At 33.2% G+C, this 118,618-nt stretch overlaps 17 protein-coding genes, 1 long non-coding RNA gene, 1 other non-coding gene and 2 pseudogenes across 25 annotated transcripts; 7 read left to right on the forward strand and 14 right to left on the reverse strand.

Annotated features, from left to right (window-relative positions):
* LOC121203342 (subtilisin-like protease SBT4.4) overlaps positions 1-834 on the reverse strand; it is a 4,082-nt pseudogene extending 3,248 nt beyond the window's left edge.
* Positions 835-14,662: 13,828 nt separating this feature from the next.
* Positions 14,663-19,127, forward strand: LOC107938428 (uncharacterized). The gene is given in 3 exon segments (XM_041074653.1): positions 14,663-15,047; positions 17,782-17,924; positions 18,651-19,127. Coding segments are annotated over 3 exon segments (789 nt in total). The 5' UTR covers positions 14,663-14,736; the 3' UTR covers positions 18,986-19,127.
* LOC107938426 (E3 ubiquitin-protein ligase SDIR1) lies at positions 16,257-17,251 on the reverse strand. Its single transcript, XM_016871576.2, has one exon. It carries the CDS (start codon positions 17,226-17,228, stop codon positions 16,518-16,520), a length of 711 nt encoding a protein of 236 aa, XP_016727065.2. The 5' UTR covers positions 17,229-17,251; the 3' UTR covers positions 16,257-16,517.
* Positions 19,128-19,612: 485 nt separating the features above from the next.
* Positions 19,613-20,406, forward strand: LOC107938427 (uncharacterized). The gene has a single exon (XM_016871577.2). It carries the CDS (start codon positions 19,672-19,674, stop codon positions 20,077-20,079), a length of 408 nt encoding a protein of 135 aa, XP_016727066.1. The 5' UTR covers positions 19,613-19,671; the 3' UTR covers positions 20,080-20,406.
* Positions 20,407-21,957: 1,551 nt separating this feature from the next.
* LOC107938425 (receptor-like protein kinase HERK 1) lies at positions 21,958-25,116 on the reverse strand. Its single transcript, XM_016871575.2, has one exon. The coding sequence runs from the start codon at positions 24,744-24,746 to the stop codon at positions 22,245-22,247; it is 2,502 nt and encodes an 833-aa protein (XP_016727064.1). The 5' UTR covers positions 24,747-25,116; the 3' UTR covers positions 21,958-22,244.
* Positions 25,117-34,525: 9,409 nt separating this feature from the next.
* LOC107938436 (probable NOT transcription complex subunit VIP2) lies at positions 34,526-39,598 on the forward strand. 4 transcript variants are annotated; one of them, XM_016871605.2, is made up of 15 exons: positions 34,541-34,691; positions 34,889-35,020; positions 35,406-35,514; positions 35,591-35,769; positions 35,962-36,010; positions 36,125-36,343; positions 36,709-36,921; positions 37,029-37,124; positions 37,392-37,480; positions 37,668-37,853; positions 38,242-38,664; positions 38,746-38,798; positions 38,891-38,932; positions 39,018-39,162; positions 39,269-39,598. In XM_016871605.2, exons 2-15 carry the CDS (start codon positions 35,003-35,005, stop codon positions 39,326-39,328), a joined length of 1,881 nt encoding a protein of 626 aa, XP_016727094.1. In that variant the 5' UTR covers positions 34,541-34,691; positions 34,889-35,002; the 3' UTR covers positions 39,329-39,598. The 4 variants fall into 4 exon arrangements, with proteins under 4 accessions (XP_016727092.1, XP_016727094.1, XP_040931412.1 ...); XM_041075478.1 differs by having other exon boundaries at positions 35,406-35,475; XM_016871603.2 differs by having other exon boundaries at positions 34,526-34,691; positions 35,962-36,343.
* Positions 35,434-35,514, reverse strand: LOC121205482 (small nucleolar RNA snoR35). The gene has a single exon (XR_005900559.1). It is a non-coding gene; the product is annotated as a small nucleolar RNA snoR35 (small nucleolar RNA).
* Positions 39,599-40,960: 1,362 nt separating the features above from the next.
* On the reverse strand, positions 40,961-45,884 carry LOC107938412 (probable LRR receptor-like serine/threonine-protein kinase At1g05700). The gene is made up of 8 exons (XM_016871559.2): positions 45,695-45,884; positions 45,536-45,597; positions 45,134-45,191; positions 42,612-43,149; positions 42,079-42,542; positions 41,869-42,001; positions 41,422-41,490; positions 40,961-41,036 (listed from the first exon to the last, which is right to left on the reverse strand). Exons 1-8 carry the CDS (start codon positions 45,882-45,884, stop codon positions 40,961-40,963), a joined length of 1,590 nt encoding a protein of 529 aa, XP_016727048.2.
* Positions 45,054-49,408, reverse strand: LOC107938399 (uncharacterized). 2 transcript variants are annotated; one of them, XR_005900006.1, is made up of 9 exons: positions 48,492-49,306; positions 48,188-48,331; positions 47,904-47,976; positions 47,521-47,626; positions 47,333-47,429; positions 47,109-47,204; positions 46,824-47,028; positions 45,695-45,934; positions 45,054-45,597 (listed from the first exon to the last, which is right to left on the reverse strand). XR_005900006.1 is itself a non-coding variant. In XM_016871541.2 (7 exons), exons 1-7 carry the CDS (start codon positions 49,023-49,025, stop codon positions 46,873-46,875), a joined length of 1,206 nt encoding a protein of 401 aa, XP_016727030.1. In that variant the 5' UTR covers positions 49,026-49,408; the 3' UTR covers positions 46,723-46,872. The 2 variants fall into 2 exon arrangements, 1 of the variants encoding a protein (XP_016727030.1); XM_016871541.2 differs by lacking the exons at positions 45,054-45,597; positions 45,695-45,934 and having other exon boundaries at positions 46,723-47,028; positions 48,492-49,408.
* A 1,705-nt stretch (positions 49,409-51,113) lies between these two features.
* On the reverse strand, positions 51,114-53,943 carry LOC107938396 (ankyrin repeat-containing protein At5g02620). Of its 2 annotated transcripts, none has more exons than XM_016871539.2 (4): positions 53,682-53,943; positions 52,658-53,196; positions 52,162-52,574; positions 51,114-52,094 (listed from the first exon to the last, which is right to left on the reverse strand). In XM_016871539.2, exons 2-4 carry the CDS (start codon positions 52,998-53,000, stop codon positions 51,228-51,230), a joined length of 1,623 nt encoding a protein of 540 aa, XP_016727028.1. In that variant the 5' UTR covers positions 53,001-53,196; positions 53,682-53,943; the 3' UTR covers positions 51,114-51,227. The 2 variants fall into 2 exon arrangements, with proteins under 2 accessions (XP_016727028.1, XP_016727027.1); XM_016871538.2 differs by having other exon boundaries at positions 53,397-53,943.
* A 6,044-nt stretch (positions 53,944-59,987) lies between these two features.
* LOC107938400 (60S ribosomal protein L35) lies at positions 59,988-61,785 on the reverse strand. The gene is made up of 4 exons (XM_016871542.2): positions 61,572-61,785; positions 61,357-61,492; positions 61,113-61,269; positions 59,988-60,245 (listed from the first exon to the last, which is right to left on the reverse strand). The coding sequence occupies exons 1-4, from the start codon at positions 61,573-61,575 to the stop codon at positions 60,171-60,173; spliced, it is 372 nt and encodes a 123-aa protein (XP_016727031.1). The 5' UTR covers positions 61,576-61,785; the 3' UTR covers positions 59,988-60,170.
* An 894-nt stretch (positions 61,786-62,679) lies between these two features.
* Positions 62,680-65,258, reverse strand: LOC121204577 (UDP-galactose/UDP-glucose transporter 5B-like; annotated as a pseudogene).
* Positions 65,244-67,186, forward strand: LOC107938437 (60S ribosomal protein L23A). Its single transcript, XM_016871606.2, has 4 exons — positions 65,244-65,358; positions 65,446-65,489; positions 66,331-66,688; positions 66,887-67,186. The coding sequence occupies exons 2-4, from the start codon at positions 65,477-65,479 to the stop codon at positions 66,969-66,971; spliced, it is 456 nt and encodes a 151-aa protein (XP_016727095.1). The 5' UTR covers positions 65,244-65,358; positions 65,446-65,476; the 3' UTR covers positions 66,972-67,186.
* An 834-nt stretch (positions 67,187-68,020) lies between these two features.
* LOC107938438 (histone H2B-like) lies at positions 68,021-69,118 on the forward strand. The gene has a single exon (XM_016871607.2). It carries the CDS (start codon positions 68,489-68,491, stop codon positions 68,930-68,932), a length of 444 nt encoding a protein of 147 aa, XP_016727096.1. The 5' UTR covers positions 68,021-68,488; the 3' UTR covers positions 68,933-69,118.
* A 2,569-nt stretch (positions 69,119-71,687) lies between these two features.
* LOC107938398 (histone H2A) lies at positions 71,688-72,605 on the reverse strand. The gene is made up of 2 exons (XM_016871540.2): positions 72,191-72,605; positions 71,688-72,108 (listed from the first exon to the last, which is right to left on the reverse strand). Exons 1-2 carry the CDS (start codon positions 72,398-72,400, stop codon positions 71,866-71,868), a joined length of 453 nt encoding a protein of 150 aa, XP_016727029.1. The 5' UTR covers positions 72,401-72,605; the 3' UTR covers positions 71,688-71,865.
* Positions 72,606-74,978: 2,373 nt separating this feature from the next.
* LOC121204825 (uncharacterized) lies at positions 74,979-76,827 on the forward strand. 2 transcript variants are annotated; one of them, XR_005900007.1, is made up of 3 exons: positions 74,979-75,316; positions 75,420-75,547; positions 75,644-76,827. It is a non-coding gene; the product is annotated as an uncharacterized lncRNA (long non-coding RNA). The 2 variants fall into 2 exon arrangements; XR_005900008.1 differs by having other exon boundaries at positions 75,417-75,547; positions 75,644-75,908.
* On the reverse strand, positions 76,724-77,664 carry LOC107938394 (histone H2A). Its single transcript, XM_016871535.2, has 2 exons — positions 77,225-77,664; positions 76,724-77,142 (listed from the first exon to the last, which is right to left on the reverse strand). Exons 1-2 carry the CDS (start codon positions 77,432-77,434, stop codon positions 76,900-76,902), a joined length of 453 nt encoding a protein of 150 aa, XP_016727024.1. The 5' UTR covers positions 77,435-77,664; the 3' UTR covers positions 76,724-76,899.
* Positions 77,665-89,028: 11,364 nt separating this feature from the next.
* On the reverse strand, positions 89,029-89,447 carry LOC107938411 (histone H2A-like; the record flags this gene model as incomplete). The annotated part of the gene is made up of 2 exons (XM_016871558.1): positions 89,029-89,311; positions 89,394-89,447. Coding segments are annotated over 2 exons (297 nt in total), but the record flags the coding sequence as incomplete, so codon positions are not given.
* A 5,889-nt stretch (positions 89,448-95,336) lies between these two features.
* On the forward strand, positions 95,337-97,439 carry LOC107938439 (THO complex subunit 4A). The gene is made up of 5 exons (XM_016871608.2): positions 95,337-95,711; positions 95,803-95,949; positions 96,238-96,306; positions 96,397-96,578; positions 97,104-97,439. The coding sequence occupies exons 1-5, from the start codon at positions 95,544-95,546 to the stop codon at positions 97,267-97,269; spliced, it is 732 nt and encodes a 243-aa protein (XP_016727097.1). The 5' UTR covers positions 95,337-95,543; the 3' UTR covers positions 97,270-97,439.
* Positions 97,440-99,130: 1,691 nt separating this feature from the next.
* LOC107938405 (uncharacterized) lies at positions 99,131-103,569 on the reverse strand. The gene is made up of 11 exons (XM_016871553.2): positions 103,071-103,569; positions 102,653-102,716; positions 102,229-102,422; positions 101,686-101,768; positions 101,364-101,409; positions 100,926-100,982; positions 100,754-100,808; positions 100,559-100,659; positions 100,140-100,203; positions 99,910-100,043; positions 99,131-99,422 (listed from the first exon to the last, which is right to left on the reverse strand). The coding sequence occupies exons 1-11, from the start codon at positions 103,161-103,163 to the stop codon at positions 99,249-99,251; spliced, it is 1,065 nt and encodes a 354-aa protein (XP_016727042.1). The 5' UTR covers positions 103,164-103,569; the 3' UTR covers positions 99,131-99,248.
* A 6,803-nt stretch (positions 103,570-110,372) lies between these two features.
* Positions 110,373-111,158, reverse strand: LOC107938402 (histone H4). The gene has a single exon (XM_016871546.2). It carries the CDS (start codon positions 110,827-110,829, stop codon positions 110,518-110,520), a length of 312 nt encoding a protein of 103 aa, XP_016727035.1. The 5' UTR covers positions 110,830-111,158; the 3' UTR covers positions 110,373-110,517.
* Positions 111,159-118,618: the final 7,460 nt, after the last annotated feature.

A 118,618-nucleotide genomic window follows, 5' to 3' on the forward strand; every position in this document is an offset into this window, starting at 1 on the left:
CTAGCCCGATCCTAAAACTACCTGAGCCCAAATTTTAAAACCCTAACAGCCCATTTGTTTAAAAGATTTTCAGCAAACCCTAGTTTGCCTCCCCAAGCTAGCCGTCGCAAGCTTCCATGCGTGGCCCCCTCGTCCACCACGCCCCACGCGTCTGACACTCCCACTTGCTCCACCGTGCCCACCACCTGCAACAGAGACAGAAACAACGGCAAAAGGAAGCATGCGAGGAATGGGGCAAAGAATAAACAAAACAGAAGCAAAAAAAATGAGAGAAAGGAATGTTTATAGATCGGCTTTAAAAAGCCAAAATCAAGGATGAATGAAAAAAAACGCTCCCTGGGCACAATATACGTTTCTGCATACATACATAAACAAAAAAATCCAGTATAAAGGTGATCTCTAGTTTTTTTTTTTTCCCTCTTTCTTTTCGGATCTATTTTTGGTTTGCTAGATTTCTTTTAATTTATGGATCGACACCAAGGAAAACCCAATAATCTCTGAAATGAAGAGGTTTGGGTGAGGGTCGAATGTTCTTCTCAACTTTTTTCTTCTTTGTTTTTTTGTTTTATTTTCAAAGAAGCAAAGCACAATTTAAAGTTTTTTTTAAAAAAAAAAGGGAAATGAGATGGATTGGTTTACCAGATCTCCATGATTGCAATCTTCACAGGCAAAGGTTGGGTTGTTGACCGCACATCGTCGGCCATTAGTCCAATATTGGCTCGTCGTCTGCTAGCCAAATGAAACCCTATCATTTGGGGGTTAATGGCTGCTACTACTTCTAAAAAATGGTTGAAATTAGGTTATGTTTGAAGAAAAGGGGGTTTAAAATCCTTCACAAAGCTAAGCGGCACTGTTTATAGCAGTAAAGGTCTGCGCATTGGCCCAAAAAAGTGAAATGGATTTGCACCATTTTGTTAAATGGCAGATTTGCACGTTAGATCCCCCTCTTGCGCGAGTCTTCAATTTGTGCCCAATTGGCTTACCTTGTATTTTAAAATTTGGCCTGCTAATTTGTGCATCATTTCATTTTGATCCGCGGTTCATTAATGCATTGTGGATGCGAGATATTTACAAATTCAGTCCTCCTACATTTATGTGCATTGAGCATTAATTCATTTTGTAATTGCTTTATTTGCAAATTATCTTCCTTATTTTTACTGTAAGTTGAATTTGGCCTTGTAATTCTACGATTGGTTAATTTTTAAATGCATTTAATATGTGTAATACCTTACCGGGAATTATTATTTCTTGGCATTTAGTATATTATTTAAATTATTATTAAACATATATTTTGTATTTATATTTAATTTGCATCCATTAGTAAAGTTTTAATATTCTTATACATATAGATTTTAATAAGTTTGTAATTAATTGTGTTTTTTTAAAAAAAAATTATTATGTATATAATTTATGATAAAATTAGGTTAATCCTATAATTCATATTTTAATTAGATGATATTTTGACATATAATTACTTCTTACATTTTTCACATGTATAGGGCACATATTAAATTATTTTTGCTATGGTACATGTTATTATTTTCATATAACTTTATGTAAATATTTTTCTATGTATATATATTCTCTTTCAAAATTATTTATGTGAATAATATTTTCAAATCATTTATTGTATCTTATATTATCCTTATGTTTTTTATATGTATATATTTTGTTATTTATATAACGTATATGTTTACTTCTTTTTTATACAATATTAATTTCATTCTTTTTATCAATAATTATACCCAATGTTTATCTGTATATAAGGATTTCATAAATTTACTTTATATATTATCTTATATCATATTTCAAGTCAAACTAATATGTTTTAAGCTATTTTTATAATCAATCATTTAAAAATTCTTTAAAACGAAGGCGATGTGCGATATTTGGCAATTCGCGGAATCGTGCCCTAACGTGTTGGGTTACAATTTCTCGTTTGCTTAAAATAATCAAATATCCCTTCAAAATTTCACGCATACCTTCTAAAAATCATTTAAAACGAAGGCAATATTCGGCGTTTGACAATTCGGGAATCATGCCCTAACGTGCTGGGTTTCGATTTCTCGTTTGACTAAATAGCCAAATATCCTCTTAAAGCTTCAAGGTATGGTTTCATTAAACTATAAGGTGATCTTGGTTTCGATGGTTTAGAGTATCGTGTCCTAACGTGCTGGATGTGATATTCCTTCGGAACAAGAGAATCTTATGTTTCAATTCACGATATCAGATTTTCTTTTAAGGATCGTATTTTTTAAAACTCTTCAAATTTTCAATTTTCGACACTAAGACACTAATTAATCAACTAGGTACCAATTTTGGGCGTATCGAGGGTGCTAATCCTTCCTCGTGCGTAACCGGCTCCCGAACTCATTTTTCTGAATTTCGTAGACCAAAATCGTTGTTTTAATAAAATTAAATCATTTATTAAAAACAACCACTTTTTGAGGTGACCCGATCACACCTCGTCAAAAAAGGATTGGTGGCGACTCCCGTTTTCATTCTTTTTTAAATCCAAGTCGACCCCGTTTTCATCAAAAAAATGGTGTCAACAGCTTGGCGACTCCACTGGGGACAATAAGAGAGTCAAGCCATGTGTTGATTATTTCTTGTCTTTTTGTTGAAAGTGGAAAATTCGATTTAAATTTACGATCCTCTCATTGCATCTCTTCTGTTTTGAGTTATTTTTTTTATCGTGTTCTGTATTTTATTTTATACCTCTGCACATTGCATTGCATGACCGCTGGTCATACCCTTTTAAGTGGGAGTGAGAAACTACGCCTTCGTGAGGTTTTCACCTCCGCATGGGATAGTGAATCACTTCCGGGATACATCCGTACCTATGTCTTCGTGAGATTTTCATCTCCGCATGGCCATAGAGAAATGTATCCCCCTGAACCGAACTCGGTCTGCATGAGCCTACAATGGGTGTGGATCGAGGAATCTGCTGGTTCAGGTACCCTTACTTTAGAACCAAACCTCATGTAGTGAACCTTAGGAGCTCTAGAACCACTTCGAACCCCTAGTATTCACCCAAATAGGAGTTCTATTTATTCTTGCTTGCTTTTGCTTTGTACTAACATGTTTTCTTTTTGTCATGATTGCATTGCATTTTCATCATAAAAAGAGGTGTTGATTCACGTTCAATTGCTAAATAGAGAGCTTGTCATAAGAAAATGGGTTTCTTGATAAAGTGGATGACGATACGGTTGTCCTAATACGGTCCGAGAAGATATAACAAAAGAAGGATGATAGTTCAGTAGAGGACTATACGACTTTGCCTCGTTGCCTGAAGACTCAAGATGACAAAGATTATTCGAGAACCGCTAAACTTTTTAAAGAGAAGCCAACGAGCATCACAAGGATGAGTGAGTAACGAGTTGCGGCCCAGATGAAGAAAAAAGAGATAGAATGGATGTCCCTTTTGAAGAGTTCGGGAGATTTATCTTAACGCTCGAATGAAGAAGAGGATCGAATGTCCCCGCCTATGACGGCAAAGCCGTATATATATCTGATTTATGTAAATAGATTTGTTTTCTATTCCAGTTGTTCTAATAGAATTGAACCAAGAATCAACGTTTCTTTTGGCATTCATTTCATGCATTTGCATTACATTGCATCATATGCATTAGACTTTCACGAAGTGACCCTAACTAGGTAAAATTATTTCAGTTACCCTGGAAACCACCAAAAATCTAATCGAATATCACTACGGTACTCGTCGCCAAACGAAAGCAATGGATCAAAGGTTGGAAAGATTGGAACAGTTGCAACGAGAGATGCAAGATCAGATGCACGAACGACTGGAAAAAATCCAGCAAGACATGTTAGAATCCCAGAACACTGTGATGAACCAAGTAAAGCAGTTATTGACTGGAAGGAATGACAAAGGAAAAGGCCCTTTAGTTGATGCTGGGGATGATCACGATGACCTTGCCTATCCTCCAGGTTTCACCCCAACTAACATCCAAGCGCAACCAGAGGTGTACCCGCAGAGGGCACCTGTTACCATTAGATCCCAATACCAGGTCGGTGCCCCAGCATCGATGAACTTTCCAATAGGCTCGGGTTCTAATCCCGGTGATAATCCTACCAACCCCGTGTTTCCTGATCTCGATAACATGGCAGAGATGGAGAAAGGGAAAACGGACTTATCAAAACAACTTGAGGACCGATGTAGATGGCTAGAGGAGAAATTTAGAGCCATGGAGAACACCGACTACCATTGTGGAGTCGACGCCAAGGACTTGAGTTTGGTACCTGACCTAGTACTCCCTCCCAAATTCAAAATGCCGGAGTTTGAAAAGTACAACGGGACTAGTTGTCCTGAAGCTCATATAACTATGTTCTGTCGAAGAATGACAGGATACATCAACAATGATCAACTGTTGATCCACTGCTTCCAGGACAGTCTGATCGGGTCTGCAGCTAAGTGGTACAACCAGTTAAGCCGCGTCAACATCCATTCATGGAAAGACTTGGCGCAAGCTTTTATGAAGCAATACAGTCATGTGACAGATATGACACCCGATAGAATCACATTGCAGAACATGGAAAAGAAGCAAAGTGAGAGCTTTAGGCAATATGCCCAAAGATGGAGAGAGGTCGCGACACAGGTCCAGCCGCCTCTTTTAAAGAAAGAAACCACGATGCTTTTCATCAACACTCTGAAAGCACCGTTCATTAACCACATGTTAGGAAGTGCTACCGTGAGCTTCTCAGATGTAGTGATGTCTGGTGAAATGATTGAAAATGCAATAAGAAGTGGGAAGATAGGTGCGGAAGAAGGCATCAAGAGATCAACCCCAAAGCACAAAGACAATGAGGTGAACAACACGAGTACATATAGCAAGGGTTATTCAAAACCAATTACGGTGAATCAGCCAAGAAAAATGGTCGCTAACCAACAAGGCTCATTGAGACAAGAACCTGGAGTGAAACCAGGTACTGAGAACCTTCAGTTCACACCAATTCCAATGTCATATGAAGAGTTGTATCAAAATTTATTCGATGCGCATGTTGTTTCCCCTTCCTACTCAAAACCCCCACAACCTCCATATCCAAAGTGGTATAATGCGAACACACACTGTGACTACCACGCAGGAATTACGGGGCACTCAATAGAGAATTGCATCACCTTCAAGAAACTAGTTGAAAAACTCATCAACATGGGTATTGTCAAGTTGGGTGACTCATCTACTGCAGAAAATCTGCTACCCAATCATGATTGACAATAAGGTGAATACGATGTATGAAGAGATATTGGGAAGTGTTCACATCAATGACATGCATGAAGACACAACTGAAGAGGGAACTTTGTTAGATGTCTGCCCTCATAAACTTGGAAGTGTTCTAAATAAATCAGACTGTAAAAGAAGTCTCTGTAGTATTTAGAGCCTACTTAGAGTAATATTCAGAACAAACTTGTTGCTTTTAGCCTGAAGCAATATGAATTTTTTGTGAAATAGGCTCATGTCTGAACGTCGTTATTTTAATGAAATGCATCTTTGCGATCATTTTTGAGCTAATATTCTTTCATTCTTTATGAATAATTATTTTTAAAATCATTCATTCATTCATAATTATACTGTACAAATAATTATTCTTAAATTCATACATTCTTTGTATATTCTTTTGCACCAACAACAGGTCCCTGAATATCAACGACATGAATGACACTGCTACAGACTCAGAATCTCCTTTTGAGTGAGACATGTGTTTAGAGGAATCTCATGACTTCGAAGATGACATAGATTGTGGCCTATCTCCGTACTTATTGAGGAGGGTAGAACAAGGTGAAAACAGATTCCACCTTACGAAAAATCAATGGAGTCCATGTGGGGCATGAAGGTTGTTAGGTCGATCTCGCCAAAAAAAGGTCTGGCGGTCATCAGTTTATCTTCACGGGAAGAAGCTGTTTCATATGCCAATGTCACGAAGTCGACAACAATTTTTTTGAAAAATCACGTCAGCTTGAAAAGTCGAAAAGAATCATATTTGACAATGCACTAAATTTGAACAAGAGCAAAATATAAGAAGTTTGCAGTCTGTTCAAGATTAACACCATATCGCCAAAAAAAAAACTCTCTCAGGGCAACGCCCTCTTTTTGGGCTTATCGCGGTTTCACCTATTGAGGTCGAGATTTCATTCTCTTTGAGTTTTTGGATCCAATCCTGGTTGGAGAGGAATGTTCAAAATATTTATCATGGTCAAATGTACCAAAAGCAAATGGTATGAGTTCACCAAAACAAGGTGCTCAAGAGAATTCCACAAGGGGGACCCGATATCAAAGAAGATCCTTCCCATACAAAAGGGACTTCAGAAGAAAGTGGATGCCAAGCCAGAAGGACCTTATGTGGAAGGCTTTATCTGGGAGAGTGTCGGTATGACCAAGATAGATGGCAAGAACTTGCCTAATCTTGAGAATTTTGATTCAAGGAACAAATACTTCACTTAAAAAAAAGGAAAATTAATGAAAAGAAGAAAAGAAAATGAGTGAAAAAAGGAGAGGCCAAGGTGAAAACCCACAAAGGGCGCCTTGAGACCAGAGGGGCTTGAGTTGAAAACCCAAAAAAGGGCGACTCAAATTTTGGATCAAATTGGGGCATGAGGCGATCAGAGCATCTCAAATTTTGATCAAATCGGGGCATGTAATGATCTTGCTATACCTGATTCAACAGGAAAGGGTAGGTAGCATCTTGGGGCATCGACAAAGTCTTGTAAGTCTCCTAAACACATGTCAAACACAGAATGGTCTTTCAAAGAGTTGGTACAGAGAAGTTCAAGCTACGATATCTGGGGCATCTTGTCCTCATACTTTTTTTTCTCTTGGAATACTTCATTCTTTTTCAAGATACGTGTTCTCAATTAATTCCCCTTTTATTCTTGCTATCCTTGATAGTTTATCCATTTTGAGCTATGCTCTCAAATCAATTCTATTTTATCAATCGTTATGATCTTTTGCAAGCATGTTGCATTGGAATAATGATTAATGGACTAATAAAACTTTCACGAAGGAAGTTTTACATATTACTCTGAAAAGTTTCTAAATAATATAGGAGCCTGAAGCAGGACAATTGTTTAGAACACTCCAAATTTAAAGGTTGGAAATTTGGGAAGGAATAGTCTAAGTTTAGACTTTCTCTTTGGATTTTTGTTGTCAAACGCGTTGATTGACAAGACGCCATGTTGGTGACAAAGCTTGAATAAACAAGAAAGTGATGATTTTCAGGCAATAGGAAGAGGTTACCTCGGGAAGGAGAGCCCTCGTTTGCGCATGAATCGTTGGTACGACACATTGGGAATGATGTAAGGGACCAGAAGGATTTAAATCTTATACCCTTGAATTGCGATAGGAGAAGATTGACAAAAGCCATATCTTTCTACCCTGGGGTTACAGTGGGAGATTGATGGTACAAATTTTATGTCCCAGTGGGTTGAACTTCGATGTTCACAGTGGGGGCAATCAGATTACGTGTTTCTTTGGAAATGCCGGCTGGTCAAGAAGGCGTTGCGACACGTTAGTGATAAAGCCTTAATAAGCTTTTGAGCGATGATAACCTAAGCATTAAGGAATTATTTTCATGACATTCTACATTCATTCAAATACCATTCACGCAGGTCTAGTTAGGAGCATTTGATTCATTTTGATCATGCCATCCTAATCATTAGGCATAATTAGGTTCATTATACAGGTCATGTTCCCTAGAGGACAGATCAGTAAAAATTGAAGATAAACCTTGCCTCTCTCGGTCGTAGCAGAGCTGGTTGAAGTTAGCAGATCTTGCCTTCCTGCACTGACAGCGAAGCAGATCGAAGACAAACCTTGCCTCTCTCGTTTGTAGCAGAGCTAGTTGAAGATATCAGATCTTGTTTTTCTGTATTTGGCAGCGAAGCAGATCGAAGATGGCAGATTTTACCTCCCTGACAACAGTGGAGTACATTGAAGCCGATAATTCTATCTCCCTGTATTTGGCAGTGGAATAGATTGAAGATTGCAGATCTTGCCTTCCTGTATTTGGCAGCAAAGCAGATCGAAGATGGCAGATTTTACCTCCCTGACCACAGTGGAGTACATTGAAGCCGATAACTCTATCTCCCTGTATTTGGCAGTGGAATAGATTGAAGATTGCAGATCTTGCCTTCCTGTATTTGGCAGCGAAGCAGATCAAAGATGGCAGATTTTACCTCCCTGACCACAGTGGAGTACATTGAAGCCGATAACTCTATCTCCCTATATTTGGCAGTGGAATAGATTGAAGATCAAGGATGGCAGATTTTACCTCCATGTGACTACAGTGGAGTACATTGAAGCCGATAATTCTATCTCCCTGTATTTGGCAGTGGAATAGATTGAAGAAAGCAGATCTTGTCTTTATGTATTGGCGTGAAGTAGATCGAAGATAGTAGGTCCTATCTTCCTATATTGGTAGGAAGTGGATCAAAGATGCAGATCTTGTCTTCCCATATTGGTGGCGAAGTAGATCGCAGAAAGCAGATCTTGTCTTCATGTATTGGCGTGAAGTAGATCGAGGGTAGCAGATCCTATCTTCCTATATTGGTAGGAAGTGGATCGAAGATGCAGATCTTGTCTTCCCATATTGGTGGCGAAGTAGATCGCAGAAAGCAGATCTTGTCTTCCCATATTGGTGGCGAAGTAGATCGCAGAAAGCAGATCTTGTCTTCATGTATTGGCGTGAAGTAGATCGAAGATAGCAGGTCCTGTCTTCCTATATTGGTAGGAAGTGGATCGACGATGCAGATCTTGTCTACCCATATTAGTGGCGAAGTAGATCGCAGAAAGCAGATCTTGTCTTCATGTATTGGCGTGAAGTAGATCGAAGATAGCAGGTCCTATCTTCCTATATTGATAGGAAGTGGATCCAAGATACAGATCTTGTCTTCCCATACTGGTGGTGAAGTAGATCGAAGAAAGCAGATCTTGTCTTCCCATACTGGTGGTGCAGTAGATCGAAGAAAACAGATCGCATCAAGTCTTATCTCCCTAAGCAGTAGTGGAGCAGACTAAAAGCACAAATCTCATCCCCATAGAGTCGTAACAGAGCAGATTGAAGCTTAGATCTTATCTTTATGAAGTTACATTGGAGTAGATCGAAGCTACAAGGCATATGTCAGAAAATGTAGTAGATTGAATCTAAAGCTACAAGATGCGGCGGATTGGAAGAAGATTATCTGAACCAGAAGAACACCAATGAAGTCAAGACCCAGCAAGACCAGGCAAAATTGGCCTTTCATTATGTCTTTGCTCCATTCCCGTTACACGACAATGAGCAAAGAGGGGCAGCTGTACAGGCCAATTTTGGGCTAAACCCAAAACCCAACTAACCTAGCCCAATACCCTAAACCAACCTAGCCCAATACCCTAAACCAACCTAGCCCGATCCTAAAACTACCTGAGCCCAAATTTTAAAACCCTAACAGCCCATTTGTTTAAAAGATTTTCAGCAAACCCTAGTTTGCCTCCCCAAGCTAGCCGTCGCAAGCTTCCATGCGTGGCCCCCTCGTCCACCACGCCCCACGCGTCTGACACTCCCACTTGCTCCACCGTGCCCACCACCTGCAACAGAGACAGAAACAACGGCAAAAGGAAGCATGCGAGGAATGGGGCAAAGAATAAACAAAACAGAAGCAAAAAAAAGAGAGAAAGGAATGTTTATAGATCGGCTTTAAAAAGCCAAAATCAAGGATGAATGAAAAAAAACGCTCACTGGGCACAATATACGTTTCTGCATACATACATAAACAAAAAAATCCAGTATAAAGGTGATCTCTAATTTTTTTTTCCCTCTTTCTTTTCGGATCTATTTTTGGTTTGCTAGATTTCTTTTAATTTATGGATCGACACCAAGGAAAACCCAATAATCTCTGAAATGAAGAGGTTTGGGTGAGGGTCGAATGTTCTTCTCAACTTTTTTCTTCTTTGTTTTTTGTTTTATTTTCAAAGAAGCAAAGCACAATTTAAAGTTTTTTTAAAAAAAAAAAGGGAAATGAGATGGATTGGTTTACCAGATCTCCATGATTGCAATCTTCACAGGCAAAGGTTGGGTTGTTGACCGCACATCGTCGGCCATTAGTCCAATATTGGCTCGTCGTCTGCTAGCCAAATGAAACCCTATCATTTGGGGGTTAATGGCTGCTACTACTTCTAAAAAATGGTTGAAATTAGGTTATGTTTGAAGAAAAGGGGGTTTAAAATCCTTCACAAAGCTAAGCGGCACTGTTTATAGCAGTAAAGGTCTGCGCATTGGCCCAAAAAAGTGAAATGGATTTGCACCATTTTGTTAAATGGCAGATTTGCACGTTAGATCCCCCTCTTGCGCGAGTCTTCAATTTGTGCCCAATTGGCTTACCTTGTATTTTAAAATTTGGCCTGCTAATTTGTGCATCATTTCATTTTGATCCGCGGTTCATTAATGCATTGTGGATGCGAGATATTTACAAATTCAGTCCTCCTACATTTATGTGCATTGAGCATTAATTCATTTTGTAATTGCTTTATTTGCAAATTATCTTCCTTATTTTTACTGTAAGTTGAATTTGGCCTTGTAATTCTACGATTGGTTAATTTTTAAATGCATTTAATATGTGTAATACCTTACCGGGAATTATTATTTCTTGGCATTTAGTATATTATTTAAATTATTATTAAACATATATTTTGTATTTATATTTAATTTGCATCCATTAGTAAAGTTTTAATATTCTTATACATATAGATTTTAATAAGTTTGTAATTAATTGTGTTTTTTTTAAAAAAAAATTATTATGTATATAATTTATGATAAAATTAGGTTAATCCTATAATTCATATTTTAATTAGATGATATTTTGACATATAATTACTTCTTACATTTTTCACATGTATAGGGCACATATTAAATTATTTTTGCTATGGTACATGTTATTATTTTCATATAACTTTATGTAAATATTTTTCTATGTATATATATTCTCTTTCAAAATTATTTATGTGAATAATATTTTCAAATCATTTATTGTATCTTATATTATCCTTATGTTTTTTATATGTATATATTTTGTTATTTATATAACGTATATGTTTACTTCTTTTTTATACAATATTAATTTCATTCTTTTTATCAATAATTATACCCAATGTTTATCTGTATATAAGGATTTCATAAATTTACTTTATATATTATCTTATATCATATTTCAAGTCAAACTAATATGTTTTAAGCTATTTTTATAATCAATCATTTAAAAATTCTTTAAAACGAAGGCGATGTGCGATATTTGGCAATTCGCGGAATCGTGCCCTAACGTGTTGGGTTACAATTTCTCGTTTGCTTAAAATAATCAAATATCCCTTCAAAATTTCACGCATACCTTCTAAAAATCATTTAAAACGAAGGCAATATTCGGCGTTTGACAATTCGGGAATCATGCCCTAACGTGCTGGGTTTCGATTTCTCGTTTGACTAAATAGCCAAATATCCTCTTAAAGCTTCAAGGTATGGTTTCATTAAACTATAAGGTGATCTTGGTTTCGATGGTTTAGAGTATCGTGTCCTAACGTGCTGGATGTGATATTCCTTCGGAACAAGAGAATCTTATGTTTCAATTCACGATATCAGATTTTCTTTTAAGGATCGTATTTTTTAAAACTCTTCAAATTTTCAATTTTCGACACTAAGACACTAATTAATCAACTAGGTACCAATTTTGGGCGTATCGAGGGTGCTAATCCTTCCTCGTGCGTAACCGGCTCCCGAACTCATTTTTCTGAATTTCGTAGACCAAAATCGTTGTTTTAATAAAATTAAATCATTTATTAAAAACAACCACTTTTTGAGGTGACCCGATCACACCTCGTCAAAAAAGGATTGGTGGCGACTCCCGTTTTCATTCTTTTTTAAATCCAAGTCGACCCCGTTTTCATCAAAAAAATGGTGTCAACATAGTGGATTCAAAAGATTGAATCTCATGTCGCATTAGCTGGAGTTTTAATTTTTTTTCTTTCCATAGTCACTGCAACTTTGGAAATGTATCTGTCACTTTTTTCCTTACCATAAATGATTGTGATTTATGATATTTTTACTATTATTAGATTGTTGTATAAAAAATTAGTATAGAAATTCTTTATAAAAATTGATTTTTTTTTGTTATACTTTGTTAAGTGATTTCCGGTGCTTAATGCATTCATAAAGAGTTGTACAAAGAAAGTTGGTGTAATGGCTTGTTATAGGATCATGGCAGAAGACATAAAATCGATGGTTAACTTAGATTTGAATGTGACTATGAAATAAATGACGAGTCTGTTATATGATCTTTTGTTAGTTAATATGGTAAAAAAATAATATTAGATTGAAATATAAATTAAGTCAACTCCATGATTAAATCTTGACCAGAAATAAAGTTTTAATTTACTAATCACAATTAAAATTGGAAGTTTCCAAATCTTGTGGCAATGTATATTACTCTAAAGGAAAATTGTGCTTCTTGATTTCTAATTATATAAGCTTGGGAATTTAGTTTTTTTTTATTGTTTAACAAGTAAAATCTTAGCTTGATTTAGATATAATAAGGAGGTAAAGGTCGAGTCTGTCGTATGATCTAATGTTGGTAAATATAATGGGAAATAACATTAAACTAGATTTTATTTTATTTGAATATAGCAATAAAGTAAAGGTCGAGTCTATTGTATGATCTTATGATAGATATGGTGGGAAATAGTAATAGAATGAAAAAAAAATGAAGCAAACCACGTAATTAAATCTTGACTAGAAATAAAGTTTTCATTTACTAATTACAATTAAAATTGAAAGTTTTCAAATCTTGTGGCAATATTTATTACTCTAAACGAAAATTGTCCTTCTTGATCCTTAATTATATAAGTTTGGCAATTAGATTTCAACTTGTTTAACAAGTAAAATCTTAGCTTGAATTGGATGTAGCAATGACGTAAAAATCGAGTTTGTTATATGATATTATGTTAGTAAATGTGGTGGGAAATAATATTAGATTGGAATGTAAATGAAGCTATCGTCATTATTGAATCTAATCACAATTAAAATTGAAAGTTTTCAAATCTTGTGGCAATGCTTATTATCCTAAAGGAAAATTATGCTTCTTTAGCCTTAATTATATAAATTTAGCGATTTTAACTTATTTAACAAGTAAAATCTTATATCGAGTTGAATATAATAAAGAGATAAAACTCGAGTCTATTAAATAATGTTATATTGATAAATATGGTGAGAAATAACATTAGGTTGATATGTAAATAAAGCGGTCAACATTATTAAATTTTGAGGAGAAATAAAGTTTTAATTTACTAATGTTTATTTATAATGTTGCATAAGAGATCCCATGGCTATTAGGAATTATAAATCCTAGTTCTGTAAGGAGTATAAAAATGGAATCTCACTTTCTCATATAGTTATTTTCTAATTAATCATTAATTAATTTAGTTTAATTATTTTAATCATGTTTTAATCATCATTAATTAATAATTAATCAAACTTAATAGGATCATCATCATTTATCATTCTTCTTTTAAGTCTCAAATCTTTTATTAATTAAAATTCAATAGCGGTTGAACTTTCACAATTTAGAAACAAAGCTTTAATTAACCATTTTTTTGTTTAAATTATTTAATTGAATTTCACTATATTTTCACAATAACTCTGTAGATATTTTTATTTAATATTTAAGGAATCGGTATATTAAAATGGGGTTTTAAAACTTCATTTTCCGACACTACTAGATTTCGATTCACAAATTCAAACAATATATTAGTACAAATATCCATTTGCTCCTTATCAATTTAAAAAATGAGAAAATTAGTCCATCTCAACAAAAAATAAAAAATAAATAAAATAATTTCAAAAAAAATTTAAAATTAAAATTCTAGAAAAAATTGTAAAAAATATTTAAAAAATTAAAATATTTAAAAAATTCAAAAATAATAATTTTTGGATTTAAAATAATTTAAAATTTAAAAAATTAATGATTAAATCGGGAATTAATAGTTAAATGAGGTTAAATTGTGCATATATGCCTTTTTTCTTTTTGTTAATTGGCCAAATTGGCCCCTTTTTTTTTCAATATTTAGAGAAATAAGTTTTTTTTGGAGAGAGAGTTTGAATGTGGGTTTAGCTAGACGAGCTTTTGCTGACATGTCAAGAATGAGCACCCAACTGATAAAAAAAACGCGTACAGTATCACTTCCGCACCTGAAGGCAAAGAGAAATCATTGCTTTTCCTAACACGTCAGCAAAAGGTCGTCCAGCTGAATGCATTTTACTACTAATTGTGCTAAAAATTCGTCCAGTTAAAAGTGCTTTTTATCAACCGTAAAAAAAGAGTTTTTGATACTCTCTCCAAAATTAATCTATTTCCCTAAATCTTAAAAAAAAAAAACTACTTATTTGACCAATTAAAGAAAAAAGAAGAAGACATATATAACTATTTTAGCCATTAAACGATGAAAATAGAACAAAATCAATAGTTTAATGACTACTTTGCCCTAAATCCAGGTCATCGATCCATGCCAATACTTCTCTTCATCTTAACCCTCCATTAAGTGTAATCGACGGCCGCTACAAGATACAAATAATCTAGCGGATCACTATCGAAACACAAAACTCCCCATTTCCCGCTATAAAATACATCGCAATTTAGTTTCGCTCCTCAAATTTCTGATTTATCATCCAAATCTTTCGTCTCTTAATTTTGGTTGGATATCGAAGATGTCAGGAAGAGGAAAGGGAGGCAAGGGTCTTGGCAAGGGAGGAGCTAAGCGCCACCGTAAGGTTCTCCGCGACAACATTCAGGGCATCACAAAGCCGGCAATTCGACGCCTTGCCCGTAGGGGAGGAGTGAAGCGTATCAGCGGCTTAATCTATGAGGAAACCCGTGGAGTTCTCAAGATCTTCTTGGAGAACGTCATTCGCGATGCGGTCACATACACCGAACACGCCAGGAGAAAGACGGTGACTGCCATGGATGTGGTTTATGCGCTGAAGAGGCAGGGTAGGACTTTGTATGGATTTGGCGGTTAGTTGATTTAGGGTCTAGGTTTTAAAATAGGGGAAGAATTGTAAGACTCAGTTAAAGTTACAAGCTGGGTTTTGTTGTTCTCTGTTATAATTTGTAATTCGCATCATCAATTGCGTATTTTTCTTGAAAATTGAAGGTCATTTTGTCAATCTTAACTCTCCTCTTTTAGGAAATGTAAGGTGGCATTGCCAATAAGGTTCCAATTTGAGAGAGGACGTTGAGTGAATTGAAAGTTTAAATGGCTACCAAAACAGAGACTGAGAGAATCAAGGCTTTAATATTTCTCTGGCCAATCATATGGGGTATACACCCCTCATTTCCCCAACATGACTATTATTGTTAGCAACGAAAGCAGACACTATATGAATCTTAAACATGACTTACTATGTTTGGTAAGAAAGAAATTGCAAGAAAAGAAGTTAAAGCTCGCCATTCAGCTCTCCACATTCTGTCTAAGAAGTTAAAATTTTGAGTGTTTTGTGCTTTGGCCACACTCGGTATCTGCAGCCTTTTCGTTTTCCCAAAACTACAACCTCATTTGTAACCAGGTTGTTTGCTATGGATAGGATATGTTGGTTTCAGTGCTGTGATGAGATGGCAAGGATAAAAAGATGGGTGTATTTTGGATAAATCAGGTAAAATGGCCATGCCATTCAAGATACTGCAACACTTCTCAGATGTGGCCTGGAGCTATAACAAAGCAGGCCAAGTTTCAGAACATTTTTCATCTCAATGGCTACTAAAACAGAGACTGAAAGAAAAACACAAAGTTGTTTAATCTCAGACTAATCAGTCGGCATCTCAAATCGACAAATGGGACAATAATGACTTTGTTTCGGCCATTTTTCCGTGCAATCACCGTGAAAGACATGAGAACATGGCATTCGAGAAGCTTCAAAACCGACCTTGAGTTCCTCCAAACATATCATGCAGTCTTCTTCTCCAGCTTCTACTTTGACTCTTTCTATCATCTCCTCGATTGATGATTCATTAGCTGCAACCTTGTCGTTGTTAATGCTCTCAAGCTCTCAAGTTATTTCTGTCAAAGCTCTAGTCATCCAAATCTCTACATCCATCCCGTTTTCCACCAGTATTGCCAGAATCTTACTTTATAATAATATCCCCCGTTAACCATCATTTGTGATATTTCCCCCTATTTATCTTCTTATTTATACTTATATTTTATTTATTATGTATTTAGAGAATAATGGGAGAAAAAAGTGGAGTTATATTGGAAGAGTGCATGAGCATGAGTACGAGTATGACCAATATGCTCAGAGTAACCAATTTATTTGAGATCCAATTCAGAGAACAACTTTGTGATACAGATAGATACAAATTTGATGATATTCTCGTTGCTGTAATAACTTAAACCTTTTAAACCCATTGACGAGTGATAAAATCCAATTCCTTCATGCATTAGATTACAAATGAAGGATAAACAATAACACTAACTTCTATAATCTTAGTCTTAATCAATTGGCATCTCAAATCGGCAAATGGGACAATAATGACTTTGATTCAGCCATTTTTTTATGCAATCATCGTGAAAGACATGAGAACATGGCATCTGAGAAGCTTCAAATCCGACCTCCACTTCTTCCAAACATATCATGCACTTTTCTTCATCTCCAGCTTCTACTTTAACTTTTTCTATCATCTCCTTGATCGATGATTCGGTAGCGGCAACCATGCCATTGTTAATCCTCTCAAACTCTGACGTCGATTCCGCCAAAGCTCTACTCATCAAAGTCTCTTGGTTGATCTCAGACTCCACCAACAATGCTTGTATGGTTGAATGTAAATACATGACTTTACAATACCATCCACTGTCAAATGTCCTGTTTGCAATTCCAAGTCCACATCCCATGATTTCTTGAACGAGGGTGTTGTAAGAAGCAGAGGGCATGTTGATTCTGAGTCTTGTAAATGCCGAAGCAAGAAGTTCATGAAGGTTGTTGCGGTTTTGCAAAATGTTGAGACCAAAACGAAGAGTTTGTTGTACAGAAAAACAGTTGGTGTAATTGTCTATTATCGGATCATGGCGGAGGAGATTGATGTCTACGATTAATTTGATTTGGATGTGACGAGGAGGTAAAGGACGTTTCTGTTGTATCAACCCGTGATGGTGAACATGGTGGGAAATAACATCTGAAGGGTACAAAATTGAAGCAGAAGCCATTGAAGAAACTTGAAGAGAAACAAAGCTTTAACTTAACTATCACAATCGATTTTGAGATTTCGATTCTTATATTAATATATATTTATAAAGAGCAAGGAATCCATATTTACTAGGAATTACAATTCTACAAGGAGCATAAAATTGGTTACCACTTATCCATTTGATTTATCCAATATTTTTTTTAATCCCTAAAATATATAAATTTATGTTTTAATATTAATATCTTAATGATATTCATTCCAACCCATATCTTACATTCTATTTTCATAGTTTATCTTTACTATTTAGTTCTACAATATTCTTGTATTTTTGGATATGAGAACATGGCATCCGAGAAGCTTCAAAACCGTCCTCCACCTCCTCCAAACGTATCATGCAGCCTTCTTCATCTCTACCTTGGCGACCATGCCATTGTTAATCCTCTCAATCTCTGAGCTTGATTCCGCCAAAGCTCTACTCATTAAAGTCTCTTGGTTGATCTCGGATTCCACCATCATTGAATGTAAATACATGATTTTACGATATCATCCACTACCATATGTCCTGTTTGCAGTTCCAAGTCCGCATCCCATGATTTCTTGAATGACGGTGTTGTAAGAAGCAGAGGGCATGTCGATTCTGAGTCTTTTAAATGTCGAAGAAAGAAGTACATGAAGGTTGTTGCGGTTCTGCAAAATGTTGAGACCAACACAAAGAGTTTGTTGTACGTAGGAGATTGATATCTATGGTTAACTTGATTTGGATGTGACGAAGAGGTAAAGGATGCTATTGTTGTATGAAGCCGTGATGATGAACATGATGAGAACAAGTATGAATTTGAAGCTGATGCCATTAAAGGAAACTTGGGGAAAAACGAAGCTTTAATTTGACTATCAGAATAGATTTTGATAAATTATGATAAATCAATTTTATTGTAAAAGTATAGCATCGTATCAATTTAGCCATTAAATGGAATGAAAATCATGTGATAACTACACATGTTTGTAATTTAATTTATGTGTTCTAAAAATACTCTATGATAAATTAAAACCGGCGTTTAACACTTAAAAGTGATGGCTATACTAACGAAAAAGACGTGATTGATGCAATATTCACGCTTTTAGGATTCAATTGAAAACAGATTTGAAATTTGAGAACTAATTCAGAATATAAATAATAGTTTAGGGATGCTCCTTGGATTTAACCCAAACAAGAAAAGCAAAAGCGCTTAAAGTATCTGGTAATAATCCAGGTCATCGATCCGCGCCAATACTTCTCTTCATTTGAACCCTTCATTGTAAGTAATCAACGGCTGCAGGTTATCTTCAAGCTCAACCCACGGATCACTATCTCAACAAAAAGCTGCCAAGTTCCCACTATAAAATAACTCGCAATTTCGTACTGTTCCTTAAGTTTCCAATTTCACTATCCAAATCATTCAAGTTAATTTTCAGTCGATATAGAAGATGTCAGGAAGAGGAAAGGGAGGCAAGGGACTTGGCAAGGGAGGAGCGAAGCGCCACCGTAAGGTCCTACGTGACAACATCCAGGGCATCACAAAGCCGGCAATTCGACGCTTGGCCCGTAGGGGAGGAGTGAAACGTATCAGTGGCTTAATCTACGAGGAAACCCGTGGAGTTCTCAAGATCTTCTTGGAGAACGTCATTCGCGATGCTGTCACCTACACCGAACATGCCAGGAGGAAGACGGTGACCGCCATGGATGTGGTTTATGCTCTGAAGAGGCAGGGTAGGACTTTGTATGGATTTGGCGGTTAGTCGATTTAGGGTTTAGGTTTGTAATTAGGGGTATCCTTTAGGGCTTAATCGAAACTACAAGTTGGGTCTTGTTGTTCGATGTTATGATTTGTAGCCCGTGCTATCAATTTCATATTTTATTGGAATATGAAGAATTTTTTTAGTGTCTGAGTTTTCTATATTGAAATTTGAAAGCTTTTCCCAATCTAAAGAGTATATAAAGTAATTGAATTCATGGAAAGCTTAGTGAGAAGACAAAGAACTGAAACTTGCAGGAAAAAAATTCGTCCTTGATCACTCTAAAATGTTTACAGTTGCTGTTTAAATCAGTAAGCTTTATGCATTGATGCAAAATTTGATAAATTCCAGTTAAATTAGCAGTTGAAACCCACTGAGATAATCAAATAACATTGGGATTTCATTTTCAAATCTTTTTTGTATTTAACACTTGGTTCATTAGCATGAACCGTGGCAGCAAAGCATATAGAAATGTGAGTATATATATACACATGGACCCAAAATGACGAGGAAATATTGTTTTATTTCAGGCATACATTCACTAAATGATGGCAAATCATTACATGTGTTTTTTTTCACATAAAAATCACTGTATAAACCTCCCTAATAGGAACCCTTTTTTCCATCTCTCTGCTGTTATCTTTCATTTAAAGCATTGAAATTTTAGCCTAGACTTCCCCCAAACCAAAATGGCTTCAACCTGTATCTCAAACTGCATCACTGACGCTAGGGTCCCAATCAGGCCAACATATGTGAACCTCTACAAATGGCCGGAATCCGATGCCGAGTTCGTCAGGTCACTGAGCTCCGACGGGCGCACCGGCGGGGGAGGTCGTGTGCGGTCCACCGTGGTTGATAGCATTTCATGTAGGCAAATGTACCTTAGAAGCTATACTTTCCATAGGAATGAAGCTGGGCCTGAGAAAACTAAATGTTTTGGCAGAGTTAAGAAGGAAAGAAGAAAAAGGAATAAGTCAAAGAAGAAGCGTATGGCGCTGAGAAGGGCCAAAGAGGTATCTTTTGCCGCCTTATTGGCTATGTTCCGCAGGCTGTTGTCTTGTACCACCAAGGTTGATGTGGCTGATCATGGTGGTTGAACCACCATTTTCAGCCATTAAAACTTCCATTTTTCTTTTTTTGTTGTTTCTATATAGCTTTCTAATAGCATTTAAGTTTTAAAAAAAATTATTTTGATGCCTTTTTTTCACTTCCCTCTTTGTTGGTGGAAATAGAGTAATGATATCTATAATATCATGATATGTTAATGGTTAAACCCATTTTCACCTTCTAAAATTATAAAGCGTTTAGCTATATTTCAAGTTCCTTTGCTTTTGGTGTCTGGTTTTGTGCTTTGTGGTTCTTCCCTCTGGGTTTCTGTCACTGTCATTCATGTATCTAAAAACAAAACAAGAATATATATATAAATTATATGCATTTATATTAAAGGTTACAGTTTACTCTTATTTACCCTTCGTTCATATTTATTTTCATTACCCATATTCAACACATATTCGTATCAAATATATAAAAAATCTTGAAAATATTCGTATCAAACACATAATATTAAAAACATAAAGTATATAAAACCACGTAAAATCTAATTTCTTAAACAGAAAAAAGAAAAAAAAAACCCAAATTTGTGGAAATTAAAGATAGGCATGATGGTGACAGCATGGTGGTGGAGGTGGTGAGGCCAAAGATTTTAGAGACATTTCTAACCTAGAGTTTAGCTTTTAAATTCCCAACTTTTTTTTTCTTTTGTGTTTTCAATTTCTTGAAAAGGATGGGAAGCAAATCAGCACCACTTTCTTGACCATCATGACATTAAAGGAAGCAAAAAAAAAAAAAGTTTCAGGCCCAATCGTACTGTAAAAACCAATCATGAAAACACAGTTTTTTAGTGTAGAAAAAAGGACAAAAATATGTAACTTACAAAACAAGTTCTTTTATTGGTTTAATTAATCCACTATGGAATTTTAGTATGTTTCTTAAATCACTTCTGTATTTAGCACCCAACAATTAGAGCACACAATCAATGATTTATGATGCTAAATCAATACTTGGATTGTTATCATAATTAGTTAACCATTTTGGGTTTTCTTGCTAATCTGTCAGGTTATTGTTAGATTCCGAAAGTTTGTTTGAAATTTAGAAGAATTTGGATATAAATGTTAGGCCTTAAAAATTAGTTTAGACAAAAAAAAATTAAATCCGTTTAAAATATGGGTTGGGCAAACTCGAACTTTTAGGGCTAAAGCTCAACTCGACTCATCTTGCATGTGTATAACACTATAATATAGTATGTTATTTATATATATTATATAATTTATAACACAAAAACTAAATCTATAGTAATACATAATATTATAATGTAAATATTAAAAAAATATAAATTTATTAAATATTGAATTAAAATAATATAAATTTTTTTAAAAATTTTTAAAAATAATATTTATAGACCTAAAATGGGTTTGGGTTAACTATTTATAAATATAAGCTTTGATAAAATTATAAGCTCATATTTCGGGCCGAGTTTGGACAAGTATAAAGTAAGTTAATTTTATGTTTAAACCTGATCCAAGATCAAGCAACATAGATGATGGCTTTGACAGAGTTTAGTATACCCCATTTTCCCTTTCCATTCTGTTCTAATAATGTCCTTTTGAATGCTTTTGATGATACAATTTTCTTTCAATATGAGGGAAATCTCATTCCATTTTCTTCCAACACAAGTATGAAATATTTATGAGCAAATTTCAAGAGCAATAAATGTCATTAAGTATATTTACCATACTGCAAATTCGCCTTCGCGCAGTTACTTCATGCAATTTACCGTAAAAAATGGTATCAACAGGTTCGGGTTTTTTCATGTAAAAGGGTCTTTGGAAGGTCATATAATCTTGTACCATATGGAACACTGATGCAGCAAGATAAAAATCAAGAAAAGAATCAATCTCGAAGTAATCATACACCTATTACTCGAAAAAAGTCGAAATTTACATTATAGTATATCAGTTCACTGACATGACAAATCAGAAACAAAAGCTACATGAAAGAAAGAAATTTAAATTGAAACATATTGGTCAATTGCCTAAAGCTTACTTCAAAATCCCATGGAAGAGCTACTAACAACGAAAAAACGAAGGAATTCAGACCATTCCGCCTTGTTATTAAAGAAACTACTCGAATGTGATAAGCCGTGGTGGAACGGAGAAAACCGAGTCAAAGAGAAGCTTAATAGGATTTTCCCATCTCATATAAGTCACCTGCCTTCAGATTTCAACAGCTGTGAAAATACTTTACTCATTGAAACACCTGAGAGGTCATTCACACTTGATGCCTCGAGCTGCACGGAAGAAACGGTGGGATCGAGTGGACCGACATTGTTGATTTGTGAAGAAAGCTCACCAATCATGTTTGTACTGTTTTCTTCAGGGTCGCGCCCAACGACTGCTTCCTGAAGTTGAAGAGCATACTCCAGATTCCATAAGACATCTCCCATGGAGGGCCGGTCCACACCGAAATCAGCTAAGCACTTTTCAGCAGTTTCGCCAAACTTACGAAGAGAATCATGCCTGATGCTTCCTTTGAGGTTAGGATCGATTATTTGCTCCAGCTGTCCTTTCTTCTGCCATTTCATCGCCCATTCAGCTAGATTTACCATTTCCCTCGGGAGCGTCGGGTCTATTACCGGTCTTGCACAAAGAACTTCAAACAAAACCACTCCGAATGAATATACATCCGATTTCTCCGTCAGTTGTTGCCTTCTGAAATATTCCGGATCCAAGTACCCAAAACTTCCTTTCACTGCCGTACTAACATGGGTTTGATCGATTTCAGGACCTGTTTTCGACAGCCCAAAATCAGCAACTTTGGCCATGAAGTTCTCATCTAGTAAGATATTCGCGGACTTCACATCACGATGAATAACAGCTTTTGCATAGCCTGTATGGAGGTAGTGGAGTCCTCGAGCCGCCCCGATGCATATTTCAAGCCTTTGTTTCCAGCTTAAACTCGGATAACCTGAGCCATAGAGATGACTCTTGAGTGTTCCATTCTCCATATATTCATAAATCAGTATCATCTCATTCTTTTCATCGCAATAACCAATCAAGGAAACCAAATGGCGATGTCGGAACTGGGACAGCATATTGATTTCAGTCTGGAACTCAGCAAGTCCTTGTTGGGACCTCGGGTTTCCCCTTTTAACGGCGACTTTCGTACCATCATTCAGTTCTCCCTTGTACACCTTCCCGAAGCCTCCTATTCCAATAACCCAACTTTCATCGAAGTTGTTTGTGGCTTCTTGAACAGCAAGAAAAGGAATGTGATAGCTAGCATTGGAGTTGAGACTGGCAGTTGTTCCTTTCGAGTATTTGCTCCCCATAGTTTGAGAAGTCCCTCCATTAATCGAAAACGGAATCCATGTCTTTGATTGCCCGTGAAGTGCCTGTCGTCTTCTTTTTCTACAAACCATGAAGATAACTCCAGCCAACAGCAACCCAGAAGCCACCCCAGCGCTTGCACCTACTATAGAACCGATGTTCATCTTTGAACTTGAACCGGAAGCATTAATAGTTGCCGAGCCAGTAAGGCTGCCATCAGAATTGTTCATTTTCATTATTTCCAGCCCATTCAATATGGCATTCGGCTCAGAGCCAGGTAAAGTAGAAGGGCCGATACTTACATGAAGCTTATTACTAGTAACCAAATCTGTAACATAATCCATATAATATGCAGCAGCCAAAACATTGACCAAATAAGTACTCAAGTCAAGGTCCCGAACAACCATCAAGGAATCAATAAAAACATTAAAGTACAACTCGTTAAGAGCATCGCTAACAATATCGCAAAAGTGAAACCTAACAAGGTACTGAAATCCCGGATCCACATCGAATTCCCAAGTGACATTGAAGTTACCTCCGGTTACATTTGCAGAATTCATTTCAGTACAGGAACCGTAGACAGTACTCGGAGCAATATCCGGAGTTGCCCCACCCTCGACAAACTTGACAGCTCTAAAATTCGATACACTCAGAGCAAGGTTTTTTTCTACCAGAAAACGTTGGTCAGGCACCCATGTTCGCCAAAGGGTATCATTCTCGAATGAGACGGTAGGTCCTCCCATATTCACTCTAAAAACTGTCTCTAACGCCTGCAACGTTAGCCCTTGGAATGCCATCGATGATTTAACCAAATGAGCACCATCCTGAATGAGTTCATCAGGAACCGAAACAACTTCTATAGCATTTATAAACGCAAACGAACCCTTTAAAGGACTAAACGTAACAGCAAGGCTATTCGATGTTACATTAACCGAAAATTCTTTCACAAGAGGAGCTTGAACACTGAAACTGGTGAGAAGAACATGGTTTTCGGTGGAAACATCGAACTTAGCCAAGCTCAAATTATAATTACCGAAAGCAAACGGATAGAAATAAAGCCGAATCCAATGCCTTCCTTGTCGGCTAATCGAAAACGTGTACTTCGAGACATCGGTAAAGACTCTTGCAGTTTGATAAAGTGGGGAATCATCAGAGGAAGTAATTGAAGCTTTTGAAATGTTCCCAATAACACTTTGTGGTGTTGAAAGGAGCTTTGAGGCTAAATTATCAGCCATGAAAACTCGATGACCCACGGTAGTATTAGTAAATGATCCACAATCAATAAGGTAATTATCTGCAGGTGTAAATCCTCTAACCAAACATGCTAAACACAAAATTAAAGAAACCCAGAACAGCAATTCAAATACTCTACAACCCATTTTTTTTTATTTTTTTGCAAAATCCTAGAAATAAACAACAGAATGTAAAGAGCTGAAATCCAGGGTTCTTACTAAAACAGTAACAGGTTACTAGTAAACTAAAGAACACAAATCCTTGAGCTTAAATGAAAGAAAAAAGGGGGGGGGATAGAGAAACCTGGATTTTAGGAGATTCCTATTGAGTGAATATGAAATCTTTTTTGTGGAGCTCTTATGGGAATTTATCAGAGTTTTTTCATGTGAATTTTGAGAAATCTTACAAGACACAAGCTGATTTGAAATAGGTGACAACCTCATTTTCTTGACATATTCCTTAGATATTTTTTATCATTTTTTCATGTCCTTAAATTGATGGGGAAATGAAAATGAATAATTAAAAAAAAAAAAGCAACAAAGAGTCAAAAGGTGGTGGAACAGGTGGGAAAAAAATCTTTATTATTAGAAGGCGAATTCCAGTAAATGCTTTTATTTATTATTTGGGCAAATTTCGTTAGTAGTCACTCCACTATTTTTTTTAATTTTTAATTATTTAACTATAAAAAATTATAAAATAGTTATTTAATTATTCAATTCTATCTTTTTTGGTCATCCAACTATATTAAATTTTTGAGTGTTTCCATTTTTATTAACCAGTTAATGACCAAAAAATGAAAAATTAAATAGTTGGATGATAAAAAACGAAAAAAAGAACATAATTTAGTGATAGTTTACCCTATTTATTTTTTGTTAAACATTCACAATTTATTATATTAGTTTTAAAGTTATCTATGAATTTCAAAATATTCTGATTAAGCCCTTAAAGTATTTGTATTGCAGTAAAAAATAAAGTTTATTTAAATTACGCATATCAAATTACAAACAAGTATGTACATATTGCATGAATAACTTGAATTTAACATGTTAAACAAACAAAAAATATCAATAAATTTTTAAATATATATTTTTAACTCGTGATATTCAATTTTTTTAGTGAAACAAACAAATAAACAAAGATTATCAAATTCATTTAATCAATCACTCCCTTTGCTTTATCTTGAATAAGAACTTCTAGGTAGCATGAAGACATTTGTCATAAACTTAGAGAGATGTCCTTCCCCTTAAACTCAATTTAACCAAACAGTCCACAACATGATTGTCTTCTTTGAGAACGTGTTGAATCAACCAACGCCCTTCCGTACTCATTATCTTTTGGACTCTCATGAGAATTGTAATGCTTGAATATCCCAAAAAATTATCCTATAAAGCTTGAACTATTCTAAATTATCAGTGTAAATCACAACTTTATCCAAACTATTACTAAGCGACGTAATCACACCCTTCAAAATACCTTAAAGTTGAGCCTAAAAAATATTACATTTTTCGAGAAATCGATTATAATCGAAAATCCAATTCCTATTTTAGCAGTACATGTTTTAAATATGAATAATGAATATACTAATGAAAGAACTCACATGCTACTGATATATATTTTTCAATTTAAAGAGTAATCTTAAATCTGAACTATAATTTAAAGTTGTTTAGTCATTAGTGCAATTAATTATTTTTCCTGTAAGAAAGTGGGAATAATAAAATAATATTGAATATACATTTAAGGGCTGATTAAATTTTGGAAATTTATGAAGAGTGGGTTTTATTGTTATGTATTTTAATGTTGGTAGGTAAAATAGAGGTTTTGTTTTTTTTTTTAAATTAATTACTTTCCACCTTAGTGGGTTGTTTTTTTTTTATTTTCTAGTATATATTTGAGAAGATTTAATAAAAAATATTTATATTTTTAAATCATAGTAATTCTAAATAAATAAATATTTATTAAAATAAAAAACCATACAACTTAAGCTATCCAAGAATATTGTGGTGTTATATGTCAAATTTAGAAAATAAAAAATATTAGTATAAAACAAAGAATGGGAAGAAAAAGGGATAATGGAAATGTGAAAAGGAATTTTATTTGTAGTTGACAATTTTGTGAAAGTGGAGAACAAAAGGCTACAGCTGTAACAAATTGTTGTGGCAAACAAAAAAAAGGAAAATAAAGAGAAAAATCTACAACTATAAATAAAGTCGCAAGTTGCAACAACTCCCTATCTTCTTATTATTATTTCTAAGGGATTATCGGTTTGGTTTGAGTTAGAAAATTTATTTTTTAATATTATTTAATAAAATTTTAATGTTTTTTAATAACCACTTCTAAAATAGTAATAATTTTTAAGTAATAAAAAATAATCAATAATTTTTATATTTTTATATATAATTTTTAAATTATTTTCACTATTTTAAATGTAAAATATTTACACCATAAAAATTGAAATTAAAAAAAAATGTTCATGTACTTGCATTCAGTAAATCGTCTAAACACCTCAACTTCGTCTGGTTTTGGTTTTTTTTTTTACTTAGCCCTATTAGAATGGCTCCCAACCTGTGCTTCGCATTGAGTTAATTATTTTTAGATCAAATAATAAAGTCGAAATATGCTACAGATAACTATACTCTTCATACATTTTAATTTAGCAGTCATACTTGTATTTTCACGAATTTAGCCTCTTTATTTTTTTAGATTTAAAAATTCAAGTTCAGTTGTTAATAACGTAAATTTTTTTGTTAAATGTATTGGCGAGACATTTCGAAATTTAAAAAATACTTGCTTAATAGTCATATAATAAAAAAATTTACATTATAATGGACTTGAAGACAAAATTTCAATGGTGTTAAAGTTTTTAAAAATTAATGTCGATATTTTTATTAAACTAAAATATATAAACAAACTATGATATTATAAAAATTAAATCGAAATTTAGTATTATACTCAAATTAAACGAATGAAGCATTTTTCTCAATTATGTGATCTAAAATGTCAACTTAAGCTTTAAATATATATATATGAATTAATTATATCAAATTTATTCAATCAATCTCATTAAATAGTTGCGAAATCTTTATATTATTGAATTCCACTTTATTTTTTTTCCATTTTTGGTCAAATTTATTGAATTCCACGTTGGTTCGTTAAGATATAAAAAGGAAAAAAACATAAATAAAAAAATTCCACTAACTCTTAATTCCGCGTTGTGAAATTGTGTCTTCAGTCTTCATCAATCTATTGTTTTATATTCCAACCCAAATAAATAAATAAGACTAATTGTTCTGCAATTTTATTTTGGATTTGTTTTTGAAATATTTCAGCGTGATTTTAGTTTATAGTCTCCGACGAATACGTGTATCAAGGCACCCTTCGCTTTCGATATAATAAACAAGGGAATGAAGGATAAAAAAGGAATTAAAATGAAAAAGAAATAAGTACGTGAAGAGTGAAAACCGGAGAGATTATTTACTGTTTTACACCATTAAAGTTTTTATTATTTAGTTCCTAAATTTGATATATTTTTTCAATTTGATCCCTGAGTTTTTCTCTCCATGGTTGTCTCAGAATTTTGCAACTTTTAACAAATTGGTCCTTGAACTTGAACTTGAACTCTTTTAAGATGTGTTGACATGTTACTTTCTCACCTGCATTTTTTTTAATTATATAATTTTTTTTTTTTTTTGCCCAGCGGCGGTGTCAACCTCTAAGCTAGCTATCGCCCGCCTTTTTCTCCTTCTCACTATTTCTTTCTTTCTTTCTTCGTCTCATTTGCTCCACATGTCTTCTCTATTTTCAATTTACAGATCTATTTTGAGGGTATATTTGTTGTATTCGTAAGTTCTGATGAACAGATGATGGCACTTGTCGTTCGCTAAAACTCCACCCACCGCCAGTAATTTTTCTTGGAAAGTGGGTTCATTAGCTTCTTAATATGCTTTTATTTTGAGAGTATTTCAGAATAATAAATAATTTCACGAGTCCATTTGGACTTGTGTTGTTTTAAGTTTTATATGTTTTTTTGTTTGTTTTTCTATTGTTTAATAAATTTTCAATTTTATAAGTTTATGTCTACTCTTGTAACAGAGTTTCTGAATTGTATGGTTCTCATTATAGGTTCTGATCATATCTGCTCCTTATTTATACAATGCCTAGTACTACCTATAACCCCTCCCCAACCCATAAATAGGAGAATAATGCGCTTCAGCGCACTTGAACCCATGTCCTTCAGTATTGGCAACAATGTCCATGTCAATCGAGTTATAACTCAATCGGCATATAAACATGAACTTTAATATTATGTAATCTTATACATAATATTTTGATATAATTTATTTTTCGCAAACTACTATTATTATTTTGTGTTTACATATTACTTACACAAATAACTATACTTATTTAATATAAAAAAATATTTTTAAATAAATACAATTAAATTAAAATTAAAGTTTAATAAATATAATTATAGAAAATTAAAATTTATATCTCAAATTATAGATTAAATTAAAATTTATGTATAATTTATAAGTGATACATACTATTTATTATTATTAGTACTGTTATTATTAATGAAAGTGGTTAATAGGCATTAGGGAAGGATCTAGTTACAAACAAGGCGTGCATGGAACGCACTCTAGACAACGATAGAAGAACATGATTTGATCGCAAAATTCCATTCAATAATCAACCATGACGGTGACTTGTACCATATTTCTATTATTTAATAGATAGTATTTTATATTCTAAGCATACATCATTCCAATATTTTAGCTCTTGTAAGTGAAGATAATTATGGTAAAATAAATCACCAAATTATAAGTAAGTTGAATCATCAAATTATTAAAATAGTTGTTGTATGGTCTTTTCTACTCGTGTTACCTATACCAATTAAAAGCTTTTGTTTTTTTCTTTTATAGTTCAATTTTTTTTATGAAACAACTTTAAACGTTATGAATCTAAGAATTAAAATTCAAACAGTTTTTTTTCTCTTATCTTCGAAATTGGTCGTCAAATCGACTTGGATCTAAGGTATGTCCTTCTACTTGTCGATTGGTATTGATCCGTCGTACTAATCATCGAATCATCGCTTAGAACTTGCTGGCTGGACTTAAAAAAACCTTAATAGCACAATGACTTAAATAAAATATTTCGAATAGTTTATTGACTTAAATGAAACTTTTTGAATAGTTCAATGATCATTTTGTAATTTTTTAAAGTCGAGTGACCAAAATGTAAGCTTATTAAACCTTTAGTGACTTTAAGTGTAATTTTCTTTCTATAATTTAAACATTTAATAGATAATATTTAATATTCTAATCTTATACCATTCCAATATTTTAAGCCATGTATGTCATGATTTTAGTACAATTCTTGTAAAAGTTATTTTTAAGTAATTAAGGGTTAGTAAAATTTATGGCTTATTGATGATTGAGTTTTAACTCAATTGATATTAATATTATTGTCAGTGGAAGAGGATGTGAGTTCGAGTGTGCTGACGCACGTTATCCTTCTATTTAAGGGTTGGGGAGAAGTTATGAATAGTTCTAAGCATTATATCAAAAAGAGAAGAACAAATTATAACTTATATTATTTTAAAATTAAAGAATCATTTATATTGTTGTATTATTTAAAAAAAAACAAATTTTCGAAATTCTTATTTATCTCTCTTAAAAAATCATTTTTTTTATGTAAACTCGAGTTAATTACTATACCTTTTATATACAAAATTTTAGGGTAATATTCATCATCCGTACCTTTCAAGACATTTTACTGTTGGTCCACTAGTTAGTTAGAGATTAAAATTTTATTGTCGTATACATTTATCAAATCATATGGCTTAATATATTATGACCCACCAATATTTGCATAATAGTAAAAAAAATCAACTAGAAAATCGATATACATGGATTAAATAAAGTATATTTTAAAAAAAATAATAAAAATGAGCATTATTTAGTAGAATTATATTTGAAAAATATTAGTTAATTATTATATTAATTTTAAGTTAGTAATAAATATAAAATAGCCTACGAGGCATTGGTTTAATTATAAATATAAAAATTGTACGATACTTAAATATTGTTTTAGTTATAATCTCTTATTTTTTACTTTTAGTTTAAAAAATTATATTTTATTTTATTTTATTTTATTTTATATAAGGTTAATTTTTTATAATTATTTTATCTTCCTAATGTTCATTGTGCTCTTCTTCTTCTTTTTTTGGACCAGAGAGAATGATTAAACCATAACTTAAACTATTCGGGGTCAAGTCACCCCGGAATAATCATTATATAATAATAGTAGAATATCATCCAACGGTTGCATGAAAAAGTACCTACCCACTAGTCTTGAGAATACCATTAATACTAACCCATTAGTTACTTTGTTACCCTCTCTAAATGTACGAGTAACTTTAACCATTCATGAAAGTTGTAATATATTCTTAATAGCACATGTCACAAGTTGAGTAATGTTGATCAACTATATTTTCTTGAATTGTTTGAATAGCTTTAGTACCATCCAACTTGAGAATTATTCATTTCAGCCTAAGATTCCATGCAAGTTTGAGACCTGCCAGAGCTCCACAAAGTTCAGCATCAATAACTGAGCAGCGACCAATATTTCTTGAGAAATCAATAATTCACGTCCCATGGTGATCGAGAATCAGATCACCTGCAGTAGTATTCTCAGACACCTTACAGACTACACTATCAATATTCACTTTATGCTATTTATCATCAGGTGGAGTCCATCTGATCAACTTACAAGTTTTAACTTTTGAATGCTTTAAGATACCCAACGATCTAAAATTTTAACGGAGGTAACTTTTCTCACACGATAATTTTTTTCCAAAATACTTTAATTAATGGAATTGAAATAATCAATCATATTTCAGACATTAATTATATAAAAAAAGTATTTGGTTGGCATTACTTATAAAATATTATTTATTCGATTGTGAGACAATTCTAAATATGAAACAAAAGTAATGGTTAAATTTATACTACAAAGGCCTTAAAAGACACCTGTCCATTTATATTTTACATTAGCAAAAATAATGACTAAATTTCAGTTTTTAATCCCTATACATTTTTATGATCATATATGACACCTGTCCCATTCTTTTTTTCTTTCTTTTCACATGAGAAAATAATGACTAAATTTCAGTTGCAATCCATCTACTTTTGAAGATTATATAAGAATGGTTAAATTTCAATTTTGATCCCTATATTTCGCTCAAATTTGATATTTAATTTCTATACTTTAATTTTGAATAAATTGGTGCCTCAACTTTTAGTATTATTAGTTAGTCTAAATATTTTATTTTGATATATTGAGATAAATTTTAAAAAATTGTTAACACTGTTAAAATTCTATATCAAATTCAAGTTCGTTTGAATATCTTTTTTTGTTACACGGATAAGAATGGAGTTTTTTTTTAATTTAAAAATGTTACATCGGGAAATTTAACATAAGAATTTTAACGGTGTTAACAAAAAAAACTAAATTTGAAAATTTGAAAAATAGAGATTAAATTTCTGAAAATAAAAATATGGAGACTAAATTTCAAATATATGAAGAGTACAATAACTTTGAGCATATTGTAAACTTTAAATTTTTACTCTATGATTTAATAGAAAATAGATAATCAACCCAACGCTAAGTGTGAGATGGAACTATTCTAGTATAATATATAGATCTAGGAACCAAAAATAAAGACACTATGATTTCACTAAGGGTAAACCACACTAAACGTCTCTAAACTATTAGTAAGTTTACATCTTGGTCACTTAATTTAAAAGAAGTTACAAAATAGTCATTGAACTATTCAAAAGCATTCATTTAAGTCACAATGTTATTAAGTTTTTTCTTTTAGAAGTTTGGCTAGCGAGTTTCAAATGACGATTTGATGATTAGTAAGATGGATAAGTACCACTCGAAGAGTAAAATAACATACCTTAAATCCAAGTTGTCTGATGGTCGGTGTCAAAGATCAGAAAAAAATCTATTTTAATTTTGGTTCATAGATTCGTGATATTCAAAATTCTTTCATAAAAATAAAATTGAACTGTAAAAGAAAAGGGGAAGGAGAACTTTCGATTGGTGTAGGCGGAGTGAATAGAAAAAGCCATATAACAATGATTTTAATAGCCCAATGACTTAAATGAAAACTTTTCAGTGACCATTTTGTAACTTTTTGAAGTTAAGTGACAAAAAACATAAAATTACTAATAATATAGTGACATTGAGAGCAATTTACCCATTTATAAATCTATTATTATTTAATGTAGAAAATATTAAATTAATTTTATTTTATTAAAAATTTAAAATAAATTATATTTTTTATAAAAAAATGAGATATTCAAATTAACATACTCAGTTTTCATCCAAAATAATATAAAATATTATATTAATAAGATTAAAATTAAATCTTTTAAAAATCTATATTTACTAATTTACCAAACACTTTTTAATATAAATTCAATACTTATAAACTTTAATAGTAAAAATTCAGTACTTAAAATTTAAAAATTCAAATTATCAAACACACCCTAATAATAATGATTGAAATTCAACTCAAGATGATTTAAGTTGAAAGAAAATAGATTATTAAGTTATTTCTTACGAAAAAAAATAAGAATATATAATATTAAGCAAATTGACAGGGCGTAATTAGAGGGGTCACCACTCCTAAAATGAATTTTTTTTATGTAAGTCATTTAAAATTTTAAAAATTTTAAATTAATAAAAATAAAATTATATTTTATCTTAAAAATGATAAAAATTTAATTTAATCCTTTAAAAAATTATAAATATATAAACTATTAAAATAAAAAAATTATATTTTACTATTATAAAAATTATAATATAGTTTTGTCATCCTTAAAAAAAAATTTTTAACTTCACACTGAAAATCGAGATATTATTTGGATAATTATAAAGAACGAAAAACTAGCAAGTTTTTATTATTATCATTGAATTTGGCTGTCTCTACAAACTTGATCAATTGTATTAAACTTTTGATCCACATATGACATCATATAATTTATATACCTTTTATTTATATATTAAATTTTATATAAATATGTTATGTTTAATATTATTTTAAATACTAACATGCTATAAAAATATAAATTAAGAAATCTAATTTTAGTTATAAAAATATCGCATTAATTGGATAGTTATTCATGTAATTTATCCTTCTCTGCAATTTTATATTATTTTAATTTTGGGAAAACTACAGTAATAGTTACCCGATTGTTAATACATTTCTTTTTGGTCACGCAACTATAAAACCTTATAAAATGGTTATCCAATTATTCAATTTTGTACTTTTTAGTCATCAACAGGCTAACAGTGGCGGCTTTTAAAATTGACATAATAATAATTTTAACTCTCAACATTTATAAATTATGTCAATTTAGTTTTGATTCTAGAAAACTTTGACCTTCAACATTTACACATTGTGTAATTTGAATTTTTTTATAAATTTTTTTTACATTGAGGGTTAAATTTAAAAGAAAGAGAGAAAATGAAAATTTGTTTTTTTAGGTTTTAGGTGAAAATATCACAAAGAAAAGAAAAATTGAAAAAAAATTAAATTACACAATATGTAAATGTTGGAGGTTAGATTTTTTAGAATTAAGACTAAATTGACATAATTTATAAATATTGAGAGTTAAAGTTACTATTATGTCAATTTTAAGAACTGCCACCGAAACCTCTTGGACACCAAAAAAGACAAAATTTAATAGTTGGGTGATATTTTTTAACTTTTCATAATTAGGTGACCAAAAAAAAATTTACTAATAGTTGAAAGATCATTTTATAATTCTTCATAGTTGGATGACTCAAAAACATTTCACTAATAGTTGAGGGAGTAGTAATTAGTTTACCCTTTAGTTTTTATTTAGCGCATTAGATTTAGGGCAAAAAAAAAAAAGCAAAAATAAACAGGAAAATTGGACCCAAACAGAAACGCGAAAGCTCGTTCTTTGGTTCAGCTCTTAAGAAATCCCATACAAAAGTTGAAAAAAAGGTAGAGAAAAAAAATCAAAGGCCACTCTTATTCGTTGATCTAGCTTCAGGTACTGTCGCTCTCTCTTCTGAATCGATCTGGATTCGTTTGAATTCGATCTTGAATCGCACTGAGTTCATCTCTTTCAAATTTTATCTGAATTGTTGTTCTACATATGTCAAAGTATTTTAGGGTGTGTATTGCTAACAACACCTCATTTATGTCATTTCGGGATTAGTTTTCTCACAATTGCGTTTGTCCTTTCAGGATATAATCACTGTAGTAGCTTCGCAGATCAGGATTTTGTTTACTTACACTCAAGACACTGATAGGCTGCTTCCCGAGGAATGATTTTTTTCATTACCTATTGATACTTGTGCAATGTCGGGATTACTTAATGTATTGTTACTTTAACTGAACAATTTATTAGAAGTTGCAATCTTTTAGAACATTATTCTTGTTTTTGGACTTGTTATTTTTCCTTTACCTAAATGAAGTGTGTGGCTTCTGCAGATGAACTTAGTTCTTTAGCTGAAGATAACTAGATATTTGTTTCTTTGGTTTGTGTTTGTGTATGTGCTTGTGATAACATGTTGTGGAATGCTGGTTTTTAATAACTTAGGGTAAAAAACATGTTGGTTGGTTGTTTGTCATTGGTGTTCCATAAATTGGTTTGAAACTTTGGTTCATGTTTTTGCATTCTTTTCCTGGTTAATTGTTGTCTGTGTTTTTGTATCACGTGTCTATCTTCTAACTGGAAACTATATTGTGCAACTTATTGCAGTCTTCTATCAACGGGTCGGCATCTAATCTTCCAGACAGTAGCGGACGTTCTTTTGCAACATCTTTCTCTGGTCAGTCTGGTGCTGCCTCCCCTGTTTTCCATCACGCTGGTGGGTAAATTTTACTGGATTTCCATTCATCTATGTTCTTTTGAATTCATGCAATTGTGTTGTTTGTTTTTTGCAGGCTCTCTTCAGGGACTGCATAATATTCATGGTAGCTTTAATGTTCCCAATCTGCCTGGCACGCTTGCATCAAGAAACTCAACGTTAAGTAATGTTCCAACTGGTGGTGTTCAACAACCTACTGGGAGCCTTTCTGGTGGAAGATTTGCATCAAATAATCTCCCAGTTGCACTTTCTCAGGTAGTTCTAATATTCCCACTGTACTGTAGTTTGACTTCTTTTATTGCAGCAAAAGAAATTCTACAGACTATCTCCTCCTTTCATGCATGTCATTAGGACAAACCCCCATAAAAATGAAAAATAATAGGAAGGAAATAAAATCTTGCATTCTTGTACTATGTACTTTGTTTTCTTATAAATACCATTTTGCAGTTATCTCACGGCAGCTCCCATGGTCATTCAGGAGTAACCAATAGAGGAGGTATTAGTATTGTAGGAAACCCTGGATTTAGTAGTAACACAAATGGAGTTGGTGGCTCTATACCTGGTATTCTCCCAACCTCTGCAGGAATCGGTAACCGCAATGCTGTTCCAGGATTGGGAGTATCCCCAATTCTGGGAAATGCAGGTCCTAGGATAACAAGTTCTATGGGAAACATGGTAGGTGGGGGCAACATCGGGAGGACATTAAGCTCTGGTGGAGGGTTATCTGTGCCTGGTCTTGCATCTCGTCTGAATTTAAGTGGCAATAGTGGATCTGCAAGTTTAACTGTGCAGGGACAGAATCGGTTGATAAGTGGTGTGCTTCCTCAAGGTACATTACTGTGAACAATGACCTTTATATTTCGCTGTTGGCAACAAAAGACCACTGTTTACTTGTGTTGCCGGCTATGATTTCCCTAGGCATAAATCAGTACAATGGCCAAAAATTTTGGTTGACTTACCATCCCTCGTTGTCATTTTCTTTTGATGAGTGTTCTGGCTTGGCTCCTTTTCTTGCATTGCTCTTCATAGCTTCTCGGTGCACGCTAGTAATGTGGTTCTTATTATTAACAGATTCTGGATATATGTTTCAATTTTATATGATTTGATTATTACTTTTGTATTATGGAATTTGTGCCTAGTGGATATACTGGCTTAGTTGCACATCTTTATTTGAATGACACTTTCTGCATTCAGGATCTCCTCAGGTACTTTCAATGTTAGGCAATTCTTATCCAACTGCTGGGGGTCCACTTTCCCAGAGTCATGTTCAAGCTGTGAACAATCTTAGTTCTATGGGCATGTTGAATGATGTGAACTCAAATGACAATTCCCCTTTTGACATAAACAATGATTTCCCTCAGTTGACAAGTCGTCCTAATTCTGCTGGTGGGCCTCAAGGACAATTGGGTAACTAAAGAAGAACGCTTTCTGATACTTTCACTTGCCCCCCCCCCCTCCTCCTCTTTTTTTCCCCTTGTACTGAAGTTCTAACATTCTAAGTTAAAATATTTCAGGTTCATTACGAAAACAAGGTCTTAGTCCCATTGTTCAACAAAACCAAGAGTTCAGCATTCAAAATGAAGATTTCCCTGCATTACCAGGATTTAAAGGTTCACAGATAGTCTTTAACCTTGTTATGATTTAATGCAGTTTATTTTCTGGTAGACAGAAATCTTTCTCACTTTTTATGTACATGGGAATCCAGCTTGAAGTTATATCAGTACTTGATTTTGTGGTCATTTTAGTATATTAGCTGTTTACTGATTTTTTATGGCAGTATTATTATCACATTTAATGACTTACTTTTTATTTATACAATGCAATTATTGTTTTTAAAACCATTATGTTCTCGGCCGTTATTATATAATATCGTACAGGTGGTAATGCTGATTATGCAATGGATTTGCACCAGAAAGAACAACTACATGACAATACCATGTCTATGATGCAGTCTCAGCACTTCTCTGTGAGTCTATTTACAAAATTGAAAAATTATGGTTTATTTGCTTTTTTGTATATTTATTTTTAGTAATGGCCTGCTGGCATATTATGACTTGTGTATTTCCTTTCCTTCATTTTGTAAAAAATAAGTATATTTTATCTTCATGATGCTGTGAGATGTTTTCTCTAATATGTGCATGCAATTTGCACAGATGGGGAGATCAGCAGGATTTAACTTGGGTGGATCTTATTCATCTCATCGCCCACAGCAGCAGCAGCAACATGCTCCATCAGCAAGTGGTAGCGGGGTCTCCTTTTCACCTGGAAACAACCAAGATCTTCTCCATTTACATGGCTCAGATATATTCCCGTCATCTCATTCAAGCTACCACTCACAGGTGTGACTGTCTGGTGATGTAGATGGTTTCTTGCAACCTAATAATTACAAATTAGGGAGTTATTACTTATTAGGTGGTAGGAGGAAACAGATCCTCAACGGAAACAGATCCTCAACTGATTTGATACATCAAATTGAGGAGTGTTTTAGTGGCTTAGATGAATTGAGGTTCATTGTTGATCAAACCGAAAGAATGTGAAATTGAGCCCTTTTTTCTCATATAACAGCCTGCTGAAAAATAGGTTCCACTGAAAGATGATGAATTTGGTTTGACTTCCTTTTGTTGGACGCATTTATGCCTGCGTTTGATTTGTGCATTATTATTTTTTTCTTATTTGATAGAGGTTAAATATAATTACTTCTAACATCCTCTTTCATCTTTGGTTTAGGCCAACGGACCACCTGGAGTTGGACTAAGACCTTTAAATTCCTCAAATACGGTTTCTGGCATGGGTTATGACCAGCTTATTCAGCAATATCAGCAACATCAGAACCCTTCCCAATTTCGTCTTCAACAGATATCAGCTGTCAATCAATCATTTAGGGAACCAGGCATGAAATCAATGCAAGCCACACAGTCTAATCCAGACCCATTTGGTTTACTTGGTTTGCAAAGTGTGATAAAGATGACTGATCCTGATTTGACTTCCCTTGCACTCGGAATTGATCTGACAACACTTGGTTTAAATTTAAATTCATCGGAAAATCTTCACAAGACTTTTCGTTCTCCGTGGTCTGATGAACCAGCTAAGGGTGACCCAGAGTTCACTGTGCCACAATGTTATTACGCTAAGCAACCACCTGCATTACATGTGAGCTGGCTTTTGCTTATCTTAACTGCCAGAATTAGTGAATTTTCTACGATAGTTCTGATTTCCTTTTGGTGCATGCAGCAAGGCTATTTTTCGAAATTTTCTGTGGATGCATTGTTCTATATATTTTACAGGTGTGTTTTCTTTATTGACTATTGTTCTTTTTTTCCTTGAATATCGTAAAGATCTTATTCTTAGCCGTATTTTTTCTCTGTTTGCCATGCAGCATGCCAAAAGACGAAGCTCAACTATATGCCGCAAATGAACTGTATGATCTCTACTAAATGAACTCTGCAAGCTTTATACAGTCTTTTTGTTTCCCCAACTTTTCATTGTACATCTCTTATTGACAGTTATAATAGAGGCTGGTTTTACCACAAGGAGCATCGATCATGGTTCATAAGAGTCCCCAATGTGGAGCCACTGGTTAAGACAAACACATATGAGAGAGGTTCTTATCACTGTTTTGATCCGAAGTCATTTGAAACAATCCGTAAGGTTGGAACACTATTATATTCCCACAGCATATATATTCGTGTACATTTTACGTCGCTCACTACTCTAGTTGTAGTTACTGAAAGCTGCCTATATATTTCGAGTGCAGGACAATTTTGTCATTCATTACGAGATGTTGGAAAAAAGACCGGCTTTACCTCAACATTAACAAGCTATTTCTTCTGTTTTTTGGTGTACATTGTAAAGCTATGAGCAGCCAATACTTGTAGCCTCTTTTCCCATCTAATCTTTAATGCATTTCCAATATGTTGTCATAGTCTGTTTCCTAGTAAACCTGGAATTGAACTGTCAAGGCTGTTGTTCTTAAGGGTGAAGTCCGGTTTTGAAAAGAAAAAGTGAAGTTACTATGTCATATTTTGGTTCTTAAAAACTAAACTGAACTGGGTAGATTTATATCAGTTTGGGTGGATTTGGTTCATTAGTTTTTTTTTTTTTAATAAACTACATCTAATGTCACTAAGCTATTAGGTCACTAAGGTATGAGTAAGTTTATGTTTTGATTACTCAACTTTAAGAAGTTACAAAATAGTTGTTGAATTATTCAAAAATTTTCATTCAAGTTACTAGGCTGTTAAAATCGTTTTGTCGTATGATCTTCTTTGCTTGTATTGCCTGCATCAATTGAAATATCTCATTTTTTTTCTTTTACATTTTAGTTTTTTATTGAAACAACAAATATGTGAACTAAAATTTAAATAATTTTGTTTTTCAATCTTCAACATTGGCCATCAAATTAACTTTGAATTTAAGGTATGTTATACTTGTTGATGGGAGTTGAACTATCGTATCAATCATAGCTTAGAGTTTGTTAGTCAAACTTTTTAAAAAGGAAAAAGAAAACTTAATTGTGCAATGATTTAAATAAAAACTTTTCAATAGTTTAATGATTAATATGAAACATTTTAAGGTTGGGTGATTAAAATGTAAACTTACTAATTGTTTAGTGAATAGTTTACTTAAATATAAATTATTTATTTTATATTATTGAAAATTAAAGTTGGTAAAAATAGAAGTTGGTTGGTTTTGGATAATTGTGTTATTTTAATTTGTGAAGTGAAAATCAATTTGAATTGAATTCATTTAAGTAATAATTGAATTGAAAATAAACCGCATGTAATAAAATCGGTTCAAATCAATTTTCAATTGAATTTTTTTTTTAAATTTATCTTGAAATATTTGTTTGCATCACAGTTATTACAATCACAAGAACAGGAAATAAGGTTCAGGCTTGTCTCAATAAAATCCTTGGATCATTTTAGTGATTTTGATAAAGGTATCTCAACTCAATAATTTCTTACAACTTGATGTACCTCTACTGTCTGCTGCACTATAACCTGTGGTACCGGTGCCGGTGCCGGTGCCGGTTCCGGGATGAACTCCACGGTGGATTCAGTTGGAGAAGGATCTGTTTGTTTTGATCCTCTACAACAACAATAGTAACAGCAGGAAACAAGAAGCGCCAATAGTATAACTGAACCGATACTCGACCCTATCGTCGCCGCATTTTTGCTTTTCCGGCAGCTTGAGTTTTCGTTCTCATCAATCCTGCTCGGACATAAACGTGGAACAACAGTTAGTTCGAAATGTTGGAAACATGAAAAGTAATGCTTGATGATGAGCCTGCCTGCTTACATGTAATTGATTTGCTTGTTATCGATTATTGATTGTGGAACACAACCAGAAAAATCATTGTCTCGGAGGTCACTGTAAAAAAACTTGGTTTGAGAATTTAGAATATGAGTACTTCATACACGCATGTGCTGGAATTTCAACAAGTTACTCACAGTAATCGTAGGTTCGGTAACTTTCCAAGAAAATCTGGAATTTCCCCTGAAAGTTTGTTATTATGCAAATCTCTGATTCATGATAAGGGAACAGAAAACAGCAAATTTATAAGTGCTTTAAACCAAACATCCAGTGAGTGATAATGTTTTTAATTTAAGAGTAAACCATTCTGGTACTTATTCAATTATTAATAAATATTTTTTTAATCGTTTAAACGTGAAAAGCTATAAAATAATTACCAATTATTTAAAAAAAAAATTGGTCACAGCGGTTAAATTACATGATAATAACTTAGCAACTTTAAAAATTGAAATAATACTTTAACCCTACCCTTTGATGGAAAAAAACATTGAATAATTAGGTGATAAAAATGAAACTTATGAATAGTTGGTTAACTAGTCGCATAGTTTATCCTTTAATATAATAGTGTTAATGGTGAAAAGTTAAATAACTCACATTACTTCAAGGGCATCCATTTGGCTGAAATTTGTGAGATAACCTTGGAGACCAAAACCAGAAAGATATCTGCAACATATGTTAGCATTGTTCTCATAGCAATGGAGTCGAAAACAAGGGTGAAATCAGAAATTCCTTTTAGGAGGGCTGAAATTAAAGATAGCAAAAATGTAATTTCACCATTTTAATAGCGTTTATCTTTATAATTTTTAAAGAATTACATCAAATTTTTATATTTTTAGGGAGGCCAAAGTACAATTTCACCTTTACTAATTTAATGTTTTAAAATTTTTAAAGGCCCTAAATGGAAAATCCATTTTCAGGGAGTCGGGGCCCTTGCCAGCCCCCTTAGTTTCGCCCTTGGACGAAAAGAAGTTTTTTTTTCTCTCCCGAAGAACTTTCTTGCTATGCAAGAAATGTTTAAAGAATGAAAAGAGTTTTATGTACATTGAAGTTACTCTTGGAGGTTGATTAGTGCTACAGTTCAACCATTGCCAAATGGTGTCATTAGGTAGACACGGGTCTCCGCTCCATCCCTTCAACTGGTCGAACGTTTCGATGAACTCTTCTAACCCGTCCACTTCTTAACAAATACTGAGTTAAACTCGAAATTTTATGTGTTGGAATTGAAAAATTTTAGGGTAAAATGAGTCTTACAATCATTTTGTGATGTAGTTGCAATGACAAGAGGTTGGCTAACAGTGTAAACTTCAATGGCACTTATTATTGGTGCCAATGTGGAATCCTCCGTTGGTACTAATTGAATGTCTAAAGTGCCAATGGACTGTAAATTCGCCCATACACTAGTACAGATCTGGTATTCCGGGGTTGTAGTGTTTACGAAACTTCCATTCACGGTTACGTTGAACGATCTAGTCTCACTAGTTTCCAAGAATGGCTCGGTGAAGTACATTTCGACATGGTCGAGGTGGCTCACGTTGTCAAAACCAAAACTTAAGTTAATTCTATCCGTAGCACTTGCTTCAACTGCTTTGATTATTGCAGAATCAGGAGGGACATTAACAGATGTTTCGTCGAGGGATGTGAAATTCGCGGTTACTGAATCTAAGCCAGGTGGTATCTGAGGCTCCCATATCCGGTTATATTTATCATCAGGGTACCTATATAAGCACAAATTGTTTAAAGAAGTTCAAACATGTTTAAAGATCCCAAATTTGGTTACTTCTTACCCAATTATCCTATCATCGGCTCCGTAATTGTAACGATACCTTATGAACCAAGCCATATCCCTTCTCATTTGGGGATACATATCATCAGGCAATGGCAAAGATTCCAACCTGGAAATGAAAGGGAACTCTTGATCTCGAGTTCGAGCTAGACAAATACTAATACTGTCCCCTTTGGTTGCATAAATCATTTCGTAATACGTGAAACTAGTAGTATTAGTCACAACGGTAGCCCATTTGTTCCCATCGAACTCGAGGTCAAAAGTCGGTGGCTTAGAAAGGCCATCATAGTTACCATACCAGAACATAGCTCTCACAAAGTATCTGGCTGATGTTGGTGTAGGGACAGTGTAGCAGTTCTTGTTTTGTTCCGAGAAGACACGTAAAGTATTCAGTTGCTCGATGTCGGAAGAACTGGTCGAAGCGACTTGTTTATTGTCGCCAGTTTTAATGTAATCATCATCTGAATCCCAAGTATCACCATTTGAATCTTTATAGCTTGTGTCTGATCCACAGTCTATCCTCACCCAATCCCATGTATCTTATAAAGCCATTTAAAGTATACGTTACATTAGAAGAACGGTTACATATTATATACATTGAGAGTGTTAAAAAACGTGAAGTTAAATATAGTCCTTCACATTTTCAATTTTTATTAATTTCATTTTTATTATTTTTTAGGTAAATTTACACATTAACTTTTCAAAAAGTCATAGATTTTTTTAAACAAAAATGATAATTAAAATATTAAATTTTTTTAATGCATGGCAATACATGTATACTTCATATTGACGTGGCACGTCAATAAATAATTTAAAATTATAAAAATATTTTTAAAAAAATTTAAAAACTGAAGTACATGTCAATTGTTATTGGACCGTCATATTTAAAAATTTAACGTTTTGATCAATATCTTGATTTAAAATGTTGAAAATCAAATTTAATTTTTTTTAAAAGGTTGAGTGCTAAATTTAATTTTTTTTAAAATAAATGCGAATTTAACAAAAATGAAATAAAAAAGGAGTAGCATTTTATACCTTGAGAAAAAGCTTTTTGGGCTAATAAAATTGCAAAGAACAACACCTTTATCATTGTCAAACTCTTGATTTGAACAACTTAGAGATGAAAATGAAGCATTTATAAGCAAATCCCAATGTGTGATAATGGTAGATGTTACAATCTTTTAATGTTTTATTGACGATAAGTTTTATGTTCTGCGAAGACAACGACGAGGCTTGTGTTTTTGTTTGTCATCTTCATCGCAACTTCCTCGTCAATTCTCAAGTATACATATTTTAACAACTGTATTTACATAAAAATATTTGTTACACATTCATGTAAACTTAATTATAGGTTGGGTTATCTGGCTTGAAAGTTTACACAAAAAGTGAAATAGTTCAAATAAAAATATAGGCTCGAAAAATTGGTCAAAATAAAAAGAATGAGGCCCATTTTTTAAATAGATTAAGCCTCGGATAAGTCTTTTTAGTCCAGACTCGGCCCAAATTTATAAAAAAGAAAACTATTGTTTTTGCTATTGTTTTGGTGTTATTTCATTATTATATTGCTACTATTTTGTTATTGTTGTTTGGACGTTATAACTCTTATTTTATATAAAAATATTTGTTACACATTTATATACACTTAAATCATGGGTTGGGTTATCTAGCTCAAAAGTTTACACAAAAAATAAAAGAATTCAAATAAAAATATAGGCTCGAAAAATAAGTTTAGGTAAAAAAAATGAGGCCCATTTTCTAAATAGATTAAGCCTCGGATAAGTCTTTTTAGTCCAGACTCGGCCCAAATTTATAAATAAATAAAAACTGTTGTTTTCACTGTTTTTGCTATTGTTTTGGTGTTATTTCGTTATTATATTGCTACTATTTTGTTGTTGTTTGGACGTTATAACTCTTATTTTATATATTTGCTTGTTAAGTTGCATTTATCTTAGTGTTTTTTAAGTATAAATAATTTTTTAATTTATTTTTAATTTGTTGGAAAACATTTATTTTAATGTTTTTAGTGTATTTAATATATTATATTTTTAAAATTTATTTTTTTATAAAAATAATAATATAAAAAAATTAATGCGGACAGGCCGAGTCAAGTTTGGTTTTAGTATTTTTATCCGAATTAAGCTTGAGTAAAATTTTAAGCCTATTTTTCAAACTGGGCTCGAACTTAAAAAATAGGCTTAAAATTCTATTGAGACCCAATTCAAACTTTACTTAACCCGGTTCATGATCACCTTTAAATCCATGCTAAATTCAGATAGATTGGGTTTAACTTTAAAGCTCGAGAATTGCAAAGAAAAACACATTATCTTCACACGTTTTCATTATCGTCCTCTGCCAAGAATCCAAGATTGAAGCAATTAATAATTGTATAAAAAGGGCCAAAGAAAAGCTGAAGAAAGTTCCTTGAAATCAAGAGAAAGTGATGTGTAGAATTTCAAAGTATTCTCGCATAATTAATTAAATCATATATTGGTTAACATCATTTCATTCAAGCTGTGAAGTTACCAGGAATGAGACCGACAAGACGAACAATGAAGCAACCATTTAACGACAGCAACAACAACTGTCGATGATAACAACAGCAATTTAGCCAACTAAACATTTTCTTCTTCCCTCTAATTTTGTTTGCCCCTTTATTATGCTGAAATTTTAGATTTAATCATTGTACTTTAATTTGTTATAATTTGATCCTTCTTACGACTTGGAAATCCAAATTCTTTACAAATCATTAAATCAGTAGGATTTCTCAACAGTAGCTCAAAAGGGAAAAGACAAAACTATATATTCAACCATAGCTGTCATTGCCCACAGAACCTGCATTGTTCCTCCAGCTGTTCATTTTCTTCAAGACTCGTGCCCAAAGCATATTAGGTGATGGGTGTGATGATATGACCTAAACATACATACTTGAATCCGAGTGTTACTCAGATCCATAAATTTGCAATTGAGAGCAAGTAATCTTCTGTTGCCTAAGAATGAGGACAAAAAGTATGATCATTTAAGAGATAATACATTTAGTGGTAATGAAATCAAAGATGAAGAATATTACAAAAGCAGGGTTTTCACCTATAGTTGCTTCCCCAAGGGAGAGACGGGACTTGGAAAATCGCAGCAATGGCATGCAACTGTGGTAATTAAGACAGCAACTACATATTGTGGAGCCTTTTGGCAATGCCTTGGACATGTTTTCGAGTTTGTCGGGTGTGTTTCTCGTTGATTGTGCAGACTTTGATGATTCGAACACTTTGAACCCCATGCTGCTCCAACATGGCTGCTATCTCTGGTTGCTCAGTTTATAAGCATTTCCTGCAAGTTGGATTCAGTAACATATTGAATAAGAAGTATATATATACATATGTGTGTATGCATATATTTATATGCAGCAAGGAAATTAAACTCAACAGATTAACACACAGTGAAGGGGCATGTCATTAATATCTCATAGGGTTTCGCAGTGACAAATTTACAGAGCCTGTTTGACATACTGGCCACCTCCATTTCCAAGCTAGGTAACAAGTATTAGTGGAGGTGGACAGAATGCCAAATTGGCTCTGCAACTACGCCTCTCAGAACCCCATAGAGCTTTGTTCATTATACTTGAAAAAGAAATGCAGAATTGGGAAATATTTGGTCATTGGCCTTTGAAATAAGAACCCCATTTTCAATCATGTCGGGTTTATTGTTGTCATGAAATTATTATTTTAAATCCTTTCTTTACCACCTGATGAATGGGGTTTTCCCCTTTTTTCTTTTTTTCTTCAGTCAATGTTCAATGGAGATTTGCATGCACCAGAGAACAAATGTTTGCTGGTTCCATGATTGTCCCTTGAAAAGCAAGAATGAAAAGAAAAACAAAAAAAAAACCCAACAGTCTAAACACTGCAACCTTAACAAAGCAAAGCTATGAGATATGTCGTTGACTGTTGTCTTCATGCGTGTCTCTTAATTACTTTTTGACTTGTTGCTAAAGAAGGATACAAAAATGGGGACTCTAATTGTCTGCCACTTACTCACCCTGTTATCACTTTTCTCGTTACTCACTTGTCAGTTCAAATATGATCATGTTAAGGCAATCAATAACTATGATCCAACAATGAGAAATGCAATTTTTTATTGGTATTATAAGGACTGAAAACATCAACTAAAGTCTACATTTCAATCCCTTTCTTCGTCCTTTCTTTTGACAATTTCATACCCTATATAAATTTCAATGTTTTAGCCATGCCCGATCGCTCCGAATGAAATTACGTTGCAGAACCATTCTCGACAAGGGGACTTTCATAGACAACAATGTCTTCGACAGGGTTCTGTTCTCCCCATACAGCTGCATCAAGATATCCAAGCTCAAAGAGCCTCTCGAAATTTTCTTCATCTGCCGGTTCCCTTGCCCAGCTGAAAAGCTGTATGTAGTTGGCAACAAGAATTCAGAGGCTTATACTCGAAGGAAACAATTAACATTTGCAAAGCTGTGGGATTTTACCTCTCTTCCGGTTACCCTATTCTCTGGATTACAGTCTGGACTAATCCCGATTCCTTCCACTCCCATCCTACCGGCTGGGAAAGCACAAACTCGGACCTGCAAAGACAATATCCCATCATATCATCATATATATATATATAAGCCCCCTATGGTGGATTATAATACAAATAGTTTCATGGAATTTTCGGAGACAAGTTCGGTTCTAAATGATGTTGAGAAAATACCGTTTTAGAAGCAGATGTTGGGGGCATAAAAAATGTCAAACCCCCATCAAGGCACAAACGATTTCTGAAAATTGCAGCAGGGCGAGCAGCAACATACCTGCAAAGACATGTTTGTATAATGTTTCAGGTAACTTCATAGCAAGTGTTTTTTTTCAATGCAGAAATGTGTCTTAACCATATATTCTTACCCAGGAATGAAGGAAGATGTAATGACTGCATTGATTAGATCTTCTCTAGAATCAAATTGATCCACCAGTAAACCCCTAGGCCTCCAAAGAATCTGAGTTATAGCAACTGACATAATAGTTACAAATAAAAGAAAATGTTAATTGTTCAAAAACCAGACATCCATGTTGTTTGTAGCCACTTTGGTACTTCCAAATGCAACCTAGACCTCAAACATCTCTCTAAAGCTGCCTATCTACTTTTTCGTTATTACCAACTTGTTCTGAGAGGCTAACTAGATGTTATCATATATGCTTCAAAAAATTTTCAGTTATCAGCTCTATTTACTCCCTGTGTAAAAGAATATGCATACAGTATCTATCTGTTTTCAGATTATCGTACTCACCACGAATCCGCCCATTGCACCTAGTATGAGAATCGGGAGGCAGATACTCGTCAAGAAGATCTCGAAGTACAGCCTGTCGGTTGTAAGCAAATGATCAAACAGTAAATGAGATATTAAGCCACTAAGATATCAAAGCTGATGGAATCAAGAACCTATAGAAGCATTGATGATTATTAGACTGCAAATGCACATGCTTATTAGCAATTAGTGATCATTAATCATACACACTATAATAAAATTTAAGCCACAAATACAAGCATTGAGCTAGGCCTAGGCATATATACCCCAAGACGAAGAGCTGTCCCTTTACGCCGGCAATCATCGGCTAAGATTTTAGCAACTTTTAGAGCTAAATCCATTGTAGCTCCAGAAGCAATCGCTGCACATACTATGGCACCAGCAGATGAACCAGCCAATGGTGTTGTTTCCTGAATCAAAGAAATATCAGGTATGGCTACTGTGGTTCAATATCACTGCACAGAGTTCATATATAGAGTTTCTCAATGTTCTCAAAGCCCTATAGTATGAAATTAAAGCTCAAAGGAAACCAAGATTTCTAAATGAATTAATGAACAATCAAATTCAAACCTTTATGTAACCCTTCTCAATGAGAAACTGGGCAACTCCAAGATGATAAGGAAGCAAAAAGCCACCACCAGAAAAGCTAAACCCAGGGCTTGTAACCACTCTTCTTTCATTCTCAGCTTCAATGTCTTTAACCCTTTGTTCCCATATCACATCTGGTTCTATCTCATCCTTCATCACTAACCCAATTCTCTCCTTATCATTGTTTCCATTATATTCAACCTCACTCTCATTGATTCTCTTTCTGGGTCTGAGAAAAACCAGGCTTGTTGAATCTTCATTATTCAATCTGTTTTTAATTAATTTTGATGCAATCCCCAAGAAAAGCTCCCCTGTTGCAGCAGCAAAAGACAGTTGCTCTTTAGAAGAAGGAAGTTTTTTATCTTGATCTTGTGAAGGTGGTGTTGTGAGGTTATCGTTGTTTTTAGAGCAGTTGGTGAAGGAAGCGAAACCATGGCGGTGTGGAGAAAGGGTTAACCCACGAAAGAGGCGAGATTTAGAGGGAAACAAGGTATGGGAAATGAAGAGCGAAGCCATTAATAAAGGAATAAAGATAAATAACTAAGAGAGGAGTGTTTGGATGGATGGAAAGTGAAGGAAAACATGAATGATTTGAAAGAGAAACTTACTTACAGCTTAACTAAAGCACTAAATGCCATTAACAAACTTCTTAGCCGATCATGTCGGCCGGACTATATATACTTACATGCTATTGAAGGCCCTGTTTTGTCAAGATGTGAGCTACGTGGAACATAGTTGACCTCAACCTGGTTTCAACTACGATTTCAACTATGGCAAGATGCAAATCAAGTTCCACATGTTTAGACCTTGCGTGAAACAATGGGTTTTCTAATATAGCAACTGCACTTGTATACTCCACATTAAAATTATCATTGAACCCTAATTACCTCTTTTATTCCAAATAAGGAGTAAATTAATTCATTTATGTTGGCTCAAAAAATAAATCAATTTTTTTCTTTTAAATTTTGTTTATATTATTAAATTTTGATATAATTGATGAAATAATTAACTAGCAATATATAAAAGTTTTTATGGGGCATAGGCCTCTCAAAAGGTAATGAAGGCGTGCAAAAGATTTCTTTGGCCGAATGGAAATTGGCCCTCGAGTGCAAAGACAGAAGGGAGCTTGACTGCAAGACCCAACCGTCGAGCAAAGACAAAATTCGGCCTTAGGGATTTGACGATACCAAGTGGAAAGATCATTGCTCAACAGATTAAAGTTACTCTAGGGATAACAGGCTGATCTTCCTCAAAAATTCACATCGACAGGAAAGTTTGGCACCTCGATGTTGACTCTTCGCCACTTGGGACTATAGTATGTTTCAAGAGTTGACCTGTTCGCCTATTAAAGCAGTGTATACATTATGTTGACATATAAAGATCAAAATTTAATAGTAAAAATTGATAAAATTTTTAATAGAATAATCAGTTTATTTTTTTATCTAATCTACTTGTACTAATTTAACCATTTATTAAATAAAAAAACAAAATACAATTAAACTAGTGGTTAACCTTATTTCCATAAAGTATGATATTTGGTCTCGTGGTGCACAAACAATGCAAAGTGTGAAACTTCCCACATCATTGCAATAACTGAAGGGATCCTCTAACATGTCACCTTCTAAAGCTGCCAATTTAATTGAGCCAGGTGTTGGCAATAGAGCTGTTCGAAAGTCAGGTTGGGCTGAGTTCATGTCCGGTTTAGACAAGGAGTTTTTGGATATTTTCTCTGTCGAAGCCCGTCCCGGCGCTGTATAAAAGTGTTCACAACAAAAATTCCAGGCTTTTCTGTATTCCTCTATATAGGCATCCCATGCATATATATACTCTTCGAAGCATTTTCCTTTGGTTCTAATCTTTGTTTGTGTTGATTTGATTGAGTTGTCAAATTTTAGCCTTATGCTTTGAACCTCCGTTTAAATGGGTCATCCCAACTTATCAATTAATCTATATATTATCTAACTTTTCATAATTATTTTTTTCAAACATCAAATTTATTCATATTTTTGTGATGTAAAATATTTCAAATGATAAAATTCAAATTCAAAAATGTTAAATGTTATAAAAAAAAAAGAGGTCGGAAATAGCTATAAAATGATAGTAAAATAATACGAAAAAAATAAGAACACAAAAATTTTACTTAAAAATCCATTTGGAGAAAAATTATGAGCAAAGAAGAAAAAAATCATTAATATTAAAAAACAAATGATATAAGAGGAGTTTCGATTACAACTAATTAAGAGTTGAAAAACATTGAAAAACATTGTTCTAATCAAAGTGAAATAATAAAAATATAGTTCTATACGGACTCAACTTATGCGATATGGTCCGTACCACAGATTCCTTGTTTTGCCACTGTATTTATTTATTTGACAAGTGAAGGATTCGAATCACACAATCTCTAACATTGGAAAAACTTACTTAAATTATTGTTGAATGCTGTTTATGTTGATTTGCATTATTGTATGGGGTCCAATTGTGTTTCTAATCATATGCCTTCCTTATGCAAATTCTTTACAAACCAGTAAGATTTCAACAGCAGCTTAAAAATGGCAAAATAAATAAATAAATAAAACAAGACAAAAAGGGGACAAGATACTTATGTTTCTTAAAAGCAACCAAAGTATGATCATTTGAGAGATATACATACATTTAGTGGTTAACTTGTAGAAGGGGACAAGATCTGTAATGGACATAGGACTGGGAAAACAGGACTTATTAAATAGCATACATTTTGTTAAGCTCATTGTTTAGTATTTCAGTATCTGACAACGGATAAGAGTGTGACTGGCTCTCCATTGAAGATCTTCGAATATTTCGTTTGCTCGAAGCCTTAATTCGATGCCTGATCACCCAATAACACATAGTGCCTAAAGTTGCAAACATTATTACCGATCCGATAATGGTAACTCCGATAGCTAACCATCGTTCATCTCCGACCACAACGAATGACAACGCTAAGTATGCCACTGAAACAAGCACACAAGCTAACCACATTATCTTGTTGATAACAGCCATCAACTGCTTCTTTGCCTTGCTTTCAATGACTACAACTGAGGTCTGAACCACCACAACAGCTAGGGAAATGAAGAGGGAAATCGAATCGAAGATGAAGAATATTACGAAAGCCGGGTTTTGGCCTATCCTTGCTTCACCAAGGGAGAGTCCAGGAGGAACGTTTTTTGCATCATCCACATATTGACCAGGAACTTGGAAAATACCAGCAAAGGCAACCGTGGCAATTAACACAGCAACTACAGTAGTGGAGTTTATTGCATTGTTAAGCCCTTCAGAATGCATTTTGTGGAGCCTTTTGACAATCCCTTGGACGTGTTTTCGAGTTTGTCGGGTGTGTTCTAGTTGATTGTGCACTTCATGTTTTATATCGCTTACGGTTTGTTTCAACTCCCGAGCTGGATTCGGTGTTGCAGGCTTAATGAGTCGAGCACTTTGAACCCCATGCTGTTGCAACAAAGCTGCTATATCCGGTTGCCCTGTTTTCTCAGCTGTGTCAAAAGCAGTTTCACCACTTCTATTAACAGCTTTCATGTCGGTTTCTTTGTATCTAAGCAACAACTTAACAATCTGCACCATGAAAGACCACATTAGTCTCTTGCATTGATAATGAAAAAATGGGGTGATTAGTGATTACCTCAATTCTTCCTTTCCTACTAGCTATATGTAAGGCTGTATTTCCTTTAGTATCAACCATATTTATCATCAACGACGGATCAACACCGATCAGTTCTTCAACCACCACAAGATTTTGGCCTTTCACCGCCATATGAAGTGCGGTTTGGCCTTTCTTATCTGTCCTTGGTGCAATCCCGGGTTCACTAGCCAAAAGTGCCTTCACAACTTCTAGATGCCCATTTCTTGCTGCTGAATGTAAGGCTGTTTTACCATTACTCCTTGCTATAGTAGCCAAACCACTACCTGCCTCTAATAAAAATTTCACAATCTCTATATGGCCTTGTGTTGCAGCAGTGTGCAAAGCAGTAGTGTTTGATAAATCAACAGTCATTGCCAATTCTGGATGCACTCCCAGCAGCAGTTTCAAAATCTCTGCAACAATGCCAACCTCAAAAACATCATATTCAGTTATTCACCACCAACACATAAAGTCATATGTAATAAGAAAAACATACCTAAATCTCCTTGTTTAGCAGCAATGTGAAAAGCATCGAAACCATTTCTAGCTTTGATCCCAGCATCTGTAAGATCATAATAGTTAATCATCTCCTCGACCAAATCGACATAACCGTATTCAGCGGCGACATATAAGGCGGTTTCGCCGGATTGGTTCTGTTTAGGCAACAGTTCTTTAAGTTCATCCGGCCCAGTGTTTTTCAATATTTCAGACACGGCAGCAAGATTTCCGGCTCTTGCAGCAGCATGTAGGTTCGTGTCATCACGTTTCCCAGTTAACTGTTTGGTCATCTTTTTCCTACGAGCAGGAACAGATGGCTGCTCGGTTGCTGGTGCCTCCATTGTAATAAAAAATCAATATCAAAATCAGAATTCTTCTTTGCCTAACTTTGTTTATGAATTGAAATGTCTATTGTTCTTCATCTGGCACCAAAATCCCAGATCAAAATTGGTATTTTTGGTCCAAAAAAAACACAACTAATGAAATGAGATTCTTCAGTATCTGGTTCTGTACTGTCTCTTTGCATCAAAAGCTTTCCTATAACACCAAACAGAGGTTTCATTCAATGAAAAACAAATCTAAAGCATAAAAATAAACAATCCCAGAAACCAAAAGCTAACAGAAAAGGAAACTTTTTTTCATCTGTTCATACTCCATTTTTGCAAAAAGAAGAAAATAATTTTGAACTAAAGAACAAGAAAATGAAGAAATGGAAAAGTATGGTTGATAATAATTACCCGAGTTTGAATGAAGGAGCTATTTTTTCTCTCATCCATCAAAAAAACCAAAAGCACCCATATAAGTAAGAAAGCCGTTTTTAATTGAAATTTTCTCGGTTACCAATCACAACACCAAAAAAAAGGGAGAGCAAAAAAAAAACTTCGTTTATGAAGAAGAAAATGGAACAGGAAAAAAGAAAAACAGTTTTTTGGCTTTATAAACATAAAAAGCTCATGTATTTTCAACTTTATTCGAATCTAAACCCCGTCCCAGCCCGGAAATTATAAAAAATATAATCTAACCAGTAAAATGGAGGCTTTTGTAATGGTGATAATCATCGGTTATTAACAATGTAAAAAAAAAAGATTCTTCTTTTTTCTGGCTTATAATCGGAAAAAAAAAATGAACGGCAACAAAAAAAAACCAGCTAAAGCAAGACCACGAAACCAGAGCGATGTGGATTATGAAACCAACGGAAATTAACAGAAGCCACGCGCCTTTCATATCGTTTGAATTAGTGATGCCATTTATTTTATTTGTATAATTAGGTGTTGCTAAGTTTTTACATTACACTGTATTTTTCCCCATTTTTATTTTTTACAATATTAAATATTTTTATAAATATTCACGTCGAATGAAAGTATGTATACCATAAATAATAATAATTAAAATAAGATTTTGTTACCAAAATTCTACACTAAAACCAAACCTACCAAATATGATAGCCACATATTTAATCAAAATGGTAGGTGCATTAAATGCAAAAAGGCATTGTGTATGCTTAATTACTAAGGCTAATATGTACTAATAATAAAACTTTTAAGTTACAACATTTTATTCAATTTTATTTTTATTGGTTATAAAATATTCAATCTAAATTTTTATGTGACTAAAATTATTTTAAGATATCAAATAATAAAAATAGACATGTTTATGGCTCGCCCGAAATTTGGGAGGGTTTGAGTAAAAATATTAGGATTTGAATAAAAATTAATCTCGTTTAAAACAGGAGCGGATTTAGGGGGCCAGGCAGGGCCCCGGCCCCCTAAAATGTAAAATTTTTATTTAGACTCTTAAATTTTTTAAAAATTTTAAATTAGTAAAGATAAAATTACACTTTGCCCTCCTAAAATTATAAAAATCCGATTTAATCCTTTAAAAATTATAAAGATATAGACTATAAAAAAATTAAAATTTCATTCGGCCCCTTAAAAATTTGTTCTGGCTTCGCCCCTGGTTTAAAATATAAGTCGTGCTCGGGCTTGAACATTCAAGGCTTGACCCGTTTTTAAGTTTATAATATTTTATATTATATAATTTAGAACATATTAAAATAATATTAAGATGGCTATATAAAAAATTTTAATAAATAAAAAAAATGTATAAAATTATTTCGAGTCGAGTCAGGCCTAGACAAGCATAAAATTAATATAGACAGTTTTATCTAGAGGCGTGCATGGCCAGGCTACCCGGCCCGGCCCGAAGGCCCGCCCGAAAAATGGGAGGGTTCGGGTAAAAATATAGGTACAAAATATGGGTTTGGGCAAAAAAATGAGGCCCGTTTAGAAAATGGGCCAGGCTCGGGTAAAACTTTTTTGGCCTGGGCCTGGCCCGACCCGGCCCGAATTATATACTAAATATATATTTTTTATTTTTAATCATATTTATATTTTATTTTTAATTTTAATATAATCAATTTTTGTATTGTTTTAAGAATTGTTTTAATATATTTTTTATTTGTTTCTTATTTTAATAGTTGTTTTAAATGTATTGGATGATTTAATATATTTTAAAAAAATTTATTTAATGAAATAAGTTAAAAAAATTTAATATGGGCCGGGTCGGGCCGCGCTCGGACTTAACAATTTTATTTTGGGCAAAGCTTGGACAAAATTTTAGGCCCATATTTTGGGCCGGGCCGGGCCGGACTCGGGCCTAGAAAACAGGCCTAAAATTTTTGGTAGGCCCGGCCCGGCCCAGCACACCTCTAGTTTATCATTTAGTTTGAAATTAAAAAAAAATGTCCATAAAAGTTACCTAAGCAAACTAATATAGTGTTTTTCTAGTCTCTCTTTTTCAATCTATTTAGTATAAAAAAATTCCAAATTAAGCTGGAACCCACGCGCCCTTAGTAGTGCACCTTTGTCCTTACAATTGCCCCCCGACAAATAATGAGACACCCCATATGAAATTTATCCAATTAATGGATAACTGCAGAGGATAATATTGCCTTGATTTTAGTAAATTACATTTAAAATTCTAATTTATCATGTTCCTTCACAATTCTTTAAACCTTCTTTTTATATAATTACAAATGATAATCAGCTTTTAATCAACTTTAAGAAGTGCTTTAACTTCTAAACATGCTTGTTAATAAAACTAATATCTTTATATTAATTGGTTAAAATTTGCTCCGAGTCCCTGTATTCTTCATATTTTTAAAATTTAATCTTTCTAATTTTATTTCAAAAGAATTTAGTCATTCTATTTTTTTAGATTAAAAAATGTAAGTCTAATTATTAATATCATTAAAATTTTTATGTTAAATTTAGATTCATTACAGCTTTATTTTTGTTGCTATAAAGTAATTTTTTTTATTTCAAATTAGGGTTAAATTGTGAAATATATAATAATTCATAATTTTTATTTTGTTAAGGAGTGTCTTTAAAAATTATATAAGGTAATTAATTTATTATTTATATTAAAATATTATATTTAAATGAATAATTGGCAATTTAATCTATCTTTCAATAAATTACATGTGAATACATTATTATATAGTAACATTTAAAATGTGCCCTTAAAACTTTCATTAATATTTTTTTTTCTAATAATTATCAAAAAAAATTATTATTTTAATTTGAAACATATGTTGACAGATTATTTTTTAAAATTTATTTTTAATTTTTTTGTGTGACTAAATGGACAGATTTTTTTAGTGGGTACAAAGACCATAGAAGTCAATTTTTCTGTACGAATTAAGTGATCATATTCATGTCATTATCAAGCAATTTATATTAAAATTAATTTTTTTTAATTTTTGTGCTAATTATTTGATAATAGCATGTAACATGCCGATTGCTTCTAGGCAAATTAAGCATTTATTATATAGTTTTTTTTTGGTATATATCGTATAATATATTTAAATGATAGAAATTAAGAAACAAAGGAGTGAAAAGGTCAAAGTCAAATGTAAATAAGAAAGAAATAATATTTAAAATAAACAAATTTTGAGAGTTGATGTGAGCTTCTAGAATGGGTCTTTGTTTTAGTTTGATTTAAAATTATGAAAATATATAAAAATATATAATTCAAAGTCAATTTAATTATAAGTGGAGTGGAAAATGATTTGTGTGGAATAGAAATGAGTGGAAGTATAATAAATTAATTAGTATATTTGGTTGAAAAAGCTAGTGTAATTAGCATAAGATACAATTTTGTTAAGGTTAATGTACCGTTTGATATCTAAGTTTGGTTTTAAAATTTAATACGGTACTTGAGTTTTTCTTTGTCCCAATTTCTTACTATGTTTGACTATAAGGTTTAAGTCTAACTATGCAATTTCAACACGAGGGCAATACTTGAATCATTGATTGTCGTATGGTAAAGAAAGGACACAGGGCAGTGAATTAGGTCTTGATTGAGTAGACAAACGTTTTTCCAAAGGATGCCACTTGGGAGAACTTAATGGAGCTTTAGAGGAGGTTTTGCTTCTTTTCATCCTTGAAAATGAAAGGGTAAGGTTAAATGATACTCCCGTTTTGGGCATATTAAAACTTAAGTGATACGGTGCATATCACTTGGTTGTTATAACAACCTTTAGTAATGACTTGGAAATCCATTTTGTAACTGCCTTCTCTGATTGGCTATTTAAGGCTGACAAGAGTTAGTCGTTGATCATCCAAGGAAAATATTAGAAAACTTGTTTCTTTCTTCTTCTCTCCTTTTCCCTTTTGTTCCCTGTCAATTTATTCTTCTGTATCAGGAACATGAAAAAATAGCTCTTGAAGTTTTACCCTTCACATAAACGATCTCAACAATGAAGAGGTGTGTCTAGCCATGAAGAAGCTACGACCGAAGTAATGTGACAATCATATGGCAAAATCGATGGATTGAGGTAGTTCTCTATGGATCCTGTGAATCCAGTTTGATAAAAAAGGAAAATGGGAAGTAAAGGATCATTTCGATAAAGAGAGGTCAAAAGAATGAAAAGTTTAGAGACAAAACTAGACGACAGAAACAAAGAGATCAGGATCGTTTAGAGAGTTTAGGTTAGGGGAATGAAACTTAATTTTATTTTTTTTGTTAAAAGTTTTGAAGTCCTTTACTTTGGCTGACGGGTTTTTTTATGTAGTGCCATGTAGCATCCCATGATTAGATCACTTTTCAAATAATGTCAGCATTTAACACCGTTAAAATTAAGTATCAAAACAATAAACGAGATAAAAGTTCAAGTATCATATTGGACAAATTGAAACTACATGTAATACATTAATAATATTGTTAAAATACATGAAGATTTGTAGCCACTAACCCTTTTTTTTTGTGAAACCACTAACCCAAATATTATCTTAACCCATTCTGTTATTCATTTATTTTTATTACAATCAAAACTGCAAGAGAAAGAAAAAAAAAGTACTTAACATTGAAGGAAGCAAGAAAAGCTTTATACTTTAAGGGTCTATCCTTAAAATTAGCTAACCTTACAAGCACGGAGTTAACTGATAAAAAGTTTGATCACTTAAAACGAATTTTCAAATTTAAATTAGTGTTAGGAAAACTTTATCCCCAGTACACTACAAATTAATCCGACTATAATACGAGTATCAAATATCCGCGAGACAAAAAAAAGGTAACAATAGAATTGAAGTCACGTGGAGGCGAAACAAGCATAGTAAGTAAAGTCCAAAACAAAAGCCACCATCCCTAATAGCTATTCACATGGTTTAAAAATGAATGTTCCCAGACAATGTGTCTTTCTTTAAATCACTATGCTCTACCACATGTTGATGTCATTCTTTTTCTATTCTCAAAAGTCATATAGATATCAATTATCTTATTCCTATTTTTCATTTTTTTTTCCAAATTTATGCAATTATAAGATCATTATATATATATATACACACAATGAGTATGATCATATCGAAAAGGATCCAGTGTTGCAGTCTTAGTGAATGGGCGGTTTTTGTTGATCATTGACTCACCCAATATGAAATAGGTGTAGCTACTGCTAGTAGGGAGTGGTGGGAGCTAGAAAGGGCCATTTTAATGGTCAAAAAACTTGAAAGCAACTGGCAATTTTTGTATTATTGATTGGAATTGGAGACATGCTTTGTCTTATAAATGTCTTATACAGAATATATGCTTTTTTTTTTCACGTACAAAGGACCCCAGCTAGTGGGTAATTGTAATAAAATTTTGTAGCTCTAGCTTGGATATATGTAAATATATATATTTATGTACAAATCCGAGTAACATAAGCAATATAGTAAAATATAAACTATTAGTGCCACCATATAGGAGCCATGTATCTCCATACCATTTCTGCATACCCATGAATCATTTAGCTTTGCTGTCACTGACAGAAAATCTGCATTATCAGGGGACAAAGATAGACTGCGTAAATCTCTTTTGGTCCAAGCTTTGCTTACGGTGTAGCAGTGCAGCTTGTTTGATTCCAAGCGCCCTAATAATGCTCTAAATGAATAACCATCGGTTTTTTTCACTTACTAAGTTAAATAAATAAACATAAATAAATACACTAAACACATAAAATTCATAGACAATCTCGCTTATATTTGTTTAATAAATCGTTTTTTATACATTATCAAAGATGAAAATGAGAGTCATACGGTTTAAAACTGTATGAAATGATTATCATATGATTAAAATTATTATTGTTTGCGCTTATTTTATTTTATTAATAACATAACCATTAAATTTTGTGCTTATTTTTTATCTAAAAAATAAGAAATATGTTAAATTATAATTTATTTGTTATTATTCATAAACATATTTTTAATTATTTGTTTTTAAGAAAAACAATTTTAAAAATAAATAAACCAACATCAACATTCATTTAAGCCTATTTCTTTTACGGCCCTACACTTTTAACACTTCGGTTTACGTAGTGACTGCCATAAATATCGCTTATAAGAGGGAATGTAGCCCATGCTGCTCAAATTCTTTATATTTAGGCTTTAGGCTTATGGCAAGACGGAATTTACCCCATGTTACTATCACTTCGTTTCTCTTGAATTAATGTCTCCTACACTTAAAAATGGCCCACAAAAGAAAAACTAGGCATTCCTATTCGTCCCTGTATCCGATATTCACACTGGAGTCTAGAGTAACATTCATTTTAGCTTATTAACCGATCATTGTCCACCATTCAGTTGAAATATGTGAGATTCATAAGATCTAATGAATGCGTTCTACTTCATCTACAATAATCTTTCAAGACTGTAAACTTTGCACAATATTTTCTGCTTTAAGAGTTAGTATAAAAATCTCTAAGGTTTGCATTGCTAGTACTCAAGTGAATTTGGGCACTAACCCTTCAATCTTCCTCGACCAAGCATGATAAAAGCAAACAGTAAGCCATAGAATTATAAAAGAAAGGCCTAACCAACACTCTTTATACTCCATAATTCAGAATTGTAAGAAACTTAAACATAATAGGGAATGTTATGAAGAAAACGAAAATTCAACAACACAAAACTTCAACAATAACCTCGAGTAGTCACTTTGAAACTAACATAAAGGTATCCATCCTAAGTCAAATTTCAAGCTTATACCTTAATGGCATACTTCCTCATCGGAAAGTACATCTCCTTCTTTTTCTCCCGCTCGGTTTTCAAAGATTGCTGTGTACAACAAAACATAAGAGGTCAATATCAAAAGCAACAGATATAACTATCGTGGAAATCTAGTGACCAAATAAAAAATGTGTAATGACATGCAGTTATGATGGTTGATCGATTTAGTATAGGAGAAAGGGAGGAGCGATATACAAAATTTTTTAAGAGACTTGGAGAAAATAAACATGTTCTTGATAAAAAAAACATAAATAAGCTTTTAATGGTCAAATTCTATAGAAGGTTACCGTACCATACATTTTTGGCAGATTGATTCTTACTATAATTTGATCATTTCTAGTACCTCTAATTCTCAAAATATGTATTTTCAATCCTAAAACCAAGTAGCCAACTCATTCGATTAAATCAATCAAACGTGATGACATAACATATACCCCCTTAAGGAATGTACAATAATCGTCAAACTATACAAAACAATGCAAAGGATATGCATCATCTCACCATATATTTTAAATTAAAAAAACCATGAAACAAAGTTAACCTCGAGACTGAAGCCCAAATTTCGAAAACTAGAATGATTAAAAATTATTGAATTATAATAGAGGGCTAAACCAAATCTCAGAGTACAGGAACCTTTAATGCAATTTGACCAGTTTTAATTTGATCATTAAACATAGTACCAAGCCAAGATTATTTCACTTTTACGAGTGTCTTCCTTCATTTGTAAAAGAAGAGAAAATTCCCAACTAAAATAGCTAAAATAAAAGCATATAAACATGTCCATAACAACAAAATCAAAAACCTTGAGTTCATATGCAAAAATAAACATAGTTATTAAATCATGAAATGCCAATAAATTAGGTAACAAAAGCTGTTAAGCTAAGTCAACCATAATGAAGATGATCCATAGCTAACCTGGTGCTTGGTAAGGCGGCGGCGAATAGCTCTGGTCTTCTTGGGACGGAGATCAAGAGGCAAAAACTTCTTGTTCTTATAAGCTTCCCTCAAAGCAGCCTTCTGTTTTTGGGATATCACCGTCAATACTTGTGCAATGGATAGCCTCACCACCTTACTAAAAAAATAGAACCCACGAAGAACAGATCAAAACCCATAATAAAACAATGAAAAAATGATAAGGAAAAAGTAGGAATTGAGTTACATCTTGGAGAGCTTATTGGGGGCACCACCAGTGACCTTGGCAACACGAAGGAGAGAAAGTTCGGCTTTTAAATCCTTGAGCTGACTCAACAGCTCTGTCTTTGATTTGTTCCTTAACTCGTGCACCTTGATCCTTGCTATAAACAATGAAACAATAGATTAAAAATAATAAACATTGACAAATCAAAAAATGGGATTTCTGTTATTGATGTTTACCCATGGCTGCCTGCCTCTGTTTTCTCTGTGAAGTGAAGAAGGTGTGAAAAGTGCAGCGATGAAGGCTTTAATATCGGCTTCCCAGAAAACCCTAATTTGCATCAGATGTGTGAAGGCTACTTTAAATTTTTTTCTTGGGCTTTGAATATTGTTCTGGGTTCATGAAAGCCTATCTCTTTTATGCCTTTTAATGTCCAAATTGGTTGTAAAAGAAACAAACTGAAGAACCCAAAATGCAAATGGAAATTAAAGGTGGACTTAAGCCCATAATATATCTAAGATTTAACTACTCCATAGAGAAAAGGGAAAACTATACTAGTAATCATTTAACTATAATTTTTTTTCTTTTTTGGATCACCTAATTATAAAAAGTTACAAAATAGTCACTCAATTATTTAATTTTATCTTTTTTGGTCACCTAATTATCTTGGACTTTTGGGTGTTTCTATTTTTACGTTAGTCTAAATAATCATATTGTAACTTTTCATAATACGGTGACCAAAATAAAAAAAAAACATAGTTCGATGACCATTTTGTAACTTTTCATAGTTGAGTAATCTCTACTGTGGTTTACTCTTGAAAAAAAGGTTTTTACTGTCCATATCTCAAAGATTCAAATATGCGTTTTCTTCCTAAGAGTGCAATGTGTTTTACCATTGCACTCATGTTGTTTGTATAGAAAAAATAATCAGATGACTGTTTTGTAATTTTTTATAATTGAATCAACATTTTATAAATTGATATTTATTGAATGAAAGGCAACAACATATCTCTCAAGCAAATAAAACTCTAATAAATGCTAGGTCTAAACCCGAAGTTGTGGGATATGTTATCTAAAGAATAATTTGTATAGACAACTTAGCTAAACCCTGAATCCATATGCCGGAGCAGTTGCACATACATTCCTTTTTGTAAACAAAACACACATAAATGAAAGTGGTGCTGGGTGGACTATCTATCCATAGCCTTCAAGAAAAATTCCTCTTCCCTCAAAAATTTCGATTTCTTCATATTCGATGTTGCAGCTGGATTTCTCTTAAACCATTGGCAAACTCGAATCACAAAAGAATTAGATGTGGTAATTGGTGTGAAATCGGACCTGAAGATATTAAGCAATCTTTTTCACAGTACAAGAAGCTCCATTTTGTGTTTGTTGTGGAGGAGGGGATTTCAATGATGTATTTTTCAAGTTCTTCGTATACACGGAGCCAAACACTATGACCTGAAATAGACAAGAATGTAGAACGAAATGTTTGCCGAGACTTACCGCTCCAATCCATTGTTCCCAACTAGGGGGATGGCCGAACCACACATATGAAAGCATGACGCTCACCAGCTTGAACAACAGAGTGGAGGAATCACCATCCGTCGGAAAATATAGCATTACGAGAAACGAAAGAATGAACTTTGGATGATACTTGTCTCGTCTCATTATGGCAGCAAACCTGAGGGCACCGAATGTACGGATCGTATAAGAAATAAAAAATTGACTGGCTGTTCCGGAATTCGAAACTGATGATCTTATCATCGGTTTAAGCCTATCCAATCACTAACAGTGGAAAGTAGAGCAATATCAAGGTGGAAGTAAATGTTCCTGTAATATAAGACCTAAACAAAACCACGAAAAGTTGATCACAATCAGTAATCAATCAGAAAAATGCAAGGCAAACAAATCAGAGTTAAAGGTGAAACTATAAAACATTTGATCATCTACGACAGCAACCATCAAAAAGAAGATTCCCTTCATCTATAGCAATGCATCATGTATGACAGCAACCATGAAATAGAGCAAGCTAAGTAGTATGGTTCAACTCAAAAATATAATATATATATATATCCAAAAGTACCCCTTCCACTATTCAAACTCTTATATAAAGCATAAACAAAAGAAATCATGTAAACAAAATGAGCCCTGTTGACAAAGACCAGAATTTTACCGGAAATAGTATAAATACTGAGCAACCTAGGGTTACCAAAAAAGCCACCAAATAGTCAAAGCCCTTATATGTCTCCTGCATGATGAAAGTGCCCCAAATCTGCACCAGAGAGAGAGATTTATAAGTACAGTTTGCCACTTAAAACCGTAACAACAAATAAGGGGGACTGACATTAACCATCCATTGGTTGTAACACATGCATCCCGAAACTTACAGAACCATTTCAAAATATCATTTGTGCACATTTAGCAAGAGTCTGGACTGGAAAGCTGACTACTTGAGGGCCTGGATCACAGGGTTGCCATCATTAAAATTATCATACAAACACGATATCTGAAGGTTCTTTTTCAGAAATTTTATATTCAAATACAAATGTTGAGATGATTAAAATGTACTGTACAGTGCAACATAATAGTATTGAACACTTGTACTACCTCATACTGACATGTTGTGGTTAGGATGTTTTATACTGATATAAGGGCGTACTTATAGACTAAAGAGGGGAAAATCAAAGTATTAGAATATGTCAGACAATCTTGCCATCTTTTACGCAATATGGTTCGTTTCTTGGCTATTTCACAAGGGCATAAGGCAATGTTTTAGCCAAAAAGCGAAATGGATAGCATAAATAGTCGGAGCAACTTGCCTATAGCAGTTTACATACCAATAAAGAACCAGTGAGACAGCAGATGGTGTGATGCGGTTGCAGAAAAGGAGAAATAACGAGTACTTCAAATATTCATTGGTTACCCCATACGGGACTCTCATGAGTCATGATCTTTTCCTGCAGGAAAGTAAACTTCCATTAACACCTTCAACAGAAGAAACCAATCCACATGCACTAAACATGACTGGAAAAAACAGATGTTAACAAGTATTTACACAACTCTCCCTTGAAGGATGATCATGGCGTTACTACCATAGTCAACTTTTTTTAGTATGTCTTTTAGGCATAGCTCCGACTAGGCCTTATAAAGATCAACTTGCTTACAGCTTATAAAGATTTAATTAATTTTTCTTTCGGGAGAAAAAAAAAACACTGAACCTGTAAAATTCCATAGATAACAAGAGTAACCGTGATTCCACTGAAAGCAAAAAATCCTTTCCATGTTTTGTTCTCTGTCACCCCTTCGTAGTCGGTAATGGTTGCTAAAATATTAGTAAATTTACGTTTTAGTCACTCAACTTCAAAAATTATAAAATTTTCATTGAACTATTTAAAGTTTTTTTTATTTAAGTCACTAAACTATTCAAAAGTTTTTATTCAAATCATTGGGCTATTAATTTTTTTTTTTTAAATTTGACTAGTAAGCTCCAAGCGATTATTTGACAATTAGCATGATGGATTAGTAACTATCTACGAGTAGAATAACATACCTTAGACCTAAGTTGATCCGAAAATTAGTATCAAAGATCGAAGAAAAAAGTTATTTGGATTTTAATAGGCAAATTCGTAACGTTTAAAGTTGTTTTATAAAAAAATAAACTGCAGAAGGAAAAGAGAATGAGAGTTTTCGATTGGTGTAGACGATACGAACAAAAAAGATCATACAACAATGATTTCAACAGCCTATTGACTTAAATGAAAACTTTTGAGTCATTTGATGACCATTTTGTAACTTTTAAAAGCTGAATAACTAAAAAATAAACTTACCAATAGTTTAGTGATACTAGGTGTAGTTTACCCAAAACATATTTACGGAAAAAAAATCAGGCCCATACGAAATGAACCCAGGTTAGCAGCGCCCATTGGACATTAAAGTAAGTTCGAGAACCCGAACCGCCTCATCTTCTCCACTCTTCCCATCGACATCTAACTCTAGACGACTCATTAGCTTCTCCATTGACAGGTCCTTCTCATTTCTCTCCTCTTTCGATTGTTTTTTTAAAAACAAAATTTCTAAACTTTTTTTGTCTGCAATTCATTTATTGTTTAGATTTTAGAAGGTTTTGAGGAAGCAGCAAGCAATGGCCCCAAAAGGTATTTCAATTTGGATTTTAGCTTTTACTGATTTTGAATTACTTTCGCTCTCACTAAATATGAGTATTCTTCTTTACTATTGTGCTTCATGGGAAAATTCAAAATGAGCTCAAAGTTAACTTTAGTTTCATTGGATGTAATTATGAACTTGATGATGTCTCTCAAGCAAAATGCATCAAAGCTAAAGGTTTATATTATTGGTTCATTGTTTTTATAGTTTTAAAAGTTGTATCTTTGGGTTTATTATGGTTCATTGTTTTTTATTGGAATATGTAGTTGCTGCCCTCTTTGAATATCACTAGAGGCCAGCCAGTTACAATTTCTTTTGAAGTGATTTGTGTTGGATATTATTTTTGCAGTGGCATTTGTCTATGCAGGGGGGAATCCAGAATTTATTTTAGGGGCCAAAATTGAATTATAATTTTTGAGATGTCAAATATAGATTTTATCATGTATTAGTTTATGATTTTATAATTTTTGAAAGGATTAGGTATACTTTTTTTTTTCATTTTTTGAGGGGGCCAAAGCATAATTTTCCTTTATATTGATTTATAATTTGATCATATATAAGGGGTTAGAATTGAAATTTTCCCATTTTGGGGGCTCTGGCCCCTGTCTGCCCCTTGGTATCAGCCTGTGTTTATGTTACTCTCTCTCAGGTGTGTGTCAGGTGCGAGTATATGTACGACATAGATATTTGCAGTTTTTTTAAAGTCATTTTCGTGTATTTAGAGAGTTATCTGAGGGCCATATGCCTATATCCATGTATGAAAGAGTTGAAGGAACATTGGTATTCATAGCTCCTGTTCGTTAATTACACCGATTGTTGTATATTACGCAGTCGAGAAGAAAGGAGATCCGAAGGCACAGGCCTTGAAAGCTGCTAAAGCAGTGAAATCCGGTGTCACTTTTAAGAAGAAAGCAAAGAAGATCCGAACAAAGGTTACATTCCATAGGCCAAAGACATTGAAGAAGGACAGGAACCCTAAATATCCCCGCATTAGTGCTCCACCGAGGAACAAGCTTGATCATTATCAGATCCGTAAGTTTCCCCTCACAACTGAGTCAGCAATGAAGAAGATTGAAGACAATAACACTTTGGTTTTCATTGTTGACATTCGTGCTGACAAGAAGAAGATAAAGGATGCTGTAAAGAAGATGTACGATATTCAAGCCAAGAAAGTAAACACCTTGATCAGGTAAAAGTTTTTATCCAGTCTTTTGTTTCATAGCTCAGGATGTTCTATCGTTTGATATTATCATTTGTTCGCACGCAGTTGTAGACCAGTAAGTTATTCAAAAGAATGATACATTGCGTATGCCTGTTATTGGATTTCTTGTCTTCTTTCATGCTTTGCGGCCGTTAATTGTTATTGTCGTGTTTCTTATGAATCCAGGCCTGATGGCACGAAGAAGGCATACGTTAGGTTGACACCTGATTATGATGCCTTGGACGTGGCAAACAAAATCGGAATTATCTAAGCGTGTCGTCGTTCTGTATCTAGCTACCTTGTTTCGAGCATTTAATTTTGTTTTGGTTCAAAAGAGTAATTATGCAGTGAGACTTCTGAACATTGAGTTTTAGTTTTAGCTCTTAAAGATTGTAGCCATGCGTAACTCCAACTTGATGAGTTTTCACTTTTAATTGACTTGTTTTGACATATATATATATTGGTAATGATGATTCAGTGCTCCAATGCTGGCTTTAGCTTCTTCTTTTCCTCCTATTCCTTCATATTAGGCTTGGTTGGTTTGGATGAATTAACGATGTTGTAGCATGAGACAAAAAATAAACTGAATTTATCGCACCGCACTATCTATCTACACATAAACTCAGTTTCAATAATATTGTTTTTAAAAATTGAATTTACATTCTTTCTTTAGAAATATAATATATCTTACCATCATACTAAATACTTCTTGATAAATAATGTTTTTACATCTATCTAAAGTTTCGAATTTTTTATGAAGGGTGTGAACATTTAGGAATTATATTTGTGGTCAAAAGTGTTGAATAAAATTGATAAAAGTATCATGGCGATCTCTAAACTAAAATTTAGATTATAGTTTGTTTCATCTATTAAAAATGAGCAAATTAATCTTTGTATATTAGATTAAATAGTAAATTAATTAGTTAAAATTTTATTCATTTTTACTATTAAGTACTTACGTGGTAGATAGAACAAAACAAACAGTGACAGATGTCATGTGTACTTCATATTAATTTATAAAGACTAATTTTGTTTAAATAGATAGAATTTTATGAATTTTATAAAAAAATTGATAATTTTTTAATATGCGGTGAAGTAAATGAAAATTTAATAAATAAATTATTTATATTTAAATAAAAAATAAAATAAAATCTAATTCTTAATAACTTTTACCAAAGAAGTTACCGTAGCCAACCGGTTAAGTGGCATTTAACGTTAAAGAAAAAAAAAAGCACTTATTTGATGTGGCGCGCTTTAACACCAAGTGAGTGCATAATAATCAGCAAAACTATGTTGTTTGTCCTCGATAAAAAAATTTGTTATTTGTCTAAATAGAAGCTAAATTATGTCAATTCTTTTAAACCGTGATACTGGAAAGATAATTTTTTTTTTTATAATTATACTGAAAATTTTGGAGGTTGCGGAAGCCGCCCGTCTCCCGCGCAACGGCGCCTATCTGATGTCATCCGCCCATTTGCCCTTTTCGTCAACCATAATCCAAAGACGCAAACACAACGCCAAGTCAGCAATCCGCGTCTCTAAAATGGGATCACAAAACATCCGAACCATCTCCACCGTCAACTCACTCTGAGTACTCAATCCATCCAACGGTTCAAATGTACCACGTCATCGATCCCCGTGAATGTTGAAAATCCAATTACCGCGCCACTACTGTTTATATAATGACCGCCTAACTTTCCATCGCAAATATCAAATCTTATTTTCCTTCGAATTTCAGCATTCTCTCATTCTTTACCCGGAACACAAATAAACACTAAGAACAAGACAATGGCACCAAAAGCTGAGAAGAAGCCAGCTGAGAAGAAGCCAGCTGAGGAGAAGAAGACGGTAGCTGAGAAAGCCCCCGCCGAGAAGAAGCCAAAGGCAGGCAAAAAGCTTCCCAAGGAAGGCGGAGCTGCGGCCGGAGACAAGAAGAAGAAGAGGGCCAAGAAGAGTACTGAGACCTACAAGATCTACATCTTCAAGGTCTTGAAGCAAGTTCACCCTGATATCGGTATCTCAAGCAAAGCTATGGGAATCATGAACAGCTTCATCAATGATATCTTTGAAAAGCTTGCCCAAGAAGCGTCTAGGCTCGCAAGGTACAACAAGAAGCCTACCATCACTTCCAGGGAAATCCAGACCGCTGTTAGGCTTGTACTTCCCGGTGAGCTTGCGAAACACGCCGTTTCTGAAGGGACCAAGGCCGTCACCAAGTTTACTTCTTCTTGAAAAATGTGATTTGTGGTTAGTGTTAGGGTTTTCATTTTAACAGTAGATCGCGTTGTTTTTCTGTACCGTTGTGAATCATTCTGCTCTTCTGTTATATGATTCCGTGTGTATTTTGAAGATGGATCTGCTCGATCTTGATTTGAACATGTTAGAATTGAATGCAATTAAATACTAAAATTTAGCATATTTTCTTGGAAAATTTAACAGAGCACTTTAACAAAAAAGCATTGGAATTCGAGCCTAATGTGTCAGAATTGCACATGCCTCACTTATTTCCAGCTTGTTGGACTTAAAGCTCAGCCCCCTTACTGATGTTGATCCATTTGGAATTTAGTCCCATTCTTCGAATGTTGATCCATTTGGTTTAGAAGTTACTAATGGAATCTTTGATTGGTTTATTATCAGATTGTGTTGTAAGTAAATGTGTGGTATACGAACAAACAATTTTAGCTAAATATCGTTAGCTAGAGATGTTGTTAGGATAATCTTTATTCATATAGTAAATTTAAATGTTATTTATTAATTGAGCATATCAAGATTTTTTGTGAATATTTTGTGACATATCAAGATTTTCTACTCGTCCAGTTTTTATTCTGTTAATTATGAATAGTAGCACGTAATTATTGATCTAGTCTCAATTGATTCCGAGTAACTTTATCGAGATCAAAAGTAAATAGTGCAAAAGCTTCTAATTCGTTGAATTTGATTAATTCCAATTTTGATTTACCAATTACTTGTTTCATAGCTTTAATTTAAGTCACAAATTCTATTTTAGAGACTGAAATTCTCACATTAATAGTAGGTCTGATTTTAGCATTAAATACATCAGTGGGTGAGAATATTTGTCCATGTGTAATGAAAATCATATTTGTCCAAGAAATCCTCTTTGAGAGGTCCATAACCTTTTAGTGTAGAAAATTGTTGGATGATTAGAATCCTTCATATCGTATTAGATAGATTATATATAGTTTGTCTTCTAATTTTATTTAGAAGTATTTAGTTGATACTTGAATTCGTATTTTGTCACTCAAAGTATTATTTTCACACTAACACCATTAGTTTGTGTTAACATATTTTTTTGTAATCAATTCGATAGTAACACATAATAAACTCTCAGTATGACACTTGATGAACATAAATTAAAAATTATTAAAATATGTTAATTAATTTTTTTAAAAATATACTTTTTCTAGACAAGTTTAAGAAGGCAAACTACATATTAATCCTTAAAAAATAATGTTGTTAACAACGTTAGTGAGATATTTCAAATTCAAGTACTAATTAGGTACCAAAAAAAATCAACTAAAAACTTTGAGATAAACTACATATTAACCCAATTAAATGTATGTATGTACCAGTACAGTGTTGTTTATTATATCACTAATTTTTATACATTTATACAATTGAAATAGGGAGAGACTTGCTTGGAGTTGGCCACACAGAGGTGTCTGGATGGACCAAGCGTAAGAAGGATTCCACAATATTAAAGGATCATTGTGGGGCATTTTCAGTTTACTCTAGGCTCACATGTAATTGAAGCTTTTTCTTGGTTGAAGTATTTAGGTATTAAACATTGTCGTTGTAGAGTCGAACTTAATGCTCTAAACTCAAACATAATTTTGCAGTTAAAATCATAATTTCTAACAAATATATTTTTAATGGACTTGTAGGAACGTCAATAAAACAACTCATCACTAGAAAAAGGTATTTTAGTATATGCAAACCATTTTATCTATTGAAGTTTCTTCATCTTATATTGTGGATATAAAGATCTTTTGTTAGTAGTAAAGGAGATAATTATAAATAATTACATTGAGTAAAACGATTTAACTTCTATTTAAAATTTAGGATGAACTAAACACACGACTACCTATTAATTTATTATCATCTCAACCACCACACTAGTCAACAGCTAAACCCACCATTAGCCTCCACCATCGCCACCATTCTTCACCCTGCCCTAAACATAACCCCATCGCTACAGTCCACCCTTCAAAAATCATACCTAAAGTCCCTACTACTCACTAAACATAAAAAAAGCCCCCAGTCCAAAGTTGAAAAACAAAAAAGAGAATAAGTCAGAAAAAAGAATGAAGAAAACATATTAAGAGAAAAGAAAAAACATCTGATAAAATCGGAGCTTCCACAGGTCTCCTTTCAAATTTGAAAAATAGGTACGGCGCCAATACCATGAAAAACACCATACCTCCAAACCAGGCAATTGGACAGTCTAAGGAGATTGAAAGTCACTCACTCCTAATTTCAAGGCAAGATTTGAAGAGTTTATAGCCAATTCACACCAAACTAATGTAGAGTTTATGGCAAATTCACACCAAACTAACTTGAGACTTGAGATGAAAAGGAAGAGAAAAGAGTTTTTGTATGCCTAGTCGCGGGAGAAGATCAATGGAGCAAGCAGCGGCAACTGCAAATCTCGAACGATAACGGATATTGAATTTTGATTGAGGACGAAACGAATTTTTTTTGGAGGCAAAATTTCCATCTAACAAAATCAAATATTGTGCGGAAATTTTATAAATTGAATATTTTTGTGTGCTTGCAACCAATGAAAACCTATTTCACAGACATTGGTGGCACTATGCCCATGACAATGAAGTGGTTTCAACAAGGAATCTCATAGGCTTGTTGTGTTATTATGCCCTTCGGCTAAAGTAATCTCGAAGGTTTCATTTTTAATATTGTATTTACTTGATACAATGCTTATTGAATTGTAAAAACCAAAACAAATTTACGCTTTTCAAAGAAACTAGATGTTTCATTTCCATTAAAGTAACATACATCATGATAACATTCTAACAATTCCTCCAATTTGCTTACAGCATTCTTCCCCTACACTATGAAAACAATCCCCCCAAAAGGACATACAACTAAGAAAAATAAAGCCCTGTGGATCTAGTCTTTTTTAAAACAAATTAAGCTTTCTTAGGAGACTTGGTGGCCTTTGATGGAGATTTGGGTTCTTTGCCGGCGGCCTTTTCAGTCTTCTTCGGCAAAAGAACTGGGTTGATGTTCGGCAACACACCACCGTGAGCGATTGTTACGCCGGCGAGAAGCTTCCCTAATTCTTCGTCGTTCCTCACGGCAAGTAGAACGTGCCTTGGGATGATCCTGTTTTTCTTGTTGTCACGTGCAGCGTTCCCAGCCAATTCCAGGACCTGAATCCAAATTCAAATTGAGAAACACGAAATTCAAGTATACGAAAACACAGTTAAAGGATTTCAATTTAATTTGATATACCTCAGCAGCCAAGTACTCAAGAACAGCAGCCAAGTAAACCGGGGCTCCGGTTCCAACACGCTGTGAATACCTTCCTTTCTTCAAGTAACGGCCGATCCTACCAACGGGGAACTGGAGACCAGCTTTGACAGACCTTGAAACGGGCTTCTTCTTCGGGCCACCACCTTTCCTTCCTCCGGCTCCCTTCTTTACTTTTCCTGAAGTTTCCATTACTTCGAAACGACCCAAATGCTTCGTTAACTTAAAACTCTTAGCTTTAGAATTAGAGGATATTGATTGGTACAGGAGAACTGAAGAATGGAATGGACGTCTCGGTATTTTATAGCAGTGGATTTGGTGGAGATGGTGTGAAGCAGGCGAGGAATGAGTGCCGTTAGATGGGAACTTATTCGACGGTTCAAATTTAGATATTGGCGATCCGTGCGATCTCCAAACAACCAATGAGAAACAAACTATCAATTTTTTGAATTTTTATCTCATTCTGAAGTAATTTGGGCGCCATTTACAAATTTTTTGGTTTCCCGCTTCTGAATTTCGGGTTCTTTTGAAGGCATTTGTGGTTAGACATATTTGTTCGTCATTTTAGAATTTTCAGGTTGAAAGTTCAATTACTAAAAAATATTAAATTATAATTATGGGTAATTATTTAATACACTATAATCGGAGTTTTTTAAACTCTACAGGTGAGTTGAAAGTGAAGGTTAAAATACTATAGAGACACTTCTACTAAGAGTGAAGGTATATTTTTGTTTCTCAGCTCAAAATATGGATAAATTAATTCGTATACATTTAAGTTAAAAAGTAAATTATTCATTTCTTTTAAAAATTTATTCATTTATACTGTTAAAAATTGGCGACAATGATAGAATAACTAAATAGTGATTCTTGATATGCCACGTGTATATTATGTTAATGTATATGAATCAATTTTTAAGAGTAAAAATAGACAAAAAAATTTTAATAGAATAATCAATGTACTATTTGATCTAGTGTAAAATGGTAGAATTAAATTTAGAAGTGGAAGGTTTGAGTTTGGGTTTTATCATACTCATTAAGATTTACCACCAAACCAAAGCGATTCTACTCGTTATCCATTAAGTAAAAAGAAATTAAAGATAAAAAATGAGACAACAACCCATAAAAATTAAACCTCAATTCTAAAATCAATGACTTCAATTTTAAAAAAGAAGTCAAGATACATAAAACCCTTAAATTATTTTCTAAAAGAAAACGAAAATAATGAGGTAAAAATAATTGTTCGATACAAAACCAATAAGCAAAGAGATAGATAAACAAATAGAGAAAATACAACTTTCATGAAATTAAAGTATTAAAATTGGGGAAAAAAAAGAAAATAATACCTAAATTTCCCCTCTATTTTCTCACTTTGATCGTTGGAAAAAACTTTAACTTCATTTTTCCAGGATTTGTTAACAATTGTATTGAATTTTTAGATGAATGGATTATTCTAAAGAGAGAAAAATACAACAGAGAAAGATAAACAAAAAGATTGAAAATAATTTTAATTTTTGGTAATTGTCACTCAACTTAGATTTTTTTTTTCCTTTTCTCTTCTTCTAATGTCTAGTTAGGGTTTTTATTGGAGCTGTTTAAATGACAACATAGACTCCAGCGTGGCTAGTTAAATGTCGCATCAATTCACCATTATGTTTGTAACGGAAAATGGTTAGTAGGACCAAGTTGTTTTTTGAAAATTGAGTGATTGTTGTAGAGAGAGAAAGATAAACAAAGAAATTGAAAATAATTTTAAGTTTTGGTAACCGTCACTCAACTTGGATTTTTTTCTTTTTCCCTTCTTATACTATCCAATTATGGTTTTTATCGGGGTTGTTTAAATGACAACATAGGCTCCAACGTGGCCGTTTAAATGCCATGTCAATTTTTTGTTACATTTGTAATGGAAAATAGTTAGTAGGAATGTTTTGTTATTTTTTTATAGTTGAGTGTCAAACAATAACCCATAAAAATTAAACCTCAATCCTGATAGAGTTGTTTAAATGACAACATAGACTCTAACTTGGTCAGTCAAATGCCACGTCAATTTACCGTTACGTTTGTAATAAAAATTGTTTAATAAGAATATTTTGTTATTTTTTAAAAGTTGAGTAACTGTTGGTATAATTTACCATACTTTTTACCTATAAATAAATTATAAAATATTGTCCATGTTTGAACTTACAGCGTGTTTGGTTCAATATTATTAACAATTATGTTAAGATATGGCTAAATTATTTATTATTTTTTTATTAAATTATATTTAATAATAATCTTATTAAAATTTAATAACAATAACAATAATTATCTATTTAACAAAAAATTCTGCTAAGGGTAATTTGGCTATTTAAGCCTTTTTCCTTATGCTATTACAACATATATTATATTAAACCAAACACAATAATACTATTACAGATCTATTCCATTTCATTCAATCAAACAACTTTATTACTAATTACAACTCTATTTCATTACAGTTTTATTTCATTCTCCCAAACCAAACATGCGCTTTAATGTTTAATGTGAATAATAACTTCAACAACTAATCAGAAGAACCCTTAGAAGCTATCATGTGAGTATTGGTTGTACATACCACATGATAAATTATCAGAATCTTATAGCTTAGGTTAGTACTACATTTGAACTTGTGATAACGTGCTCGTAACCAATGAGAATTTGCTTCTCATACACATGTCCTTTTGCTCAAGCAGCCTCCATGATTTCATCTTATTTATAAAAGATGAAAACAAAATTGTACCAACAAATATACATCAAGAATAGAAACTAGATGTTTCATTTCCATTAAAGTAACGTACATGATAATGGGACACTTAACAGTTTTTCTAGTTTGCTTAAAACATCCCAAAGGAAATACAACTAATAAAAATAAAGCCATATTAAACTATGTTTCTTAACAATCAAATTAAGCTTTCTTAGGAGACTTGGTAGCCTTTGATGGAGATTTGGGTTCTTTGCCGGCGGCCTTTTCAGTCTTCTTCGGCAAAAGAACTAGGTTGATGTTCGGCAATACGCCACCACGAGCGATGGTTACGCCAGCGAGAAGCTTCCCTAATTCTTCGTCGTTCCTCACGGCGAGTAGCACCTACCTTGGTATGATCCTATTTTTCTTGTTGTCCCAAATTAAGAAACACGAAATTTAAGTATACCCAAACACAGTTAAATAATTTGATTTTAATTTGATATACCTTAGCAGCCAAGTACTCAAGAACTGCAGCCAAGTAAACTGGGGCATTTTCAGTTTACTCTAGAGCCATATGTAATTGAATCATTTTCTTCGTTGAAGTGTTTAGGTATTGAACATTGTCGTTGTGGAGTCGGAAGGTAAATAATGCTCTAAATTCGCACATAATTCTTATATTTCTAATTTTGCAGTTGAAATCATAATTTCTAACATATATATTTTCAATGGACTTGTAGGAATGTCAATAAAACAACTCATCACTAGAAAAAGGTATTTTAGTATATGCAAACTATTTATCTATTGATGTTTCTTCATCTTATATTGTGGATATTTTTATCAGCTGAAAGATCTTTTGTTCGTGCTGGTATAGGAGAAAATTATAAATGGTTCTATTGAGTAAAACGATTTAGTTTCTGTTTAAATTTTAAGATAAATTACACAGATGATTATCTATAATTTATTATTATCTCGACCACCATACTAGGCAAGCTAAACCCACCATTAGCCTCCACCATCGCCACCATTCTTCACCGTGCCCTTCACATCATTACTACATTTCCTCCACTGTCAAACCCAATGTCAAGTCCCATAACAACCACCATAAATCAACCTAAACATAACCCCATCGCTACTGTCCACCCTTCAAAAATCATACCTGAAGTCCCTACTACTCACTAAAAATAAAAAAAGCCCCCAATCCAAAGTTGAAAAACAAAAAAGAGAATAAGTTAGAAAAAAGAATGAAGAAAAAATATTAAGAGAAAAGAAAACACATCTAGTAGAATTGGAGCCTCCACTGGCCTCCTTCCAAATTTGGAAAATAGGTACGGCGCCAATACTACGAAGAAAACCATACCTCCAAACCAGGCAATTGGACAGTCTAAGGAGATTGAAAGACATTCGCTCCTAATTTCAAGGCCAGATTTGAAGAGTTTATGACCAATTCACACCAAACTAACTTGAGATTTGAGATGAAAGGAAGAGAGGAGAGTTTTTGTTTGCCTAGTAACCGGAGAAGATCACTGAAGCAACCAGCGGCAACAACAAGTCCCAAACGATAACGGATATTGAATTTTATAAATTGAATATTTTTTTGTGGTAAGAAATGAAAACCAGCTTGCAACCAATGAAAACCTACTTCGCAGACATTGTTGGCACTATGCCCACGACAATGAAGTGGTTTCAACAAGGAATCTCATAGGCATGTTGTGTTGTTATGCCCTTCGGCTAAAGTAATCTCGAAGGTTTCATTTTTAATATTGTATTTATTTGATACGATACTTATTGAATTGTAAAAAGAAAAAACAAAATTATGCTTTTCAAGGAAACTAGATGTTTCATTTCCATTAAAGTAACATACATCATAATGAGATTCTAACAATGCTTCCATATTGCTTAAGGCAGTCTTCCCCTACACTGTGAAAACAATCACCCAAAAGGACATACAACTAAGAAAAATAAAGCCCTGTGAATCTAGTTTTGTTAAAACAAATTAAGCTTTCTTAGGAGACTTGGTGGCCTTTGATGGAGATTTGGGTTCTTTGCCGGCGGCCTTTTCAGTCTTCTTCGGCAAAAGAACTGGGTTGATGTTCGGCAACACACCACCGTGAGCGATGGTTACGCCGGCGAGAAGCTTCCCTAATTCTTCGTCGTTCCTCACGGCGAGTAGAACGTGCCTTGGGATGATCCTGTTTTTCTTGTTGTCACGTGCAGCGTTCCCAGCCAATTCCAGAACCTGAATCCAAATTCAAATTAAGAAACACGAAATTCAAGTATACGAAAACACAGTTAAAGGATCTGATTTTAATTTGATATACCTCAGCGGCCAAGTACTCAAGAACAGCAGCCAAGTAAACCGGGGCTCCGGTTCCGACCCGCTGCGAATACCTTCCTTTCTTCAAATAACGGCCGATCCTACCAACAGGGAACTGGAGACCAGCTTTGACAGACCTTGAAACGGGCTTCTTCTTCGGGCCACCACCTTTCCTTCCTCCGGCTCCCTTCTTTACTTTTCCTGAAGTTTCCATTACTTCGAAACGACCCAAATGCTTCGTTAACTTAAAACTCTTAGCTTTAGAATTAGAGGATATTGATTGGTACAGGAGAACTGAAGAATGGAAGGGACGTCTCGATATTTTATAGCAGTGGATTTGGGGGAGATGGTGTGAAGCGGGCGAGGAATGAGTGCCGTTAGATGGGAACTTACTCGACGGTTCAAATTTAGATATTGGCGATCCGTGCGATCCCCAAACAACCAATGAGAAACAAGCTACCAATTTTTTGAATTTTTATCTCATTCTGAAGTAATTTGGGCGCCATTTACAAATTTTTTTGGTTTCCCGCTTCTGAATTTCGGGTCTTTTGAAGGCATTTGTGGTTAGACATATTTGTTCGTCATTTTAGAATTTTCAGGTTGAAAGTTCAATTAATTGGATTAACTAAAATAAATAAATTATAATTATGGGTAATTATTTAATACACTATTATAGGAGTTTTTTAAATTCTACCTTCTACAGACGAGTTGAAAGTGAAGGTTAAAATTATCATAGAAACACTTCTACTAAAAGTGAAGGTACATTTTTTCTCTCTACTCAAAATATGGATAAATTAATTCATATACATTTAAATTAAAGAGTAAATGGTCCATTTCTGTTAAAAAATCGTCCATTTATACTATTAAAAATTGGCGACGCTGATAGAATAATTAAATAGTGATTCTTGATGTGCCACGTGTATATTGTGCTAATGTATATGGACCAATTTTTAAGAGTAAAAATAGACAAAAAAATTTAATAGAATAATCAATTTATTATTTGATCTACTGTAAATTGGTAGAATTAAATTTTGAAGTTGAAGGTTTGAGTTTGAATTTTATCATACTCATTAAGCTTTACTAAAACGATTCTACTCGTTATCCATTAAGCAAAGAGAAATTAAAGATAAAAAATAAAATAACAACCCATAAAAATTAAACCCCAATTCTAAAATCAGTCACTTCAATTTTAAAAAAGAAGTCAAGATACATGAAACCCTTAAATTATTTTCCAAAAGAGAACGAAAATAATGAGGTAAAAATAATTGTTTGATACAAAATCAAAAAGCAAAGAGAGAGATAAACAAACAGAGAAAATACAGCTTTCGTGAAATCAAATGATTAAAATTGGGGGAAGAAAAAAGAAAATAATACCTAAATTTCCCCTCTATTTTCTCTCTTTGATTGTTGGAAAAAACATTATCTTCATCTTTTCAGGATTTGTTAATAAAGATGAATGGATTATTCTAAAGAGAGAAAAATACAACAGAGAAAGATAAACAAAAAGATTGAAAATAATTTTAATTTTTGGTAACCGTCACTCAACTTGGATTTCTATTTTTTTTTCTTTTTCTCTTCTTCTTCTAATGTCTAGTTAGGGTTTTTATTGGAGCTGTTTAAATAACAACATAGACTCCAACGTGGCTAGTTAAATGCCGCGATAATTTACCATTATGTTTGTAACGGAAAATGGTTAGTAGAACCGATTTGTTGTTTTTTAAAAGTTGAGTGACTATTTTATCATTAAAATCAAAATTAAACGGCTGTTGGACATGAGGAGCAAAAGGGTCTTCTTCATCTTCTAAAACTGGTCCCTTCTTTCTTTTCCCCCATTTTCTTCATTTTATTTTTCTTTTTTTCTATATTTAAAATAATCTCATTTGATAGATTTTGATTTTGAAGTTGAAGGTTTGGGTTTGGGTTTGGGTTTTGTCATATTTGTTAAGCTTTACCATCAAACCACGACGATTATATTCGTTATCTATTAATCAAAAAGAAATTAAATATAAAAAATCAAACAACAATCCATAAATATTAAACCCTAAATCTAAAATAAGTTGTTTTAATGTCAAGAAAGAAGTCAAATAATCAAAAGATAAATGAAACCCTTAAAATTTTTTTTCAAACAAGAAAGGAATCAATGAGGTAAAAATAATTGTTTGTTACAAAACAAAAAAAGCAAAAAGAAAGATAAGGAAACGGAAAAAAATACAGCTTTCATAAAATTAAAGGATTAAAATTGGGGAAAAAAAGAACATAATACCTAAATTTTCTCTCTATTTTCCCTATTTGATCGTTGGAAGAAATCTTATATTCCTCTTTCCAGGATTTGTTAACAATTGCATTGAGTTTTTGGATGAAGGGACTGTTCTAAAGAGAGAAAAATATAATAGAGAAATGTAAACAAATAAATTGAAAATAATTTTAAGTTTTGGTAACCGTCACTCAACTAGGATTTTTTTTCTTTTTCCCATATAATACTATCCAATTAGGGTTTTTATCGGGGTTATTTAAATGACAACATAGGCTCCAACGTGGTCGTTTAAATGCCATGTCAATTTTTCGTTACCTTTGTAACGGAAAATAGTTAGTTGGAATGATTTTGTAATTTTATCATTGAAATCAAATTTAAATGACCGTTGGACATGAGGAGCAGAAGGGTCTTATTCTTCTTCTAAAACTGGTCCCTTATTTCTTTTCCCCTCTTTTCTTTATTTTTTTCTTTTGTTTTTGTGTTCTATATCTAGACCAATCTCATTTGGTAGAGTTTGATTTTGAAGTTGAAGGTTTGAGTTTGGGTTTTATCATACTCGTTAAGCTTTACCACCAAACCACGACGATTATACTCGTTATCCATTAAGCAAAAAGAATTAAAAGATAAAAAAAAATCAAACAACAACCTATCAAAATTAACCTAAATTCTGAAATCAGTCTCTTCAATTTCAAGAAAGAAGTCAAGATAAATGAAACCCTTAAAAAATTTTCCAAATGAGAAAGGTAAAAATAATTATTTGATACAAAAAAAAGAAGAATGTAAAGAGACAAATAAGCAAACGGAAAAAAAATACAGCTTTCATGAAATTAAAGGATTAAAATTGGGGGGGGGGGGAGGGAAGAAAATAATACCTAGATTTCCCCTCTTTGATCATTGGAAGAAATTTTCTCTTCCTCTTTCTAGGGTTTGCTAACAGCCGCATTGAGTTTTTTCGGAGAAGTGATTGTTTTAAAAAGAGAGAAATATAATAGAGAAAGATAAACAAAGAATTTGAAAATAAATTTAAATTTTGGTAATTGTCACTCAAATCTATTTTCTTTTTCTTTTTCCCTTCTTCATGTACTATCCAATTAGGGTTTTTATTGGGGTTGTTTAAATGACAACATAGGCTTCAACATGACCGTTTAAATTGCATGTCAAATCGTCGTTACATTTGTAACAGAAAATGGTTAATAGGACCGATTTGTTGGTTTTTGAAAGTTGAGTAACTGTTTTATTATTGAAATGAAAATCAAATGACTGTTGGACATGAAGAGCGAAATAGTCTTCTTCTTCTTCTAAAATCAGTCCCTTCTTTATTTTCCCCCATTTTCTTCAAATTTTTTCTTTTGTTTTTGTGTTCTATATCTAGAATAATATCACTTATTGGACAAGAGCAAAGCTAGGAAATTGTTTGAGGGAGGGCCAAAATTAAATTGTAATTTTTACAAGAGTAAAAATATAATTTTACAATTTTAATAGTCGCTATCTTTATAATTTTTAAATGATTAAATCAAATTTTTATAATTTTTAAGGGGCAATTTGTAATTTTACTTTTACTTAATTTAAAATTTTTAAATTTTTAAAATGGCCTAAATGGATTTTCCATTTTAGATGGGGGGCCAAGGCCTCTGGTGGCTCTCTGGTTTCGCCTCTATTGGTAGAATTTGATTTTGAAGTTAAGGGTTGAGTTTTATCATACTGGTTAAGCTTTACCACAAAGCCACAACGATTATACTTGTTATCCATTAAGCAAAGAGAAATTAAAGATAAAAAATCAAACAATAACCCATAAAAATTAAACCCCAATCCTGATAGAGTTATTTAAATGACAGCATAGACTCCAACTTGGTCAGTTAAATGCCACGTCAATTTACCGTTACGTTAGTAACAAAAATTGTTTAATAGGAGTACTTTGTTATTTTTAAAAGTTGAGTAACTGTTTGTATAATTTACCAGACTTTTTACCTATAAATAAATAATAAAATATTGTCCATGTTTGAACTTACAACGTGTCTGGTTCAATATTATTAACAATTATGTTAAAATATGACTAAAATATTTATTATTTATTATTAAACTATATTTAATAATAATTTTATTAAAATTTCATAACAATAACAATAATCATCTATCTAACATAAAATTCTGCTAAAGGTACTTTGGTCAGTTAAGCCTTTTTCGTTATGCTATTACAACCTATATTATATTAAACCAAACAACCTTATTACTAATTATAATTCTATTCCATTCCCTCAACCAAACATGCCCTTAATGTTTAATGTCAACAATAACTTCAACAAATAATCAGAAGAACCCTTAGAAGCTATCATGTAAGTATTGGTTGTACATACCACATGATAAATTATCAGAATCTTATAGCTTAGGTTAGTACTACTGTAATATCCCGAATTAGGGCCTAATCGGAATAGTGGTTTCGTGACCATAAATCCGAGATAGAAATAATTATTTTATAATTATTTTTAGGTTTATGATATGATTGCATGATTGTGTGAAAATTTCGTGATGAAATTCTATGCCTAAAGTGCTTAAATTGAAAGTAGGGACTAAATCGAATAAGTTGCAAAACTTGCATTCTAGAAGTTTTTAGTATGAAATTGTTTTGGAATATTAATGAGGAGGTCTTAAATAGCAATATACTTTTTTTGTGTAAATGATCTTATGGTATGGTGATGGAATGGTTGAGGAAATGCTTGATAATGATAAATTATGAAAATATTTAGTTTAGATTATATTTGATGTTAAGGAAAATTATTAAGATACTTAGTGCATAAAAACTCATAAAAGGGATGAAATTTGCCATAAACAGAATACTGCAGCAACACTGACGCGAGTTTAAAAATTTACTAAAAATCATAGAAATTGAACTTGGTGATGGAATACATATCAAATTGAAGCTTATTATGTCTAGTTTCACATGAAACAAATGAAATAGGTAAAGGAATTATATGTTACAAGATATTTGAATTTTAGTGAAACAGGGTCATAGCAGTTTCTGAATCCCCTGTTCCAACTTTAGAAATTCACCATAAATTTTAAAGATATAATTAGGTAGTGTATTTTATATTCTCAGAATCCTTATTGAGTCTCATAGTCATATAGATTTTTTACAGAGAGAAATGTGGTTCGTAGTAAACAGAGGTCAGACCAGTCAAGTCCTGAAACAGGGGTAACTTTAACTAATAAACTGTACTAATTGGCCCAACCAAAAATTCTAGAAAAAAATTAGTAGATAGGTATATGAGTCTAGATTTAGGGAAAATTTACGGATCTTGATTTCGAGTTTCGTAACTCGAGATATGATTTTTCTTGTGACTGTGATGCAAGTAGCTTAAAAGCTGTGAATGTAGAAATAAATAATCCAAAGTTCTAAATATGTTAAATTAAGCTTAGTAACACCTCATACTCGACTCTGGCGACGGTCTCGGGCGTGGGGGCGTTACATTTAGTGGTATCAGAGCAAGTTTAGTCGGTTCTCGGACTACGTGTTGTATGTACGGATTTTGCTATACATGCCATATGTATGAATTGTGATAGTGTGACGACTTCTGACCTTTTTAAATGATTTTTATATAGTAAATGGATCCCGATCCAGCTGTGGCAGATGAAGTAGAGAGTAATGCACCAGCTCCGGCTGAAGGGGCAGCGCCGACTGAAAACCCACCTCCTACTGTTGGTCAGGGAGGAGGAGAAAGGGATCGGGAAGCCTTTCTCCAAATGATGAGTGCATGGTACTCTGAGTTCGTTCGTACGAACCCAAATGTACAACCTCCCCCACCTCCCACAATTCCTCAACCTGTACCCCCGATGCCTCAAGGTATGGATATGATAAAATTTCACAGAACCCCCGTTGACAGAATTCGTAAACAAGGGGCTGAAGAATTTAGAGCAAATATTGATGATGATGCAGAGAAAGCAGAGTTCTGGCTTGAAAATTCTATCCGGGTATTTGATGAATTATCTTGTACACCTGAAGAATGTTTGAAATGTGCTACATCTTTGTTGAGAGATTCAGCCTATAATTGGTGGAAGACTTTGATTTCGGTGGTACCGAAAGAGAGGGTAACTTGGGAATTCTTTCAAGAAGAGTTTCGGAAGAAATATATTAGTGAAAGGTTTATTGATCAGAAATGTAAAGAGTTTCTTGAGTTGAAGCAAGGTAATATGACAGTCTCAGAATATGAAAGAGAGTTTGTTCGATTGAGTAAGTATGCCAGGGAATATGTTCCTACAGAAGCCAAGATATGCCGACGATTTGAAGACGGGCTCAACGAAGACATTAAAGTATTTGTCGGGATCCTTGAACTAAAAGAAATGGTAGTACTGGTTGATCGAGCTTGCAAGGCTGAAGAACTACTTAAAGAAAAGAAAAAGGTAGAGGCTGAGACTAGAAATTGGAAGAAAAGACCGATGAGTAGTTCATTTTCACAGCAACCTAGAAAGTCAAGGAATATGAATCCTCGTTCCCAAGCTTCAGCTGGACAATCATATGGGAATTATAAGAAGCAAAATGTGGGTCCTAAATCTCAGAATACTTCTGCAGCCAGTGTAGGGAACTCGAGATTTGTTAAACCCGAGTGCCAGCGATGTGGTAGAAATCATTTTGGTCCGTGCAGAGCAAATGAATGTTTTCGATGTGGTTCTCTGGATCATTTTATTAGAGACTGCCCAGAGAGAGCTGAGAAAGAAAAATTTCAGAATGTAAAAGCTAGTGGTGCAGACTCGAGGGGAAGGTATCCGAGAAAAGTTAGAAGTGAAACAAGCAGTAAGAATGTAGCCAGGGATGCACCGGTTAGACCTGAAGGAAGGGCTCCGGCTAGAACTTATGCTATTAAAGCGTGTGAAGATGCTTCCTCACCTGATGTGATTACCGGTACATTTTCTCTCTATAATGTTAATGTTATTACTTTGATTGATCCCGGTTCTACTCATTCATATGTGTGCATGAAATTGGTGTCTAGTATGAATATACCTGTTGAGAACACAGAATTTATGATTAGAGTGTCGAATCCATTAGGCAAATGTGTGACTGTTGATAAAGTATGTAAGAAATGTCCTTTAATGATTCGGGATCATTACTTTCCGGCCGACTTGATGTTGTTGCCGTTTGATGAGTTTGATGTTATTTTGGGTATGGATTGGTTGACATTGCATGATGTTAAAATAAATTGCAAAGAAAAGGTTATAGAATTAAAGTGTGAAAATGGTGAAACTCTGCGGGTTGAATAAGATAAATCAGAGGCATTGCCTAGTGTGATTTCTTCAATGTCGGCTCAAAGATACCTGAGAAAGGGTTATGAAGCTTATTTGGCGTATGTAATTAATACAAACGAAGTTGAAAAGAAAGTTGAATCAGTGCCGGTTGTGTGTGAATTTGCGGACGTATTTCCAGAAGAATTGCCGGGTTTGCCTCCAGTCAGGGAAGTAGAATTTGGTATTGATTTGATACCGGGAACAGCTCCAATTTCGATTGCTCCGTATAGAATGGACCAGCAGAGTTGAAGGAATTAAAGTCGCAGTTGCAAGAGTTAACTGATAAAGGTTTTGTGAGACCGAGTTTTTCACCTTGGGGTGCTCCCGTGTTATTTGTGAAAAAGAAGGATGGTTCTATGAGGTTATGTGTTGATTATCGGCAGTTAAACAAGGTGACAATCAAAAACAAGTATCCGTTGCCAAGAATTGATGATTTGTTTGATCAGCTAAAAGGAGCGACATGGTTTTCAAAGATTAACTTGAGATCTGGGTATTACCAACTGCGGGTAAAGGAGTCGGATGTGCCTAAAACTGCTTTTAGAACAAGGTACAGTCATTATGAATTTTTAGTTATGCCATTCGGGTTGACAAATGCTCCTGCTGTGTTTATGGATTTAATGAATCGCATATTTCGACCATACTTGGACAGATTTGTTGTGGTGTTTATAGATGATATTTTAATTTATTCAAAAGATGAGACAGAGCATGCTGAGCATTTGAGGATAGTTTTGCAAACTTTGAGAGATAAGCAGCTGTATGCTAAGTTTAGTAAAAGTGAATTTTGGCTCCGGGAAGTTGGATTTTTGGGTCATATTGTTTCAGGTGATGGTATACGGGTTGATCCTAGTAAAATTTTAGCCATTGTTGATTGGAAACCATCGAAAAACATAACTGAAGTTAGAAGTTTCTTGGGGCTAGCTGGGTATTATCGGCGGTTTGTAAATGGATTTTCTATAATTGCTGCTCCTATGACTAGACTACTCCGAAAGGATGTTAAATTTGAATGGACGGAAAAATGTCAACAGAGTTTTGAAGAATTGAAAAAGTTATTAACTGAAGCACCGGTGTTGGTACAACCCGAATTAGGTAAAGAATTTGTGGTGTATAGTGATGCTTCTCTAAATGGTTTGGGGTGTGTACTCATGCAAGAAGGAAAAGTGGTGGCTTATGCTTCGAGGCAGTTAAAACCTGATGAGAGGAATTATCCTACTCACGATTTGGAATTGGCTGCAGTGGTGTTTGCTTTGAAGATTTGGCGACATTATTTGTATGGTGAAAAGTGCCGAGTATATACCGATCACAAAAGTCTTAAATACTTGATGTCACAAAAAGACTTGAATTTGAGACAGCGAAGATGGTTGGAGTTATTGAAAGATTATGAGCTTGTTATTGATTATCATCCGGGAAAAGCGAATGTGGTTGCCGATGCTTTAAGTAGAAAGTTGTTGTTTGCTTTGAGAGTTATGAACACTCAGTTGAAAATGTCAGATGACGGTTCGATTCTAGCAGAGTTAAGAGCAAGACCGATGTTTTTACAATAAATTTCTGAAACTCAGAAAAATGATCAAGATTTGCTAGCCAAAAGAAAACAGTGTGAAGCTGATATGGGATCAGATTTCAGAATTGGTTCTGATGGGTGCTTAATGTTTAAAGATCGGATTTGTGTACCGAAGAATGATGAATTGATTCAAAAGATCCTACAGGAAGCACATAGTGGTTATTTCTCGATTCATCCGGGTAGTACGAAAATGTATAATGACTTGAAGAAAATGTATTGGTGGAATGGAATGAAAAGAGATATATCAGAGTTTGTGTCCAAATGCTTAATTTGTCAACAGGTGAAAGCTGAACACCAAGTACCTTCAGGATTACTCCAGCCTATTATGGTTCCTGAATGGAAATGGGATCGGATTACTATGGATTTTGTTTCAAGATTGCCATTGACTCCGGGAAAGAAAGATGCCATCTGGGTAATAGTTGACAGATTAACTAAGTCGGCTCATTTTATCCCGGTACGTACGGATTATTCTCTTAACAAGTTGGCTGAACTGTATATTAGAAAAATTGTTAGATTACACGGAATACCATTATCGATTATTTCAGATAGAGATCCAAGGTTTACCTCGCGGTTTTGGCAAAAGTTGCAAGATGCGTTAGGTACGAAGTTAAATTTCAGTACTGCTTTTCATCCACAAACTGATGGACAATCAGAAAGAATAATTCAGATTCTTGAAGATATGCTTAGATGTTGTGTATTGGAATTTCAAGGAAGTTGGGAAAGATACTTACCGTTGGTGGAATTTGCTTACAATAATAGTTATCAGACGAGCTTGAAAATGGCACCTTATGAAGCATTATATGGTCGTAAGTGTCGAACGCCATTGTATTGGACTGAACTCAAGGAAAATCAGATTTATGGAGTTGATCTAATAAAAGAAACTAAAGAAAAAGTGAAGATAATTCGAGATTGTTTGAAAGCTGCTTCAGATAGACAGAAATCTTATGCAGACCTAAAGCGAAAGGACATTGAATTTCAAGTTGGTGATAAAGTATTTTTAAAGGTGACTCCGTGGAAGAAAGTCCTTAGATTTGGACGGAAGGGCAAATTAAGTCCGCGTTTTGTTGGGTCGTATGAAGTAATTGAAAAAGTTAGACCGGTAGCATATCGGCTAGCATTACCACCTGAATTAGAGAACATTCATGATGTGTTCCACGTATCTATGTTACGTCGGTATCGTTCGGATCCTTCACATGTAGTTTCACCGACAGAAATTGAACTACAACCAGATATGACCTACGAAGAAGAACCGATTAAGATTTTAGCTCGAGAGGTCAAACAACTAATGAATAAAAGTGTTGCACTTGTGAAGATGTTGTGGCAAAGGCATGGAGTAGAAGAAGCTACATGGGAATCCGAAGAAACTATGAGAAATCAATACCCACATTTGTTTACCGGTAAGATTTTCGAGGACGAAAATCCTTAAAGGGGGGAGAGTTGTAATATCCCGAATTAGGGCCTAATCGGAATAGTGTTTCGTGACCATAAATTCGAGATAGAAATAATTATTTTATAATTATTTTTAGGTTTATGATATGATTGCATGATTGTGTGAAAATTTCGTGATGAAATTCTATGCCTAAAGTGCTTAAATTGAAAGTAGGGACTAAATCGAATAAGTTGCAAAACTTGCATTCTAGAAGTTTTTAGTATGAAATTGTTTTGGAATATTAATGAGGAGGTCTTAAATAGCAATATACTTTTTTTGTGTAAATGATCTTATGGTATGGTGATGGAATGGTTGAGGAAATGCTTGATAATGATAAATTATGAAAATATTTAGTTTAGATTATATTTGATGTTAAGGAAAATTATTAAGATACTTAGTGCATAAAAACTCATAAAAGGGATGAAATTTGCCATAAACAGAATACTGCAGCAACACTGACGCGAGTTTAAAAATTTACTAAAAATCATAGAAATTGAACTTGGTGATGGAATACATATCAAATTGAAGCTTATTATGTCTAGTTTCACATGAAACAAATGAAATAGGTAAAGGAATTATATGTTACAAGATATTTGAATTTTAGTGAAACAGGGTCATAGCAGTTTCTGAATCCCCTGTTCCAACTTTAGAAATTCACCATAAATTTTAAAGATATAATTAGGTAGTGTATTTTATATTCTCAGAATCCTTATTGAGTCTCATAGTCATATAGATTTTTTACAGAGAGAAATGTGGTTCGTAGTAAACAGAGGTCAGACCAGTCAAGTCCTGAAACAGGGGTAACTTTAACTAATAAACTGTACTAATTGGCCCAACCAAAAATTCTAGAAAAAAATTAGTAGATAGGTATATGAGTCTAGATTTAGGGAAAATTTACGGATCTTGATTTCGAGTTTCGTAACTCGAGATATGATTTTTCTTGTGACTGTGATGCAAGTAGCTTAAAAGCTGTGAATGTAGAAATAAATAATCCAAAGTTCTAAATATGTTAAATTAAGCTTAGTAACACCTCATACTCGACTCCGGCGACGGTCTCGGGCGTGGGGGCGTTACAAATATATTTGAATTTGCTTTTCATACACGTGTCCTTTTGCTAAAGCAGCCTCTACGATTTCATCTTATTTATAAAGATGAAAACAAAATTGTACCAAAAAATATATATCGAGAATAGAAACTAGATGTTTCATTTCCATTAAAGTAGTAGACATGATAATGGGACTCTAACAGTTCTTCCAATTTGCTTAAAACATCCCAAAGGAAATACAACTAAGAAAAATAAAGCCCTATTAAACTATGTCTCTTAACAATCAAATTAACCTTTATTAGGAGACTTGATAGCCTTTGATGGAGATTTGGGTTCTTTGCCAGCGGCCTTTTCAGTCTTCTTCGGCAAAAGAACTAGGTTGATATTCGGCAACACACCACCAAGAGCGATGGTTACGCCAACGAGAAGCTTCCCTAATTCTTCGTCATTCCTCACGGCGAGTAGCACGTACCTTGGTATGATATTGTTTTTCTTGTTGTCACGTACAACGTTCCCAGACAATTCCAAAACCTATATCCAAACCCAAGTTAAGAAACACGAAATTTAAGTATAGACAAACACAGTTAAATGATTTGATTTGAATTTGATATACCTCTGCGGCCAAGTACTCAAGAACTGCAGCCAAGTAAACTGGGGCATTTTCAGTTTACTCTAGAGCCACACGTAATTGAAGCATTTTCTTCGTTGAAGTGTTTAGGTATTGAACATTGTTGTTGTGGAGTCGAGCTAGTTGAAGGTAAATAATGCTCTAAACTCAGCACATAATTATTACATTTCTATATTACAATTGAAATCATAATTTTTAACATATATATTTTCAATGGACTTGTAGGAAAGTAAAAAAGAAGTTTCATTGTTTTAGGAATCCCTTCACACCTATGGCAATCCACATTATATCTCTTATGTCTTTTAGATAGTTTCTTTAGACAATATTGCATCATTACACAATCATCATATAAAACATTCTAACTAAAATTCCTTGTAATATTTCTAAAATCCCAACATTTTTCACCATTTATTTAACATCTATATAAAAGCATAACCAAATTTGACCATATAATTCACATATAAGGTATTGTGCCAAATAATGTTATCTTCCTTGTTGGGATTAAGCATGAAGCTTTCACCATTTATTAATCAAACAAGCTCGTATTTTTTATTTATTTCATTGTTTACATTTAGCCAAACATAACCACTATTATTGATAATCTTATGTAGATATATTCTTACCATTACTCATATCAAACCTTGAGCGTATTTTGTAGATATTGTGTTGTTCCTATGTGTTGTGCCATGCCTAAAAGGTTGCTTTGCATTGTTGAGCACTTATGATTGAAGAAGCATGAAAATACATCCATTCTAAATGTTGAAAAAAATATAGTTTAGAAAACATGTGTTGTTGCATGGTATTTTTTTTAGAAGTGAGCCTTGTGTTATTTGCAGCAATTAACCCTTTACCAAAATTATACATGTGTTTTCTACTCAATGATTTTGGTCGTTTTTCGGCCTTCAATCAACTTGATATTCTTTGCTAATTTTGAACCTCTGTTTGCTCAAAGTGTGAGTTCTAATTTCTCAAACCATGCAAATACCGTAAAAGGATATCATTTACCCTTTAATGGGTTATGAATTCCATTGTTGAAAGTAGTGTTATGCCATACATAAGTTGTATACCCAACATACCAACTTTTGACTTTATTAACAATTGAACCTAGGTTTTCAATATATCAAAATATGCGAGTTATATATACACAATCAGTTACTTACTCATGATTGAAGTAAGTTACACCATGAGCGTTAGAAGCGAATAAATCCATCAATGTATCTAAAAATACATTCAACTTGGCTATTGATGGGCGTCAAAACCATCAAATATAAATTCTTACACTCTAACTTAATTAAATAGTAGTATAGAGTATTAGGGTCGATCCCGTAGGGACTAGATTACTAACTTTCTTATTTTCGTGACTAAAATTCTAAGTCTAGGCAACTGTCGTGCCCTTGACCTGTGCGTGCAAAGCTGTAAAATAAATGAAAGGGGGAATTTACCTATTTATTTACTTAGCAACTTAACAAATCATGAAAATAATCGATTAACAACCAAGAAACGAAACAATACCCATGAAAGAATTCACCTAGATTTCATCTGTAGCTGTCAATTTAAATTACGTAATTTATTTACTTAGCAACTTGACTCGTAGAAATCCTTAAATTATGCTAATATCTCTTTTGAGAGTAAGAACAATTGACTCTAGGTTGATTAATTGAAATTTCTTTCTAATTAAAACCCCTATTATCATATTAACTCGTACTATGGATTCTCCTATTAGACATGACTCTAATCCGATAGATTTATGTCGTCCTATTTCTAGGACTGCATGCAACTCCATTCAATTACACAATATCTACTTTTAAACAGGGTCTATTCCTTATATTATTTAAGCACACCAAACATGTATCAATAATATAGAAATATCAAACCAAGAATTAAGCACATATAATTGAGAACAATAAACTAATTATTTATTGCGTAAAATAAAAATCAAAAGATAGAATTTATCATAGGATTCATCTTCCTAGGTATTTAGAAAATTAGTTCATGCTTGAAAATAGAAACATCCAAGATACAATATGTACAAGCCCAATTATGCCTGGCCCAAACTAAATTACCCAAGCCCAATTTACATCAAACCCTAGCCCAAATAATAAGCCCATTTGCTTAAGATTTTTCAGCAACCCTTACCCCCACGCGTCTGACACCGGCTGCCACCGCCCAAGCATCTGCCACCATGATGCCCATACCGGCCATACCCTGCAAACACACAAACGACAAAAAGGCAGCGACAACAGAGGAATAGGGCATTTTTTGGAATCGATTATAAAAGGGGGGGATTTTTGTAAACACAGGGGGGAGAAATCGGAAACAAACATAAACAAAAGGGTAGCAAGAAATCAAAAAAGGTTGATTTTCACTTTCGTTCTAAGATCTGAGTTCATTTATTTTCTATTTTTCTTTTATATACGAAAATAGACAAAAAGTAAAAGAAAAGAAATAAGTAAAACTCACCTGAAACCACGGACGCGTCGCCGGAGAACCTTCTCCATCGTGGCGATCGGGTTCGAAGGAGAGGGCCACGGGTTTCTCTCTTGGCTCCCAAAGGACGTCGAGGTGCTTGGCCTTCGAAGGGCTCCCAAGCGGGGTTTAAATACCCACGGCCGCGCGTCGCCGGGCACCGAAGCCTGGAATCGCGTCGCCGGAGCCTCTGCTCCGTGATTGAGACCGATTCAAAAGGGAAATAAAAAGGGGTCTATCCTCATAAACTCTTGGATGCCTTGAACAGAGGCGGAAAGCCCCTTTTCGCATACCCTTAACCACCGTATGCGGTGGGAACTACGGCGGCCACAAAAAGCCACGACGATGGCGGCGATGATGGGTGTTAAAGCCCTAGCCGAAATGAGAAAATGGAGGAGGGAGAGAGAGTTTAAAGGATTGTTTCAGTTTTTTTTATTATTTTGAAGGCTAAAATGATTTTTGTAACAAAAATTGGGCCTTATTTACACTCACAAAACGACAGCGTTTTGGGTGGGTGGTCTAAGTGCTGAAACGGCACCGTTTCATTTGGCCCGAATGTGACCCGAGCCGCGCCCACGGAGGATCCGCGCATTTTGTCCGGATGGTCTATTTGTGCATGGGATCCTTCTACTTTCTTGGCGCGTTCCAATGTGGTCCTCCTTTTTTATTTCGAATTCGCCCCAAATTTGTGTTCCAAAATTCAATATAGTTCCTTTTTAATTATTCAACTATTTTGTTATTAATTAATCAAATTTATTTTTATTATTAATTCTATTATTGCTACTTATTATTATTGCCATTATTCTATTATTTCTTATATTTTATCATTATTGATGTTACTATTTATATCAATGTTTTACATAATAGTTATAATCATTATTATTCTTTATTTGTTATTGTTGTTATTCTATTATTGTCATTGTTGCTAATATTGGAGCTATTTTTGTCCTTATTGTTTTATTGATATCATTGTTTTCTATGTCATTATTATTGTGTTATCATTAGTATCACCACTATGTCATCAAATCAATCAATTTTATATTAAATTTGTCATATTATATGATTTTATCTTCTTGTTTCTTATCTACATTATTATTACTATTATTATTGGCATTATTTTGAATATATCACATATTCTAAATCATTACCAATTTTAAAAATTTTTGCATATATGTTATTTCTTCTGAATCATCATACGTAATATTCATTTTAAATTTTTATATGTATCTTTATACTCTAAATTATTATGTATATATACGTACTTATACATACTTAAATATATTTTTTCACATTTCATGATTCTTATATACTTACATATGTTTATGCATGTTTTACATCATATACATACTTATATATTCTTTATATTCTTAAAAATGCTTTTTGTATATTTCACATATTTTATGATTCACATACATATACTTTATGTTATCACAATTTGTAAGTATATATAAACACATATTCACATTTTTATTTTTACAATACTTACCGATTTTTTTTTATATGTATATGTTTACCTATGTTTTCATATTCTATAATTTATACGCATTTCTTATTTTATGGCTTAAAATTATACATGTATATGTATTTTACATAATTGTATTCATTGTCATCATTGTTATTTGGTGTTTGTTTATTTATCCATGTACACTTGTGCTTTTTCTAAAACGTTGGTTCTATTCATTTATTTGTATGCTTTGTTTATGTAATCGCCTCGTCATTTCATTTTGCCTATTGTATTGTTGTTACTCACTTTACTTTGCTTACCTTGTCGTATTCGTTATTGTTTCGTCAAGCATTAACACCAAACATCAAAAGGAAAATTTTTCTAAATAAGGCAATATTTCGCGTTTGGAAAATCGAGAAAACGTGCCCTAACGTGCTGGGTTTCGATTTCTCGTTCGACTAAACAGCCAAATATCCTCTTAAAGCTTCAAAATATGGTTTCATTAAACTATAAGGTGATCTTGGTTTCGATGGTTTAGGGTATCGTGTCCTAATGTGCTGGATGTGATATTCCTTCGGAACAAGAGAATCTTATATTTCAATTCACGTTATCAGAGTTTTCTTTTAAGGATCGTATTTTTAAAACCCTTCAAATTTTCAATTTTCGACACTAAGACACTAATTAATCAACTAGGTACCAATTTTTGGGCGTATCGAGGGTGCTAATCCTTCCTCGTGCGTAACCGACTCCCGAACCCGTTTTTTTAATTTTCATAGACCAAAATCTTTGTTTTAATAAAAATTAAATCGTTTATTAAAAACAACCACTTTTCAAGGTGACCCGATTACACCTCATCAAAAAGGATCGGTGGCGACTCCCGTTTTCATTCTTTTTTAAATCCAAGTCGACCCCGTTTTCATTCAAAAAATGGTGTCAACACAATATAACTGGAAGAAATAAAGAAACTCAGGATAAACTCTTAAGAAATCATCTAAGAATATTCAATATTGATGGAAATCTGCTTCAAAATAGGCTTCAATGGTGGTTTTTCGAGTTGTTTTCTTTAATATTCTATGACGGCTCACTCCTATATTATTTCTGTCATATATACGTTTTAGAATGCCTAAAAAACCTAAAAATTGTGTTTTTTCGCTGTTCAAAGTGTAAATCCACACAATCAGCATGACCTACTACACGTCCGTATGAATCAAACGACCATGTGAAATAGGTTAGCCTGTGTGGCTCCTACAGATTACTTTGATTTTTCGATTTTCGCTCGTTTTGCTCCCAAGAGCTTTATTAAGTATCAAAACATGAATTTAAAGGATCGAGAGCATAAAATTCATAATTAACATTGAATAATCACCCCAAAACGCATTATGAATTAGATTAAAACATGTTACTTTTAGTATTTATCATATGACACAAGTAAGCTTGTTTATAAAATATCAACGATTAAGTAGGAACACTTACTTCAAGAACTTAGATTAGATGATTTGATCACCTAAGCCTCCTTTAACTCACTGTTTTGTACATTAACTATAGCACACAAGATCACTCACCTTTGCAACTAGCTTCCAAATCAAAGCTTAAGGAAGCTTTTGTTTGCCTTTGTCCTTGCTTGTCGAGGCTCTCAAATGAGTTGACACTTTACATACACGTTAGACACAATACAAAAGCAATAAAAACAACAACAAACAATATTAAATCACTCTAAAATCACATATCAAAGCCTCTAGATCTCTAAGCCGAAAACTTAGCTAGCTTTGTCAAAAATTAGATTTCACCACCCATATATTGCTTCTAAACCTTAATTTTGATTCTAATCTTTCTAAATATCATCTAATGTGGGAAAAATTATCAAGTTAAAGGCCTAATTTGGTAAAAAGAAAATTTAGGCTCCAATGTAAAAAAAGTTGCTAAGTTTAGATCTAAAAAAGTAATTTAACCTCTTTTTGTTTTTGGCATCCCTGTCCAAGATAAGCACGATATTAATAGCATTGAGATAGTAATTGTACAAAGACTAAAGTAACCCTACTGCTTGAAATGTTCGTGTTAAATAAAATCTTTTATTAGTTTATTCCCCCTAAAAATAAATAAAATCTTAGTTCTTCCTTTTGGTGGAAGTCTTATCTCCCTCCTCCGATCTTCTCTCTTTTTCCTCTCAATCTCTCCGTCTAGGGTTTTCTCTTAGTTCTGACTAAGATTTCAAAAAGAAAAATAAAATGTCAAGTGCTTTAGAGATGTCGCTAGACGACCTCATCAAGCGCAGCCGTAAATCCGGATCCGGAAACTCCCGCGGTCGCGGTCGCGGTCGTGGATCCGGACCGGGACCTGCCCGCCGCTTTCCTAACCGCCGTGCAAATCGCTCTACACCGTATACGACAGCTAAGGTAAATAGATAAGAGTATAGATCTGATTATAACTTTTTGGTTTTTGATTGGATCTTTTATCAATTAAGCAAGTCTTCTTTTTTTGGTTCAGGCGCCGGAGACGTCGTGGCAGCACGATATGTATTCGGATAAGGGAGCGGCGTTCCGAGGACAAGCAGGTCGGGCCTCCGCAATCGAAACTGGAACGAAACTTTACATCTCTAATTTAGATTATAGTGTTTCCAACGACGATGTCAAGGTATTTTTCCTTTTTTTTTTTCATAAAGTTTTCTGCTATTTCCTTATTGAATTTTAAATATGAGATTTACTGCTCTGCTTCGATCTGTTAATATTTTTAACTGTGTTACTGATTTGAATTTTTGTTCACGATAAACTTACGTTCCTGTTGATTCCTCGGGCTTAGCTGTTAGGAAATTTGTTAAAATTTCAATATAATCGAAAGGTTTAGCGATGAATAGCTGTACTTGCATAAATTTCCCTTTAAATATCGATATTATATTTTAAATTATTATGTGTTTGCATACAGGAATTGTTTTCTGAGGTCGGTGATCTAAAACGATTTACAATCCATTACGATAGGAGTGGAAGATCGAAGGTATCTAATTGAGATTGGCATAAACTGGTCCTTCCGATGAAATTCTTTGTATCATGCAGTAGTTTAGAACCAAAAAGCTCTTTTTCTTAGGGAACAGCAGAAGTTGTCTTCTCTCGCCGAACAGATGCTCTGGCTGCAGTCAAGAGATACAACAATGTTCAGCTCGATGGGAAGCCAATGAAAATTGAGATTGTTGGAGCAAACGTTTCTACTACTGCTGCACCTTCAGCTGCTAATGGCACCTTTGGAAATTCAAATGGAGCCCCTAGAGGGTACGCCTAATTACATATTTAGATAACACCTTGTTTTCCTTCAAACTTTAGATTCCATTTTTGGTAACCTTAATTGAGATCTTACACTTGCAGAGTGCTTCTGTTATTGTTTCATGTTACATGCTGAAATTTTCTAAAGTTGCATGGAATCTCCTTAAGAGATGTTAATATTAACAATAAGTATTGGCTGAAATTTCTCCATAATTATCAACTTATTTGAAATTTTAGTTTTTGGTTTACAAAAGTCTGCAAAAGTGATCAAATTGTTTGGCTATGTGTGTTCAGACAAGCATCTTCAGTAGTTATGCTGCATGTATTTTATATGTTTTACTTAATGGGACATACAAGAATTCATATTTTTATGTGTTTTTTACCTTTCCTGCCTATCATAATGGTATCACACCCATATTTGTGTTAGTGGTTCTGTGCAGAATATGTTTAATATAATTCGTCTCTCTTATTTGTCAGCAACTTTTGGTTACTGATAAACTTGACTTACTAATCTTGCTATGGTTTTTTTTACAGTGGCCAAGGCAGGGGTGTTGGGTTCGGCAGGCAACGTGGTGGTGTTGGAAGCCGTGGCTCTGGAAGAGGCCATGGACGAGGAAGGGGCCGCGGAGAAAAGGTTTCTACAGAAGATCTTGACGCTGATTTAGAGAAGTATCATTCTGAAGCAATGCAGACTAATTGAACCATTTCTCTTGTTCTATTGGTCGGTTTTCAGTCTTTTCTTCTGTGGACTTTATGTGCTTGATACCCGACTGTATTGTGTATCTCTACCAAAACCATACTATTTAGAGGAACTATTGATGAAGAGAACTATTAGTTTCTTAATTTATGGAGTTTGGGCTTTTACTCTTAGTTGTTCCTTTGACATGGGTATAAAGGGTGTGGTCAGTGGAAAGCTCTTTGTTGTCTGCCATTGTGATTTTGGTTTCATTGAAACTGCCTCACCCCACAAGTTGGGATCAAAAGGCAACTTTTTCTCTTCGTTTTCCATATGTTAAGGGAATATTGGCTGCATGCTGTGGGAGGATTAATCTTGCTGTTGCCCTGAGCTGCATTGCCTTTTGGTTGCTCCTGCATTGCGAAACCAGGGAGATCGTAAATGAGGTAGATTTCTTTATGTTGTTTCTCTTATGGATTCTTTATTAGCTGTTCTGGATTTCATCTTTTGTGTTGTCAGTGATACAATTCCTTTCCCTGTTTAGGCACTTAGGTATTAAAAGTTACTTCACTTTGTTATATTGTTTGTGAATGGAATATGCTTTCTCCTTTATCTATTGTGGCTGCTGATGTGGCTTACTGTAGTCAATTGTTGTAGAATCTCTCTGGTTCAGTTCATCCAGTTGGCTTCTCGACGGTGAAAAAAAGGTGACTGAAGTCTCAAAGTCTCAGCATATGACTGCTTTTTTATTTGGGGTCAGCTAGAACGTGCTCTTAACCTCTTTTATACTATAGGTCAAGAGCTAAGATCGAAAAATGGTTGAATTTACATAATGTTTAATTTCGTTCCGTGAGCTTGCTATGCTATTTCTAGGAGCAAATGGCTTTAGCTCCACGCTATGGTAAAGAGTATTGGTTCTTCTTATGGTTGCCATCTCTGTACGAGTTAGCCGGAACATTCGGACCATCAGGTTGGTGAGTTGCCGGTGCCTTATCTTTTCTTTATTGATATACAAGTTTTGAACCTAGTGCTGCTCTTAATCGACTTCCATCATTATGTCATTGAATGCTAATCATAGATTTTAGTGCATATGGATTTTCTGTTTTACCAAATTAAAAATGCATCTCATCCATGTAAGATCTAGGTCAGATAAATTATGTGTTAATTTTGAGCAGTATACTTATTTCTGTGTGCCATGTATGTTCTTTTTTCTCATACATTTCAAGTTCGTTATCGTTTTGGTTCAATTTGTTTACATTTTGGTAAACATAAGTTGAAAACAATTCGCCATTCATGAAACTGGAAAGTGCGCATTTTAGTTTATCGTAATCTTTGTTGGAATCGAATCAAAAAAGTTAAAAAAGATCGTTTTGTATTAACAAATTTTGCTGATTGATTTAGGCTTTGTTTTCATATTGCTTTTTCAAGTGTTTTTGGGTTAAAAACATTTTTGAGTCTTAAGCATAAGCAAATACTAAACAGATAGTTTTGACATTACAAAGTGCTTTTGAACGTAAACACGAAAGCTATAATTTTTAGCTTTTGCATTTGAAAAAAATAAGAACATTTTTTTGAGTTCTTATTTTGAATGCATTTTATGTAATATTTATATTGGGTTTTACATTTATATTTTTATTAATATATTTCAAATATATAACATTATACATTTGAATTTGTGATGGTTATATTTTATTAATATTTAAAATTAAATATAAGAAATAAACCATGTTTATTGCTTAAAAATATTTAAAATGTATATTTAATATAACAAAATATTATTAGTGTGTTATAATTAATTGTTTTTATATTTTAAATATTTTAAATTTATATTTCATATACAAATCTATTAATAATGAGCTTTTTATCAATAATATTTCAATAGAAATATAAAAATTAGGTTAAGCTTTCCTCAATTACTTTTTTATCCATTATTATACAATACAGCGTAATTCATATTGATTCTATTACACAATAATGAATTAGTAGATTAAAAAGTAATGGATTTAGGCTCTTTTAGGCTCTCTAAGCTTTCCCCAACTAGAGAAGATCAACCTCAACAAGCAATAAAACATGGCCTTGATGTAACACAATATGAAGTTCCAACATGAAGATGGCCAATACCAGGGATATAATAATCTAAAGAACATGTTTATAAGATGTCGAGGGTAACGTCCAACCTGCACATTTCAATCATGAATCAATTCATGTCAAACCATCCAATCAGCTGGATTTTTATATAAAAGAATGTTTTTATATAAATTTGAACGGATTTTTATATCCGATCAGACTTAAAAAAGAAAAAAGTCAAATAATTGTTTTAGTCTCCCCACTATACTCTAATTTGGTTCAATGGTTCTGACTAAAAATTTTCTAAAAACAAGAGAGATTTAATGAGAATCTAAAGAAAAAATATTGTTAAGTCTAATTAGAACTTTGAAAAAAATTTAGATGCTTAAATGAGAATTTTATTTTATTTTTTTTAAGGATCATTGATTTCAATTAAAATATTGACTTTGAATTTGTTTTCTATTTTTTTAAATTAAGAGAAGCTTTTTTTTTTAAATAACGTTAATATTTTAATCAAAATTGTTAGTGTTACGCTGGAATCAAGTCACCCACTTTCTTAGATGGTTATTTGCTTTTAAAAAAGGGTATTATACTCACAGGAAACAGCAAATCCAAGGCATCCCAAGCTGCATGACGCACGGCCCTTGTAGGATACATTGGGCCACCGGGTGAGGTAAAGTTATACAAACAAGTCTTCAACCTCGTACTTGTTGCAACTCTCAGTTGCATTCCTGCCAAAAGAATAAAAATGAAAATGACATTAAGCTCATAATCAAGCAGTTGAATACCTATCCCAAAAACCTAGAACAAGTTGGTAGTAATAATACCCCCAAGAACTTTAATCTGAACAAGATAATGCAGCAGGACTGGCTCCACTTTTAATTTTTGAAGCTGGCTAATACAAATTTTTCAATAATGTTAGCCATAGAACAAGATCATTAAAATGTATAGTATTTAATACGGATAAATCTTAAAATTATATATGAATTTTGGTTTAATGTGTAATGTTATAGACTCTGATTTTATGTGATTCTATACTAACGCATATTGCATGAAAAAATAATTATATTTATCTAACATAAAAATAAATTGACGTATTTATTTAAACATGTGCGATTGAATCAAACTTAAGGTTCCATGTATATATTTGAACGGCAATCAAAGTTTTATTTATATAAATATACTACAATAAAATTACGTGTAATTTTGAGATTCAACCCTATTTAATATAAAAATGGAAGTTCACCTGGTCAGCTACTTCAGTCACAAATATATCTGCTGGTCCTCCAACCAATATAGCATTTGGAAATGTGGGGCATAGCTTCAAGAAGCTTTCAAGTTTTTCAACTGCACATAGAGTCCAAAATCATAAATGGACATTCCATTTATGTACATTATTGTTCAAAATCAAGGCTTCAAAGGGAAGAAAAAGCAACCCAACCTGCGTTATAAAAGAATATGAACCTCGAAAGTAAAAGGTAAAGATCCCTTTGGGCCTGAAAGGTACAAATTATTGATGGTAAATAGTAACAAAACATTAAAGGTCTTGAGGGTAAAACATGGTAGTTATATGTCAGCATGCAAAACTTGACATAAAAGTAAAAATAACTGACCTGTACTGGAATTTTATTTAACCGTGTAGGCTCCAATGCAACTTCATCGAGAAGGTACTGAGTCCATAGGAGGATAAAAGTTCAACAAATAGTTTCTCTCAAAAAGAATAATAAAAGAAAGGTTAAATCACTAGTTGGGGCCTGAACTTGGTAATTGTTTCTATATTGGAGATTGAACTAGGCAATTCTTGTCACATTGGGGCCTAAATTTTTTTTTGTTCAAATTAGCCCTTAAACTTGATAATTGTTCCCACATTAGGGTTGAACTTTAGAGTTTTCAATGAAATATTAGGGATTAACTTGAAACAAAAAAAAAGTTCAGACATTAATATGGAAACATAAAGTTTAAGCCTCAATGTGAAATTAATTTCCAAGATCAGGCCCAAAAATTGATTTAACCCATAAAAGAAAGCCCCAATATGTGTCTTTTTAGTTTACCTTAAAGAGAGACTGGAAACACCTGGCATTTGATTGGATATCAATCCTGCATACAATCACAAAAATTAACTTAACAGATAACATTATCAGGCCAAGAGTTATGCTGCTACTTTCATAAAAAATGACCGTATATTAATAATGTCAACTTCAAAAGCTAGCTATGTTTCTTGGATTAGGGTGCGAAAGTCATATACAAGTATATTCAGTTTTTTAAAAGTCTTTGGAAGATCTTTGAAGAATTATATCCCCATATCCATGTTAGAATATGCGGCAGACGAGAATACTTTGTGGAAGTACAAAGATTCGGAATTTGTATTCCTACCAGAGAACATTTGTTGCGCCCTGAACAAGTGCAGAGGAATAACGAAGTAGTACATCTGCATGATCCAGTTCAACTTCAAACAACTGCAGAAGGAAAAAAAAATTGCAAATCATCCACTGATTAAAACAACATTGGTGAATCCCGAATGCAAAGATATCTGAATTAGAACATATAGTAAAAGCAATTATTATAACTGCTGAGCACTGTTTGATATGAAAATAAATAAAATGCCATGACCGGTGTTTTTATGGCCATTTTCATCCAGAGAACTCACGATATCTGCACTTCTATATCACTACTAACCCCAAAATGTGCTTAAACAGGGAATAAAGCCAACAAAACAATAAGAACAATGTATTGTATAATGTAATGTAGATTGTTTTCAAAACCAAAAGGTGTTTCCAATTAGTCAGAACAGTTTTCACTCCAAATTAGCACATGGCAAAGCCACCAACCATTTCAGCAACACCCACACAAATGTATTCACAAACGATTCATTTGAAACGGCAAAAGAACTATGAAGTAATCTTGAGTCTTGCTTACCCATTTATGGAATAAAAGGGCGAAAGTGTGAGATGCAAATGATTGGCTCCATACTTGCACAATCAAATCAAGGATAGGTTTTCCACGAAGGGGCACTCGAACATAGTAATTAGCAAGGACATCATAAAAGCATAACCGATCATTAACACTGTACTCCGGAGACGATATTAGATCTTCTCTACTTAGAATTATATCTGTTTTTCAATTTCAATACAAAAACCAATAAGAGAAATCCATCAAATCCTCAAGCTCGAGTAAATAGTATTCATATATATTCATCCTTTAATCAATTAAAAGGCACAAGAATTTGAAGACTAACTAGTTTAAGTTTAATTTGATGTAAATCTTAGTAAGAAAAAATAAAACTAACAAAAAAAAAAACCGAGAGAGAAAAAGAGAGGAAGTTGACCGCGTCTAAGCTAACCTTTGGCTCGATCATCGATTTCCAAAGCTAGATCCGCGAATAATTCTTGTAATGAGCTGCGTTTCTGAGATGAAGCCGCTAATGCCAATAAAAAAATTGAATATATATATCGATCAAAAGGCTCTAAGCAGTAGAAAATTTTTATTTAAAAAAGAAGAAGAGAAAATTACTTATATTACATTTCATAATTACTCTGGCGCTAGTCAACATTAAATGATTACTAAAAGAAGTTAAACGCACACAAATACATTTCCCGATTTCAGAAAAGAAAAAGGAAAATAATATAAGATTCATTTGAAAAAAAATAAAAAGAAAAAGAAAATCTAAAAAGGATAAAAATCATTTCGTCGTTCCTTACATTATCCCGAGAAACAAACAGGAAAACAAAAAGAAGAGGTGAGAAGAAAAAAAAACTCACCCGCTGAAGTCTTTTCTCGATTTCTAGTGAGAGCGCGTTGAGATAAGCGGAACTTCGACGCCTAGGAGAAGCTTCTCCTTCTTGATGCTGCATTTCTACGTGAAGATCTTAAAAGTGAAAAAGAAAAGGAAAGAAAAGAAAAGATCTATGAATTTTGAGAGCGAAGAATTTTGAATTTTGAGTTTGATCCAAACAAAAAAGAAATCAACGAACTCAGAAAAAAAGCGTTTGGATTATTTCTCAACGAAACAAAAGCTTCTCTTCGTTAAATGAATTGCAGTAGCCGTTTCAACTCTTTACCGACAAACAGAGAGTACAAAAAAGCAGTGGATTTAGATAAATAAATATATACAATAATTGTTTAATAACGAAGGGAACTGCAAGCGAAAGTAGATTTGAGCGTAGAGGCGAGTTGAGCTGAGTTGAGAAGAAGCAAAAAAGGACAGCGATGACAAGGATTTTGGTGTCAAGATGCCCTGCGTTTTTTGGTTTGATAAACAGAATCGTGAAATTATTATATAGTCACTATCCCAATGAAGATTGTAAAACTACAGCTATTAGTTATTTAAATTATTGGGCCACGTGTAATTCTCATCTTTGATTTTTTTTAAATTTATTTTTCTATGATTTAAATTTAATTTCAATATTTATTTTTTTAATTAAATATTTAAAATTAATTTTAATGTTTAATTTGATACTTAATTTTTTTATCTCAATTAAGTATGTATGTTATTTTTACTTATTTATCAGATCACATGATATTATTTAATCTAGATATTTAATGAATTTTGAAAATCTTCTAAAATTAACCCATTTAAAATAACACGCATAAATAACTACTCAATTTTATTATGTAACATTTTACATTTTTTTTATTTTTTATGAGATAGTTGGTATTAAAAGTATCATGGTAGTTCTGTATTAATAGTTTTATTACATTTTGTCTTCTCTATTAAAAAACAGATAAATTAATCTCTATACGTTAGATTAAAAAGTGAACTAGTCTTTGTATTAAAATTTCATCTAATTTTTACTGTTAAAAGTTATTTCATGTATATATAACATGCCACGTGTCACTGTTTAGTTGTTTTATTATTCACGCTGATTTTTTAAAGTATAAATGAATAATTTTTTAACAGAAATAACTAAATAAATGAATAATTTTTTTAACAGAAATAACTAATTTATTTTTTAATTTAACATACAATAATTAATTTATTTATTTTTAATAAAAAAATAAAATACAATCTAAATCTAAATGTTATTTATATGGGGGTAGTCGATATAAGAAAGGTAGAGCTAAACAGCAGTCAACACGAGTGATTGAATGAAGAATAGCGCCATTTCTGGATGCCTTTAAACTTAGCGTTGAATGAAGGCTTCTTGCGTTGGGTAGGTGGGGGGTAAATTAAAATCTTTCGAAGCATAACCAGTCTCATTAAATTAAGTGCAAACAGAAGTGTTTAGACTTTAGACTTTCATCATATTTTCCACGTTCAATATTATTTATTTTTGTTGAAAATAATTATATTCTACTTTTTTTGGTAAAATAAATTATTTTTTTAAGAAGTAGTTTCTAAGTGGATAATGATTTTCAGTTGTACTTATTTATTATGTGGATGTTAATTTTTAGAAAAAAAAATTTTGTTTGTTAAAAAAATAACATTTTTTTTCCTTTTTGTTTCTATATTTTATTAGGGGTGTTTTGATAATTGTTCTAATTAAGTTGGTTCATAATTATAGGTGTTCATAGGATCAGTCGGGTTGGATTCAAGTTGGGCCTAAACATGATATTAATATACTTTATGTTTACTCAAAACTCGACCTGGCCCGAAATATGAGTATAAAATTTTACCCAAACCTATCCATATTTACAAAAGATTAACCCAAACTCATTTTAGGTCTGCCCATATTATTTTTAAAAAAAATTATAAAAATTATATTATTTTAATATTTAATAAAAATTTTGTACTTTTTATTTATTGAAATTTTTTATATAATCATCTTAACATTATTTTAATATTTATATTACAATAATATTATATATTTAATAGAGGTTTATTTTTTAATCTTTTCTAAATTATATAATATATAAAAATAACATAATATAAAGTATTATAAACTTAAAAACAAGCAGAGTCGGACCAGATTTGAGCTTTAAATGTTTAAATTCAAGCTTGACTGATATTTTAAATGGGTTTAAATTTTTACCCAAACTCTCCCAAATTTCGAGCAGATCTTCAAGCTTGAACAGATAAACCAATACATGAATAGTTATATTCATAGCTAAAGCAATTATAATTTTATTAGGGATATTTTAATAACTTTTTAAATTAAATTGATGCTTAATTAACAAATAATAATTTTTAAAAAAAATTATGTCAAAATTTTGGTTTGCCAACTCTTGGATTTGCTCTTTGGATCAAATTTTATCATTGACCACGTTGCCAAAACACGAATGTGACATTGCGTATCATCTTTACCTTTATCTTTTTCAATTAATTGCGGAACTCAACGCTATAAACTGATATGCATGGGAATGGCGGAGAAGATAGTAAAAATTATTAGCCCGAATGTTCAATAATTGAAGTCTTGTTTATAATCTTTTAAAATGATTAAAACAAAAGATTAAATTTTATCGAAAAATGTTTAATAAAGGTTTAAGATGATAAAAAAGGGTTAAATTTTATAATTATACATTAAATTTGATTAATTTTGTAATTTCATACATTGATTTTAACTCAAATGAGACACTTATTTTTTATTTATCATGACTTAATTATGGAAAGCGATTATAAAGTATCGTTTTTTTTATATATACAATATTAAGGAATGGGATAACACGATTTGAATTTATACTAAACATGTATTTTATAAGAATTTTAACTATTGTTTTATTCAAATACCATATTTAAAAGCTTAACTTAAATGCACAGAATGCGAATAATATTGAAAAAAAAATCATTTCTAAACTTTTTTTTTAGAAAACAAATATATTTTTTTGATCAAACAGATGGTATGTTTACTTCTCAAAACATGCGAGTAATTCTTTATCTATAAAAACGATATTATTTTGTGGAGTGTCTCATATTTATGAGTCAACGTTGTGATGGGAAAGAGTCGACGTCGCGACAAGACGGCCACGATGTCCCAGTGAGAAGATTGGCCATGTCTTGACGAGGAGCATGTGACGTTACGACGTGGTGATGTGTTCCCCAATTCAACTGGATTTTCTTCTTTTCGCTATTGCTTCCCAATTAAACTCTGATTAATCTAAGTTATTTTAGTCATATTTAATCTACGAATTTAGCCTATAAAAAGGGTTGTTGTAACTTAGAATAATCATCTTCATCATCTTTGAGATTAAGAGAGTTTTGTGAGTTTTGCAGAATTTCGGGTTTTAACTAGAGTACTTTGTTCTTTCAGGATTTAGGGTTTATTTCTTGAGATTATCTTCATCTAATACTCTTTCAATTTTTACTCATTTAGTAAAGTATCCTCTACTCATGATTTTTTCACGTAAATTTGTGTATTCAATCTTCTCTGAATCGACCCCATCATACTTGACTACGGCTTTCTTGTAATGTTTACAACTTTTCTGTCTCATTTTTCCTTATTACAACACTGCTTTCTAATTTCTTTAATTCCCAATGTCCATCACATGTAGCGTGTTCACTTCTACTCTTTCTACAATCGCCTTTTCGTAACCTCTAAGGATGAATGAAAGGTGTTAAGTTTTCTAATTAATTTCTTAGCTTGAAAATCTGGTCAAATTATCAGAAATTATTATTTTTTGGTAAAAATAAACTATATCAATATAGCTCTAATGGAAGTTTATCCTGATTTTGAGTTGCTTAAAATTAATCAATAACAATGCTCAAACACTTGTTAGAGTCTCAATAAAAGTACAAATTACATTTTAATATCCAGTAGCCATCTTCGCAAAGCAATTTACAACATTATTTAATTCCCTTGAAATATATCGAAATTAAACTTACCAGCCTTTCACAAATAAAAAATAGATAAATCATATCTTTAAAAATTATTATCCATTTCATAATTATTACTAATAATATCAATACTTTTCACTTCGGGTGTGTTCTCCATTGTTTTTGAAATGAACTTTTTCTAAAAAAAGTGCTTTTCTCTTAAAAGCAATGAAGAACGCATATCATTGGAGCAACTTTTTTAACTTTTGAGATGAGTTTTTTTAGATATGAAAAAGCAATAAATTTTAACTTTTTCAACCAATAAGCACTTTTAGCTGTTATTTTACCTTTTTAGCCTTACTTTTTTACTTAAAATGTGTTTGATGCTATTATTTTGTGTTCTCTTTCTTGGTTATTTATATGAGTTTTACAAATATGTTAAAAGCATTAATTAAAAATAAAAAATATTTTTTAAAATAATACAATTGTGTCAATATCTAATTACAAATATTTAATTATTATATTTAAATATTTAAATATAGTTTATATATTCTAATTAAATTTAATAAATAATTAATATTAATTACTTAGATATATTTAAAATTAATATTATATATTAAAATATTAACAATAAGTTATAATAAATTATTTTTTTATATTTTTACTAAAATATCATAATATTAACTAATTTAAAAATTATTTAAATACATATTTGTTACTTTATAATATCATGTCTAAAATAAACATTTTACATCTCAAAAATACTTTTTAACAGCAATATCAAACACTTAAATTTTTCTAAAAATATTTCTCAAAACTATTTTTTCACAATACTTTTCAAAAATACTTTTTAAAAGCAATAAAAAACTCATACTTCAACTTATCTAAACCCTTCATTAAAAAAATCTTACAAAATCTTCGGAATTAGAAAGTAGCAATGACATGGATTAGGTACGGATGATTTAAACTGCAAGGGGCCCTCTGATCATCCAATGTGGGACCAGCTTACCATTTTCAGCTTTCCCTTCTATTCATATGAGATTTTTTTATTTTCTTGTGCAATCACCGTCCATTTTCCTTTTTCCGTAATGAAAAAAAATCAAGGATATTTTGTAAAGTTTTTGGAGTTTAAGTTGTTTTAGTGGAATTTACCTGAAAAAATATAAAAAAAGAATGACAAATGTGAAGTGTGATTGAATGAGTCAAATTCAATAGCAGAAAAGAATCAGAGTGGGGGCAACGATGTTTCAGGAACCATTTGATATTTTCAAAAGACACGTTTATGGTCTACTTGCCCTCTACAATGGCTCAGTATGTAGACCCCATGCATTACACAGCATAGTTTTACAATCTTATTCAAATCCAAGTTAAAGTTACAAAACTTATGCACAATTTTCCCATGTGATTGCAAAATGCAAACACATCCACACAACTTTTTCTTTTTTAATCATAACTTTGAAAGGACACATAATCATGAGGAAACACAAATACAATTTTAATATTAAATTAATGATGTAACATTTTAAATTAAAAAATAATAATTTTGATAATTTTATAAAAAAAATTTATGTAATTGAACAAAAAAGTTAGAAGAATTTGCATTTTTAAATCTATAATTTTAAGAATGAAACTTTTTGAAATTAAAATACAATTAAATTTAAAAAAAGTACAATTGTTTAATTTTTTTAGATGGTGATGCTCTCTATTTATATGATATAGGTATTATTCATAGATATAACATATTAAGTAAGTTCTATGTATATCAATAAATATTCAACTCTAGACTTTATAAGCGTTTACGTGGTTCCTTTCGTGATCTCACATGTCACTTCATAGAATAGTATAAGTACCCCACCTCTAAACACCTATTATTATACAAGCTCAATGGCATCTGACCTGAACCCACTCAAATCCCATTCAAGTTTTGAGTTGGTAATAACAAGTATCATAACAATAATAATTTAGAACAAGTTTTAAATTATTTTTATTTGTTTTTTAACAATTTTATTATAAATTCTTATTATATCTAACTCTTTTTGCCATAACTTCTCTAATCCATAAATAAGAAAACAAGCAGCATAATCAAATTCACATCTTCTTACATTGGTAATCATATTCATACCATTTGAACTAAAACTCAATCAACTTTTTTGCTTAAAATGATATAAATGATATAAACACTAAATAACCATAATTTTCCTCTCAAAATGAGCCCAATCAATCTAAAGCCAATGTTGTTAATAAATAAAAAATACTAATTCTCTCTAGGCTCATGTTATCATGTCAAAGTACAAGGTAGAAAAAGGTGTACCTATTGATATCAGTCGAGGCAATTGTTCCTATCTTTGGAGATCTCTTTCGAGGATTTGGCCCCTTCTTCGTGAGAATATCATCTAGTCAGTTGGAAATGGTAACATTATTAGATGCTGGAAGGATAGTTGGATCTCCGATGTTAGCCCTTTGTTGAACCATATTCCTTCACAAAATAACCTTGATGTGGACTATCTCCTTCGAGATATGGTAACAAAGGAATGAACATGGAATTTAGATCTATTCCGTGTACGGTTGCCGGACGAGATCCTAAATCATATTATTAGTATCCCTCCCCCACACCAGTCGGCCGGATCAGATAGAGTTGCATGGGTGGACGCCTTAATGGGTTCTTTTTCTATCAAGAGTGCCTAAAAGTTGATCAAGGAAAACTCGTGGAACTCGCGGGTTGACATTTGGAAATTACCATGGAAGTACAAAGGACCTCAAAGGGTTCGGACTTTCATTTGATTGGCTTTCTAGCAACGACAACTAACACAAGTGGAGACACTAAAGCGTGGAATTGCAAATGATGATTATTGTGCGATAGTAGATCAACTATGGAGGATATTTTGCATGCTGTAGGAGATTATACTCCGACGAAAGAGGTTGGTCGCAGCTTGTTCCAACAAAGAAGCAAGATTCGTCCTTTTCCAGGGACTTCGAGGAATGGCTTGCAACTAATCTGCAAAATAGCCAACATGAATTTTCTTATTTTTCAGAGTGTTATGGAGTGTAGATAAGATCATCAAACTGTCATATAGTTGCGCGAAACAGTATGCGTCACTACCCAAGAAAAATACCATGCTCAATCATAGATAATTACTTACTTCTTAGTAAAAATCTCTTAGTTATTCCTCTAGAAAATCGATAGCTAAGCAACTTTCACTCAACTTCCGACTTCAACCCATAATTAAAAAAAAGCAAATCGCTGCTAAAACAAATGAATTGGCTACTGCCAACAACAAACCATTCAACAAGATCATTCGCAGGTATGAATGCATACTAAAATAAAACCATGGCTTCAAAGTTTTGCAAGAAACAAAGGAATACCCAAAGAAAGTTTTGCAAATGAAAATTATTCGATCAATCTTAAGGTTACAAATCATTATAACATCACTCGAGTACACAAACAAGTACATAACGATATAGATCTAGAGTCAAGATCTAAAGGCATTACAGTTAAGAACTTAAGAATGATCCTAAACTTAACCACCAAAACCATAGAGAGTCCTGCCCTGCCTTTTCAAGGCATAAACAACATCCATGGCGGTAACGGTCTTCCTCCTGGCGTGCTCGGTATAAGTCACAGCATCACGAATCACATTCTCCAAGAAAATCTTCAATACTCCCCTAGTTTCTTCATAGATCAAGCCACTGATCCTCTTGACACCTCCTCGACGAGCCAAACGGCGAATGGCAGGCTTAGTAATGCCCTGGATGTTGTCTCTTAAAACCTTCCTATGCCTCTTGGCACCTCCTTTGCCGAGCCCCTTGCCACCCTTGCCTCTGCCTGACATCTTCGAAAGATTTGATGATTACTACGGAAACAAATTTACAACGAAATGAATTACGAGCAAAGGGAAAACAATTGCGAATGCTTGACGATTGGAATTCTAGGATATTTAAAGGAGTGGATGCGATTAAAGTTTCTAGTTTCTATCGAAGGCTGGAAATCTCGATCCGCGTGTAAAAGGAAGGGTTATGTATGAGCCATAGATAGGATTGTGATCGACGGCTGATATTGTTTACATGGAATGTGACGCGGATTGCGTTTTTAATTGTTTTGGGGAATTTAAATTAGGCGGGCTAGAAATGTTTTAGAGTTGATTTTGATTTCGTTTTCGCGGACAGCGGGAAAACAGAAGATGCAAACGCAAATTAAAAGGGAATGCTTCCGTTTTTTTGTTTGCACGTGTTTAAATATCTAAAGTTTTAAAAAAATAAAAATTAAGGTGTTATTAGATTGGAAATATATAATAATATGGAAAAAAAATTAATTAATATGGAAAAAAAATTGAATACCAGAATAATATAAAATGTGTATTGTTATAATATACGTTCATAATGGTAATAGAATAACTGCAAAATAAGAAAAATACAAATACAAATTTTACATAAAAATCCTTTTAGAAAAAAATCACGGGTAGAGGGAAATAAATTCCCTAATGTTGAAAAACGAATTATACCAGAAGAGTTTCAACTACATCTTTTTAAAGATTAAAAAATTATATTCTAATCAATGTTAAATAGAATAAGTGTAGTTCTAAATGGATTCTACTTATGTGCGGCATGGTCCGTACTTCGGCCCTCGGCCTCTCGCCCCCAGAAATCCTCTTAGTGTTCCACTATATTTATTTCTTCAACAAATGAAGAGATTCAAGTCACACAAACTAACATGTATGATAATTCAAAAATGACATGGCGGCTAACTATTTGGGATGACAATGATACATTTATTCTATCATAATTAAATACAATAGAATCATAAACTCAAATAGTCAACTATCATATTATTTGGTATTCTCATGCTTCATTCATATAAATTAGGTAATTAAAATTTTGTATTATTCCAGTAATTAGTTTTTTTCATATTGTTCTGAAAAAAAAGTTAAATATAAAAGTTATTTTTATTTATTTATTTATTTTTAAAAAAAAGTGAGTATAACGGGTTTGATTAAAAAAAATGAAGATTACAAAGTGGAAAAATTATAATTTTTTTTACAAATTTTAAAACATTTGAAAAAGTTTTTAAATTTATGAATTAACGTATTGAAATTCAAATAAATTTAATTTTTTAAAATAATTTTTAAATATAAAATCTTATATCTTAAACCGATCTCATAAAATTAAAGAAATGTTTTATTTTATTTGCCCGTACTTTTATCATGAGGTATTATAAGGATGTTAGAGTGGGTTTGGATGGGCGATTGGGTGCGGTGCGGTACATTTAGCTTACTTTTTATCTCACGCTACAGTGTCGCTACAGTATCTAATCTCACCGCCACCGTTGTTTTTACACTAACCGCATGTAAACGCACCGCCCATCCAAACTCACCCTTAGCCCGTATCAATTTCCAATTTGTAAATTTAATTATTTAAAATATATTTTTTTGTGAAAAAATATCATCTTCTCCATTTTATTATATAAGGGATAAATATATTAAATTTATACCTGAATTTTTGTTTAATGTGTAATTTGATAGACGCACATTGATTTGGTGTAATTATACTCATGAAATTTGAATTGTGGTTCATATGTATATATGAAACTTTAATTTTGTTCAAAAGTCTATATTTAAATAAATGAATACATACATTTATTTCCATATCAGATTAATATAATTATTTTTGTATGCATATTGGACCAAAGTTCATATAGAGTTTGATATTTACTCCTACAATATAAAAACTTGATAAATGAGAAATAATACCCAATCTCTTATTGGAAGCTGTATTGTTAAAAATATTTAACAGAAAAATCCAATGCAACAAAACATCGACTAAAGGAAATGACTACGATATGTTTTGACCTCTCTTTAGTGACAATGTCACTTCACATTTTTGAATCAGTGCATTTCGATTTTATATACTAGTCTTTCAAATGCTATAATTGGTAAGGCGCCAGTAATTTGATCTATTAATTTATCACTAGAAGAAATTTGTTGTACTTAAACGTCACATTTCTTCTCAAAATTATGAATGAAGAATAATTTTGATGAAATATGTTTCGTTTTATCTCATTTTATGTATCATCCTTTTAATAAAGCTATAAATGCTACATTTGCTTCATACAAAATGGTGTGTTTTTCTACAGAGATAATTACTTATCTTCTAGATACTTAGGTCATTAACCTTAGACAAACACTCTCTTAGCTAGCTTTAAGCATTGCAATTATATTTTGTGTTATTTGAAAAGGCAACAATTAATATTTGTTTTGTAACACCCCAAACCCAGCCCAGACGTTATGACCGGATCCGACATGCCACATCGAAGCGTTCAAAACATTTTATATTGTTGATCCAGAAAAACTTACTTAGTGTTTTAAAAGATAATTTCATTATAGGTTAAAGTGAATGGAAGCTGTGCACCAGGTAGGAAACCGGAAAAGATGTGGCGAGTCCATCAGACTACTTAAGTACCAAGCTCCCTTCGGATCCAATCCTAGACATGCATACCGCCATTGCCACACCTTAACGTCGTGGATATTTCTAGGAAACCGATTTGATTAAGTCATTTTTAGGAAAAGTGATTAATTTTGGAAAATACTTTCATTGCGGAAGCTTTGCTTGTTGTCGTGTTATTTTGAAATCAATTGTTGTTTTTTTTTTTTGAAAACGCGCCCTAAAGCTGTCTAATCTCAACAGTTAAAATAAGTAATACCTATATTAGTAATACATATTAAAACCATCAAAAATAATTAAGCGGCCTTATTACATTTAAAAACCCAAAACTTCAAACGTAAATAAAAGGATATCCAGTTCACCAGAAGAAAATCAAACTTTCAAAACGGGTGGCCACTCCGAATTCCCTCACAGCTCCAAGCCCACTATGGTTGGGGATTACCTGCGTGGATGAAAATAAAAGGGGTGAGTTTGGGGAAACTCAGTGTGTAAATTAACCCAACCATAGCCTATATCAGCTCAAACCACAAAAATAGAATAAGTTGGCCTTAGCCCAGAACAGAATTCAGAATAAAGCCCATAGGCCCATAACAGAACAGAACAGATATTACATGTTTATGCAGAAACCCAACCCAGATTCATCCATAACACCCCCGTACCAGCCTTACACCATGTGGGGAGACTACTCGACCCACCCAACCGCTACACACCACAAAAATCGCAGCGAGGCTGCCAGATATTATGACGAAGTCACCAGATACAGATATTGTGGCGGAGCCACCAGAACAGATATATGTGGCAGAGCCACCAGATCAGATAATTATGGCATAGCCACTAGGACGCTTCCTCCATAGTATAACCCAAGTCCCCATGCAACAGATATATAATCATGGCATACATCATACAGAATCAGATCGTCATGCTTTTCAGTCAAAAGTAACCCTAGGGGTATAATGGTAATTTTGCATACATAGGGGTATTCAAGTAATTTAACTATTCTTAAGGTTTTCATACATAACATAGCCATTTACGTACGATCAGAAACACTTACCGCGTTTTCTTACCAATTTGGGCTCATTGGCCCATTATCCCGTTTTTGGCCCATTAAGCCCAAAAATATCGAAATGCAGAGAATCGCGCACTCTGCAGTCTTATCACTTTAATTTACCATATACATCAAACTATTAATCCCATGAGCATTCACACACTCACAATATCTTAAAATACTGACTTTTCGGCATTTCGGCTTTTCGGCTTGTGCCGATTTAGTCTATAAGAGGGTGTTAGTTACACACCTGTTTGCGACGATATGCTGACGAGATCCACACACAAACTGCCTACAATTGGATTACTAACACATTAATCTAACTATTCAAATACGAACTACGTATTAACCCCTTACAATATTCGGCCAACCACACCTACAGATCATAGTAAGCTTATAAGAAAACAATAAGCAACTCATTAACAAATTTTTGTCAATGTTTACCACATAATCATAATTTCACTGCAAGCTGTCTTCCTGAGCAACAGTCACTAAATTATTTATAACTGGAGCTACGAAACTCCAAATCAAGTGCCGTTAATTTTCCCTGAAAATAGTCTCATATATCTTCTATCCATAAAATTTTCAGAATTTTTGGTATGGCCAATCAATACCAGATTTTTCTTAAAGTTTCTCATGTTTCACTGTTTGACTAATCTGACCGCTCTTCATTACGAATCAAATTTGTCATTGTACAGAATTCAAAATATGTTCTCGTTTATTCCATTTGAAACTAGACTCATTAAGCTTTAATTACATAATTTATGCAGCTTCTAACTCATCTCCCACAATTTATGGTGATTTTCCAAATTCACATTACTGCTGCTGTCCCAAGCAGATTTATTACCAAATCACTCTTTCACACCTAACTTGCATGCTTGTTATTTAAACATGTATATCACCAATCAATCATCACATATCTATGATTTTACTTAAGTATAATATTCATTTCATCATTTTAAAGCACAACATGTTAGCTGATTTTTCCCCTTAGCATGTAAGGCACATGCATGCTCATTTGTTTAGCTCAACTTCACCTATCTTCCATTTTTCATCAAAAGAACATGAAATAACAACCATTTCCTTCATTTTAATTTATGACCAAATGCTCACAACACAACCAAAAACCAAAATATGCTTCAAGAGTTAAGGTAGAATCAAGAAGAACTCATGAACATCAAGATAGAAGCAAACTACCATGAACTTACCTTCAATTTTCTTCCCCAAGTGACCAAACATTCAAGAGCTTTCTCCTCTCATTTCTCTTCTCTAACTTTCGGCTATGATGAACAAAGATGGACAAAACTTTGTTCTTTTCACCCCTTTTTCTTTTAATAAAATTTCATATTTCATCCATTTAATTCTTTAATACAAAAGACATGAAATGCCCATCATGGAGCATTTACCTAAACCATTATCATGGAACATTTACCTAACCCATTATCATGGAATATTTACCTAATCCATTATCATGGAACATTTACCTAACCCATTATCAAATTGGACCATGAATTATGGATATCAAGTGCTCATATTGTCTACAACAACATGATGGTTGGCCACTTCATGTAAAATGGGAGGTTTGTCATGCAAATCCTCCTATTTTGCACTCCTATTTATTTGGCCACTTCAATTTAGCCTATAGCATTTTCAAACATTTTCACATAGGTTCTATTTCATAATTTCACCTCATTTTTCTTATGGAACAAAAATTAACTAAAATTGCCGGGTTCTATCTTAAGCTTGGGCCTTCTAGAGGCCCACTAACATAATTAAACCTATGCCAACATTCACAGAATTCCTGAAAATTGGGGCGCTACCCCAATACCGTGATATAATTGTACCTCCACACATAAATAAATATCTCATTTGAGACCATCATATTCAATAAAAATCTAGTATCAACATAGTCAACTAATTGAGACCATGAATCATTTGAGAAAAAACAACATCATAACAATTGCCCCGTTGAGATATCTAATTGCATACTTAATTACATTCCAATGTCTGTGTTGTAAAAGAGTTAAATATTGCTGACAAACTTACAATAAATACTACATTAAGCAATGCATTGTTTGTTAAGATACATTAGTGTCCTTATTGTAACACCCCATACCTGTAACCCACGTCGGGGCGAAGTACGAGGCATTACCTATACTTTATCTCATGCATACAAACAATCTCAAGTCACCGAGACTCGGTCCAATTTAAACTTTTTCAATTTCTACTTTAAACTTCTTATTATGGGCCTACGAGCCCCAAATCGACCATTGGAAACTAATCGGGACTATATTGGGTCCTTGAACCAACTATGAAAATTTTGTCCTTAAAACAAGACACACGTCTGTGTGGAAGGGCAACACGCTCGTGTGACCCATTTTGACTTGGTTGTGCTAGTGGCCCATGTGACTCACACGGCCTACACACCTAGGGACACGCTCGTGTCCTTTACCTGTGTGAAATTAATTTCTAATTCACACCTACAGGGGTTTTCATACGGCCAGACACACGCCCGTGTTATTGGCCCGTGTCCCTCACACGGCCATGACATGCCTACGTGCAAAAATATGGACATTCTATTTTTGACGTCAGCATGCTTATAATGTCACACGGCCAAGGCACATGCCCATGTGCTGGGTCGTGTCCTCCACACTACTGAGACACACGACTGTGTCTCTGCCCGTGTGTTTATTACCATGCAAACTGACTTGAAATTTTTACGTGCAAGGGACACACAGCCAAACTACACGCCTATAGGGTAGACCGTGTGTCACACACGCCCGTGTGTCTACCCACTTGGACAATATAAGGCTATTTACCAAGTATCATTGCCACCCTTACATACCTAGTTCCATCCAAATACCAACCAATACCAAAACAATCACAATTCATACAACCCAATCAGTCACAATAGACATTCATTCAACTATGAAAATGCATCTTTTATAAATTCAAAATGGATGCTATCCATCATTCATGGCTTAATACAAAATGAAGGGTCTCCAACCCAAGCCAACACATTTGGCCAATTCTCAAAGTCACAAAATAATAAAGTCTAAGTCCTATACATGCCATATTCAAAAATATAAATCCAACTATACCGAATGCTTCGGTTGATAGTGTGATCGATATCTCTGATTTCTGGAATCCTTGAGCTAGATAGACGACACTGTAAGGAAATGGAAAGGAAAGGGAGTAAGCATAAAAGCTTAGTAAGTTGCATATAAATAAATATACAACAACGATATACCAATAATCAACATGCTCATAATACCAAGGTAGCGTAGACATAACTTACTCATCACCATCCATACACGTCACATATTATACAATAAGCTCATATCCCATACGTGCCAATTAGGTACCTGTGCCACTCACAACACGGTTATACTTTCCTCTCTAGATTAAGAACATAACTTTCACCGTTGAACCATTCGGAATACTACAAGATATTCATTAAACCTCAACCATGGGTAATGTGCCGTTGTCATGTCCCATACATGGCCTTACACTGGCTCATATCTCAAGTCAATGCCATGTCCCAGACAAGGTCTTACACTAGCTATCATCTCGTAGCCGATGCATGTCCCAGACATGTTTTGCACCGGCTTAGGTCTCGAAATCGATGTATGTTTTAGACATATCTTACACTAGCTCTCGTCTCAATGCCGATGCCATGTCCCATACATGGTCTTACACTAGCCAAAAATAACCCGTATGTCATGGCATGAATATCCGATTCATTTCCCAGATTCAAACGAGAACTCTACTTTCTCTATTATCATCATACCTTCTCAATTCCACAATCAAGTAATTCATGCTATATTAATTCAAATACAATTCAACACATACATTAGCAATGTAGTTGTACTATTTACTTGCAACTTACCTCGAATTACAAAATGTGACAACTAGTCGATTTAGTCAATTTGCTTGGCTTTCCACCGATCTAGGTTTAGATTTGGCAATTCTCGATCTAAAATAGCAAAACACACTCATTTAATCACTAAATAAAATTCAGAAATTAAAAATTCACATTTTGCAACAGATCTAGGTTTAGATTTGCCCCTGGACTTTGGCAAAATGACCATTTTGCCCCTATGTTCGAAAAATGATTTTTATCGAATTTCTTCGCATCT

Source organism: Gossypium hirsutum, chromosome A08, assembly GCF_007990345.1.
Source record: "Gossypium hirsutum isolate 1008001.06 chromosome A08, Gossypium_hirsutum_v2.1, whole genome shotgun sequence".
In the NCBI taxonomy this organism is placed as follows: domain Eukaryota; kingdom Viridiplantae; phylum Streptophyta; class Magnoliopsida; order Malvales; family Malvaceae; genus Gossypium; species Gossypium hirsutum.

Excerpts from the sequence above, each read along its gene's own strand:
- LOC107938439 (XM_016871608.2), top strand. The coding sequence starts at position 95,544 with ATGTCAAGTGCTTTAGAGATGTCGCTAGACGACCTCATCAAGCGCAGC. Across the intron at positions 95,712-95,802 it reads CACCGTATACGACAGCTAAG|GCGCCGGAGACGTCGTGGCA; the intron begins GTAAATAGATAA and ends TTTTTGGTTCAG. Across the intron at positions 96,307-96,396 it reads ATAGGAGTGGAAGATCGAAG|GGAACAGCAGAAGTTGTCTT; the intron begins GTATCTAATTGA and ends TCTTTTTCTTAG.
- LOC107938412 (XM_016871559.2), bottom strand. The coding sequence starts at position 45,884 with ATGGGGTTCAAAGTGTTCGAATCATCAAAGTCTGCACAATCAACGAGA. Across the intron at positions 45,192-45,535 it reads TGAGTAACACTCGGATTCAA|TTGTTGTTGCTGTCGTTAAA; the intron begins GTATGTATGTTT and ends TATCATCGACAG. Across the intron at positions 41,491-41,868 it reads CCTCCAAGAGTAACTTCAAT|ATATCTTTCTGGTTTTGGTC; the intron begins GTACATAAAACT and ends CATATGTTGCAG.
- LOC107938400 (XM_016871542.2), bottom strand. Across the intron at positions 61,270-61,356 it reads CCCAATAAGCTCTCCAAGAT|TAAGGTGGTGAGGCTATCCA; the intron begins GTAACTCAATTC and ends CTATTTTTTTAG. Across the intron at positions 60,246-61,112 it reads GCCGCCTTACCAAGCACCAG|CAATCTTTGAAAACCGAGCG; the intron begins GTTAGCTATGGA and ends TGTTGTACACAG.
- LOC107938438 (XM_016871607.2), top strand. The coding sequence starts at position 68,489 with ATGGCACCAAAAGCTGAGAAGAAGCCAGCTGAGAAGAAGCCAGCTGAG.
- LOC107938436 (XM_016871603.2), top strand. Across the intron at positions 38,665-38,745 it reads AGCAACCACCTGCATTACAT|CAAGGCTATTTTTCGAAATT; the intron begins GTGAGCTGGCTT and ends TGGTGCATGCAG. Across the intron at positions 38,933-39,017 it reads CTATATGCCGCAAATGAACT|TTATAATAGAGGCTGGTTTT; the intron begins GTATGATCTCTA and ends TCTTATTGACAG.
- LOC107938426 (XM_016871576.2), bottom strand. The coding sequence starts at position 17,228 with ATGGCTTCTGCTTCAATTTTGTACCCTTCAGATGTTATTTCCCACCAT.
- LOC107938405 (XM_016871553.2), bottom strand. The coding sequence starts at position 103,163 with ATGCAGCATCAAGAAGGAGAAGCTTCTCCTAGGCGTCGAAGTTCCGCT. Across the intron at positions 102,717-103,070 it reads TCGAGAAAAGACTTCAGCGG|AAACGCAGCTCATTACAAGA; the intron begins GTGAGTTTTTTT and ends GCTTCATCTCAG. Across the intron at positions 99,423-99,909 it reads CCTTGGATTTGCTGTTTCCT|GTTGGACGTTACCCTCGACA; the intron begins GTGAGTATAATA and ends TGAAATGTGCAG.
- LOC107938399 (XM_016871541.2), bottom strand. The coding sequence starts at position 49,025 with ATGGCTTCGCTCTTCATTTCCCATACCTTGTTTCCCTCTAAATCTCGC. Across the intron at positions 47,430-47,520 it reads ACATCTTCCTTCATTCCTGG|GTATGTTGCTGCTCGCCCTG; the intron begins GTAAGAATATAT and ends ATGTCTTTGCAG. Across the intron at positions 47,205-47,332 it reads CAACATCTGCTTCTAAAACG|GTCCGAGTTTGTGCTTTCCC; the intron begins GTATTTTCTCAA and ends TTGTCTTTGCAG.
- LOC107938425 (XM_016871575.2), bottom strand. The coding sequence starts at position 24,746 with ATGGGTTGTAGAGTATTTGAATTGCTGTTCTGGGTTTCTTTAATTTTG.
- LOC107938396 (XM_016871539.2), bottom strand. The coding sequence starts at position 53,000 with ATGGAGGCACCAGCAACCGAGCAGCCATCTGTTCCTGCTCGTAGGAAA. Across the intron at positions 52,575-52,657 it reads TGCTAAACAAGGAGATTTAG|AGATTTTGAAACTGCTGCTG; the intron begins GTATGTTTTTCT and ends GCATTGTTGCAG. Across the intron at positions 52,095-52,161 it reads GTAGGAAAGGAAGAATTGAG|ATTGTTAAGTTGTTGCTTAG; the intron begins GTAATCACTAAT and ends TTCATGGTGCAG.
- LOC107938398 (XM_016871540.2), bottom strand. The coding sequence starts at position 72,400 with ATGGAAACTTCAGGAAAAGTAAAGAAGGGAGCCGGAGGAAGGAAAGGT. Across the intron at positions 72,109-72,190 it reads TTGAGTACTTGGCTGCTGAG|GTCCTGGAATTGGCTGGGAA; the intron begins GTATATCAAATT and ends ATTTGGATTCAG.
- LOC107938427 (XM_016871577.2), top strand. The coding sequence starts at position 19,672 with ATGGCTTCAACCTGTATCTCAAACTGCATCACTGACGCTAGGGTCCCA.
- LOC107938394 (XM_016871535.2), bottom strand. The coding sequence starts at position 77,434 with ATGGAAACTTCAGGAAAAGTAAAGAAGGGAGCCGGAGGAAGGAAAGGT. Across the intron at positions 77,143-77,224 it reads TTGAGTACTTGGCCGCTGAG|GTTCTGGAATTGGCTGGGAA; the intron begins GTATATCAAATT and ends ATTTGGATTCAG.
- LOC107938402 (XM_016871546.2), bottom strand. The coding sequence starts at position 110,829 with ATGTCAGGCAGAGGCAAGGGTGGCAAGGGGCTCGGCAAAGGAGGTGCC.
- LOC107938437 (XM_016871606.2), top strand. Across the intron at positions 66,689-66,886 it reads AAAGTAAACACCTTGATCAG|GCCTGATGGCACGAAGAAGG; the intron begins GTAAAAGTTTTT and ends TTATGAATCCAG.